Source organism: Abramis brama, assembly GCF_963993115.1.
Source record: "Abramis brama genome assembly, chromosome: 3".
NCBI classification, from domain to species: Eukaryota; Metazoa; Chordata; class Actinopteri; order Cypriniformes; family Leuciscidae; genus Abramis; species Abramis brama.
The window spans coordinates 56,284,562-56,428,740 of record NC_139965.1 but is presented as its reverse complement, the minus strand read 5'-3'; the positions used below and the strand labels follow the sequence as shown (position 1 = coordinate 56,428,740).

Sequence of the window (144,179 nt, the reverse complement as noted above, 5' to 3'; positions counted from 1 at the left end):
CAGAGTGGTCCTAGCCGCTGGAAAAAGAATAAACAGAGCCCAGGTAATAATGACTCACCGTTTTGCATTGCTACAGGCAACAACTCTGGATTGACAACAAGATGGTGAGTGGAGATCTTCACAGACCTTGATCTCGGATGAAACTCGGATAGGCATTGGCTGGGATTTGTCAAGATCCGTTTGTGGTCCAAGATGCTAGACACTGTCCGGGTCGTAGCATAGGAAGAAGTTCTTTACAGTCTTACGAAATCTCCGGAAAAAGGCACGTACTGCTTTCTTCTTCCTTCCTTTTTTAGCTTTTTCTAAAATGAAGAAAAACGATTAGCAAATTATTAGAAACATCTCTGTGAATGACTATTAAAGCTGCACATACTAATCAATACAATTAAAGATGAAAATAGTACAACAAATATCATTTTCAGAATTTTAAGCAGTTACTTAAAGTGATGTCAAATCAGATTTATAACCGAAAGTAATAACAAAAAGAATAGAACAGAGGAAATAACTGGTAATTATCTTATCAGTATTATTGTTCGTTTTTTTTTTTTTTTTTTTACAGAAACACTGACCGACAATGTCTTAAGCAATTCCAGTCCTAATTTCAGTTAAAATGACAAATATGCATTCTTACGTTCTCATTCATACTGTTACCAAGTGTGAGTTGAGTGAGAAGTCACCCAGTAATCGTGTCCCACTTTTATTTCTGCATACGTGTGAGTTTTGATTTGTATTAATGTCCTAAGTTACCTGGGTTGTTCTGCGCAGGTACATCTGTCGGGCTGCTGCGTGATTCTCTCTCATCATACAAAACAGTGCTGGCCGATGAGTAATTGAACACTGGCTCAATCTCAAGCGCATCTGTGGCTGGAGTCGGCTCCTGTCTGGGTGTTTGTGGACTCTCCTGTGATAACACAGCAGCACTGGTCGATGGTTGAGTACTGCTGATCTCCCTCTCCTCAGGCAAGTACAGTAATGTGTCCAAGGACGAATATCTGATTTCCCTCTCCTCAGGCAAGTACTCTAATGCGTCCACGAACACATCGCTGCTCTCCCTCTCCTCAGGCAAATACTCTAATGCGTCCACGAACACATCGCTGCTCTCCCTCTCCTCAGGCAAATACTCGAATGCGTCCACGAACACATTGCTGCTCTCCCTCTCCTCAGGCAAGTACTCTAATGCGTCCACGAACACATCGCTGCTCTCCCTCTCCTCAGGCAAGTACTCTAATGCGTCCACGAACACATCGCTGCTCTCCCTCTCCTCAGGCAAATACTCGAATGCGTCCACGAACACATCGCTGCTCTCCCTCTCCTCAGGCAAATACTCGAATGCGTCCACGAACACATCGCTGCTCTCCCTCTCCTCAGGCAAGTACTCTAATGCGTCCACGAACACATCGCTGCTCTCCCTCTCCTCAGGCAAATACTCTAATGCGTCCACGAACACATCGCTGCTCTCCCTCTCCTCAGGCAAATACTCGAATGCGTCCACGAACACATCGCTGCTCTCCCTCTCCTCAGGCAAGTACTCTAATGCGTCCACGAACACATCGCTGCTCTCCCTCTCCTCAGGCAAGTACTCTAATGCGTCCACAAACACATCGCTGCTCTCCCTCTCCTCAGGCAAATACTCGAATGCGTCCACGAACACATCGCTGCTCTCCCTCTCCTCAGGCAAGTACTCTAATGCGTCCACGAACACATCGCTGCTCTCCCTCTCCTCAGGCAAGTACTCTAATGCGTCCACGAACACATTGCTGCTCTCCCTCTCCTTAGGCAAGTACTCTAATGCGTCCACGAACACATCGCTGCTCTCCCTCTCCTCAGGCAAATACTCGAATGCGTCCACGAACACATCGCTGCTCTCCCTCTCCTCAGACAAATACTCTAATGCGTCCACGAACACATCGCTGCTCTCCCTCTCCTCAGGCAAGTACTCTAATGCGTCCACGAACACATTGCTGCTCTCCCTCTCCTCAGGCAAAAACTCGAATGCGTCCACGAACACATCGCTGCTCTCCCTCTCCTCAGACAAATACTCTAATGCGTCCACGAACACATCGCTGCTCTCCCTTCTCCTCAGGCAAGTACTCGAATGCGTCCATGAACACATCGCTGCTCTCCCTCTCCTCAGGCAAATACTCGAATGCGTCCACGAACACATCGCTGCTCTCCCTCTCCTCAGGCAAAAACTCGAATGCGTCCACGAACACATCGCTGCTCTCCCTCTCCTCAGACAAATACTCTAATGCGTCCACGAACACATCGCTGCTCTCCCTCTCCTCAGGCAAGTACTCGAATGCGTCCACGAACACATCGCTGCTCTCCCTCTCCTCAGGCAAGTACTCTAATGCGTCCACGAACACATCGCTGCTCTCCCTCTCCTCAGGCAAGTACTCTAATGCGTCCACGAACACATCGCTGCTCTCCCTCTCCTCAGGCAAATACTCGAATGCGTCCACGAACACATCGCTGCTCTCCCTCTCCTCAGGCAAGTACTCTAATGCGTCCACGAACACATCGCTGCTCTCCCTCTCCTCAGGCAAGTACTCTAATGCGTCCACGAACACATCGCTGCTCTCCCTCTCCTCAGGCAAATACTCGAATGCGTCCACGAACACATCGCTGCTCTCCCTCTCCTCAGGCAAGTACTCTAATGCGTCCACGAACACATCGCTGCTCTCCCTCTCCTCAGGCAAGTACTCTAATGCGTCCACGAACACATTGCTGCTCTCCCTCTCCTCAGGCAAATACTCGAATGCGTCCACGAACACATCGCTGCTCTCCCTCTCCTCAGGCAAGTACTCTAATGCGTTCACTGTTACGGCCAGCTCGTTTCGACCGTACATAAAGGATACAAGTACACTGAATGACTTGCAAGTTTTTATTACTCCTCAAAATACAGATAAATTAATATAACAAAGTCTAGGGTTCAAAATCAAAGGGGAAAAATCATAATCCAAATGGGGAAGAGAAAAGGTTGGTATGGGTTGTAAACAAATAAAGGTACGGCAAAAAAGTGACTTCTCCAGAGGGTGTCAATCCCCTGGATGAAGTGAAGAAGAGTGGTGGAGGCCAAGGTTTTATCCTCTCCACAATCAAGTAGTGAACCGGTGTCAGGTGTGTACAATCTCCCACACTCTCCTGAATCATAACACCACCAGCAGGCGAGGAAAGAAAGCGCAGGGTCGTAACACCACGAACACATCGCTGCTCTCCCTCTCCTCAGGCAAGTACTCTAATGCGTCCACGAACACATCGCTGCTCTCCCTCTCCTCAGGCAAGTACTCTAATGCGTCCACGAACACATCGCTGCTCTCCCTCTCCTCAGGCAAGTACTCGAATGCGTCCACGAACACATCGCTGCTCTCCCTCTCCTCAGGCAAATGCTCGAATGCGTCCACGAACACATCGCTGCTCTCCCTCTCCTCAGGCAAATACTCGAATGCGTCCACGAACACATCGCTGCTCTCCCTCTCCTCAGGCAAGTACTCGAATGCGTCCACGAACACATCGCTGCTCTCCCTCTCCTCAGGCAAATACTCGAATGCGTCCACGAACACATCGCTGCTCTCCCTCTCCTCAGGCAAGTACTCTAATGCGTCCACGAACACATCGCTGCTCTCCCTCTCCTCAGGCAAGTACTCTAATGCGTCCACGAACACATCGCTGCTCTCCCTCTCCTCAGGCAAATACTCGAATGCGTCCACAAACACATCGCTGCTCTCCCTCTCCTCAGGCAAAAACTCGAATGCGTCCACGAACACATCGCTGCTCTCCCTCTCCTCAGACAAATACTCTAATGCGTCCACGAACACATCGCTGCTCTCCCTCTCCTCAGGCAAGTACTCGAATGCGTCCACGAACACATCGCTGCTCTCCCTCTCCTCAGGCAAGTACTCGAATGCGTCCACGAACACATCGCTGCTCTCCCTCTCCTCAGGCAAATACTCTAATGCGTCCACGAACACATCGCTGCTCTCCCTCTCCTCAGGCAAATACTCGAATGCGTCCACGAACACATCGCTGCTCTCCCTCTCCTCAGGCAAGTACTCGAATGCGTCCACGAACACATCGCTGCTCTCCCTCTCCTCAGGCAAATACTCTAATGCGTCCACGAACACATCGCTGCTCTCCCTCTCCTCAGGCAAATACTCGAATGCGTCCACGAACACATCGCTGCTCTCCCTCTCCTCAGGCAAGTACTCGAATGCGTCCACGAACACATCGCTGCTCTCCCTCTCCTCAGGCAAGTACTCGAATGCGTCCACGAACACATCGCTGCTCTCCCTCTCCTCAGGCAAGTACTCTAATGCGTCCACGAACACATCGCTGCTCTCCCTCTCCTCAGACAAATACTCTAATGCGTCCACGAACACATCGCTGCTCTCCCTCTCCTCAGGCAAGTACTCGAATGCGTCCACGAACACATCGCTGCTCTCCCTCTCCTCAGGCAAGTACTCTAATGCGTCCACGAACACATCGCTGCTCTCCCTCTCCTCAGGCAAGTACTCTAATGCGTCCACGAACACATCGCTGCTCTCCCTCTCCTCAGGCAAATACTCGAATGCGTCCACGAACACATCGCTGCTCTCCCTCTCCTCAGGCAAATACTCTAATGCGTCCACAAACACATCACTGCTCTCCCTCTCCTCAGGCAAGTACTCGAATGCGTCCACGAACACATCGCTGCTCTCCCTCTCCTCAGGCAAATACTCGAATGCGTCCACGAACACATCGCTGCTCTCCCTCTCCTCAGGCAAAAACTCGAATGCGTCCACGAACACATCGCTGCTCTCCCTCTCCTCAGACAAATACTCTAATGCGTCCACGAACACATTGCTGCTCTCCCTCTCCTCAGGCAAGTACTCGAATGCGTCCACGAACACATCGCTGCTCTCCCTCTCCTCAGGCAAGTACTCGAATGCGTCCACGAACACATCGCTGCTCTCCCTCTCCTCAGGCAAGTACTCTAATGCGTCCACGAACACATCGCTGCTCTCCCTCTCCTCAGGCAAATACTCGAATGCGTCCACGAACACATCGCTGCTCTCCCTCTCCTCAGGCAAATACTCGAATGCGTCCACGAACACATCGCTGCTCTCCCTCTCCTCAGGCAAATACTCGAATGCGTCCACGAACACATCGCTGCTCTCCCTCTCCTCAGGCAAGTACTCGAATGCGTCCACGAACACATCGCTGCTCTCCCTCTCCTCAGGCAAATACTCGAATGCGTCCACGAACACATCGCTGCTCTCCCTCTCCTCAGGCAAGTACTCGAATGCGTCCACGAACACATCGCTGCTCTCCCTCTCCTCAGGCAAGTACTCTAATGCGTCCACGAACACATCGCTGCTCTCCCTCTCCTCAGGCAAATACTCGAATGCGTCCACGAACACATCGCTGCTCTCCCTCTCCTCAGGCAAGTACTCTAATGCGTCCACGAACACATCGCTGCTCTCCCTCTCCTCAGGCAAATACTCGAATGCGTCCACGAACACATCGCTGCTCTCCCTCTCCTCAGGCAAGTACTCTAATGCGTCCACGAACACATCGCTGCTCTCCCTCTCCTCAGGCAAATACTCAAATGCGTCCACGAACACATCGCTGCTCTCCCTCTCCTCAGGCAAAAACTCGAATGCGTCCACAAACACATCGCTGCTCTCCCTCTCCTCAGACAAATACTCGAATGCGTCCACGAACACATCGCTGCTCTCCCTCTCCTCAGGCAAGTACTCGAATGCGTCCACGAACACATCGCTGCTCTCCCTCTCCTCAGGCAAATACTCTAATGCGTCCACGAACACATCGCTGCTCTCCCTCTCCTCAGGCAAATACTCTAATGCGTCCACGAACACATCGCTGCTCTCCCTCTCCTCAGGCAAGTACTCGAATGCGTCCACGAACACATCGCTGCTCTCCCTCTCCTCAGGCAAGTACTCGAATGCGTCCACGAACACATCGCTGCTCTCCCTCTCCTCAGGCAAATACTCGAATGCGTCCACGAACACATCGCTGCTCTCCCTCTCCTCAGGCAAATACTCTAATGCGTCCACGAACACATCGCTGCTCTCCCTCTCCTCAGGCAAGTACTCTAATGCGTCCACGAACACATCGCTGCTCTCCCTCTCCTCAGGCAAGTACTCTAATGCGTCCACGAACACATCGCTGCTCTCCCTCTCCTCAGGCAAACACTCGAATGCGTCCACGAACACATCGCTGCTCTCCCTCTCCTCAGGCAAACACTCGAATGCGTCCACGAACACATCGCTGCTCTCCCTCTCCTCAGGCAAGTACTCGAATGCGTCCACGAACACATCGCTGCTCTCCCTCTCCTCAGGCAAGTACTCTAATGCGTCCACGAACACATCGCTGCTCTCCCTCTCCTCAGGCAAATACTCGAATGCGTCCACGAACACATCGCTGCTCTCCCTCTCCTCAGGCAAGTACTCTAATGCGTCCACGAACACATCGCTGCTCTCCCTCTCCTCAGGCAAATACTCGAATGCGTCCACGAACACATCGCTGCTCTCCCTCTCCTCAGGCAAGTACTCTAATGCGTCCACGAACACATCGCTGCTCTCCCTCTCCTCAGGCAAATACTCAAATGCGTCCACGAACACATCGCTGCTCTCCCTCTCCTCAGGCAAAAACTCGAATGCGTCCACAAACACATCGCTGCTCTCCCTCTCCTCAGACAAATACTCGAATGCGTCCACGAACACATCGCTGCTCTCCCTCTCCTCAGGCAAGTACTCGAATGCGTCCACGAACACATCGCTGCTCTCCCTCTCCTCAGGCAAATACTCTAATGCGTCCACGAACACATCGCTGCTCTCCCTCTCCTCAGGCAAATACTCGAATGCGTCCACGAACACATCGCTGCTCTCCCTCTCCTCAGGCAAGTACTCGAATGCGTCCACGAACACATCGCTGCTCTCCCTCTCCTCAGGCAAGTACTCGAATGCGTCCACGAACACATCGCTGCTCTCCCTCTCCTCAGGCAAATACTCGAATGCGTCCACGAACACATCGCTGCTCTCCCTCTCCTCAGGCAAATACTCTAATGCGTCCACGAACACATCGCTGCTCTCCCTCTCCTCAGGCAAGTACTCTAATGCGTCCACGAACACATCGCTGCTCTCCCTCTCCTCAGGCAAGTACTCTAATGCGTCCACGAACACATCGCTGCTCTCCCTCTCCTCAGGCAAACACTCGAATGCGTCCACGAACACATCGCTGCTCTCCCTCTCCTCAGGCAAACACTCGAATGCGTCCACGAACACATCGCTGCTCTCCCTCTCCTCAGGCAAGTACTCAAATGCGTCCACGAACACATCGCTGCTCTCCCTCTCCTCAGGCAAGTACTCGAATGCGTCCACGAACACATCGCTGCTCTCCCTCTCCTCAGGCAAGTACTCGAATGCGTCCACGAACACATCGCTGCTCTCCCTCTCCTCAGGCAAATACTCGAATGCGTCCACGAACACATCGCTGCTCTCCCTCTCCTCAGGCAAATACTCGAATGCGTCCACGAACACATCGCTGCTCTCCCTCTCCTCAGGCAAATACTCGAATGCGTCCACGAACACATCGCTGCTCTCCCTCTCCTCAGGCAAGTACTCGAATGCGTCCACGAACACATCGCTGCTCTCCCTCTCCTCAGGCAAATACTCGAATGCGTCCACGAACACATCGCTGCTCTCCCTCTCCTCAGGCAAGTACTCGAATGCGTCCACGAACACATCGCTGCTCTCCCTCTCCTCAGGCAAGTACTCTAATGCGTCCACGAACACATCGCTGCTCTCCCTCTCCTCAGGCAAATACTCTAATGCGTCCACGAACACATCGCTGCTCTCCCTCTCCTCAGGCAAGTACTCTAATGCGTCCACGAACACATCGCTGCTCTCCCTCTCCTCAGGCAAATACTCTAATGCGTCCACGAACACATCGCTGCTCTCCCTCTCCTCAGGCAAATACTCGAATGCGTCCACGAACACATCGCTGCTCTCCCTCTCCTCAGGCAAGTACTCTAATGCGTCCACGAACACATCGCTGCTCTCCCTCTCCTCAGGCAAGTACTCTAATGCGTCCACGAACACATTGCTGCTCTCCCTCTCCTCAGGCAAATACTCGAATGCGTCCACGAACACATCGCTGCTCTCCCTCTCCTCAGGCAAGTACTCTAATGCGTCCACGAACACATTGCTGCTCTCCCTCTCCTCAGGCAAAAACTCTAATGCGTCCACGAACACATCGCTGCTCTCCCTCTCCTCAGGCAAATACTCGAATGCGTCCATGAACACATCGCTGCTCTCCCTCTCCTCAGGCAATGCATCCTGAAACACTTCGCATATGTTGCTCTCCGTCTTCTTCACAGGTGAGAACTCATATAAACCAATATAATGAAACCTGGACAGAAGATCGCAAAGAAAGAGCATAGGTTATTGTATTGCCCAAAATTCTCTACTTGTTCATATATGTACCTTGTGAATCTATTGTTTTTCCTTTTCATGTTTGGTATCATTGTAAATGTCGCAGTGCGATTGGTAAAATGGTCTTAATTTCATTGCAGTCATCTGTATTATGAGAAAGATAGAAAACTCAGGAGAATCCTGTTCTCCTCTTTGGGTGGTGTCTCTTCACGATATCTGATAATTCTCCCCTCTCCCCCGAAACCAGGTGTTACCCCCGGGGTACATGAATTGACCCAAAACAACTCTAAAAAAAATATTTGTACAAGCCTGGTCTGGGTATATAATGGTAAGTGGCAGAGCAGTCTTTGGGAACCTGTAACTCTAATGTGCGGTTTTAAAGAACCGCTATAAAGCCAAAACAATCTCTGTTACCTTAAATTATACGTTTATCTCTGTAAAGCTGCTTTGAAACAATCTACATTGTTAAAAGCGCTATATAAATGAAGATGACTTGACATCACTTGTAGCCTAACCAGTAAAACCCCCATACAGTGCTGTGTCAGTGTTTTCCCAAATCTTACACTTGGAACACACTCACACACCACTGTGTCTCTGTCAGGAATGCATTGATGTCATGTATTTATTATTTCTGAATTGGCTTTTAATCATTTACTTGTGTAATTGGCATGATACATTTTTACCTGACAAATAAAATGTTATATTTGAATTATTCTGCATTATTCTGAAATCATTATTTCTAGTAGATTAATGTTTAGTCTGGTGTTTCCGCAAATCTCCTCCAGGATAGATCAAACCGAAGGCATGAATGGAGCATTGAGCACATCATTAGGGAGACCTTCCGATTTCTATGGATTCGATTTGAAATGTAATATGCAAAATGACAATGCAATGTGTAATATGACAATGCATTTCTGTATTTAAATTGACATTTTCCATTACATTTGTGCAACGTTTGGTGCAAAATGAAAATTCAATTATATAATTTAAATCTGCATATTAAACATATTACTAGTTTTAATATGTAAATTGAATACATATTTTAACACTTTATAAGTTACAAAATTAGAATGAAATTGTATTACAGAAATGATTAGATAGTTTTAGCTGTTGAAAATCCAGCTTTGCATCACAGAAATACATTATATTTTTAACGTATATTAAAATAGAAAACCATTATTTTAAATTGTAATAATATTTTTCGGTATTTTTGATCAAATAAATGCAGGCTTGATGCGCATAAGAGACTTCTTTTTTTTAACATAAAAATAGTAATGTGTCCAAATTTTTGAACTAGGCTAGTATTGCTGCATAATTATCAAAAACTAGTGCAAAATCAGTTTTTAAGTGTGTTTTTTTTAACATTCTGACATAAACACTCTGTCAGCTAAACTGTTTACTTCTGAATATTATAGTTTGGTTCCAGAACATGATAAATCCATTTTGATTCATTTGAGTAAAAATGTGTTTTCTTTACCAAGAAAGTGGCAAGATGAGAACCACTATTTTCTGTTTCAAACTTTCACATAGCATCTTTAGGTTATAATATCATAAAAAATTCAAATCCAGATTTGGATTTTCAAAGATTTATTATAAAAACGGATTATTTTTCCCCAAAAATGCAATAAATTCATGACACTTTTTTTTCAAAATGCTATCATATTGAAACTGTTGAAATCAGCCATCACTAAGAAATATCTCCTGAACTTTTTTGATGGCGATCAGCTCACAAAAACTGATTTTGCATGGGCACTTTGCACTGCTCCCTGAATCGACGTATAAACACTTTTTTGTACACATTGACATGCTAATTATAATCAAATGCATTTTGTTTTAATAAACACAATATTATCATTGATATTTGTTTGAGGGCACTTTTGATTAATTTTGAGTTTTTTCCTCAAGTTACCTTGGCTCACACCGTTGGTTTCTGTCGTTGGGCCGGGGCAGGGTCCGGGGCTTTACTTTCACGAACACATCGTTTCTACTCTCCATCTTCGAGACTGAGTGTTTTGACTGCATACTGTGTCAAAAGTCTGCGCGTTTGAACTAACAAGATACAGGAATATCAGACTCAAATAATCGCTGGACTGACTGACCTTCTCTAAGCCTGTGACGTCACTAACAGAACTGGCGCGCCTGTGACGTCATATGAGTGCACGCAAGCGCGAAGCTTCTCCAGTGTCTCAGCTGCGCGAGATCAACGCGAACTGTGTAAAACACATTAAAAAGACATCATTTACTCACCCTTGTGTCGTTCCCATCACAAATAAAGATATTTTGAATGAAATATTTGACTGACAGTCAAGGTAACTACCACTTTGTCACTTCAAAAAGTTCGTAAAGAGATTGTTAAACTAATTCGTATGAATCGAGCAGTTTAATCCACGATTTCTGAGGAGCTTTATTTGATGAACGATTTAAGCCTTATTTTCTTTTCTCATTCTCTGAGTCCCCAGGCCAGAAACTGGCAGACAAACACAAATTCAACCTTAAGGGTTTTTATTATAAAATGAACAAATACACTTTAATATAAACATGTATTAACAATGAACAAATACACTATATTAACATTTATTAACAACACAATTTTTAAACCACAAAATAACAAGTAAATTAGCCTATATTTACTGTAGGCTATATGATTAAAAGAAAAACATCATTCTCTTTCACACACAAACTCTCTTTCACTCTATTTAACATTAAATAAATTCCTTTTGCAAATGTCAAGTCACCATTAAATATATAGCGCTATATAAAGATATACAGTCGATAATTAGAGTCACTGACTAATTACATGCAATGCTAATTCAGTGCTACTGTGCCAGCTATTGTGTCTAACGCAATTCTGTATCTTTGCCAAAGCAGAATTATGAGTATTTCACCAGTGACCTGTGCATGGGGGACCAGAACCACAAATTCAGTAGTTATGCACAAAAATATTAGCTGTAATCTTACTGTCACTAACACTAATTACATAAGTACATCATGATTACTGGTGGGTTTTAACTGTAATAAAACTTTTTCATTTATGTTTTACTTTCTTTGTAATGTTTTTTTCCATTAAAATAATATATATATATATATATATATATATATATATATATATATATATATATAAAAAATATATACACACACACACACACACACACATTCTCATCCTTCCATCACAGGAATAAATTACATTTTAAAATACATTACAATAGAAAACAGTTATTTCGAATTGTAATAATATTCCACAACATTGATGTTTCTACTGTATTTTTTATTAAATAAAGCCTTGAGAATAATAGACTTCTTTCAAAGACATTAAAAAAATCATAATTATTTCAAACTTTTGTAGTGTATATACATATCTCAAGCAAAGTAACACTTTGAAAAACTTTTAGAACAATCCATCTGAATTAAATGTCCATTGTCCAGTGTCAATTTTGTAGTTTATTACAAAACATCATGACACACACAGACACTTCAGTCTCTTCAGACAATCACATGATGTCCTGATAAATACACAGGCAGAAATGTCAGTGTTGGTCTGTAGAAGCGCTGCTGTTGTTTTCATCCTCGTTCTCCTCCACATGCTCCTCCTGTGGTTTCTGCAGGTCTGTCTTACAGTGCTCCCAAACCTCCGTCTCAATGTACTCCTTCTGCTGCTCGCCGTCACCCCGCGTCCTGCAGGGTCTGTTCCTGTAGTGCAGAAACAATTCAGAACTCATATGGCAGCCATCTTAGACTGGATGGATGAAGTATCACATCTATGGGATTGTTTATGTTACCAATTTCATTGTAGAAATGTGCAGTACACAGCTTTTATTATCCAGAAAGCAACATAGTTTTGGCCCAGATCCGGCTCACATCCGGTACTCGTGGAATCCACATGTACCAGATGTGTCCCGGATCTAGGCCGACACTGTTGCTGTCTGGGTTGGCTACTGATATGACTGAACATTTAATGTGAGTGGATATGATTAAAACATGTTTATTCTCAGGATTTAAACTTTTCAATGAGTGAAAAAAGTCTATAATTAAAAATTAGCTCTGGAATTCTGGGGATTTGCTCTGAAGTTCAGAACCTAACATTTTGATAAAGTTAATAATTGAAAAACTTACGTTTTGAAATAGTAAAGTGCTATAAATACAGCAAGCATGACTGCAAAGGTGACTGTGATCAGTAAGGCAGCTGGAACAGCTGCAAATCAGAAAAGAGATAACAGTAAATACAAGACAGCTTTGGGTGACTTTATTTTTTAAAGTCACCATGAAACCAAAATGGACAAATTCTTTTTTTAATTTTTTTTTTTTTATGGAATATTACGTGTTTATTATTTAGGATTTATCCGTGCACATCATTTTATATATATAATCTCATGACCTTTCATCAAAATTATTTCCCCTCCTCAACAATCCAATCATCTCCTGATGGACAAGTCCCGCCCTTCATTTCACTCAATTATACATCACAATAAGGACAATAGACTTTTGCAACTTCCATTTCATGCATGAAAGTCTATGTGAACCAGAAGTTGCGACCGACTATATTTTCTGAGTGAAACGGAATATTGAATGAGAAAAATAGAGGGCGTGGCTTGTTTTTTCCTTTGGGAATTGATTGGATTTTGAAAAGCAGGTGTTCCATTCAGCACGCTGTTCATTTATTTATTTTTGTGGATTAATTTGCATGGATAAATTGTTTTCCACAAGACTAGTAATGTGCTCTAGTGAAATAAATAGGATCAATTTTGATTTCATGCCGACATTAACTGAACAATAGCTTCTGTCGTATTGAAAGCAGCAGTTTACCATCCATTGTGGTGCCGCTCATGGGCAGATGTTTCCCTTCATCATCCATGTGGTTAACGGAGGAACCGTGAGAGCGCGAAGAAGGAACCGAGGAAGAAACGGAACTGAGTGGAGACGATGGGGAAGGTTGTTTAGAAAATGGGGTTTTCCTCAGATGAACTCCAGATTGAGCATGTGTTGTGATTGGCTTTCTTGTCGTTCTGGTTGCGGCAGCCTGGTTTTGTATCTCGAAATCTGCAACCAAACAGAACCAAAAGGCTTGTTACATAACAGACATGGCTCAGTGGTTACGTTCACCTCGATCAAGCATTTACCAATTCATCCCACTCACTGCCTTCCGTTTTACCGCATCCCTGGCCCTCATAGGAAACCAATCTGTGATGATGTCACATCCAGAATTTCCTATTTACTTGGCACACTAACAATTTGTGTTGATTTGATGCCAAATGACACACAAACTTGGAAAGGAGTACATACAAAAAAAATGTGCATCAGAAATTTAGGTTGCTATAGTGTTAGGGTTGGAATAGGATTTGGTTGAGGGTTAGTTGCATGTAATTATGCATAATTTACTGTAATTACTACAGTGAGTACATGTAACATATGTAACAAGGACACTGTAAAATGTTACCGAATTTTTTTAAAACACATAGTTAGCAATGGAATAATTAAATGACAATACTACAAAAGTATGAATTAGCATTTTCATATTTCTGTGAAATGACGAACTTGAAAAGGAGTACTTAAAACGTATTGGCTGTTTTATTATTAATTTACAATCAATGGGACTCATTCACTCACCACTTGTATGCACATCTTCGTGCATAAAATCTGCGTATGAACCTTAATGATTCGTCTTTTGCATTAAAATTCAAATAAAATTCTAAATTTGCTCTAAAATATTGCACCAATTGAAACCACATGCATGCAAAAAAAAAAAAAAAAAATCACATACAGTTGCCTTAGAAGCTAGAAATTTTAAAAAGCCTATGTTTTAAAAAATAGAATTAGTGTCTAACTAGTGACTTCACAAAAATATGAATTATTTCTGAGCAATAGTAAATCAAATAAAACAGGCACAGCTCATGAAAGGTCAGAAAAATCCATATAAAACTGCTAATTTAGTTTTAATTGGTTTAATTTGAAAATGGCACACTGCGCTTTACTTGACTATCTTGATGTGAATGCCAAGGATCAGCCCTTGTATGGAGATGATTATGCCGTATTTTATGCAAATTACTATCACACGATGCAAATTTAGAATATGACAAATTCATTAAAGGTACACTATGTAACTTTTTGCCCTCTAGCGGTTAAAAAACAACTCTTCATTTTGCTGCAGAACATTGTTTGGTTGTGCTTCGGCTCTGCGTGACTGCGGATGAATATGGTTCTCCTGCTGCTCATAAAACATTCACTACTAGGCTTAAGAGATATAACCAGTTTAGATGGAAAAGATCTCAAGCTGACTAGCTGAAGATGTTACTGTAGCTTTACCCATTAACAGACACGGTGCTTCCTTGAAAATAAATTCCAGCACAGCGCCGCAACAGCCATAATCAAATTTACCTTCACAATAAATAATGCTTTACAATCAACTTTGTTAGAGAGCTGCATAAGACAATTTATTGTTCAATATAATACCTTACTAACCCATTGAGTAATAAAAACGCCATCTCTGCATCGCTTTTACAACGTTTCAAAACCCTCAGTTCTCGCCATCTCCAAAAAGCCAACCTGATCTCACGGCAATTCGTACGAATTAGTCACATTTTACTCACTCCTACGAATTCGTACGAATTGGTCGTGAGATAGTGTTGGAAAAACCAAGCCAATGTTGATTCTTGTTTTATTACGAGCTATCGCATTCTCCATGTCAAACTTTCTCACTCATTGTGACAACTAACTTTTTCTCTAATTAAGGAAATGACGAGACACGCACGGGCGAGTGACGTATGTACGCAATTTCCTGCGAAACCATCACGTTACGTCGAAAATATAAAGACTTATAATAGGCTTACCATAGTGAATCAGGGTAAGACAAAACACGTTTTGGAGGTAGGATTGATGATGTATTGACTCGTTATTTAAATGTTCATTTTGAACAAAAAAAAGGTTACAAAGTGTACTTTTAAGAAAAAAAATATGTGTGTATACGTTAGGGGTGGAACGGTACACAGAAGTCACGGTTCGGTTCATACCTCGGTTCAGACATCACGGTTCGGTACGAGTTCGGTTCAATGGAGGGAAAAGCAAAACAAAAATGCAGAAGGCTTGTGCATGTCTCAGGCTGTACCACCAAAGGAAAATACATTACTTAAGCCTTGTATTTTTTTCAGTTTATTTGTAGTGCATTGACAATAGTTTTATATAATTAGTTTATTAATTAAATTACTTAAAAGACAAAAAGACCTTGAGATATGTTTGGTAATTGTGCCTGAATGAATTGAAAATTAATTTGCTATATTTCAGATCAATATATTTGTTTTCCTTAAAATTTTAATTAACAGTAACTTAAACACTGCAGTTTGAATGATGTCCTGCATAAACAAAATGACGGAGTATGTTTTTATGTTCACACTGTTCGATTGCGCGCCACACACACACACACACACACACACACACACAAATATAAGTAAGCACTTCGCGACTTTTCGATGACCGCGCCTCTCTCTATCTCTCTCTCATACACACACACAACATAGCCTATTCCAGCATTGCAAATTGCAATCTTTACATCGCAGCCTGCTTCAGAGCTAAGGCGGGGCTACAGATTAGGTGTCCCTAAAGAACCCGCGTATCTAACAGTAGTTCCGCATTACATTCATTAATTTGCACACGAGTTTTATTTATTTTTATACCGTGTATTCTCCGTGTAAATTTATGCACCGAACCGTGATGCCCGTACCGTTTCGGTTCAATACGAATACATGTACCGTTCCACCCCTAGTATACGTGATTGCCAATCATGGATACGTAACCACAGTATCTAACAATTATTCACAGTCAAGCCAAATATTTTACCTGTTGAACTGAAGCAAAACACATCAAATTCTTTATTGGGATCTGCACGCCACACGACAATCCCAGTCTTGCCACTGCCACAGTTCGCTTTAACCTGAACTCGGGGAACAACAGCTATTTGCTCGTCTATCCATCCGAACCTGAGATTTAAAAAGAAAAAATGTTATTTAAATTGACAATTTAATGTGTTTATATAATGGTCCATTGTACATTGTTTTTACCTGCATGACTCCATGTTTCTGTGCCTCTGTCACCTGTGCTTTGCTTGCAATAGTCAAACCAAGATGCTCACAAAGATCTCTGGCTGCCGATGCATTTAAGGCGTATTCCTTTCCAATGGAAATTTCAGTCACACCGGAGATGGCTTGTTTAGGGTTCACTGCCCATTAGAGGAACAAAAAAGAAATATAATGCAGTTAACGATTTTGTATTACAAACTGTTAAAGGTGAGTCAAAATAGTCAAATTGTTATTATTTATAAGCGGTCTGAGTCATGTATAAAGTCATTCCATATAATCTAGGCATTCAATATAGACATCTCATTAAAAGTAGTAAACATCCAAAGATGATTAAGATAAATAAATGCCCTTATACCTTTTACCAAATGGATGTCAAAAGTTAGACTAGACATGAATAAACTATTGAAAAGTGTCGTCTTAATCATCATCATCCAGACTCTTGCCATGGTGGTGAAGTCTGCTCACTGTGAGTTTCTGAGCGAAGTGTGAGCTCTGATGTGTCCTGAGTGCCAAGCGGAGAGGTTATAGGGAGGCTAAACTCCCCAGGGGAGCGGCCTGTGCGTAGAGGGGCGGTTATTACATAAATGACCCGTACAAAGTGTCATGACCAAGCCAGCGCGGTGGGGAAGAGGAAACAGGAGGTGCGCTGGCATCTATGAGGGACGGGGCTCTTCAGGAGTCTGCTTCAGGCCAAGGCGAGAATGTTTTCACCATGAAAACACCCAGTCATGATTGAAGACCTGCTGACGCACTGCACCACACAGTCAAACGTTTACATCCTTTGTGTCATAGCAAGAACGGTAGAAATCCGTAACCAATGGCAGGAAATCCATAAGCCAGAGGAAAATTGTCCAGTCATTTCAATATCAACTTTTACAGTGTCTTTGTTACATGTAGTAGTAACAGTAAATGATGCACAATTACATGAAACTAACCCTGAACCACAACCTATTCATAATCCTAACCCATATAAGTGCATGTTGCTAATTAATATTACCCAGCATTAAAATGTGTAATTATACTGTAACACTCACACCTTAAAATAAAGTGTAACCCAACTTTGTCTCGGATGTTTTTCCTAAATTCCCTGAGACAACTGATCACTATGGAAGCCAATTTTCAATAATGACAAACAGTTGAAACTATTAAATCAAAATGATGACATAAAAGGTCAAAATTATGAGATACTAAGTCATAATAATGACATAAAAGTAAACAATTATGAGATAAAAAGTCATAATTATTACAAAAAGTTGAAATTAAGATATACTAAGTAAAAGTCAGAATTATGACAAAAAGTCATAAGAAATCATGCTTTGATAAATCATAATGATTCTGCAAAAGTCAAAATTATGCTTTCTCATAATTTCTCATAATCTCCACACAAGAAAAAAATCATGCTTTGGTAAATTATTATGAGATTAATGAGAAAAACTATGAGATTAAAAAGTCATAATTATGAGATACTAAGTCATAATTGTGACAAAAAATAAAAAATAATAATTATTACAAAGGGTTTAAATTAAGAGATACTAAGTAAAAGTCATAATTATGACAAAAAGTCAAAATTATGAGATACTAATAAGTAAAAGTCATAATTATGATATGAAAAACCATAAGAAAAAAAAACATGCATTGGTAAATCATAATTGCTATAAAAGTCATAATTATGATCACCAATGAAGCCTATCTCTACAAGAAAAACATTATGCTTTGGTAAATCATTATGACAAACAAACAAAACTATGAGATCAAAAAGCCATAATTATGAGATAAACAAATTTAAATTATGAGATAAAAATACGTAATTATGACACAAGATGTCAAAATTGTAAAATTCTGACATAAAAAGTTAAAAATTATGAGTGACAAAGCCTGAATCATGACAAAAAAGTAAAAAAAACCTTTCAGACTTTTATCTCATAATATGACTTATCTCATAATGTTTACTTTTTATTTTAGAATTATGATTTATCAAAGTTTTTTTTTATGTGGCAGAAATAGGCATTTTGAAATCTCAGATTTTTTGGCATATCATGGCAAAGTGTGAGACATTTCTTCTAAAACACTAGCGATCTATGTGAAATTACTTGGGTCTTTTTCTTGATAGAATCATTTAAGGAGACAAGCAAAAGTCTCCAATTAGCAACTGTGACCGGTCTCTGTTGGAACTCTGCGTTGTGTGTGTTGATATAGAAGGAGACCGGACAACAGAAATTTCACAGGCCGGATTTTATTCTGTATGAATAAAAATAAAAGATCACTGCAAGCTTGAGTCTGTGGCCTTCTCTCAATCAGCCTCTCTTCAGTCGCATTTACCGCGAACTGAACGACATTTTACTCATTTCACATATTTGAGTGTCGAAAATAACTCAATATTGTTTAACATTTCATAAAAAAAATAAAGCATTTTACATAAATTAAAAACAATATAAACAGAAACATGAAAGTGAACATAACGTTACCTGTATGAATAAAAATAAAAGATCACTGCAAGCTTGAGTCTGTGGCCTTCTCTCAATCAGCCTGTTAGTGAAAGGCATTATTTTAGCCAACAGAGCTTGCACACTCATGCTTATATTAATGAATTCTCTCCAACAATACATGCTTTAACTCATAACATAATTCACACAAACTTCATACATGTTTGAATACGATTAAAGTGCATTTCAGAACAAATTACATGTTATACTACATTAAACAAAACTCATTTCAAACTTTTCAGACAGAGCATCAGTAAAACGTACTCGGATACCTAATGTAACCTCGGTTCTCTCTAGAAGAGGGAACGAGTATTGCGTAAGTAGCTTATGCTTCGGGAAAGTTCTCTTTCTTCGAGATCTGAAGCCAAAAAATTATCCTTAATTTTGCATTTATTGTCAACGCAGTGCAGCGGCAGGCAGACCAAAGCAAGCTGTATAAGCGTGCTCATTGGCTGCCAGGCGGCAACTGCTTAAGCCTACCAGTGAGCCCGGCGTGACGTCGCGCCCTCCACACCCTTCTAACCGTCAAGAAGGGTGTGGCCAGTGTGTATATATTGAGGGCTCACAGGCTGAACTCTGGTTTTCATAGTCTGAAGCGCAAAAGCTCGTGGCGCATCACGGCAGGTTACGCAATACTCGTTCCCTCTTCTAGAGAGAACCGAGGTTACATTAGGTAACCGAGTACGTTCTCTTACGAGAGGTTCTCTCGTATTGCGTAAGTAGCTTACGCTTCGGGAACCCATTGTCAACGCCGTGCGCGCCGAGCATCCAACACATGAATCCCAGGGAGACCGGGGAAAAACATAACGTTGAAACAGGTGGCCGGTCGGGCCCACACCTGTACTAAGCACTTCACTTCACTTCACATAAATGATAGAGCGGCATAGCCGGTCTGTATACATCAGTGGAAATGGTGTGGCCGGCAGCGCGGGCCCACACAGTGCATAAACACGTATAGGGAAAGGGAATAGAGCAGAAACACTGGTCTATTTGTGGAAAAGAATCCTTCCCCTGGTGCCAACGGATGGGGATGCCAGATTGACCCACCGGCTTGAGAGAGGAGATCCTTTCTCACCGGGATCGGCCATGGGGGTGAGTGCGACAGCCTCACCAGCTCTGGGTACTAAATCTGGTTCTCCCAGCGCGGGGCTATAAGGAGCACTGGGTGCTGTGTTACCCTGATCCTTGTTAAAACCTGTGGTAACAGGGAGATCGGGGGAAAAGCGTACAGCGGGAGGCTGGGCCAGGTCTGGGACAGCACGTCCTCGCTTTTCGAGAAAAATTTCGGGCAATGAGCGTTGTCTCTCGACACAAAGAGGTCGACCTCCGCTCTGCCGAATATGCGCCAGAGAAACTGGACTATCTGGGGTAGCAGGGACCATTCTCCCGGGGGAATGATGTCTCTGGACAGTCTGTCTGGACCGACATTCAGGTGGCCCGGCACGTGCGCGGCTCTCAGCGAGCGCAACGAGCGGTGAGCCCACACGAGAAGGCGTTCTGTCAGCTTGCACAGGTTCCTGGATCTGACACTGCCCTGTCGGATCACATAGGATACCACAGACATGTTGTCCGAGCGGACTAGCACATGGTGATCCTGTATGAATGGGAGGAAGCACTTGAGCGCGTTCTCGACCGCTATCATCTCCAAACAGTTTATGTGGAGGCATTTCTCCTGGTCTGACCACAGGCCAAAGACCGGTTTGCCCTCGAAAGAGCGCCCCAACCTGAGGTGGAAGCGTCCGTCGAGATAACTTTGCGGTGTGAGATGGCTCCCATTGTCACTCCCCGCTGGTACCAGTCGGCCGCTAACCAGGGCTTCAGTGCTGAAAACGCAACTCTGAGTCACTCTGATTCGAATGCCGCCGGAAGCCCAGGCTCTGTGAGGCACTCGGGCATTCAGCCAGCGTTGTAGCGGGCGCATACGTAACAGACCCAGCTGAAGCACTGCTGCAGCTGAAGCCATACAACCCAGCATCCTCTGAAATGTCTTGAGAGGTGCGGTGCTGCCCGGCTGGAAGGACGCGGCCAGGTGTCGAATGCAGCGCGCGCGCTGTGTCGACAGGCGGGCCGTCATTGCCACAGTGTCCAGATCCAAACCCAGAAAAGAGGTTGATTGACTGGGCACTAATGAGCTCTTGGTCCAGTTGACCGTGAGCCCCAGGCTGTCCAGGTGGCTTAGAAGCACTGTTCTGTGGGAGATGAGTTCGGCCTCTGAGTGTGCTAGAATAGCCAATCGTCCAAGTAGTTCAGAATTCGCATTCCCCGACCCCTCAGGGGAGCGATAGCCGTGTCCATGCACTTCGTAAATGTACGGGGTGCCAACGACAGGCCGAAAGGCAGGACGGTGTACTGATATACCTGACCGTCGAAGGCGAATCTCAAGAATGGCCAGTGACGGGGTATTATCTGGATCTGAAAGTACACGTCTTTTAGATCGAGAGATATAAACCAGTCCCTCGGGCGAATTTGCGCGAGAATTTGCCCGGTTGTGAGCATTTTGAACGGTCTTCTCATAAGAGCCTTGTTCAAACATCTTAGATCCAAAATTGGTCTGAGAGCTCCGTCCTTCTTGGGAACGAGGAAATAACGGCTGTAAAAGCCCGACTCGCTCATAGAAGGGGAAACCGGTTCTATAGCCCCTTTGCACAGAAGTGTAGCTATTTCTGCTCGAAGTAGATGTACTACTTCTCCATTCACTCTCGTCTCGGTACGCGCCTGAAAGCGCAGGGGGCGGCGAGCGAACTGCAGAGTATAGCCCTTTTTTACTGTGCTTGGCACCCATTCTGATGCGCCTGGAATAGCTTCCCACGCTTTGAGTGTGAAGCCAGGGGCAGAATGGCCTCCGGGCTCTGATTGCCGCGCGTCGCGGGCTCGAGAGCTCGAAACGGAGGGGTGGGCGCAGCGCGCGCGCTCTTGGTGCTTAGATACGGCGGATCGCACGCAGCGATAGCTGGCCGTTTTACACACGGTGTCCCGATGGCTTGGACGGGGAACATATAGTGTGAGGCGCGAGGGCTGCGTCGGGGCGAAATGTTCGTTAGTATGTGTGAGCGCTCGAAGGCGGGCACAGGACTTACATTTAAAACATGACCGGTCGTGAGAGGCCGTGTGACAGAGCGGGCAGTGAGTAGGTGTGGGCACGGTGAGGTGGACACGTGACCTACTTTTAACACTCGAGCGGCTTCTGCCTGCTTTGTGAGAGTGGGCTCTGTGAGAAACACGGGATTTATAGTGCTTGTGTGCAGGGGTGAACACGGAAACGTGGGCACATTCACTGCATTTGAAACACATCCGGCGTGAGCCGTGCAACCAGACATTATGCTAATTTGAGATTTCTCTGGGTCGCCGTGAGAACGGTGGTTGCGCGCAGGCGAGCGGGTAGATATACCGGCTCGATGACTGCGAAGTAAACATCTGCAGTAGCCGTGGCAACGGGGACTGACAGAGCGTGAAGCTTTGACAGTGGTCCAGCCGCAGCGGGACTTAACCGTCTTTTCTTCCCTCGTGTTTAGACGCTCATAAATACTCGAGCACCATGAGTAGGAGTGGTACGAGAGGCGGGTTCATTTTCTGTATGTAAGAAAAACTGGCCGCGAGCTCGGAGAAGCGAACAGCATAAATTTTTATCTGCCGCGAGAGCCGGGATCGAACTCGGGTCTCCCGCACGAAAGCCTATGATTCTGCCACTGAACCACAGGGGAGAACACATTACCTTTCAGTTAGCGCGAAGATATAAGAGAGCGACCTCATGTTCGTTTGCAGGCGTGCGTGTATAAAAACAGGCTCGTTTATTGCAATAGTAATATTTCCAGCCGCCTGAACTTAAGAGGGGACTGAGAAATGTGTGAGAATTGGCGGTTTGTCCGGCCACAGCGGGACTAAAACACTCTCTCTCCTCTTTTCGCCGGTGAGTGAGGCGCGCGCGCTGAACGTTGCTCGTGACCGTCCGCTCTGTTATCCCTTGTGAACGGCGCAATCTGCGCGGCCCAACAAGGGGGAGAGCAGGTTCGCTGTCTGTATGTAAGAAAAGCTGGCCGCGAGCTCGGAGAAGCGAACAGCATAAATTATTAACTGCCGCGAGAGCCGGGATCGAACACGGGTCTCTGGCCGCGAAAGCCTAAGGTTCCGCCACTGAGCCACAGGGGAGAATACAATAGCTTTCGGTGAGAGCGAGCATATAAGAGAGCGTCATGTCTTGTGACGGCGTTTGCTTGCAGGCGTGCGTGTATTTATAACAGGCTCGTACACTGCGATATGAACAATTCCAGTTGCCTGAACTTAAGAGGGGACTGAGAAATGGAGGTAGGTCCGGCCACAGCGAGACGAAAACACTCTGTTCTCCTTTTCGCCGGTGAGTGACGCGCAAGGACGGAGTAGCTTTCTTGTAAAGTAAAGAGAGCTCCAAGACCGTCCGCTTCTGCCATCCCTTGTGAGCGGCGCAGTTTGCGCGGCTCGAACAGAGGGAGAGGAAGCTCGCTCCGAGACCATCCGCTTCTGCCATCCCTTGTGAGCGGCGCAGTAGCGCGGCTCGAACAGAGGGAGAGTGTCTATCTCATTCGCCTCATCCTCTGACGCGGCGGCGGCGCGGGCGAGAGCCGGCGGTTGAGCGGCCGGGAGGGGGAGCGGAGAGGGCGAGAGAGAAGCTCGAGGGAGAGGTTCCGGCGAGCTCCTCAGTCACAACAGTCTCCGGTGGTCTCTGCGAGCGGCGCTTCTTCTTGCGCGGCCCGGCAGGGACAGGCGGAGCGACAGCTTGGTCAAAAACTTCAAGTCGAGCCCGCAGGGTCGACATTGAAAGTTCCTCGCACTCGGGGCAGCCGCCCGTAGAGAGTGCGGTGGCGGCGTGCTCGCGGCCCAGGCAGAGAGCGCAGAAGAGGTGGCGGTCTCCGTTGCTGAGCGGGGCGCGGCACGAGCCGCAGGAAAAACGAGGCATTTTGACAAAAACGCCTCGTGCTCTTTTAGAACAGTGAGAGAGAGTGTGTCGCAGGGCGAACACACACAGCAGTAATAAAAGGATATGTCGCCGGATAGCGTAGCAGGCACGGATGGCTGAAGGCGGCCGGCTTCCTCAGGCGCTGTCCTAAGCTTGCTGGTCGCTGGTTTCGACGGCGGCGGCTTCTCAAGATCCAGCGATGCGAAGAGCTTCGCTGAAGACAAGAAAATCAGAGTTCAGCCTGTGAGCCCTCAATATATACACACTGGCCACACCCTTCTTGACGGTTAGAAGGGTGTGGAGGGCGCAAAGCGCCCTCATTGGGTGTGACGTCACGCCGGGCTCACTGGTAGGCTTAAGCAGTTGCCGCCTGGCAGCCAATGAGCACGCTTATACAGCTTGCTTTGGTCTGCCTGCCGCTGCACTGTGTTGACAATAAATGCAAAATTAAGGATAATTTTTTGGCTTCAGATCTCGAAGAAAGAGAACTTTCCCGAAGCGTAAGCTACTTACGCAATACGAGAGAACCTCTCGTAAGAGAACCCACCTCTCTTCAGTCGCATTTACCGCGAACTGAAGGAGAGCAACCGGAACCGGAACATGAAAGAACATTGCAAAGAGTCTTAAAGGAGCCACGCACCGTATTAAATAAAACTGAAAAATGACCGTGTAACCATAGAAATATGACATCTCAATTAATAGAAATCAATATTAGAAGAATAAATAAAATTCCAGAATACAAAATAATGAAAGAAATATAACAAATGATAATAAGAAAGGGAGATTTTGAGTGAAATTAATTAATAAATATGACATCTGTTACATTAACCTCCCCTAATTTCACCAAAATTATGCATGTGCATAAAGAGGATTTACTAAAGAATCACAATGCAAAAATTCCACAGTTACAGCAATGAAAGCTATCTGTCTTGACAGATACAGAGATATTTGAGGGTGATCAGGCCTCAAAACCACTTAGTAAAGTATGTTGCCAAATACACCATACCACACTTAACCTTTGCAACAAATCCTCATTCACATTATTCTCATATCACATGGCAACAAAAAATGTATCCCAAAAAGAAACATAAAATAAACTTCCTACCCAATCACGGATATTAGAATAGGCTTAAAAGGGACTGTGACTTCTTCTGGAACCTGTTTGACAAACTTGGCATTTTAAATGGCTTTTGAACCATGGTCTCAATCAGACGGTTGACTTTTTTTACTACTCTACCAGTCCGTGTTGCAATAGTGCCTTGCGCTTGTTCAGGACCTGGCATTAACACATCATCACGTACAGGTAAGTCGGAGTCAACGATACCTGAATTAGTAAAGTCAAATGTTGCCAATACATTGTCACAATCAGAAGTTCCTGTGCTCAATGTTTTTTCAGGGAGCATCTGGTTTTGGCTGTCTTGACCAGAATTAACACAGTAAGTACCATCACTTTCCTCTGTATCCTGTTCCATTTGTACATCAAAAGTTTCTGAACTCTTTGAAACATCTTCATTCAATACTAATGAATGCGCTTCGTTTTCAGGATCTTCATCCTCCAAGGAATCAGTGGAATTTGTTGATTGGCTCTCACACTCAGAATCGTTCGAGCAATCGGCAACCGTTGATCCACATGTTTCATCCTCAGGACATGTCACTGGTAAGAAACTGATATCTAAGAGCATGTTTCGATGTACCACTTTAATGTGTCCTTTGTCATCCTTCACTTTGTATATGTGTGTCTGGGGTTCATTATCCACAATGGTGTACACAGTAGGTTCCCATCTATCTGCCAACTTCCTTTTTCCTCTTTCTCCTTTATTGGCAATGAGCACTCTATCTCCATTGTTCAAATGTACTCCCTTGATCTTGCGATTATACACCTTGGTCTGTTTCCTCTGTTCTTGTACAGCATGTTTTTGAGCAATTTCAGCTGCTTCGTGAAGATGAGACATTAAAGTGGCGACATAGCTGCTATAATCAACAATCACTGGATTCTTTGATACTTGCTTGAACATTATGTCCACAGGTAATCGTGGGACACGACCAAACATGAGTTGGAAAGGTGCGTAACCTGTCGTCTCATGTATTGTTGAGTTGTAAGCGAAGGTCATAGTCTGAATTTGTTGTGGCCACTTATCCTTAGATCTCAGAGGCAAGGAGCGAAGCATACTTCCTAATGTTTGGTTGAACCGCTCTGTGATGCCATTTCCCATAGGATGATAGGCCGTTGTACGAGATTTGGAGACCACAGAAAGTGCCAAGCAGTTCAGCAATGAGCTCACTCTCAAAATTTGTTCCTTGATCCGTATGGATCCGCTCAGGAAACCCATACACACAGAACACATGGTCCCATATCTTCCGAGCAACTTGCTTAGCCGTCTGATTGATGCAAGGAAAGGCGTGTGCAAGTTTCGTAAAATGATCCGTCAGGACCAACACATCCACTGAACGCTGTTTGTTATCTTCTGCACTCCAAAAGTCAAGACAAACCAACTCCATAGGTGCAGAAGTCTGAATACTCTCCAGTGGAGCTCGAGCAGCTGGCTCAGGTGTTTTTGCCAGAATGTACCGCCTGCAACACTTCACATATTCTCTGATCTCGCGCTCCATCTTGGGCCAGAAGAAGCGCTGTCTCGCCAAGTGAACTGTTCTAGCCTGTCCTTGGTGACCGGCAAGATCGTGAAGACCATGTAGAGCTTTTTCTACCATGCTCTGAGGCAGAACATACTGATGTCTTTTCTGTCTGCTTATAGGTTCCTTAGTCACCCTGTACAGAATCCCATCACACACTTTTAAGTGATCCAATTGCTTGACAAGGGCTAAAGCTCTATAGTCGAGTTTTTCCCTCTCTCTTCTTGAAGGGCGTCTTTTACGAAGCACGAAAGGGAGAACCTTGGAAATGGTAAGGTCGAGCTCTTGACTTCTTTCCAACTCTTCATGAGAGAACATAGGCAGAGGCTGTTCACCATGGCTAGTGTCTGCAATCTGCTGAACTAACTGCACCAGCTGAACTGCTCGTGTCACCGTCGCCATTTCCCAGTCATCTTGGACATGGCAAAGTGTCTTGACAGCAACTGGATCACATGACTGCACATGACAGCTCGATTGACATCCAACCTGATCACTTATCTTGTGGCAATCAACCTTCAGACGAAACACATCCTGTATCCCTTCTTCTCCTACAGCATCAGCTTCGGTAAGCAAGCGGTTGTAACTCTCATTCATGAGCCTATGACTAATTGATCTTGCAAATGGATCTCTGCTTAGGGCATCGGCCACAATGTTCTTGACTCCTGCGATATGTTTTATGTCGAAATAATAAGGGGCTAACTTTGAAACCCACCTTTGTTCACAGGCATCGAGTTTCGGCTTAGTCATAATGTGCGTAAGTGGATTGTTGTCAGTCCAAACTGTGAAGGTGTGCCCCTTGAGCCAGTGACTGAACTTTTCGCACACACTCCACTTCAAAGCCAAAAACTCGAGCCTGTGTGCAGGGTACTTCTTCTGTGACACGGTTAGGGTCTTACTGGCGAAGGCAATTGGCCAAGCTATTTCTTCCCCTGCTGGAACTTGGGATAGCACAGCACCTAAGCCATCCAGAGACGCGTCAATTGAAAGAATCAAAGGCCTGGAGAAATCAGGATGCGCAAGCACAGCACAGTTCAGCAACCTCTCCTTGAGTGTATTGAAAGCAATATCGCATTCCTCTGTCCAATCACTTGGATTCAGCTTTCTAAACGTGCCCACAGGCTTCCTAACTTTCGCTTTACTCCGTCTCTTCTGACCCGCAGTCAGAGCAAAGAGAGGCTTGGCGATCGAAGAACAATTAGGAATAAAGTGTTGATAATAGAAAATCATTCCTAAAAATGACTTGATTCTTCGTGCTGATGGAGTGCAACCATCTTCCTCCATAAGTTGCATTTTGGACATTTTGGATATAACATCCACCTTCGTGAAGTCCACAGAGACACCATGGCCAGGAATAGTATGGCCCAAGAACTTCACTGAATCACGCAAGAAATGACACTTTTTGGGACTCAATTTCAAGTGATGTAACCTAAGCCGCTGAAAAACCATTTCAAGCCTGCTCAAGGCCTCTTGCTCTGTGGGCGCAAACACAAGTAAATCGTCCAAATAGCACAGTAAGCTGGTAAAGTTCATATCTCCAAAAATGCTAAGCATCATCCGCATGAATGAAGCTGGACTGTTGCACAAGCCTTGTGGCATGCGGTTATACTCATGTAGTCCCATAGGAGTAATGAAAGCGGTGTATTTTTTGTCTTGTTCATGCATGGGCAAATTATAGAATCCAGAGGTTAAGTCCAAAGTGCTGAAGAAATTGTTACCTCCTAAAGCAGCAAGGCAGTCTGACTGATGAGGGAGTGGGTGAGCATCTTTGAGTGTTCTCGCATTAAGCCACCTGAAGTCTGTACAAATGCGGAGGCTTCCATCCTTTTTCCACACCAGTACTAATGGCGATGCATATTCGCTTACAGATTTTCTAATTATCTCTTGCTCCTCCATTTCGGTTAACACCTCGTGCAACTTCTGGTAGTGAGCAGGAGGGATCCTCCGATATGGCAACCGGAATGGCCTCTCATCTGTAAGTCGGATGCGGTGTTCAAATTCCTTAGCCTCACAAACAGTCTAAGGGATGTTTAGAGAACACATCATTGTAATTCACCAACAACTGCACAAGTTTCTCTTTGGATGCTTCAGTAACTTTGCAGTGACTGATGTCAACTTCGCTTAACCCAACATCTTGCAATCTCAAATCTGAAGCACAACTTGGGGTAACTTCCACCTCTGAACTACCTTCCTTTATCTTTCCAGTGCCCTGGAAAACTGGGAAATCTTCTACAGCCAGACAAGGTGAAACATCTGCCAATTTCCGATTCTTTCTTAACGTGACAGGTTGGTCAGACAAATTGGTTATCTTCATAGGTACCCACCTATCACCCCACATAGATGTTATCACACGAGCTACCATGATGTTTCTTGGCATAGTCTTGGAGGCAGTTGGTTCAACGAGAATGGTGCTCCCAAGGGACAATGGAGTGTTGCTGGGCAGTCTTCCCCACACTAAATGCTCTTGGTTAGCAGCAAGAGTGACAGCATGATGGAGCTTAACTGTTCCGACTTTGCTAGGGATCTCATCATGTCGCCAGCGTGTAAGATTTGACATAACATCCAAAAAGTGTTCACCGTCCGGTGATAACTGTGTAGCACGTTGCGATATGAAGTCCCAATACTCATCTGTGTTCTTCATTCTGTTCACAACATGTTTAATCAAGTTGGAGCCAAGAATTAAATCATCATGTTGTCCTGGAACAACGAGAACTGGAACTCGACAGCTGATGCCATACACTTTCATACTAACTTCGTACAAACATTTTGGCTGTGCGGTCCTACCCCCAACACCGACAAGAATGATATTCTCAGGTAGTGATTTTTTGTCCAAGACAACATTTTCAGCCAACAACTTTTGTTCAGCTGTCTCACTGAGGGTACAAGACATGGAGCCAGTGTCAAGCATTCCTCTCATGTGGAACTGGCCATTTAAAATCACAGAAGTATAGAAAAGCTCATCAAAAGTCTTTATTGTCTGCATATTTTGTGCGTATATCACGCAAGTACCATCAAATGCTGTATGGCATGCATTCTCATACTGTAGCTCCAGATCACTTATGAGGGTTTGATCATCACCCACACATCCCCTCTCCAAATGTGGGTCTAATGGTTTAAAGGTCCAGCTCCTCGTGGCGAGTAGTTTGCCTCCAGACTGTCATGACTACTCCACTTCGGGCACTCTCTTTTCCTGTGTCCATGTTCGAAACAAAACAAGCATAAACCGTCTCTTCTACAATGTGCAACTGTAGAGTGGTCCATGCCTCTGCACACTTTGCAAAACTTCCTGCTCACATTCCCATGCCTAAATGTATCTACAGGTACAGAGGGGGTTTGCATGCTTTGTTTCAGCACACGATCAAGCAAACTGATAAGAGACTGAGTGCAGCTGTCACCTGTCTGACCTGATGGTGTAACTGGCAACTCACTTCGACCTGTTGACACTTTCAGTTCGTTTCCAGATGTTCCATCATCCAAATTCGACATTTGGGCATTGGCAGCTACAGTCTTCGCAAAGGCAGAACGATTAGACTGCGCCTTCATTTGTGCTCTTTTCTCAGCTTGATATTCATCAAGACGTTCTTGTATTTCAGCTGCCGTCCACCTATCAGCAGACTTGAACCTCAAGATAGCAGACAGAGATTGGTCAGGGCAATGTTTAACAAACATTTGTGTCACCTCACGTGTAGGATCTTCAATACTTCTGCCCTGCCTTCTCAAACCCTCGTCAGCAACATCAACAGCTTTGTTAAGCATTGCATTCTCTCCTGCTACAGGTAAAGTGCCATAAAAGTCAGCAAGCGGCATAGATGAATATGTCAATTCACTGAAGTGTTGTTTGAGTATGTCTGTGACAATTCTTGGGTTTGTTTTAGGCTTCAGCGACAGATTGCTGCGTAGTGCTATCTTGATTACATCTTTGGCTCTTCCCATTAAGTTCGACATGATCTCATCCGCTTGTTCGGCTAAAGGAACACCTTTCTTTCTCATATAAACATCCATGAGTTCTTCCCATTCGTGTACTGATAATTTGTCAGATCCATCCCCTCTGAAACAGGGAGGTGCCTTAACATCAGGCTTCATCACTAACTTCATGCCGGTCAAATTAAGAGAAGGTGACTCCATGAGAACCTGGCTGGTCCCTATGCTCTGCGTTTGAATATCAGGACACTCTTTTTTATCACTGCTTTTTTTCAGCTGATCGGATATTGACTGCCCTATTTGTTGAGCAAGCTGTGTGATTAAACTACTCAAGTCAGCGTTACTGTGGTCTCGGCTGTCTGAAGCAGCACCTTCACACTTTTCTGATTCAGTAGTATGTACTCTACCGGGATTACGGGTAGAACAGAAATCAGGAGAGCCAATATTAACTGTCCTTCTGAGTGGTGTCTGTTCAAGTTCACCAAATATACGCCCCCTAGCAAAACCCAATTCAAACCCATCATTAGGGGAGTAACTTGTCTTCTCACTATTTTGTGACATCTTGAGTTTTACAGATCAACAAAAATAAATTAAAACAGATAATGACCACAGAAAAAAAACTGTTCACATGTGTACACACCTAAAAGTAATACACAATCAAATTATCAAACAAAAATTGTTCTTTTTCAAATTCAACCTTTTCTTTGTCTCTTTTTTTTCTGTAAATATGAAGTTTCAACCTTTTTTGAATTATATACAGTCTAATGTCCAACCTGTCTTTCCTTTGGCACAAATACAGGCAGAATTTGGACGTTCCAGAAAGCAGCAAACCCCGGCGACCAAGCTGACGTTGATCGATGAGGATCCACGATGACTTGCATCAAACAAAAGTCACGGCACCAATGTGACCGGTCTCTGTTGGAACTCTGCGTTGTGTGTGTTGATATAGAAGGAGACCGGACAACAGAAATTTCACAGGCCGGATTTTATTCTGTATGAATAAAAATAAAAGATCACTGCAAGCTTGAGTCTGTGGCCTTCTCTCAATCAGCCTCTCTTCAGTCGCATTTACCGCGAACTGAACGACATTTTACTCATTTCACATATTTGAGTTTCGAAAATAACTCAATATTGTTTAACATTTCATAAAAAAAATAAAGCATTTTACATAAATTAAAAACAATATAAACAGAAACATGAAAGTGAACATAACCATACCTGTATGAATAAAAATAAAAGATCACTGCAAGCTTGAGTCTGTGGCCTTCTCTCAATCAGCCTGTTAGTGAAAGGCATTATTTTAGCCAACAGAGCTTGCACACTCATGCTTATATTAATGAATTCTCTCCAACAATACATGCTTTAACTCATAACATAATTCACACAAACTTCATACATGTTTGAATACGATTAAAGTGCATTTCAGAACAAATTACATGTTATACTACATTAAACAAAACTCATTTCAAACTTTTCAGACAGAGCGTCAGTAAAACCCACCTCTCTTCAGTCGCATTTACCGCGAACTGAAGGAGAGCAACCGGAACCGGAACATGAAAGAACATTGCAAAGAGTCTTAAAGGAGCCACGCACCGTATTAAATAAAACTGAAAAATGACCGTGTAACCATAGAAATATGACATCTCAATTAATAGAAATCAATATTAGAAGAATAAATAAAATTCCAGAATACAAAATAATGAAAGAAATATAACAAATGATAATAAGAAAGGGAGATTTTGAGTGAAATTAATTAATAAATATGACATCTGTTACACAACCTATGAAGAAAACATGAGATTAAAGATATTTTACTGTTCATTTGACTATTCATCAAGTCAAAAAAACTTTATCTGTATTCTGTTTTTATTTTTATTGGTGTCACCTAATAGAGACGTGTTCAGTGATATTGCAAAATTTCTTTGAAGTAAAATTTTTAGGTTGAGTCATAAAACAATTTTATAGTCTATAGTATTTTCAGTGACTCTTAATATGTGTGACATTTATCAATTTGAAGAAGAGTGTAGCAGCTCTGAATTGATTCTCTGTTGTTTATGAAGACGGCTCAGATAGATGATGTGCTTAGATCTCTGTGACCTCTTGAGTTGTTTGTTCGGCTTTGGTCTCTCAAATGGACAATTTCCTTTTGTTCCCTTGTGCTTGCTTATTAACGGGCTGATCTAACTTCCTGTGATATAACGCAGACACAGCTCTATCCCACTTCCGGCAAAACATCTCTCCAACACACACACACTTACAATCATACAACATCATCATTTCACTGCCAGGAAGTGACTTGGAAAAAATTAGCAAATAATTTCTCTGGAAAGAACCTGACAATAATATTTTGCCCGTATAAACAGAAAATATATATATTTTAAAGAATTTTCAATATTTTTGACAAAGAAAATAACACAATATTGTTGCACTGTAAAATTTTAATTTCATGTCATTTTCATTACTGAGAAAATGTATTATTATTATGATATCATATAGGGATTGTCAAAGTTTTTTTTTTTTTTTTTTTCGTCATCTACTGAATTTTTCGTCAACGATACCATGGACACCGAAACACCGGGGGACATGAAATTTGGTGGGCATGTAGCCCCACTAGACTTTTACGGAAAAATTTCGTTTGGTCCCCGGGGGCCACTCCCCCCCCCGCGCTGGGCCCCCCCCCAAACCCAAAAAATGCAGTTTTTCCTAAATAACTACCTGAACCGTGGCACCGAGGATGAAGAAATTTTTATGGTATGTTGGTCTTAAGGGCCCACATCAACCTAGCCCATAATCACTCATTTGTGATTTGCGCCCCTCCCATAAAAAATGAAAATGCAATATTATTCTGCTTTAATCGCCCCTATCTTCAGTGGAGATGTTCAGAACTGCACCATATTTCATGTGTATGATTAACTTGACATCCTCTGGGGGTATGCTAAGTTTCGTAGAATTTCATCCATGGGGGGGTATAAAATAAATTCATTTATGTGCACATTTAGTGACTGTACACTCATCGGCCTGTAGATGGTGGTGTTGAGCTAAGGGTTGCTGGTTTAGGATGATACTGTCACACACACACATGCAGGAATACAAACAAACGCAAGCATGCACACACACTGACATCCACACGCACAGACACACACCCATACACACACATACAAATCCACATGCACAGACACACACACACAAACACACACGCGCACACACATGTACGCACGCATACATACACGCACAGACACACACACACACACACAGACACACACATACACAAACACACACACATACACACACACACACACAGACAGACATGCACATACTACTACTTTTTTTTAGGTATATACATAAACACGCAATACAGCCAAATTGCTCCACGTCATTTATTTTTGTGGAAAGCCAGTGCAGGCCTGAGCGGCGGTCATATTTTGTACCGCCATGCGGTACATCTAGTTATTATTATTTTTAATAATTATATTATTTAAATATACATACTACATCTCGGTTCCATTTGTTGTACTTAACTCATTATTACAGAAATTAAAATTAAAATTTGCAGGGAAAATGCACTTGAAAGTCATGATAACAACAATATATATATATAATATATATATGCTTAATTATTTAGTTTTTACTCTTTATTTTCTTTGGGGGGTGAAATATGACCTGTTTATTTTTAATTCACCTATTTACTGTACGGTACTGTGAAACCTTTCCCCCTGGTTCCACAGACAAAGCTTAAGCAGACTAAAATGCATGTTTGAGCTGTTTTAACTGAAAGCAACTTGCATTGATATATCATAAAATATGCAGAATTTCACACAATTATTTGCACCCCTAGAATTTTTTACGAGTAAAATATCTCTTAAGTATATTCCCATTAATATTTACCTTTTTTAGCACACCAGAGTGACTAGGAGCATGAAATTGTCCAGCTATGACTTCTTGTTTCACAGGAGTTTAAATATGACGAATACACAAAGGCCAAATTCCCTTAATCATCCATCACGATGAGTAAAACCAAAGAATATAGTTCTGATGTGCAGCAAAAGATTGTTGAGCATCACAAAATAGAAATTGGCTGTAAGAAAATAGCTAAAGAATTGAAAATCCCCCATTTTGACCATCGGGGCAATAATTAAGAAGTTCCAATCAACTAAAGATGTTACGAATCTGCCAGGTAGAGGACGTGTGTCTATATTGCCTTAATGCAGGGTGAGGATGAAAGTTTGAGTGGCCAAAGACTCTCCAAGGATCATAGATGGAGAATTGCAGAGATTACTTGAGTCTTGGGGGTCAGAAAGCCTAAAAAAAATATCAAACAACCCCTACATCCCCACATGTTGTTTGGGAGGGTTTCAAGAAAAATGCTCCTCGCTCCTCCACGAATAAACTCCAGCATATTCTGTTGTCAGACACGACTGGAACTTCAAAAGGGACCGGATTCTGTGGCCAGGTGAAACTAAAAAAGGGCTTTTTGGCAGCAAACCCACAAGATAAAAAGGATAAAAAGCACCCCATGCCTACGGTTAGGTTAAATATACTGCTGGATCTTATATGTTGTGGGCTTATTTTTTATTTTTTTTGCTGGAGGTCCTGGACATCTTGTTCAGATACATGGTGTCATGGGTTCTAGCAAATACCAACAGATAGAAAATCAAAACCTGACAGCCTAGAAATCTTATATTTATAATCTTTTTTTATTTTTTATTTGTTTGTGTTTTGGACCATGTGTGTTCTTAATAAAGCTTTGATTGATTGATTGATTGATTGTAATGGGCCGTGGTTGGATCTTCCATCAGGACAACAATCCAAAACAAACATCAAAATCAACACAAAAATGTGTCACTGAGCACAAAATGAAGCTTCTGCCATGACCGTCCCAGTCCCAGACCTGAACCCTGTAGAAAATGGTGAACTGAAAAGAAGAAGCACCATGAACTTGTGAATCTGAAGGATCTGGAGAGATTCTGTATGGAGGAATGTCTATGATATCTTGTCAGTTGTTCTCCAAACTCATCAGGCATTATAGGAGAAAACTCAGAGCTGTTATCTTGGCAAAAGGTTTGAAAAAAATATTTAATAAAATGTGTTTGTGAGAAAAGTATTTATTTCATAATGTGATTCCCCCCCCAATTTCAATTATTTTACTTCATTTTTACTTCAATTAAAGGTCAGATTTTTGTGAATTTTCTTAATGAAAGATCAAAAGGATAAACAATGCAAATTTATTTTTACAGCCATCTTTGATCATATTTACCAGGGGTGCCAATAATTCTGACCACAACTGTAATTATTTGGTTACACTTCATTTGAACTTTTTTAAGGTGACGTAGTTACATTGTACTTACTCTAATAAGTACTGAATAATATGAATTAACTACATATACTTACAATACAGTTACGGTTAGTTACTTGTAACTGTAACACACACTGTAAACCCGAATAAGTTAGCAAAACTCAAATAATTTGAGGTAATCAGTTACATCAAATTTTTTAAGTTAAGAAATTTAAAACATTCAACATAACAGAAACTGTTCTAAACTAGCATAACAAAACATTAAACACTGTAACACTTTATTTCGATAATCCACTTGAGACATTTGACTAACTATAAGTAACTTTGCAACTACGTGTTAAATAACTCTCATTAGAGTATTAGTAGACTGTCTGCTTAATATCTGCTAACACTTTATTTTGATGGTTCCCAAACAGACATTCTAATGAGAGATAATTGACATGTAGTTGCAAAGTTACTTATAGTTGGTAGAATGTCTAAAGTGGACTATAGAAATAAAGTGGAACCTTAAACACTAAATCTCCTACTTAACATTAATCTGGCACAAAAAAACATTTTATATCACTTAATTTTAGCATTTACTCTCCCTTTTAAGTGTCATGGCAAATCATGCTGGGAAATAGACATCCCAGCCCAGTTTCAGTTAAAGTTAAGTTTGTCTAAATTAAAAGAAACAAGTTCATAGAAATTAAAATGATTCAACAATTCAACATACTTAGTATGTTCTCAGTTTTGTGAACTCAAAAGAAAAAGAAAGTTTTAAATACTCATAAAAGTTCATTTGATGGAACTAATTTGTATAATTTAAGTTTGGCCTACTCAAACCAATTAATTATTTTGAACGTTAGGGTGTGCATTAGTATTCAATTATTATACTATGTTATACTTATATTATGGTTACCACACCTCAAAACAATGTTCAGATGATGTATTTAAAGACATGTCAGGTTTTTTTCCTTAAAATAATCTTGTGTGTAGGACTAATTTCTTACGTATCTCATCAGAGAGAGAGAGAGATTAAGCGTATGTGAATTACCTGTGTACCAAAAGTAATTTTGTCGCAAAAAAACTAATAATTTGTAAGTGTTGTTGTGGGTTTTGGTTCTTTTGCTGTTTTAGGCTGCAAGGACATTTGAAATAACTGAAATCATTTGGCGAAGTGATATGTAATGCGGTCAAGACCTGCCTGGAACTACTTTAGCCGTGCGTTTCCCTGAAAATAATTGCACACCTTAGAATGTTTGTCAACCAATCAGATTCAAGCATTCAGAAGCCCCGTAGTATAAGCATGATTTACCGTTATTACATGTAGTAACATGTAACTGCGTCACCTTAAAGGGCACCTATTATGCCCCTTTTTACAAGATGTAATATTGGTCTTGGGTGTCCCCAGAATGTATTTGTGAAGTTTCAGCACAAAATACCCCACAGTTAATTTATTATAACCATTTGAAAATGTCATTTTTGGGGTCTGTTTTAAAAAGAGCTGTTTTGCTGTGTACCACCTTAAATGTAAATGAGCTGCATATCCCCGCCCTGCTGGACCCAGATGATGAAGAGACTCCGGCAGAAGAAACACGAATGCGAATGGACCAAGACGTCTCGGAATGGTTATTTGATACATTTATGTACTTACAAAGTTTTAATCACGTCCCCTTTGCAATTATGGATGTGCAACACACACACACACACACACAAATTGTGATAACGTTCGCACAATTTTTTTAAACTACACACACACAAATACTGTGATAACGTTTGCTAAGTACAAACTAAATTATATTTATGCGAGGGGTGCCGTTTCGTCATGTTGACATTACTAGATTATCTAGACAGAATATGCTAATCAATGACTAGACGATAACTACACATAAGCCAATTCATCAACTAACCATTCAGAAATGTCCTGTTGCTTCTACATGTTGTCACTTCTTCTTGAGTCTCTCCATCATTGTCTGACTCCGGTTTAAACATAAGTCTAAACGTTTTAGAAATTTTCAGTGCGTGTCTGTGTGAGGTAAAAGGACACAAGCTGTTGTAGCTCCGCCCTCTGTGCCGGGAGCAGCAGCTCATTTGCATTTAAAGGGACAGACACAAAAACTGTGTTTTTGCTCACCCTCAACAACTTTAACATGCTATTTAAAAATATCTGTGGGGTATTTTGAGCTAAAACTTCACATGCACACTCTGGGGACATCAAAGACTTATTTTACATCTTGTGAAAAGGGCATTATACCATCCCTTTAAACAAAAGTGACAGTAAAGATTTTTGTAATGTTACAAAAGATTTTGTCATGATTGCTAGCGGAAAAATGGGTGGATCCAAATGCAGCAACAGTACTCAGGGCAGTCCAAATCATCGTCATCCATGCAAGTGTCCAAGTTATAATAATCAGAGTCGTAGTCGTCCATGCCAGTGTCGAAAACCATTTAATCCGTCAGAATAACAATAAAACAAAACAAGCAAGAACAAAAACGAGAACAGACTAGAAACAGACCTTAGTGTAGACGAGTGACATACAATAATGACTCCGTGACATGAACTAACACAACAGGGTATTTATGCACAGACACTAACAACATAAATGGGAACAGCTGGGTGTAATCACAAGTGATGGGAACAAACAAGGACATCATGGGAAATGTGGTTCCAGGAAGAATGGAGACTGGAAAGAAGGGACCTCTAGTGACACCCAGTGGAACACAACAGACACTGTGACATAACCTCCCCACTACGGAGCGGCTACCAGACGCTCCACGACAGCAAACAAAACTCGACAAAAGTCCAGGAGGGAGGTGGAACTGTGGGGGATCAGGGGGAGGGACGGAGGGTCAGGACCATGGGAGGGAATAGACATAGGGGATGACAGTTCATCGGGCGGCCAGGGCGGAGACTCTCCCTCGGGCGACCAGGGCGGAACAGACAGTCCATCGGGCGGCCACGGCGGAGACGACCCCTCGGGCGGCCACGGCACAGGAACAGGAACCGACACCGGCTCAGGAACTGGAACCGACACCGGCTCAGGAACTGGAACCGGCTCAGGAACTGGCACAGACACCACCGGCTCAGGAACAGGCACAGACACCACCGGCTCAGGAACAGGAACAGACACAGGCTCGGCGGCGGCCATCTTGTCAGGAGACACAGGCTTGGTGGCGACCATCTTGTCCGGAGACACAGGCTCGGCAGGCGTGACGTGAACAGGCTCGGCAGACGTGACGTGAACAGGCTCGGCAGACGTGACGTGAACAGGCTCTGTGGCGGCCATCTTGTCCGAAGACACAGGCTCGGCAGACGTGACGTGAACAGGCTCGGCAGACGTGACGTGAACAGGCTCGGCAGACGTGACGTGAACAGGCTCGGCAGACGTGACGTGAACAGGCTCGGCAGACGTGACGTGAACAGGCTCGGCAGACGTGACGTGAACAGGCTCGGCAGACGTGACGTGAACAGGCTCGGCAGACGTGACGTGAACAGGCTCGGCAGACGTGACCACAGTCTCTGAATCGACAGGCGTGACATGAACAGTCTCAGGATCAGCAGAACTCATCTGCATCCTCCATGCCTGCAGAACTGCCACTACATAAAAAAGGAACACAGCCTTCCTGGCCATGGCAGGACTGATGATGGGGAGTTCTGGGACATCCTCCGGGAAGACAGCAGGCTGTTCGGGGGCGACCTCCAGGGAGACCGTGGGCTGTTCGGGGCCCTCCAGGACAACAGCGGGCTGCACGGGGACCTCCGGGACAACAGCGGGCTGCACGGGTACCTGCGGGACAACAGCGGGCTGCACGGGGACCTCCGGGACCGCAGCGGGCTGCAAGGAGACCTCCTGGACCACAGTGGGCTGCACGGGGACCTCTGGGACCACCGGACTCGGAATCACCGGACTCGGGACCACCAGAACTGGGACCACCGGAACTGGGACCACCGGAACAGACACGGAGGAATTCTTCCTCCTCCTCTGTCGTCCCTTCTGGCGAGGTGCAGGTTCAGGACGGGACAGGACCAGCGGCGAAGGGTGTTCTGGTCTGTGTATCACTGACCCATGGTCGAAAGAAGACCGAAGTAGAGACTGAGTCCGGGACTCACCTCTACTACTTCCTCCTCTGTGAGCTCCACAGGTCCCCGAAAACCGGGCCAGACGCTCTCCTCTAAACGACTCTCCATCGTTGGACGAAAAGTCCTTGGGAAACCTGAGCGTCATGGCCTCCTCCCTTTGACGGGCCACAAACGCAAAAGCCTGTAGAAGGTTCATGCTGCTGGATCCACTTGATGACGGAGTCATTCTGTCATGATTGCTAGCGGAAAAATGGGTGGATCCAAATGCAGCAACACAGTACTCAGGGCAGTCCAAATCATCGTCATCCATGCAAGTGTCTAAGTTATAATAATCAGAATCGTAGTCATCCATGCCAGTGTCGAAAACCATTTAATCCATCAGAATAACAATAAAACAAAACAAGCAAGAACAAAAACGAGAACAGACTAGAAACAGACCTTAGTGTAGACGAGTGACATACAATAATGACTCCGTGACATGAACTAACACAACAGGGTATTTATGCACAGACACTAACAACATAAATGGGAACAGCTGGGTGTAATCACAAGTGATGGGAACAAACAAGGACATCATGGGAAATGTGGTTCCAGGAAGAATGGAGACTGGAAAGAAGGGACCTCTAGTGACACCCAGTCGAACACAACAGACACTGTGACAGATTTCTTCTATTTCAAATCAATGCTGTTGAACATTCTCTTCATCAGAGAATCCTGAAAAAAACTCTATCATGGTTTCTGCAAAAATATGAAGCAGTTTTCAACAGTGATAAAAATCAGAAATGTTTCTTGAGCATCAAATCATCATATTAGAATGATTTCTGAAGGATCATGTGACACTGAAGACTGGAGTAATGATGCTAAAAATTCAGCTTTGATCACATGAATAAATTACATTTTAACATGTATTCAAATAGAAATCAGCTATTCTAAATTGGAATAATATTTCACAATATTACTGTTTTGACTATTTTTGATTAAATAAATGCAGCCTTGGTAATAAACATATGAGACTTCTTTCAAAAATCTTTTTGAATGGTAGTATATATGGCTGGGCATTAGACGAATTTCACAATTCGGTTTCGATTAATTGGAGCCTATCAGGCTAGATAAAAAATATCTAAAGCTGTAAACTACAGGAAACAACAGTTGGTGCATCACTATAATATTAAAGGTTAAAATTAATCTTAAATTCAGGAAGCTTCTATTAATATGCAGGGTTGAAATTTCTTTTGAATGCACACCCGCTTTTTACCTTCTTTTTACAATTTGCGATCACGTGTCCTCTGTACAGGGAGCGGCGGTACGGACCACACATTTTACAAGATAAGATGTTAAAAGACGTCAATGACGCTCAGGAACTGTTGCGCAACAAATCCTCAGACACCGTCCTGTCAGTCATCTCTCCCTACTATATTCACGTGATGTACTGTAATGTAACCGACTACAGCAGCAAGCCTAACTTGTCCCTTTTGGGGCTCCGTAGAATGCGTTACTCATTTTCCATGCCTTTTCGAATTCAGAATTGGCTTCGGGCACATCACTAACAAGCTGCTTTGGGTAGAAACTAGAAAGTAACCTCCAGGTGAATGAATGTTCATACTGTGTCCGCAGGCCAAGGCAGAAGGTGACGATGAGGCGATGTTTATTGATGAGACCTTCTGCACTGCCTTGGAGTACGGGCTTCCACCCACGGCTGGATGGGGCATGGGCATCGACCGGCTCACCATGTTCCTCACAGACTCCAACAACATCAAGGTATGACCCACCATGACACCTTTTCAGTAGAGCTACTAGAACCTGTAAATAAATCAGTCAAAGATGATTCTGTGGATGGTTTGAAATTAAAACTTGGTCTGATCTGAATTGATGTGCTTTCCTTCAGGAGGTGCTTCTCTTCCCTGCTATGAAACCTGAAGATAATAAAGCAGCTTCACCTGCAGAGGGCACATCAGTGTAACTCTGAAGAAAACACACCTGAGGATTTCTTGATTCAACCTGAACTGTCCAATGTATTGTCACTGAAATCCTTCCTTCCATTATGAACAGTGCATAGGTCTTGAATATTCAGGTTATAACCCTAACCAGTGACAATACTGGTTAGGGTTATAACCTGAATATTCAAGACCTATGCACTGTTCATAATGGAAGGAAGGATTTCAGCAGTTCTTTTAACATACGGCTCACAGTTTCATGGGGAATAGGAACCCTGTTTTCTTTTCTCTGTTTCCCGTTGTCGATTTCCTGCAGTTTTGTGACCTGGGGTGATTAAACAAGATGTTTCTTAGACATATTTGGATGTTTTATGATCTTCTGTCCAACTGTATTTTTTAACAATGGCTGTTCAATTGAATCCCATTAAATAATGACTTATACAACCAAAACGGTTTGTGTGTTTTGTTTCTGTATCATCTCATCTTAGTTTTCTCTCCTTTTGTTTGCTTAATTTGCTCAAAATATAATATGCTATTTTAAAGCAGTTTTGTAATGGTGGTAGTTGTCATAATTTGCAAGCTTGATGAACTCTAAGGCCTGGTTTCACAGACAGGGCTTAGATAAACCAGGATTAGGATTAAAATTTATAACAATACTGGTGTGCTGTGCATCTCGAGACAAAACAATAGTACTGATGTATTTTAAGATATGTCAGTGCAGGTTGCTTTGTTAAAACAGCTCAAATGTGCATTTTAGTCTGGGACTAGCTTTAAGCCTCGTTTGTGAAACCGGGGGGAAAAAACTGGCCCCAATAAGTATGAATATCATTGCATTAGACAGCAAAACATCAAGTGTATTTTAACCATTTATTTTATATAAAGATTGTACACTATTTGATATTTTAATTTAATCAGGACATTTTACTGTTTTATAAAACTTAATTATACAATATGCTTAAGTAAAAAGTGACACTTTGGATTGTCAAACGTTAATGGACCATGTTTAATTTGATGAATGACACCTGTGGTTACATACAGGTGTGACTTCCAGTTGTGAGAATCACCAGTTGATTAAAAGTAATTGTGAAAAAAAGGAAAAGGTGTAGCTTTCTAGTTTGCAGACGTCACTTGGTTTGATATATGCATATATGACTTAAATATCCACATATTTTGGGGGCCCCTCTAAAGAAACTAATGTATTATGTACATGAACGTTGGCTTTCAAAACCAAGGGATTTGATTCTACTTACTGTGCTACACACATCCCTTCGCTTTCGTCACGTTTGGACTTTGTATAATGGGTCGTTTAGTCTGTGCCAATGTTCTTGTCCTTATCGATATCGCTGTTCTCAGTCTAACTTATCAGCACCGTGAGGTCCCTGGTTTAGCGTGAGCGCGCTTCTTGCCTCTGTCGCGCGCCTCTCGTTCTGTCAAGTGCATCAGGCTGGAATTTCATATGTGAAGCCCAGAGTCGGTGAAGATGGCGATGTGTGCGGCGCTCAGATGCGTTTCGACAAACTTTTCGGCAGCACTGCCCCTGCTCTCGAGACCTGCACATATCTGGACGTGCCAAAATTCGCTAAGACCAAACATCTTAAGGACGCTTTACACGAGCTTGCGGCTTTCGGGAGGTAAAAACTTTACTGAACTCACGGTTCCCACGTTTTACATCTCACATTTAGCTTTTCCGTAAGGACTGCAGCCATTCCTGTTTGCGTTTTTTTTTGGTCTTTTCAAGAGCTTTAATGTGCTGGAATCTAATGTGTGCTTATCAACTGAATTGGTATTGAGATTAAACGTTGGAACTTTGGTTCGTTTGTTACGTCATGAATGTCTTGTAACAGTTACGTTCTATTCGTAAGTTACTTGGCGAATTCGATTTTCGAACTCTTCCGTTTCACTTCGTCTCTTTATTTTTGGAACTTTTTCGTTATTGCATAATTTTGTTCTCTTCTATTCTGCGTTATTTAAAGCGATTTGTTTACATGTACATGTAAGGTCAATGTAATTTTTGCTGACGCTTGCATCGGATCAAACTCGTCATGCACCAATTTTCTCGCTACAGTATTATCATTTGGCTTTGCGATCTTAAAATGTGGCTATTTAAAGTTAAGACCGTGCTGCATCCCGTGCCTGTGAAGTTTGATTAGAGGCCCCTGACTCCACATTATATCTCACCGAAATCTGTCAGTTACAAATCTGTGTGTGTAATGTGTATATGAAATGACATCCATGCATTACCTCCATTATGTTCCCTCAGTTGCCTCAAGATCAGAAATAACAACAGGAGTGTTTTGCATAAAGAGCCCAGCCATGCTCCAGCATTCAGCCCTGCTCACAATCTGGTTTAAACCTGTATTGTTTCTGCATGGGCTGATACTAGAATCCGACTCATTTGAGGCATTACCCCTCTGGGAATCCTCCTCAGCACTGGTTCATTGGTGTGCCAGACTATTTTCCTAAGAACTATGTTCTTAATATGCAGTTTATATTATTTTTATTTCAAATTATGACTGCTTGCTTTCTTAATCAGGTCGCATGCAAGGGATACTGAGGCATTCCTGACATATTTGTCATACGGAAGTGGGTGTTTAATGTGAATCACTTGTTTTATCATGTGAAACTAATTTGTAGCTTTCTTGTACAGAAACCCATGAATGGGTATGTATAAGAAACCTGTTTGAAAGGCAGTTATTTTGCAATTGCTGGCACAGGAATTAAAATCCTTTAGCATGCCCTAACGTGACCTTTTTACTGTTGCTTTCACCTTCAGTGACTGCGTCATGTTCAGTACAGTGGTATGAGAAGGTAGTTTCAATCATTTAGAAGACACAATGCAGTGAAATGGAGAGACTGATCTGGAAATAATTAATGCATCGTTCGCCTCATGGAGTTCAAATGGTCAACTATTATCAGTCAGGAAGTTAATATTTATATAATAATTGTTCTTGAAAGAAAAGTGTCAGGTTTAAAGTAATAGTTCTTCAAAATATAAGGGCAAATAATGATTCTCATGTCATTCCAACCCAATCTCATATCATTTTCAAAAACTTGCCTTTTGAAACCCGTTTTCAAAGTTTGCCTTTTCAGGCCCCCAAAACGCTGTTGTCGTGTAAATAAACAGCCAAAATGCATAAAAACGTTTTCCGTTTTTAGTTGAAACCGTTGTTGTCTAAACGACCCCTTACTGAAAGGAACCATTGATGTTTGAAATTCTTGAAATGTAATTGCAGGAAAAAGAATGATCAGTACATTCAACATTTCCCCATTTTGTCTTCCACATTAGAAAAAAGTCACAAGTGTTTATAACAATGTTAGAACTAATTTGACATCTATTAAAATTTGTTTTTGGGGATTGAAATAAAGCCAAAATAAAATATTTAATGAAAAACACTTAAAAAAAAAAACAACTTAAATTAAAATTTTGAAACATTGCCTTGGGAACCAACTGAAATTAGATGAAATACTTTAATTATGGAAACTGAAATTAAATAAGTTAAAGCTATATATGAAGAGTTCAGATGCAAAAGCCTCTAAGTGCCATCTGAAATTTTCTTCTAGAATGATCATTTTTATGAAGCTTGTATATTTAAGTTCAGTAATTTCACTTAAATGGCTAAATATACGAGCTTGATAAATAAATATATATATATATACAGTGCAATGCATAAGTGAATACACCCATGCTAAAGTTGACTAAAAAGAGGAATAAAAAATCATATTTTGGAAATTGAACTTAATGCCTTAATTTAAAAAATGAGGAAAAATCCAACCTTTAAGGACACCAATTTTCTTTGTGAATGAATAATGTATCGTAAATAAATAAATGTTCTTCCTTAAAATACATGGTGCATAAGTGTGTACACCCCTATGTTAAATTCCCATAGAGGCAGGCAGATTTTTATTTTTAAGTATTTTAAAAAAAAAATGTTTAGGATACTATGCATCCTGATAAAGTTCCCTTGGCCTTTGGAATTAAAAAAGCCCCACATCATCACATAGCCTTCACCATACCTAGAGATTGGCATGGAGTACTTTCCATAAGATCATCTCTCAATGCAAATCAAACTAGCTTTTAGGCTAACTGAAATAAAACCATGCCAATCTCTAGGTATGGTGAAGGCTATGTGATGATGTGGGGCTATTTTAATTCCAAAGGCCAAGGGAACTTTATCAGGATGCATAGTATCCTAAAAAAAAAAAAAAAAAAAACTTAAAAATAAAAATCTGCCTGCCTCTATGGGAATTTAACATAGGGGTGTACTCACTTATGCACCATGTATTTTAAGGAAGAACATTTTATTTACGATACATTATTCATTCACAAAGAAAATTGGTGTCCTTAAAGGTTGGATTTTTCCTATTTTTTTAAATTAAGGCATTAAGTTCAATTTCCAAAATATGATTTTTTATTCCTCTTTTTAGTCAACTTTAGCATGGGTGTATTCACTTATGCATTGCACTGTATATATATATATATATATAATGACAATAGCAATATTGATAAATCTAGTATAAAAATAATAGTAAAATAACACTTTGTGAGAATGAGTAATTGACATGGACACTTTAACCAAAGCCACTTGAAGGCAAGCCTGTAAGGTTAGCAAAAAAACAAAAGCGTAACACTGCTATAATGTTGCTGTACGCAGGGAAGGAGACCATAGGCTGACTTTTATTTAATGGATGTCAATGGAGGAAAGCTTCAATACGCTGAATAAACCACTTTTGTGGGAGAACGGCTTATTTAATGAATCAACAGTCCTTTGGATAATCTTCAACATGTTTGCTCTTAAACATTCAATTTGGATTGATCTATTTTAAGTTTACACTGAAAAAAGTTGTTTATTAGAAAAGTCACGCACAATTGCATGACATGTATGATTCAGTTTACGCCACTTCTCATTCATGGTATCCACAAACAGTGATTGACTGTCGCACAACTCACAAATTCAGTGATGTCAAGACTGTATCAATGATTGAGATTGGTCAAGGCACACGTGATCCAAGTTAGCCGTTACGCTCTCTCCAATGGTAGAGCCACGGGACCTCGTATCTCCCTCCCAATAATAAGACCATCTCTGCTTTAACTAACTGTTCTGTTTATCTTGATATTTTTATGATTAAAATTCTCTTTATTAATCAAATTGTCTTGTCTTCACAGCTCTGAAGTTTACAGACAAACACGAGTGGGTGCGAGTCGAGGGTGGTGTGGGTACTGTCGGCATCAGCAACTTTGCTCAGGTTTGCTCCCCTCTATAAAGAAATGGGTGTTAAGACATGATGTCGGTTCAGTTTCAAATGTTTTATCCTTGTTTTTACACTTTTTACTGCTGAAACGGCATGAACCCTGTTACCTCTCACTGTCTTACCACTGGGACGTTTGCCATTATATATAATATCTTAGTCTAAACCTACACCAATCTTGACAAACTATATATAAAATTGACAGAGCAACAGTAATTTATTAATTTGCGACAAGAATATTCATCAGTGTCATAAGGCGTGTTCAGACCTTTTTGAAATAGCGATGCACTTAAAAAATCTTTAAAAAAAGAAAAAAAGTTTTAAATATAAAGAAAAACAGATAGATTTTCCATTTGTGATGAGGCGGTGAGGGTTCTTTCTCCGCAAGTCTTTTATGTTGGTTAGGCCATGGCCAGACTGCCAGCAAATTTTATTTTTTGCATATCCAGATTTTATCCATATGGGTTTTTGATAGTCTGGACTAGGGATGGGCAACTTCGGTCCTGGAGGGCCACTGTCCTACAGAGTTTAGCTCCAACCCTGAAAAAATCACCTGCCTGTAATTTTCTAGTAATCCTGAGGACCTTGATTAGCTTGTTCATGTGTGTTTGATTAGGGTTGAAGCTAAACTCTGTAGGACAGTGGCCCTCCAGGACCGAAGTTGCCCATCCCTGGTCTGGACAGCAAAAAACACACATGAAATCATATTTTTTCAAATCTGATTCAAACTAAACCAAAATGCAATTCCAATCAGATTTTTCCAGATGCGTCTCTGTCTGGACAGTGCACTCTGGATGCTCAAATCGGGATTTCAAATTGTCTTTTGCATCACTCCTAACGTGACACAACGATAACATCAAAACTGGTGACGTGACGGAAATACAGGATGTTCATACAGTACATGTATATATCAGTCTCCTCCACACATATTCTTATTTGATCATTAGCAATTAATAGTTGGAGAAAAAAAATCTGATTTGCCTGCAGTCTGAACATAAAGCCTTAGAGGTTGAATTCAACTCAAATACTGCCGTACTGCTTCTGAATAGGATGCTTACTTCGTAAATATTGTGAAAAATATGGTTCAGATCATGTCATCTAGTGGAAATGTTTGGTTTCAACCACACAAAATCTTACTGAAAGCTCGTTGTTTGAGATATCAGCCCAGATTTATGGCTTTGATTTTCTTGCCGTTTTAAAGTTGAACATGTTTTGTAAAATATATATTTTAAATAAAATGTATATATGTTTACATTTTTGTGCACTTAAACTCCTATAGCTTTTTTCAATGTCCACTTCTACATTAATCTGCCAAATGTCTACCAAACCAAAAAGTCTGTGCTCCAAGGTATTCAAGAGTTATAACAAATTTAAGTTAGAAATGTCATTTTCAGGTATATGCTCAAAAAGTGGGACTGACAGTTAAAGGGTTAGTTCACCCAAACATGAAAATTCTGTCAGTAATTACTCACCCTCATGTCGTTCCAACCCCGTAAGACTTTCGTTCGTCTTCGGAACACAAATTAAGGTATTTTTGATTAAATCTGAGAGCTGGATCACTCCTCCATAGGCTTCTTAAGACGTTATAACTTGCTGGCCCAGAAAATGCATTAAAGACATCGTTAATATAGTCCAAGTGACTACAGTGACTCTATCTTAAGTTTATAAAGCGACGAGAATACTTTTTGTGCGCAAAAACCCCCCAAAATAACGACTTTATTCCACTCGAGTTTTTCCACGTAGTGTTTTAGCGCAGCGCGTCTGTGTTGAATGTCACCACGTAGGCTCACTATTGGCCAACGCTGGTCATGTGTGTGATGCGTGTGACGTACAACACAGATGCGCTGCGCTGTTACACTACGTGAAAAAACTCGAGGCCCAGAGAGAAGGAAATGAAAAGTGGAATAAAGTCGTTATTTTTGTGGGGGTTTTTTGCGCACAAAAAGTATTCTCGTTAAGTAAACTTAAGATTGAGCCACTGTAGTCACTTGGACTATATTAACGATGTCTTTAATGCATTTTCTGGGCCAGCAAGTTATAATGTCTTTAGAAGCCTATGGAGGAGTGATCCAGCTCTCAGATTTAATAAAAAATATCTTAATTTGTGTTCCGAAGATGAACGAAGGTCTTGCGGGGTTGGAACAACATGAGGGTGAGTAATTACTGACAGAATTTTCATTTTTGGGTGAACCATCCCTTTAATGTTATTGCAATATTTTCTTTTCATGGGGTTCTCAAGTTTACTTAAAGGGAAAATTCTGTCATTAATTACTCTCCCTCATATTGTTCCAAACTCGTAAGACTTTCGTTCATCTTCGGAACACAAATGAAGATTTGTTTGATGAAATCTGAGAGATTTCTGTCCCTCCATTGACAGCTTCGCAACTACCACTTTGATGCTTCAAAAAGTTCCTAAAGAGATCGTAAAACCAATCCATATGTATTGAGCGGTTTAGACTAAATTATCTGAAGAGACACAGTCGCTTTGAAAGATAAAAAGATCACTCAAAAAAAACTTAATTTGTGTTCTGAAGATGAATGAAAGTCTTTGGAACGAATTAATGATAGTTTTCATTTTTGGGTGAACTAACCCTTTAATGGTCTTCCCCCTTCTGTCACCATAGGAGGCGTTAGGTGACGTGGTGTACTGTGGGCTTCCAGAAGTGGGAACAAAGCTTGAACAAATGGGTGAGAATCATTTGAAATCTCCATCTTTTGCCTTCTGGCCATTACAGCGTAGACATCACGGATTGTGTTTTTCCCCCAGAGGAGTTTGGTGTTTTAGAAAGCGTCAAAGCTGCTAGTGAGCTGTACTCTCCACTGACCGGAGAGGTGACCGAGATCAACACAGATCTGGCAGATAACCCTGGACTAGTAAATAAAGCCTGCCACGAAGACGGTGAGCGCAGCTGAATTCACCAAATACCTTACATGCATGTATAATACACTGCTAAAACATTCCTTTCTCCTTCTTGAAGGATGGTTAATTAAGATGACCATAGAGAAACCTGCAGAACTTGATGAACTCATGGATGAAGCCGCTTATGAAAAATTCATCAAATCCCTTGATTCATAAAGGTTTTCAGACCTTTCAGATCCTTTAAGGATTCCCAATGGCTACTTCATAATGCTGATGGTAGAATGAGTACTAATACAATTCTTTTTGAAATCTATTTATTTTGGTTTTGTAATTTCCTTTTCCACCAAAATAATATTTTGTAATGCGCTAGTTTAACAAACGTTTGCCGTCAAGAGCCAAATATTTCAGAGGGCTTTTGGATGCAGTCTGAGGTGCTTTACATGGACTCAAAGAGAGGGCTGATTGTCTTAAATAGTACGTTTGCCAGTATAACGCGTGTGACGTTAAAGTAACATGACATGCAATAAAATCAAATTTCGTAACATTTTTGAGCCAGTTTGCTTCTGTTCTGATGTGTTCAGCTCTTACCATTTCACATTCAACATTGTAACTTATTGTTCTCATACCTGCAATACACAATCAGTTAACACACACAGGAGAACTGTGATCATTCTTACAGCAAATGCTTTCATCATCTTTTACCAAAATATCTACAATGGCGTTTAAATGTTTGAAGTGGGTCATGATTTTGAAAGAAGTTTCTTATGCTGACCTAGGCTATATTTATTTGATTAAAAATAGAGTAAAACTAATATTGTGAAATATTACAATTTAAAATAACTGTTTTCTGGTTAAATATACAGTACAGGTCAAAAGTTTGGAAACATTACTATTTTTAATGTTTTTGAAAGAAGTTTCTTCTGCTCATCAAGCCTGCATTTATTTGATCAAAAATACAGAAAAAATGTAATATTGTGATATATTATTACAATTTAAAATAATTGGTTTTCAATTTATTATACTTTAAATTATCATTTATTTCTGTGATGCAAAGCTGAATTTTCAGGATCATTACTCCAGTCTATCACATGATCCTTTAGAAATCATTCTAATATTCTGATTTATTATGAGTGTTGGAAACAGTTCTGCTGCTTAATATATTTGATGAATAAAAGGTTAAAAAGAACTGCATTTATTCAAAATAAAAAATATTTTCTAATAATAGAAATCTTCTTTACTATCATGGCACAGATATGTGCATTTATGCCTTAAAGGAATTACTAAGTGACTATAAGAGCAAGAATTTTTATGTTTTTTTTAGATGCCTCTAAGGCGTTTGATCGTGTGAATCATCGAAAATTATTTAATAAACTGTGTCAAGCGGGTGTGCCTAGGTATATAGTTAGATGCTTGTCATACTGGTACGCAAACCAGACTATGCAGGTCAAGTGGGCAAACTGTGTGTCTGCTCCTTTTCAGGTCTGCAATGGGGTCAGACAAGGAAGCATTATCCCCTGTTTTGTTTAATTTTTTTATGAATGACCTGTCGAAGCGGTTAAACCAGTGCAGAACGGGCTGTATGGTTGGAAGTTCAGTAGTAAACCATCTAATGTATGCTGATGACTTGGTAGTGTTTAGTCCCAGTACAGCTGGTTTCCAGCATCTTCTCAAACTGTGTTCTGAGTTTGGAGAACAACATGATGTCAAATATAATCCTTCTAAAAGTGTAATCATGATCTGCCGAACGAAAGAGGACAAATGTATGACATTCCCTGACTTTAAGTTGTCTGGTAATGTCCTTAAGGTCTGTGATGAAGTCAAATATCTTGGTCATGTGATCACTGACCGTCTGTCTGATGATGAGGACATTTATCGTCAGTGTCGTATGTTATATGCACAAGCTAATACTCCTTCGGAAATTTGGTTACTGTTCTGATGAAGTTAAATTAACTTTATTCAAAGCATATTGTACTTCACTGTACACAGCAAATCTCTGGTGGAACTACAAAAAAGCCAGCCTTCAGAAACTACAAGTGGCTTATAATGATGCACTAAGACTTTTGTTAAAAAAGCCGAGATGAACTAGTGCCAGTGTCTGCTCGAGTTAACACATTGAAGGCTGTTTTAAGAAACACAATGTATAATTTCATTTGTCGACTTAATGAGTCTGGAAATAGTGTCATCATGATACTGACTAACACTGAATATAGCGCCATACGCTACACATCTAAACTTTGGAGACACTGGTATGACTGTCTTCTGAAAGGATAGAATCTTTTTTTTTTTTTTTTTTATAATATGTATTTAATGTGATGTGTTTTAATTTTGTGCCGTCTGTTGTTTTTTATGAAGTATGGACCATGAGTCTGCAATAAAAGTCTATCTATCTATCTATCTATCTATCTATCTATCTATCTATCTATCTATCTATCTATCTATCTATCTATTATTTTTTATCAATTTAACTCATACTTGCTGAATAAAAGTATTGATTTATTTCAAAAAAAGAAAAAAAATTACTGACCCCAAATTACTGACCAGTAGTGTATATTGTTGTTACAAAAGATTTCTATTTTTAAAACATTTACTGCTTTTTTTTATTTTTATTTTTTTACTTTTTATTCATCAAAGTATCCTGAAAAAAAAGTATCACAGGTTATGAAAAAATATTAAGCAGCAGAACTGTTTCCAACTTTGATAATGAATCAGAATATTAGAATGATTTCTAAAGGATCATGTGATAGACTGGAGTAATGATCTTGAAAATTCAGCTTTGCATCACAGAAATAAATGATAATTTAAAGTATAATAAGTTGAAAACCAATTATTTTAAATTGTAATAATATATCACAATATTAAATTTTTTTCTGTATTTTTGATCAAATAAATGCAGGCTTGATGAGCAGAAGAAACTTCTTTCAAAAACATTAAAAATAGTAATGTTTCCAAACTTTTGGCCTGTACTGTTTTTCCAAATGTAATTTATTCATGTGATGCAAAGCTGAATTCTTCAGTGTCACATGATCCTTCAGAAATCACTCTTATATGCCGATTTGCTGCTCAAGAAACGGTTCAATGTTGCGATGCTTAATATTTTCGTGGAAACCATGACTCATCTTTTTCAGGATTCCTTGATGAATGGAAAGTTCAAAAAAACAGCATTTATTTTGTAAAACATTATCACAACAAGAAATGCTCCAGTTTGTTTCTGATATTTGTTTTCTTTGTTGGCAAACAGCACTGAAATCCTTTGAGCCAGTGTTTTGTGTCTGTACTGTACATTATGCAGGGTTTGTTTTGAGAGCTTGATGCTGAGAGAAGTGTAGAGAAAGAAGGGAACATGGCCGCCGCCCAGCACTCCTTGACCTTTGCCCTTAGATTAAAAGATTGATGAGTTTCAGTGTTCCAATGATCAATGATTAATGAAGGGGAGATCACAGTATCTCTTTCTGCCTGAAGAAAATCTGAAACCTGTGTTAAAGGATTCGCATTAGATTTCTTTCATAACTATTTGATCAGAAGGACATTTATTTAGAGGTTTATAATATTGCTTATTTTGGTCACTATATACAGATTGTATCTGTAAAACTGATTAATAGTTTTCTATTCTTGGAAGTCCATGTAATGAAATGCAGCCATCTTTGGTAGCAAAACAAATATGGCTAATTGGTTGAGCATGCATATGTAATGAAAATTACATTTTGACATTGATAACATGGGCTAAGTGTTGAAAGCAAATGAATATATTATTATTTAAGCCTTTGTTTTACCATGCCAGCAACTCACGAACGAGCCAGTTTGAATCAACAATAAAACTTCTATTAAGAAAGAACCTGTGTGGCTGTAACAAACAATTACTTTCCTGATAAATCCTGCCATATTTTCTGATTTCTATGTAAGGACTTGCAACGCCCCCTAATGATTGATTTTAATCCTCATTAGACTGCAGACAATTGTTGAATAATTTTTACTTTCCCGAAATCCCACTGAAATATCAGAGAATTTCAAAATGAAAATGTTACAGATCATGCACATGTGTCTATTAGTAATATTATAATATAGTTCAGTTATAAAGTAGGCCTATTTATAATATAAATTTATATAAATTTATATAATCCATTAAAAAAAAAATCATTATCAAGACATCACAAATGACTCCAAAGGTAATGGTAAAATATGGAAATATAAGTGCATATTTATAAGAAATATAAGTTGGTTGTTTTCAGTATGGAAACCCTAGACAAGTTTGTCAAATTGTCTGTTAATGTTTGTGTTCTGCAACAACATTACTGCAATAATGAAGTATATCAAAGTGCATTAAGGTGCTTTCATATTTTAAAATATTATTTTAGTATGATGTAGTATAATAGTTTGATTCCTTCTACTATATTTTTTCATTAGGCCTATTAGTTTTATTTTGAACAGTTGATTTATTTTATGTATAATGAATATATATATATATACACACACACATACATACAGACAGACAGACAGAGAGACAGAGAGAGAGAGTGAGTGAGTACCAGTCAAAAGTTTGGAAACATTACTATTTTTAATGTTTTTGAAAGAAGTCTCTTGTGCTCATCAAGCCTGCATTTATTTAATCAGGTATTAATAAAATACAGAACAAATAAATAAATAAAACTATAATAAAATATTATTACAATTTAAAATAATGGTTTTCTCTTTTAATATACTTTAAAATATTGATATGTAGAATTTTAATCAGCATCATTACTCCAGTCTGTCATGATCCTTCAGATATCATTCTAATATGCTGATTTATTATCAATGTTGAAAACAGTTTTTGCTGCTTAATTGTTTTTAGAACCTGATACTTTTTTCAGGATTCTTTGATGAATTAAAAGTTTAAAAAAGAATAGCATTTACTTAAAATAAATATCTTTTGTAACAATATGCACTACCGGTCAAAATATTGGGGTCAGTAAATTTTTTATTTATTTTTTTATAAGTAATTAATAGTTTTATTCAGCAAGGATGTTCAATTTATAATAAAGGATAATAAAGATTTATATCATTAGAAAATATTTCTATTTTGAATAAATGCTGCTCTTTCTAACTTTTTATTCATCAATGAATCCTGAAAAAAGTATCACAGCTCCAAAAAAACGTTTTATACTAGCAGCACAACTGTTTCCGACATTGATAATAAATCATCATATTAGACTGATTTCTGAAGGATCATGTGACAATGAAGACTGGAGTAGCCTATTGATGCTGAAAATACCATAGACCGTAAAACAGCTTTACATCACAGAAATAAATTATATTTTAAAGTATATTATAGAAAACCATTATTTTAAATTGTAATAATATTTCACAATATCTAAAAAAAAAAAATCTGTATTTTTGATCAAATAAATGCAGGTTTAATGAGCATAAGAGATTTCTTTCAAAAACATTAAAAATAGTAATGTTTATTTTGACCGTTAGCTACTATCTAACGCTACTTATGCATTTTTTTATTTTATTTTATTTACGCATAAAATTAACGACGCTTTCCTTTACATTCATGCGTCAGAGCCTATGGTAGTCCGACAGCAACTATTAGTTGTCGAATTTTCTAAACATTTAATAATTATCAAACTATCAGTTGTCGAACTTTTAATCTACGTTCCATCCACGTGCTAATTTGTCATAACAAGATCCTGCTTCACACTTCCGGTTGACCGGCGCGTTGATCGTTGCTATTGGCTCTTTTCTTCACGTCCCATAAAACCCTGCGTTGTCATTTCCTTTTCCCTTTCAGCCATTTTCCGCTATAGACGGTATGTGCATTTATCCCGGCTAAACATCAAGTTTATCCGCTTTAATCCTCAATATCTCTTCATTGTATTATAATTCAAATAGTCCAAACTTAAAGTGTACTTTGTTTTACGTGCGTACCAGTCTATATTGTTGGTGTTTTCGTTTCTTGAGAGAGAAAAAAGATACTTTAAGTACACGATACCGTGTTGCAGCTCCACACTCACGTTTCAATGTCTATTTTAAATGTTAAACCGCCGCTCATGAACCAGTCAAGTGTTTAAATGCCTAAATAAACGAGTCCACATAAGACCTATGTGTGTTTACTGTCGTTTTCTATTGAGCTGTTTTCTTTGCGCCTTATTCCACATGCACGACACCATGTCAGGCACTAGCTTAGCTCATGTGCACTGTCTCGGCTTTTGACTTTAATTACAATATTTGCAAGGATGTTCTTATAGCTTTCCTGAACGTGCACTTCTTTCTAGAACCATCCGACAGCGCAAAGCTTCAATTAATCCTGGTTGTAGTAAATGTGAACATGGATCAGGGATCATCCCGCTTATTGTTGTGACATTTGTTTTGCATTAGGAGTGAACAACCATGGCTCCCAGCCGGAATGGCATGATTTTGAACCCTCACTTCCACAAAGACTGGCAGAAGAGAGTGCGCACCTGGTTCAACCAGCCCGCCAGAAAGCTCCGCAGGTAACGTTAACAAGTTTGTGCTGACAAATGCGTTAATGCTTAATCATGGAAAGTGCTAGTTTTATAAAAATGCTGCCTTTTTCCTCAGACGTAAGGCCCGTCAGGCAAAGGCTCGGCGTATTGCTCCAAGACCAGTTTCTGGACCTCTGCGACCCATAGTCAGGTGTCCAACCATCCGCTATCACAACAAGATCCGTGCCGGACGTGGTTTCACCCTGGAGGAGTTGAAGGTAACTTTGGTGCCAAGTTGTGCTAGATCTTAAAAGACTTAGTTCACCTAAAAATGAAATTTGTGTTATTTACTCAACATCATGTCTTTCCAAACTCTTAAGCACAAATCGGGAAATCTTTTAATGAAACTTCTGAGGTGCATGTCTCTCCTTTTAAAGTCCAGATAACCAAAACTTAAAAGGTCCTAAAGAGTGGTTTAATCCAATTCTTGTGAAGAGATGCAATAATTTTATGTGATAATCAGATTTAATTTAGGCTTTGGTTTGCGTCTAAATGGTGATCCACACTAAAGGTCGACCGATTTTACAGGGTTGGACATCATCACGGGCTGATAAGCGATTAATCAACCTGTTTTTAAAATCCCTATTAATTAAAAAACATTATTTAACATTAATTAACTTTAATACTAAAGTAAAAAAAAAACATACTTAACCATGCAAATGTACTGTACTTTACAAATATTTTTTTTAATTATACCTTGATCATGTTAGTTCATCATTAGGGGGGGCATTAACTTTAAGAGATGCAAATTTATAAAAAAAAAAATTCTTTCTTTTATGCCAAAAATCATTTGGGTATTAAGTAAAGATCATGTTTCATGAAGATATGTAAATTTCCTACCGTAAATGTATATAAAATGTTTATTTTTGTGAGTGAATGCAACACAATCACGAACATAAATGGACAACTTTAAAGGCGATTTTCTCAATATTTTGACTTTTTTTTTTGCACCCTCAGATTCCAGATTTTCAAATATTCGTATCTCGGCCAAATATTGTCCTATCCTAACAAACCATACATCAATGGAAAGCTTATTCATTCAGACGTTGTATACATCTCAATATCATAAAATTGACCCATGTGACTGGTTTTGTGGTCCAGGGGTCACATATGGTAAATGTGTATGATATTTTTGGGTGAACTATCTCTTTAATTCTTATGCAGTTCTATCTGTCTGATTGTTCATACAGTGCGCTTGCGGTCATTTCAGACAGTCAAATGATGACAATTCTCCGGAATCGCTGTACTTCCTTGATGATCCATGAACCCTTTTTGCTGATGACTGTTCTTGACTCTGTTTGAGTGTCAGGGCTGTTCCAGCATTATCACGTCTCACATGTCTGTCCTTGTGCACTGTAATCTGCCCATACAGGCAGCAGGAATCAACAAAAAGGCGGCGCGCACCATCGGCATCGCCGTTGACCCTCGTCGGCGTAACCGATCCACAGAGTCTCTGCAGTCCAACGTTCAGAGGCTGAAGGTGTACCGCTCCAAACTCATCATCTTCCCGAGGAAGGCTTCTGCACCCAAGAAGGGAGACAGCACTGTAAGTGGCTAACTTCAGTGTATAAAGCTTTCTAATTCATCGAAGCGTATCATAAAAGCCTTTAAAGCACAGTACAGCACAGTATGCTTGCTATAATATGGCAGGTCAGAACATTGTTTTATTGAGAAGCGCTTCAGTGTTTGCAGTCAAGTGATGACACTTTCTCCGGAATCTCTGCACATCCTTGATGACTTTTGAACCCTTTTTTAGCTGATGACTGCACACTATTCCACCATAATTATTTTTTTTGTTTGTTTTTGCTGGTCTTTTGACTGTTTGTGACTCTTTTTGTGTTTTTGTTGTGTAGGAGGAGGAGATTAAGATGGCCACACAGCTCACTGGACCTGTCATGCCCATCAAAAACGTACGTATCGTTTAACCATATAAAGTCAACTGAATTTTTTTTTTTTTTTAAGTCCTGGTGCATATTTTTTGTTGTGAAATCTTAAAGTAACATTTCAAGATGAACACTTGCTCGACAAGCAGTTTTTTTTTTTTTTTTTTTTAGAAAAATATGATCCGTTTAGTTTTGTCACAATACTGGAATTTTTAACTTTGATACAATACCTTGAATTTTTTTTATATTGATACCACAGGGAAAAACGGCCATAGATCTTTTTCTTTTTCATCCATTAAGATTCTAGGGAATATATATATATTTTTTTTAAGCTTCAAAAAGTACATGACACAATAGTGTAATCAATATCAATCGTTTTAAGAGCCACGATCACTTCATATGGCGAACATATTTTAATTTAGGGTTTTATTCATAAACATTGAGCAAACATTTAGGTGAGATAATTTTAATGGTAATTGGTCACCTAATGTATGTTTTCAATTTTGTTGTAATAGATTACACGGCACAAGGACGCTTGATTTCAAACTTTGAATTAAATTCACTAAAGACAAGTTAACAGTAATAAAATAAGGTCAAATAAACAAATTAACTTGTCAGTGGCATTGTTTTGTCTCAAGATGCACACCAATAATGTTTGTTTTCTAAGGCAAGTTAATGAAATGTATTAATTTATTTAAATGCCCTTATTGAACTAAGACCTAATCCTGGGTTAATCTAAGCCATATCTGTGAAACCAGGCCTACAAGTAGTAGCACAAATAAATACAGTAGAATAAAGATACAAATGAAATGAACAGTTTTGCTGAAATTCAGGCCCTGTAACACCAACACTATTCAGCCGGGGCGTAGGAGAAGTGAATGAGAGGTGTGTGTGTGTCGATACTGTGGGAAATAAGTATTGGGAACAGTTTCAGATATTTCAGTATTGAAAAATCTGTATTTGTCAACACTAGATCCATTAGGCTTTTGAGGAACGCTTATTTGTTCATCTCTCAACCATTATCATTGTTTCAAATTGTTTTGCCCTCCACAATAAAGACTACATCTACAACTAAGCATTTAAATATCATCTTCCTAAAACAGGGCTCCAGTCCTGCTCCTGGAAGGCCAACATCCTGCAGATTTGAGCTCCAACACTTGCCTGGACGTGTCTAGTGAGTCTGTAGAGCCTGATTAGATGGATTCAGGTGTTTAATAAGTGTTGGAGCTGAACTCTGCAGGACAGTGACCCTCCAGGAGCAGGATTGGACACACCTGTACCAAGACGACATTGGGAGATGTAGAGTGACAACTGATATATACACTTTATCAAAGTAATCTGCTATACTCCTATAAATATCTGTGTTTTACAAGCTATCAATATTTTATCTTTTTGGCCGTATAAATATCAGCAACTTTACCAAATTGCATTCCTTATTTATTTTTCCTTGTTTGTGCTCCATATTCTCCCATATTATGCTGTGTGAGCCATGAAAGCATCATGTATGATGCTCAACAAAAATCATGCAAAATTGTTTTCTTAATATCTTGACTTGAAGACTTCCATTTCAATTTCAAAACATTAGTTTTTTCTGACTGTTTCATATGTCAGTTTATTGGCTTAAGATACAGTGAGTAATGTGTGGAAATTGGATTTTCTTTCCGGGTTTTTTTTTTGTTTTAAAATGTTATAGTTCTTCATATATAATGTAGTGTTTTGCCGCAACTGAGGAAGTGTCCTTGTTTTCTGCAGTTTTTCCCGAAAGAGAAGGCCCGCGTGATCTCAGAGGAGGAGAAGAACTTCCAGGCCTTCGTCAGCCTGCGTATGGCCCGTGCCAACGCCCGTCTGTTCGGCATCCGTGCCAAGAGGGCAAAGGAGGCCGCCGAGCAGGACGTCGAAAAGAAGAAATAAACGTTGATTTGTAAGGAACTGTCAAAATAAATGTCTAAAAAATCTTTTGTCTTTGGAGTCATTTCTTTATATCATGTAGACGTCTGTCTGGTTTGTGGAGGATGTTCAAATGCCAGTGAGATGTTTGGTGAAATGCATAGATTCTCAAACTCAAAAAGGGACTTTATTTAAACTTCCAGCATTGCTCAAGTAATTTTTTAGTTGCTACTGAACAGACACTGATAAAATGTACAAACTGAATGTCACAAGTATCTTCCAAATACAGTAGTGGCTAAAAGTAATGTCTGGGGGGGGGGGGTATTTTTAACTGTACAAGTTTGATTAAACAATCAATGTGAGAGGTTTTTGGTTTTTTTAGAGAGATGAGGGGAAAAACTAAACTGTTATGGTAAAATTGTCCACACATCACAAATACATGACTCCAAGTACAACTAAGTAATATGATTAAATAATAAATTTGTTGAAGATTTTGTAAAGTGTGAAGATGCCAATTTTCCTATAGGCTGAACAACTTTTTTGGCAAGTACTGTATAAACTGAGATGAGTGAGAATGCTGCTCATTCTCCAGAAGATGGCAGTGTTTACCTTCATGGATGTTTATTTGCTCTGAAGTGTTTGTGGTTTATTAAATGCGTAATTTAGCGATAACTTTATCTGGGGAAATCTGATAGGTGTAGTCTTTTTTGTTTTAAGCTGCTGTAAATGATATGAACGGTGCACATGCATGCCAGAGGTTGCACTCTTCCAGTGGTCATTAGACCAATCAGAGTCAAGACAGTGTATTATGTTCACAGGCCTGTGCAAGTGAGACTATCATCCACCCAAAAATTGAATTTGTCATTTACTCACCCTTGTGACATTCCAAATCTATGCATTTCTTCTGCAGAACACAATTGTTTTGAAGACTGTTGGGAACCAAGCAACATTGGAGATCAATGGTTTTCACTGCATAAAAACAGACATTTCTTACATCGTATATTGTTCCACAGAACAGACCTGAGGTTGAGAAAATGACAGAATTTGCATTTTAGGGTGAACTATGGGTGAACTATGCAGGATTTGCATATTGTGTTTGTAACCTGAGGTGAAGCCTTGATTAACATCTGTCAGCACAGTTTAGGTGTGAGATTTGTCTTCATGTTGGAAATACAAATCAGCAAACTGGTGTTTCAATTCATGTTTAGAAATGCCAGTATACTCTGTCCTGGAGTGATGTCATGATGTCCAGTGGAGGTTTTTGGTGGATGAATGGGCTGTGGGTGTATTATGCAAACATTGCATTCCCACATCATATCTATATGTGGTGTGTGATTTTGAGCAGGATAATTTCTATCTTTATTCGGTTCCTGCCAGGACTGTGTTTTGGCGCTATCTTTATTTGTATTGCGTAACATGTTTTATCAACTTGTTTCTCTGAGGCTTTTGCACTCAGATGCTTTAATGACTGTTTTAGTGAGGAAACATTAAGAATTGGGTAATGGTTCATCATGTCCCAGTAGTGCTGCTGAAGTGGCCTAACTCAATTATAAGGGAAGTAAAGGGACTGTTAACTGGGGCGGTCCACAATCAATGAACCATTGGGATTTTTCCATGAAAACCTACATATCACGGATCAATAAACCAAAAATATCTTGACCCAGGAGAGATGAGTGGGGAGATAATCACGTATGATGTTACATAAGAAATGGAGAGTGTGTCCTGTAGTTACCCTTGATTTCTGAATCAGTGGTGGAGAGACTTGATTTAGACCACTCATTCAAATACTGGAGAATGGTACAATAAATATTAAAGTACATTCTTAGAACAAATGGTTCTAAACAGTACCAGATTATGGGTGTTCGGCTAACTCTCAGGACAAATGATCTAAGAACGTTTTGCTAAACGTTATTTCTAAATGTCCTTTGAACATTCAAAATGTCCAAAAATGTTTTAAACACGTTTTTTTTTTTTTTTTTTTTTTACGTTAATGAAACATTCCATTTTCTTCAAGCATTATGGGAATGTTACTTTGAATGTTCTCTGTAGCCTAATATTAAAAAAATTGTTAGACGAACGTCAAACTAAATCATTGCAGAAAAAGACGATCCATGATGTAGGCTAGCCTATAGGCCTAAATAACGTTTTTTGTTGTTGTTGTTGTTGTTTGTTTTGTTTTTTTCTGGTAATGTTTTGAGAATATTAAATACTATAACTTTGAACAAACATTTAGTTATTGGAAGAACGTTTGTTCATAACTTTGAGAGAACCTTGACTAAGTTAGCTCTGAGAACGTTAACAGGGTAAGTTTAACCCACCAAAGAACAATTGAAAGTGCTTCAGAACCTTAAAGGGATAGTTCACCCTAAAATTAAAATTAAGTCACCATTTACTCACCCTGGCGACACGTGCTGTATATTTTAAATGTTCTGGGGGTATAGGATAGGGTTTGGTGAAAAACAAAACGAAATTGAATGTAATAACAAAAATCCTGACCTTGGCTGTGGTCTTCTCTGCGGCTCCACGACGTGCGCGTTCGTGAGACTATTAGCGCCCCATTTCACTCTGCTTTTAGCTTAGTATATGCTACATTTAATGATAATTGACATTGAACACAAAGAAAAGCCATTAAGTGTATGAAGGCCAAAAGTAGCTATTGTGAATGGACAGACAGTGTGTGAACCTTTCACAATGCTAAGGAAAAGCGATGAAAAGTCAGGATAGCTTTAATGTTTATACATAAACCCAAGTAATAATTTATTTAGATCTCTAACAATATGGATCCTAAATTCAATATCTCTGTCACTTACTTCCTTAATGGAGAAGAGAAGTATTCACGCTTACACACACTTACACAGTGCGCTTTTTAAAAGCACATGATTGGTAGGAAACCAGCTAACATTTATCGACATTTAAGAAGGATACCAACCTGTTGAGAGAGTGTTGACAGACTGTGTTTAGTTTAATGGCTGAGCTCCAGATCAATAATGAAATGGTTACAGATCAAATGAAAAGGCTAAACTTGAACTAAAAGAACCATTTTAGAATAAAAGCCCCCCCCCCCCCCCCCACCAAATAGTTTCAAAAAAATTCCTCCTCAGCATATTTATGGACAATGATATTTACTCATGCATTCCACCATGTACTCCATTACTGACACTTTGCTTCGATCAAAATAAGATCTCAATAAATGCTGTTCTAATTGAACAATTAAATTACATTAGGGTTTTTTAATGCATTGAGGAGAGAAACCGTCCAAATTGTTTAAATATCTAAAATTGATGTTGAATATCTAAAAAGATTTTGTACATTTAAATAGATGTTCCCGCTCTGATTGATGTCAAGTGTTTGTCCTTCTCATCAGGATTCTGGATGGAGTGGCTCTTGATGTTCTCCTAGAATCGCAGACTGAATTAGCTGAGCCGGGTAAGATGATCAGTACAGAGGCCACAAGACCGCAACTCCTTATTTTTCCAGAAACCAAACAGCACTTAACCTCTGATGAAGCCCATTCCATTCTCTCTCCCACTGCACTTCCTGACCAATCTACACTCTTATAAATAAAGGTTCCGAAAGGTTTTTTTTTTTTTTTTTTTTTGCAGCAATGTTTTCTGTTCCCCAAAGAACCTTACATGGAACAGTTCTTAAAGAGACCATATTATGCCTTTTCACAAAGTCTTAATTTTGTTTTTTTGGGGTCTAATAGAATGGTTCCCATGCTTAAATGTTCAAAAAACTATTTTTTTTGTGTGTGTCAGTGGCTATAATTACACTAAGTGCAAACTGCAAATTGCAGTCTTTCTTTGTAGGCTACTAAGTGTAAATAGTAGTTAGATGCTATTTATACTTAGGTGCAAATACTATCTGCCACTATTTGCACTAAGTGCATATTATAAAACAGTGCAATAATAACAACATATTCAGTGTATGGTTGTTCATACAATGTTGTAATGTTGTATTCATTAAAATAAATGGATGCCGCCTTATTGGGACATTACTTGTCCCTAAAGCCCTCCCCAACACCTAACCCTACCAGGTAAACACTTTATTCCTACTATTATATATCCATTAGACTTTATAAATACGTTTTATTGAAAATTAACTCCTTTCCATGCTGACATATGCTGGGAAATGGGAAAAGAGTTGAAGAATGACGTGTCCTCTCCACACCACTGACCCTGTTATCAGCGGGATTTGAAAAATGAAAGGGTCCCAAAAAAGTGGTAGAGTATGGTTCAGTATTTTGGTAACTTCTGACAAGCGAAATGGAAATAATTGCATACCATACTGTACTGTACTGTACTGCACTGTACCGCTCGGTGGAAACGAGCCATTAGACCATTGGTTGGCGGAGTTATTGTAAAGAGCATCTGCCAACAAGTCGGGCTATTTGCACTTGGTGTAAATTGACACTCCATTATTTTTTCACATATTTTACATTGTTGCAGCACCTTTCTTTCTTTCCATTTAGTTCCTGTCTCTATGAAGCCCCTCCATCGAAAAAGCAGACTGTGCTCTGATTGGTCAAACCCTTTGAGCGTGTTTGGAAAATGTCACAACTCTATTTTGCGTATCCCATGGGCGGGAATTATTTAAATGAGGAATATTTGTTTCCAAAAGAAAACTCAGGGAGTTCAGAAACAGTGACACTGATATAGAGAATCACTTCTGCTGCGGAGTAACTTTGTGCTTTGTAACTTTGCAGAACTTTTTAATGCTCATTACACACTAAACATTACACACTAAAGAAAGTTGAAATGTAAAAAAGCATAATAGGTCCTTTTTAAAGTCAACATGAAATCAAAATGTACAATTCTAAGAATGTTGCAGTGTAAATGATTTATCTGTGCACTTTCTTTTTTTCTTACTCACAAATTGCTACATGAAGACTTAAAAAAAAATTCTTAGTGTGAATACCTTTTGAAAATGAATCTAAAAGACTTTTTTTCACTATAAAGAACCTTTTGTGCATTGGAAAGTTTCCATGGATGTTTAATTAAGGTTCTTCATGGAGCCATAGATGCCAATAAAGAACCTTTACTTTTATGAGTGCAACTACTGTATTATCTAAACAAATAATAATAATAATGAAGAGAAAAAAGTTTGTGGGTGGAACAAAAAAGGTTATGGTACAGTGGCATCTGTTGCATGCATTTAGGTTTTACCTCTGTGTAAGCATTCAGACTGCTATAAGATGTCAATTGCTCTACTATTAGACTGCAACGTGATTGATTTGCAAGTTATGTTATATCCTGTCTTGGTGTGTGTGCTTAGCTGACGTCAACATGCATCCGTGCTGCTCAATAAACAAATGACAGGAAACTCCCTCCAATCGAATGAGAATATCATTTCTAATTTATCTCAAAATCTTGTCTAATGGCACTCTTCTGATTTGCGATAAAGACAAATTTGCTTCTTGGACCTTAGTGCTTTTTGAAAATCCCACACAAAAGAATCCTAGTCAGATTGTACGGTATCTAATATAATAATATTATGTAAGAGTTGTCTAACAATGCTATTTTCACCACTTTTGCCATTATGCCGCTATGCCATTATGCTATCAAAAAGAAAAAAGAATGCATCAGCTAACAACATAAAAGCATTTCAATAACTCTTGAGCCTTCAACATCTTGCTCATGTGGCCAGACTGATACGCCACACACTGACATTATACTCTGAGATCCTGATAACAGCTACATGACGTTAAGCCATTCCACAAAAAATGGGAGCCTTTGTGTCTTTCAGTAACACATGTGTAAATCAGGGTTCATCAGTCTCGGTCCTGGAGGGCCGCTGTCCTGCAGAGTTTAGCTCCAACCCCAATTAAACACACCTGAACCAGCTAATCAAGGTCTCACTAGGCATACTAGAAACTTTCAAACAGGTGTGTTGGAGCTGGTTGGAGCTAAACTCTGCAGGGACAGCGGCCCTCCAGGACCGAGATTGGTGAACCCTGGTGTAAATAATGACAATAAAAAGGTATAATTGCATTCCCTTGTTTCATTTAGATGCCTTTCGTATTGTCAATGCATCAATGGCTTTAAATTCAATGACAACATTTCTATCCAAGTGGAATTTATTTTCGAGGATATCAAAACACTCTTTTCAACCAAACAAATAATTATTATTCAACCATTAAAAATATTAAATTAAAACTGTTTGAAGTAAACATTCTGATTATAAAACATTAGTGGCTAATTTTCTTAGTTAATGCGATAAAAAAATTGTTGTATCGCATATTGAAATAAAAAAGTCAGATAATGTAAAATTCTGTCAAAATGACATGATCATTCCTTTGAGGAAGTGCATGAAACTAGAAGGAAAATTTCCTCTGCATTTGAGTAAGGAAGTATCTTAAATGTCAAAATTCCATGATTTTGAATGGAATTGTTAGTATAGTTTTGTTTATAGCAGTGTCAACTCTGCCAACCCTGCATCAGGGGTTTTCATTAGGTATCCCTAAGTTTATAAACAGAAATTTTACTCAAAAGTGGCACATGCAATTTATTAAAATTTCCCACTTTATTAAAAGTGTCTTAACATTTTAATTAATCATTTGATACAATGCACATAAATGCGACATGTTTTTACATTGTAGGCCTAAAAATGACCTACATGTAATTACAGCTGTAGTCTAATAATTACACTGTTGACCCTTCCCCTACACCTTAACCCACCCTTAAACCTACCCATACTATACCAACAATAGCGGCACAAGTGTTTTGCAATACAACATGAGCACAACAGGCTACATTGTAACTAACAATTATTTTTGTATGCAAGTAAACAGTAGTTAATGACACCTAATATAAAGTATGACTGATAATTTTATAGAAATGTGTTTAAAAAACAAAACAAAAAGAAATTCACCAAATGGCATAACCCATATAGACATGAGTTCTGCACATTCATTCAAGCTTGGTAAGTCAAAACTGACGTCATTTCTCCTGCTGAGGGTGTCGGATAAAGAAGCTGTTTAATTCACTTCAATGTGGCTCTTCAGCGTAACATGAACTAGCGCGCGGTGGGCATGTGTCTCACACACACACATACACACACACACTGAGAGAGGCAGCAGCAACAGCAGGTAAGAACACAGCTCTCTTATTTATAGTCATGTGTATTATTATTATTATTATATTGTATTATGTATTGTGTATTATTAGGCTATGTTTTTGCATGCGATGTCAATGATGAGTAGGGACAAACGATTAGGGTGTTTACTATATGAGAATTAACTTGCTAGTGATTGCAAGTCTCTGCGGAAAGATAAGGGAGGCAGTAAAATAAATAGGCAATAAACTGCATTTATTAATCGACACATACATTCACGCGAGTTTGACAAGTAATAGAGGATATAAAGTGGATTGTGGAACGTTGCGTTGCCGACGCGCGCGCGAGAGAAGTTGGACTAAAGTGTAATCTATTAACACTCACTTCATAGTAGGATACTCCATTTTAATCACGCCATTTAATCTGGATTATTCGCGTTAAACGGGAAAAGTTTGGTTTTCTTGTTGCATGCTAAAATAATGTACAGTACAAGAGACAGTCTACAGCCTACATTAAGATCATCTCGTTTCATGTGTCGTTTAACTTGTGGTTCTTCAAATCAAATAATGTTTCAGGCACAAGCAGTGTATTGTCTTGTATAACGCCAGAAAGATTACTAACCGTGCTCGATTGGTTCTTGTAGTGAAGTGATATAGATGTGAGAGGAGCTGTCTATGATCGGTGGTGCTGAACCACGCGCACACTAGGCTACTGGAGCGCTTTGCTGCCTGATATATTTACCTACTAGTCTCTTTTGATTATTTGATCATTTAAAGGTTGAGTAGCTATAATGCATAAAACACACCATTAATGATATTGGTAATGTGATGACGAAATATGACCGCAGGGTACGAATTATGGGGTGCGGGAATTGGCTTGAACACCGTAAAGAAAGTCAAAACAAAAGGTTGGAGGGGGTCTTAAAATTGCATAGTCTTCCTGAGGTTTATTAGTATTACAAAGTTACGTGACAAGTTAGTCGGAACGCCTTAAATGATCATCCACACGTAACGCGTTTTGGCACAAATCGGCAGTGGAATTTCAAAAAACCCCGCAAGGTCTCGAGACGCGTTTTTTTTTTTTTACTTGAGCGTCGCGTTTAGAACGCCACGTCATGCGCAAGATGATGCAAAAGAATCTAGCTCATGTTTACGAAAAAAAACAATAGAAAAGCAGCGCAGAGGAATGCAAAAACGCATTCTGTGTGCACGGTCCTCCCTTCATATGTATGGCAATTGTATTCCCTATACCCCTAAACCAATCCCTATCCATAACTTATCCCTAAAATCAGGGGGAAATGATGTGAATAACACTGAAGTAGAAGCACCTAACCCTGACTGAAAGCCTAAACTTGACATAAAGTGTAAACCTATCCCTCAAATCTAATTTGTTGATTGGAATGTTGTTCCAGGATCAACAAAGATGTTGCATGTTATTCACCCAGTTGCGGTAGTGGTTTTAAAGGGATAGTTCACCCAAAAATGAAAATGACCCCATGATTTACTCACCCTCCAGCCATCCTAGATGTATATGAATTTCTTCTTTCAGACAAACACAATCAGAGATATATTAAAAAAATGTTCTGGCTCTTCCAATGGCAGTGAATGGAGGATGAAATTTTGAAGCCCAAAAAAGTGCACCCATCCATCATAAGCATACTTCACACTGCTCCGGGGGGGAACATTTCTCGTTATAGACTTCTAGTTCGTGAGTTTTGTTTTGCTCTATCCTCTGCGCTTTCATGTTCATCAATACATTATGCGTCGGGTCAGGGGTTACTCTTTCGCTTCGCTTACAGTTCTCACTTTTTTTTAACCTATATTCACTGTAAGTCGATATTGTGGTTTCAGTGCTGTTGTCCATTCACTGGATGTTAAAAGTAAATCATCAGAATGTACATCCTGACATTTCTTTTCCTCACATACTTATGTCTTGCTTAGGCGTCTGTTGTGAAGAGGCTGTTAACTGAAGATCTCATCTGGGATTTTCCTGTTGTAATACTAATGGACATCTCTGAATTACAACACCCCATTTGATCCCTTTATATCTGAACCATTCCCAGCAGCCCATTCTCCTCTAAAGCGAATCAGATATAGAGATGTCTCTCCGTAAAGAGCTTTAAGTCGAACTGACAGATACTTTTTAAAGACATTTCACATCTTTTGCTTTACGAAGAAACAACACAAGGTCACGTTAAAAGGTAGACTCCATGAATGGGAGAGTCCTGCTTCAATCAAACCGAGGCTTTTAAAGATCTCCCGATTCACAGTGCCATCTCCCATCTCCCGCTGACCCTCCGCACTCAACTTTCTGTCAGCATGAGTGACTCTCAGGATGCCACGTCTCCAGTGGCAGGCATAGGAGGTCCTGTTGCTTGTGTTTCCAAGGTGGAGCTGCGTGTTTGCTGCAAGTCCCTGTTGGACCGGGACACGCTCAATAAGTCTGACCCCTGCGTCATGCTCATGGTACAGAACCAAGGTCAATGGACTGAAGTGAGTTTTCCTTTTTTCCTCTTTATTGGGTCTTTGCACTATTGGAATATTTATTTTACAATATTGGTTTTGTTATAATGCAGTTTAGTTATAAATACTGGTCAACCAATTTTTATTTTATTTTTAATGGCCGTGGGCTGATATCTAGAGAGCAGATTCACCCAAAATGAGAATGTTATTGTTTACTCACCCTCATGTAATTCCTAACCTGTATGACTTTCTTTCTTCTGTAAGAGAAAAATACAGCCATGAAAGGGAAAAAAAAAAGATGCAATGAAACTTAATTGTGACAGAGGCTCTCAGTCTCAGTGGTTACTGTGATTTTGCCAAGTAAGTCATGTTATTGAATCAACATATTTAGTTGATCCTGGATCAACATTCCCATCTGAACATTTACTCCTAACCCTATCCCTAATACTCCTAAACCAAACCCTACCCATAACTTATCCCTAAAATCAGGGGTAAATGATAGGTGAATAACACTGATGTCGAAGCATCTATACCTGATTGTAAGCTTAAAGCTGCAGTCTGCAAGTTTGGCAGATTGAGGGGACTTAGCCAAAATTTTGAATGTTTACAACTCTCATGCCCCTCCCCCACTACCACGAGCACCCTCCCATCGAGTTCGTGCTCATCAGTGCTTGTGCACCAGATTTTCTGTGAACGCACCCGTCTCTTCAGCATCGAAGCATCATTTTCTTTTCCTTAGTTGTTTTGGACCTCCTAGCTCTGGTTGTTAACCGAGGAATTGGAAGCTTGTTAGTAGATTTTCTCTCCGCCATCACGCTTCGTACAATCCAACACACCTGCGAACTTCAGGCGTGTGCATGTGATATTGTAACGTGCACGAGGGGGGAGGGGGGATCTGTGGCGTGTGCACAAACTGTGATCGACAGTCTCACACAGCCCTACGCTGATTGGACTAGAAGAACCGGGAGCGGTGGATTTTTGCAAAACAAAGAACAGGCTGCAGGTGGAGGTAGAAGCGCGGGAATTTTCTAAAACTGGCTGATTTCTGTCGGAGGATAGTGTCGGTTTCAGTGAATATGATCAAAAGAATCTTGCTGACGGCAGCTTTAAACTTGACAAAACTGTAAAATTGTTCCTCAAATCTAATTGGTTGATTGGAATGTTGTTCCAGGATCAACAAATGTTGATCCAGGGGCATGTTGTACTTGGTGAAATCACATTCACGCAGTTGCAAACATGTTCCTGGATGAACATCCTTGTTGATCCTGGAGCAACATTCTAATCAACCAATCAGATTTGAGGAATAGGTTTACAGAATTTAGGCTTACAGCAATGGTAACTCAATGAGCAACTCTCATTTCCCTCAGATTTGTATGGGTAGGGTTAGGATTATGGGTAGGGGTATGTTTTTAGACAAGAATGTTGTTCCAGGATTATCAAAAGATGTTGATCCAGGAACATGTCTTACATGGCAAAATCACCCATTTGGTATCATCCTTTTGCCCTCACTTATCAGTTACAGACTAATCAGGCCTTAAATGTATGGACAAAGTGGCAAAAATACAAAGGCAAACAAACGCCAGTGTTCAAAAATGAAATCATTTTAGAAATTGTATGAAAGAAAGTCATGTTTGGAACAAGATGTGGATGAGTAAATAAGGACAGAAATAAAAAATGTTTTGGTTAAACTAACCCTTTAATGATAGGAAATAACATGTACACAAAATTGCTGAGTTAGAATCCAATTTGTTTTAAAGAAAACACTCACACTTCACAAAAATATTGGAAAACGGGCAATGAGCGCTATTTACTGACAAGGTCAATACTTTGCAAGTGACCAATATTGACCGATTAATTGGCCTGGCCAGTAGGGTTTGAAATGAATGGGGCAAAAGGGCCGCCAAAATGAATAAAAAAATGCTCCAAAACTCAAAATGTAGTGACAAAATAAAAATGCCACTGTATAAGTTTTTGTCTCATATTTATATCATATGATAGAGGCTAGTTAAGCAGTATCACATGAGCAAGAGGGCTGTTTTCCCAAATATCAGCATGATAGTCTGAAGTAAATACATTTGTATTGTGTTTTTAAATTGTACACTTGTAGTGTGTAGCCATTGACTCTTTCTACTCTTTAATGATTCAAATTTAAAACAGGCCAAAACACAACAAAAGTGTTGCATTTGAAGGCTTTGGGTTAAGAAGTGTTGGATGGGTATAATTTCGCACAATGCCTTCAGTTGACATTCTGATAGTAGGGCTTGATTGTGAAGGTTGACTGGGCTGTTCAAAGTGCATGCGAGTGGGGGGAGTGGGCAGTTTTTGGAATGAATCTAGGCAGGGAATTGTCGCACACCAGGAAAGGGCGCTTGAAGCGAGGAGAGAGACCACTCTGGTGGTTTTTTTTCCATATCAAAGCAGTCTCTGTGAGGGAAAAAAATTATCTGGAGCCACAGCAGTGGTTCTGAAGACAGCTCGGCAAAGCTGCGAAACTGTCTACAGCAATGTGTCAGGCTGAAGGATGAAATCTTAATCCTGGCCCCATTATTCCAACAACTGTGTCACGTTCAACATCACAGGGAACAAAGTGAGAGATGCCATTCTGCTTTCAGCTTGCATTTCAAAAGATTCCTTTTAAAGCAGCGACACATAAAACAGGAAAATGAAAACGAAAAAGCCATTTAGATGTTGTTGTGGACATTGTATGAATCATCACTGGCTTCGCTTTCCAGGATGTTTTTGACAGTCAACATGAGTTGAATATCTTGAAAATACACAAAGATGAGTCGTGTTGCAAGGAAAAAGAAAAATGCCTTTTCGTCAGTGTGGATAAGACAATCATATCCATAAACGCATTATCTTCACACTGTGTGCCAATGATTAAGTCTGATGGCAGCAGCAAGTTGTGATAGTTTTAGATGTATTATTGTGAACATGATTAGCTTTCGTTGTGAAGTGTTTGTAGTGGTTGTGGATGAACAGCCTCTTAAAGGGATAGTTCACCCAAAAAATGAAAACACTGTCATCTTTTACTCACTGTCATGTTGTTCCAAACCTGAATGACTTCCTTTGTTCTGTCGACCACATTTTAGCTGTTTTTTCCCCATACAGTCAAACTCAGTGGGATCTGGACAGTAGCCACAACTGACTTACTGTATTGTATTGGATTGAACTTTTTAGACATTCTACTAGCTATAAGTAACTTTGCACCTACATGTCAACTAGCAGTCATTAGAGTATTAGTAAACTCTCTCCTTAATATCTGCTAACACATTATTTTGATGCTCCTCCAACAGACTTTCCACTGACTATAAGTAACTTTGCAAGTACATGTCAACTTGTTCTACTAGCTCTAAGTCTACTAATACTCTAATGAGAGTTAGTTGACATGTTAGTTACAAATTAATGAGAGTTATTTGCAAAGTTATTTATAGTCAGTAAAATGTCTAAAGTGGATTATCGAAATAAAACGTGAGAAAGTGAGTAATTAGGAATTTTCATTTTGGGGGAACTATCCCTTTAATGAACAGTGATCAAAGTGTGTTGTGTAAAATGAATGAATATGAAATATGGAGCTTTGGTTTTGGAGAATCCATGTTTTTTTTAATGCATTCTTCTGTGAGCGTAGAAGATCCATATTTGCCAACCTTCCGTGTCTCATGTCTCAATACAAGTCTCTCAAACTAATGACCGCTTTATAGAATGCTATCAGAATATTTACAGACTGCCGTATTAGAGGTGTCACTGCCAGCAATATTCTACGCATAGAGAAAATATAGACTCACTGTGAATATCATTTGCATGGTTTTACACTTCAGTCAAAGAGCGGCAGTATTTATGTAATTAATGATTTTGATATTTTCCCTGACATTAGCTTTTACACATTCCAGATTTCTTTGCAGAAAGGAGCAGAAACACCTAATATTAGACAAAGGCATTTTGCCAAAGTGAGCGCAAAACATATATGCAAGGCTGTTTTCCTGCCATCGTCATTAGTCTACATTTTCTGTCTTGAATGTCTGCCAGCCGATTTCAGGGATCTTGGCATGCATGTCTAGGATGTGTCGATATAGTCTAATTTTGCTTACAGGAGACCCAGCTTCACCTTTTCCACGTTCTCAATCCCATCCTATGCATATTCCCATGTTATTCCCATTACATCCCATGGCTTCTTAAATAAGTGGAACACGTTACATTGATCCATGATCATATTATCAGAATGCCCAGAATATGATAAGTAAAACATTAGGCTTTAATGTTCTCGTGTAAGCAATGAGCGTATGAATTGTCACAACATCACAATTGTTGCTGCTGTACAATTGAATGATCGAAGCAACAGATGTGTTCACCATTGTCCTGTTTTGCTAAACGTATCCATTTAAATCATAGCTCGATGAACACATTAGGCAGTTTTGTTGAGATGTCAAGTGGTTTATAAAAAGCTTACCAAATCTCTGACTGCTATCAGTTTTTGTTCAATAGAGACCCTTCACAAGCAAAAGACTGATGTTGAAACTGGATTTAAAAATACACTGTTTTTAAAACATTGCTTAGGGCACAAAATATGAATTCAGTATGTGTTTATGCACTACACCGCAGAAAATTGAGTCATAACAAAACAGATTTTCAGATATTCTGCCTGAAAATTCCTATGCAAAACTCTGTGTGGTTGCGAAGACATTCTAAGCTGTTGTTAGAGTGTTGCTATGTAACTGCCTGTGTATTCTAGGCAGCTGCTAGCATGGATATGTGTGTGTAGATTCCACATTCGACCAATCCAGACACTACGACGTGTCCGCCATCTTGGAACAGACAACATTTCAGATGCTGTTAGCACTCACTGTTAAAATCAACAGGGCTTTTCACACTTGAAAAAGTTAACCCTGGGTCATTCTTAAACCCTGGGTAAATGGAATCCTGGATTATCTTGCTTCACGTTTCACACTGCTCATAATTAATAGTTAACAATTAATCCTGGGTATTCATAAGATGACGTTTCACACTGGTCGTTTGTAAACCCTAGGTTAACATTCTTATCTGCAGGTCGAGTATAAGATTCTTATAACAGGTCGAGTGCTGCAATCCAGTCAGTGACGCTGAGTCACTGACTGGATTGCAGCACTCGACCTGTTTACATAAAAGCCCTAGCATTGCGCATCCCAGTATTGCCGACTGTACTATCAAGTTTATACTGAATAGACATTTCGGACTATAAAGGAAAGAATGAAACTGTGTCTTTTTCACTCAAATTGTCATGTTTTTTGTCAGCCTTTGACATTTATGCTCTCAAACGCTGAATTATACAATTATATACCAATGCGCAGTGTTTCCGAGACTTTCCAAAGCACGCAAATCCAAGTTTGTGATTGTCTGTTGCTAAACGTCTAGCTGTAACATTCCAACACCGCATCGTTTCACACTGTACATGTTCTGCTCGGAAGCAGGGTTTCATAACCCCGGGTAAAAACCCCGGTGCTAACCCCGCTTGTAAATAAGTGTGAAATGTTCCTTTACCCGGGATTAAAAGCGGAGTTTAGAACAACGTCTATTTAAGTGTTTTAAACCTTGTACGATAAGAAAATTGCTTAACTTATTTTGATGAGTTGAAGCAATGCAAAAACATATGTTATGATAACTTATTGATCATATATTTTTTTTACAGCGTAGAAACAGCCAATAATGAGGCATCTATGTATATATATATTTCTATGGTTGCTAAGGTATTCTGGGTGTTTGCTGCTGAAAAATCCGACATTATCCAGCAGGAATTCCATGTTGGTGAAGTCTGGTTTATTCTGGTTGGACCTGGTAGTGCTGGTGGACCAGCATAGTCATTCTGTTTTCAAGCACACTAAGCTGGTAAACCCAAGCTTACTGGAAAAACATACCTGTGGCAACATTTCTGCTAAATATTATGTTGCCTCTTGCACATTTCTCTACATTTTCAAAGTGAAATGTCCAGTGAGTGTCCCTAAAAGCGGGTTCAGTTTTATCCGAAACAGATGAATGTGAATCTGGCCACGTTTTATCACACTGGTTGTTGTGTGTATCGTGGCAGTTCGGAAACGAAATGTCCAGTGAGTGGCTCTAAAAGGTTCATGGTTTATTGCGTTTGAAAATAATGTACCACCTACACTAAATGCTTCCCTAAGCCTAACCGATAGTGTTAACAAAAGCAAACTTGATATAAAATACATTTGCTTAAGCAACCATGCCATTTTAGCTTGCTTCTACAAGTCTTTGAGCTCTTTTATTGTGACTAGTGTTTCACAGGACTCCACCGAGCGCTCCACATCACAATCTTCAGTAGTTTTGTTGTAGTTCTCTCTCTTCCGTTGCTTCTTCGACTGTGAAACGGCACAGGGCCAGTGTTTCCACCAAGTGTACTCTCTGCACTGCATGCATACGCTAGTGTATGCATAAAAAAAATGCAAACCTATACATACAATTCACTGCAGTTTCCAGCTAGAGACAGTAAAACGCAAACATCTTGTTTTCCTTTTTTACAAAAAAAATTATGATTACAGGGGCAAATTATCTATTAATAATGATTTTCATGCGGTTTACCAGACAACAACATAGTGTCGGCCCAGATCCGGGCCACATCTGGTACATGTGGAATCCACGTGTTACAGCACTTGGATTCCAGATGTGGAGTACTTGGGTACGAGTCCCATGAAGCCCGAGTCATGATTAAAGAGTTCAAAGACTTGTAGAAGCAAGCTAAAACGGCATAGTTGCTTGAACAAAACGCGTTTTCGGTTAGGTTAAGTGTGTGTGGTAGATTATTTTCAAATGAATGAGCATTAACCTTTTTGATTGATTGATTGATTGATTGATTGATTGAAAACTTTTGGCCCCACTCACTGGACATATCACTTTTGAACTGCAATTATAAGTACCCCACACAGCAACATAGTGACGGCCGACACTATGTTGCTGTGTGGGACAACAGTAATAAAAAATGACCAGATTCACCTTAATCAGTTTTGGTTAAAACTCAAACATGCTTTTAGTGACACTCTCTAGACATTTCTCTTCGAAAGTGTCATGAACCGTGCAAGAAGCAACGTAATGTTATCATGCAGAAATAATGCAATTTTTCCAATGAGCCTGGGTTGGCATATTCGTACGCAGCTATATTGTAACTATTCGTAACTGATCCTGACCACGTGGATTTTTTCCTCAATATTGTACTGAGTGCATCTCTGGTGCTCTTGAGCCATTAGGTGTTCCACTATCTGCTCATGCGGCACCTATCAATGGGAAGTGCCATTGTAATGCAAATCAAGAGCTAGAATTGAGTGGGAGCTAAGCCTACTCATATCTCTCTTTGCGCTCTCTTTCACTTACTCTCGCTCATGGTGAACATTGCATAGTATGTGTAAATTTAGCATATTCTGAAGCATATTTTAGAATATTCTGTTGCACTGAGACCCTCAAGAACCTGCTGTGTAATCTCTCTACAACACTCTTAGGATGTCCATCACTTCCTTTCTGTCACTGCTTCTCTTAAACAGCTCAAACATCATAAAGCAGCCACCGTAAGGGGTAAAGAGACAAACACCGGCTCATTTAACAGCCCCTTTACAGCTCTATAACTCACTATGATGTTCTTCATGTTGACAATAAGATCCTCTTGGTTTCTTAACTCGCTGTATTTGAAGATTTGTTCCGCTGAACTAAACAGAAGTTTGGCACCTATTTGTTTATTCAAAGCTTTTGACAATCTTAATATGGCGATAAGTCTAAACTCGCAGTGAGCAAACAGTGGTAAGTGATAAAAGCTCTAATGAGAAATCCACTCAAACACAGCCTGTCGCCTCGCCTCACCTCATAACTTGAGAAAACAAGTTAATTGGAAGGTTAACAATATCATAATTTCATTTCAGACTCCACGTGGCATAGACGCACGATCCAGTTTTGGCTGTGTACGTGAGTTGACTCAGCCAGAGTTTTCAGTATAGGGAATGTGTCTGATTTTGGCATATTGTTGTCGGTGGTCGTTCCATAACTAGGGAGTTCTGTAACAAAATGGTTTTCCAGCAGCAGATGTACTTGGAATTGATAAGAGGTCTGCTTTCCTGTGATTGGAGGAGCCGCAGGAGGCATTGGGTGTTTGGAGCGATAGCAGAGACTCTAGTTTCAGCGGTATGAACTAGCTGGAGCCTATATAGGGATTCAGAAACCATTCGGCCAGCGCAGTATTGCAGTAATCTAGTCGACAGGTTATTGGAAGTAATGCTTTCTCAATGTCATGCTCTACATCCAGGATGCTCCTCAAAAGTGATATTAGACAGCACATTTTTGACCTCCCAGGAGGAAGTCGTCTATTTTAAATATAAACAGTCAAGTGCTATAAATAGTTTATATGCAAATCTCTCTAAAACATGTCCAGGTCTATTGAAAAATTATATTTTCTATAAATAAACTCTATAAAAAATAAAAAAAACCCCATAACATTAATGTAGACCATTCAATTGTTTTTGCATTGTGACATTTTTAAAATTTAAATGAGCATAAATTAAAGGCAGTACGTGAAACTACTTTTCTGTACAAATACTACTTTACAGTATCTCATTATAGTATGAGAATTTGATGGGGAAATGCACTTAATTCTCATGAAAACAATATCACAATGGATAATATATTAACGGTCCTTTTCTTTATGCTGAATACAATGTCTTATTTCCTTCTTTTGATTTTGGATGAATTATGACCTGAACATAATGGTTTTTTAAGATTCGTCCCATACCAGCTCCTTTAGTTTGATTAACTACCACTTGCGCTATAAGTACGTATGGTATGCCTTAGCTCAAGGGCACATGCATAGTAGATTGAAGGGCTGAATATTTTATATGTGAATCTGTATGTAATCGTTGAGAAAGACTGTCAAACATGGGCTGATGGAGGAGGGTCATTCCCTGCTTGATACATGCTATACAGACACATTAGAGGTTTGAGACTGTTAATCTGATTTACTGGGAGTGTGATTGATTACCTCACTTGCTGATTTTAAATGGTTATTTTCCACATTTGTGTGACAGTAGCAAATGACCTTTATAGAAATACACCAGAGAATGACAGTCGGTCTAGCTGCTACTCTGGATGCTACTTTAAAACTGTATAATTTCCCACAGATTCATAAACAGACCTTCCTTTTTTAAAAAGTAGTCAGCTGCACTAAGCTACTAACAAAAATAGAAACTACTTTGACGCTGTCTAAGGAGGCAAAATCCCATAGCTTCCTTTTTTGCAAACAGAGCAATAGTTTTCTGGCTCAAACCCAGTGACTTATTTTGGGATACATTAACACTAAATGGGATTAGTAAAACCATAAAAAATGTGATAAACATCAGCACTTCTATTCAGGGTCTCCAGTGATTTGGTGGATTGTTTATTTGAACTTATTGCAACTAAATGTCAACTAACTCTCAGTAGAGTATTAGTAGACTGTTTGCTTAATATCTGCTGACTTTTTATTTTGATGATTTCCCAACAGTGACTATAAGTATCTTTGCAACTACATGTCAACTTAATCTAACCCTAACCCTACCAGTCTACTAATGCACTACTAACACTATAATGAGAGTTAATAAGCATGTAAGTGCAACGTTACTTATAGTAAACAGAATGTGTTAAAGGGACCATCGAAATAAAGTCAAATCCAAATTTCCATTTGAGTAGAACTTCCATTCTTTGTTGGTTCAGCCTTTGCTTTGGTATATTGGAAAGTAAAGCCCAAATGCTTGTCTCGTTCAATGCCTATACTGATATTTTCAGATTGCATCTCTGCCCTGAGGATGGTCGTCTGACCGAAAGCTTGGCTATTCAATTTGCTGAAAGGATTCAAGTGTGCAGACAGTTTTATTTATTTTTTCAGATTGCATCTCTAAACATAACATTTCCTTAATGTCCTTAATGTCTTGGAGAATGATGCATTAACTCCTACAGCTAATTGCCTCAGTGAGGTTTTAATTCAGAAATGATTGTATTTGCTCTGTTTGTTTTTGACGTGCACCAGAGAACAATAGCAAAGCAGGGGGAGGTGAGGCGAGAGACAGCTGATGAATGAGAAACGAGAACAAATGCATTTTGTATGTGAGCAAGGCCATGATCATCACAGCTACATGTGTGGAAGCTCTCAACAATCAGACTCATGAGGCCTTCATCCCCGCTGCCGTCGCTTCTTTGACTTAATCCAGGCACAGCGCACAAACAGACCAATAAACAACACAGCCTGTGATCTGACTCTTGATAATGTGGAGAAGCCAGATGCTTCCAGACAGTTTTCAGCTACTGGTGACTGATCTGTTGTTCTGTCTTTCAGCTGGACCGTACTGAGGTGATCAAGAGTAACCTGAATCCTGTCTTTGCTAAAGTCTTAATGCTGGACTACTACTTTGAGGAAGTGCAGAAACTGCGCTTTGAAGTTTACGACATCCACGGAACCCACAGTATTGGAACGCGCGATGACGACTTCCTGGGGGGGGTGGAATGCACGCTTGGACAGGTGATGTCACTTTTCCTGTACAACTTATTTAATATTGCTAAAATACACTAAGGGCCAGATTTACCAAACAGGGCAAATTAGCGTGATTAGCCTGGAAATTAATTGGAATTGGAAATTAACCCAAATCCCATAAAAGCGCCATTGGGAGTTGGGAATTTCTGCAGGTGATCTACTGGCAATCTGCAAATTAAAGAACAAGCTGCCAACTAATTTCCACAACGTAATTCACCAAGAGCAGCACAAATTAAAAATAACTTGGCAAACTATATATTCAGATAAAGTCTTCTTCTTCTACCATGCACTCTCTGTTTTCTGTGATGCCACTACAAACTCCTAAAACTGCATATGCAATAAAGTCGTCATGAAATGGTAGTTTCCTTATTGTGATGTAAATCCGAATGAAACGGCATCTCTAACAAGAGAAAAAAGTAGGGCGGGACATGATTTTGCCCATGGGGAATTGATTTGATGGTTGTGGATTGCCATTGGTCAATCTCATGTGAGTGACAGGTTGCCCCGCCCTCGAGTCAGTAAACACGTCATCATAGAAGAGATGTCGCTGCAAGAGGGAGGTGAAGTTATTTTGATTATACATTACGAGGGAACATGAATTAAAAATATATTGATGTGCATGGATGAATCATTTATAATAAATACTGCAATATTCCATTAAAAACAATAATTGTCAATTTTGATTTCATGGTGACTTAAAAACCTTTTAATCTGTTCCATAGATAGTGGCCCAAAAAAAGATGGTGAAACCTCTGTTGCTGAAATATGGAAAATATGCTGGAAAATCCACCATCACAGTGAGTTGAAACAATCTACACACATAATTCATATTTAATTGCTGCTGTTCACATTTACACATTCACTGAAAGAGCTCTCCTGGTAGAAGTTTCATCTGGCTTTACTTAATTTTAGCATCCGCAAAGGCATTTTAATTTTGTTCACAGAATAACAACAACACAATCTGAGTTACTTTACTGGAGACACAAGACAGTCAGATAGCAGACATTGTTTGTCAGACCAACCACTATTTGGCAGAGGTGTCTAAATCAATGTGTTCAAAACACAATCAATCACTTTCTCTCTGTTAGTATTAGTCTGTAAAGGCTTGTTCACATCAATGATAACTATAATGAAAACTGTATTAGCGTCCACACCAACACATGATAATGCACGTGATAATCGCATATCAGCTGAAAGAAATCACTCTGAAAGATATCGCAACTATATATTGTTGTTATCATTGTGGTGTGGACTTTTAATTATCATCCTTGCTGTGAATAGTCCTTAACTATGGGTGGGTTGTTGGCACCTACACTCACCCCTATACAAAAAAACAGTTTTGCATTGAGTTATCACTCAGAAGTGATATTCATCACTGTCTATAGGACCACCCTTTTTTTTTTGTTAAGTGCCAACTAAATGCCAAATCCTGCCCATGTTGCTCATCACTATACTCAGAGGATGACTGCACATTGCAAAATTAGTGATTTCTTTCCTATTACTTCTGGAGTGAAATGTCACTCTAAAATATTTCTTGATACAGTTGAGTGAAACCACTAGTATGTGATGGCTGAGAGATAGATAATGGGGAATCTCTATAACACTGGTGCATTAAAAAGTCATCAGGTTTCAGGAATACGGTCTAACCTGTGTAAGGACTCTGTGTAGTTTGGGTGGTTTGACCTCCAACTTAAATTCTGCTGTTTGCTGGGCTCATATCATATAACACGTTACGTGCACTGGAAGTAGACGGGCCCTAGATATTCTTACAATATCTGCTAACATGGTGTAAAATAATGTAGAATATCAGTTCCAATATGTGAAAATAGTATTTCAATAACAATATCACAGCTAGTTCAACTCAATTCAAACAAGCCACACATGCAAAACAAATCACATTAAAAAAGTGATGCCCCAAGCTTTTTTGCATGTTTCTATTGCAGGCAGACAAGGTTCATTCGTAAGACAAAACGTAATACCACATCCTTATCATAGGTGTTGATTCTCTGCTTTCTCATCAGTTTTAATGCAGTTTCTCTGCAGACTAATGGCGTTTTCATGTTTAAACGCCACAGAAATGACTGTTTTTGCTGGACCTCCTCATTGGATTACACTTGGGTTGTAGATTTTTTTTTAATGCTGACGAAATCACATTTTGATCTGAGGTGAGACAAAATGGGATGGTTTCAGCATTTCACCCTCTCTTTTCTTTTCAAACAAACTAATAGAGGTCAAAGACAACTCAATAAGTGGCTTCCTTAATCAGTACTGTTCACATTAAATTATGTAGTAAAACATTTCCAGAAAAAAGCAAGTTAAGAACATTCACACTCAAGACTTTTGATCAAGTGCCTACAGTTTCTCTTCAGTTTATACGGTACTTATCTTTGTGAGTTTTTAGATGTATAGATGGATGAATGGATCAGCTGGGCTGAGAAGGGCAGTTGGTTGAATTGACAGACGGATTTATTGATGGGATGGGTGGATGGATGTATGGACCGGCTGGGCAGAAGGACAGACAGATCGGCTGGCTGGCTGGCTGGATGGATGGATGGATGGATGGGTGGGTGGATGGATGGATGGGTGGGTGGGTGTATGGTATCTATACATCTAAAAACTCACAAAGATAAGATGGATGGATGGGTGTATGGATGGATGGATGAATGGATGGATGGATGGATGGTATCTATGCATCTAAAAGCTCACAAAGATAAGATGGGTGGATGGGTGTATGGATGGATGGGTGTATGGATGGATGGATGAATGGATGGAAGGATGGATGGCATGGGTGTATAGATGGTATCTATACATCTAAAAACTCACAAAGATAAGATGGATGGATGGATGAATGGATGAGTGGGTGGATGGGTGGATGGATGGATGGATGGATGGATGGATGGATGGATGGATGGATAGATGGTATGGGTGTATGGATGGTATTTATACATCTAAAAACTCACAAAGATAAGATGGGTGGGTGGGTGGGTCGATAGATAGATAGATAGATAGATAGATAGATAGATAGATAGATAGATCTAAAATAAAATGTTTAAAAAGCACATATGGATGTGGAGTCTGGGTGTCCAAATATAGAGTACAAACAATAACAGTATGTTGACTTTGTCAGCTAATCCCTTTCTTATTTCCCCAGATTCACGCAGAAGAGATTTCTGGGAACAATGGTTACTTGGAGCTTTCCTTCTGTGCCAAGAAGTTAGATGACAAGGTAAGGAGGGATGTTTTTCTTTTTCAAAAAAATAATAAAAAAATCAGGTTGTCAAGCATAAACAACTCACCAGAGTTTACACTCATTAAAGTAGACTTAGTGACAGTAAATGATGTTCTTTGTTTGTAAAGCAGTGATTTTTCACCTTTTGAAACCAATAATCGCAGATGCCAAAGAACCTTTCAACTCACTTTTAATGTTTTGGATTGTCCATTTCAGCCCTGTTAAGAGCCATTAGGGCTATTATGGCTACATAAAATCCCACTCTCTCGTTTTGGCTTTGGCATAATGTTTGAAACCCTATTCATTCAGCTGAGGTTTCCTAATGAGAATGTAAGCTCTGTGAATAGCGAGGGCTAACGGAGGGAGCGTAGGGCGGCTGGCTGACTCTCTCCCACACAGCTCGGCCCACGGCGCAGCTCTCTCCGTGCCCTGGAGTCCTGCAGGTGTCTGTACTTACACAAACGCCTCTGCAGCCCTCGTCCTACTCTCAGCACTCATCTCATCTGCTTCTCCTACTCTTTCCTCTTGTTTCTCCCGCCCTCCCTCTTCCTCTTTCATATGCTGCTGTTCTCTTCCTCTTAGCCTGTGGCGACATTTGTGCTCAACGGTTATCTTTAAAACAGCTTTTTTTTATGTTCATTCCTCAACCCTTTTTAAACCTGGCTTTCATGAATTCATACATCTCAAGTAATGAAGGGAAAAAGCAAATCAATATCTTTGATTTGTTCACTCAAGCTTCACATCCCCTCAACCCCACATTAGGTGGTGAAATCAGTATATCGTCTATTCATCTTTTTTACAGTGAGACAGAAATGCTATTTGGCATCTGTTTCATGACAAAAAGCACAGGCTGTGATTCTGATTGGAGATGCTTATACAGTAAGCCAAAGCACCCACGCAAACCATTGGCTGACTGTAATTTTGCCAACTAGGACGTGTTCCTGGATCAAAATCTTTTGCTGGTGCTGGAACACCATTCCTCTTCCCTTTTAATCAGATGGATGGTTGGTTGATCTGAATGGAAAGCCCTAAACTCTAACAATTCCTCTTTCACTATTCCAAAAAATGATGCACCTCTTGATGGAAACAAATGTTGTGATGTTATTTCCATCAAGAGCTGCATCAGTTTTTGGTCAAGATCTTCTATTGACAGTGCAAGAGTCCAGTACTCTGTAAAGTCTCATCCAGCACATCCCAAAGACTTTCAATGAATTTAAGGTCTGGACTCAGAGGGGCCAATTCATGTGTGAAAATGACTCTTCACGCTCCTCACAACCATTCTTTCACAGTTTGAGCCTGATGAATCTTGACACTGTCATCCTGGAATATGGCCATGATGAATGAATGAATGAAAAGCAACACACTCCATCAGTTACAGGGTTAGAAGAACTGTTACCGAACATATAACATGCTAGAAACATAATAATCACTGGAATAATGATCCAATCATAGACTCTTAAGCATTTGGCCATTAAAATCCAAACCGCAACTTTTTTTTAAAAGTTTTTTTGGGGCCTGGCGGTGTATGTTTGTAATAATATAACTTGTGACGGCAAGTTCTGCACCTAAAGCATCTGATATGCACACAAAACAACAATCAATGCACATGATCAATTGTTTCCTGCAACTGTCAATCTGTGTAAATACATTCATGCCATCTCTGTGCCTCTGGTTAAACGCACAGTAGATCCACAGCTTCTATGCAGTGTGAAAACAGCTCTATACAAATGTATCCATAATATCATATCATGTGGGGCCCTCTCATATTCCATGCCTGTAGATAATCCTCCATCTCTTAAACTTAAAAATGCATTTAACTAATCCAGCATGTCATCTCAAGTTTGTTAAAGTAGGGTTTCTCTTGGTAAAATACATTTGCTGACGCAGTAAATCGTGTTTAGAATATGGAACCACATTCTTTGCACATTGCATATGCATGAAAGCAGAGGCTACACGGTCACATCACTAATTTATTTCTGTACTAGCAACGAGCTTGTCCGCCTGCCCAACAGAACATTAACTAGGCTAATTCTGAAAGGCTAATGATGCCAAATTCCATAAGGCAATAAAATTGAATTCTCACTTTCATTTCAAGCTATCTCAGAAATCAGCCCCGACATATTCATCAGCTTACCATTTTAATGCTCTTTTTCAGGGACGGGGATTTTATTGTCCCCCCTCTTGTAATTGCTGTTTAAATTGCAGCGCGCTTTTTCACATTTTTACCCTCAGGTCTGTTAATTATTGCTCACTGGACTTCATGTACTTGTTAGGAATTGCAATTATTAATATGGGAGTTCTGAATGTGTTGCAACGTTAATATTAGCTGTATTACATGAGCTGATCGGCGTTTCTTCTTCACACTAATCCTCAAAATCCAGAGTTGGCTCCATCCTGGCCCGGAAATCATAGCGAGAGGATGGATGGAGTCTAATAAACGGCTAGGCAGAATAATAGCTGTGCTGCTATCTTAGGACAAGATCTGTCTGTTCAAATAACGTTGGCTTTCTCTGAATACAGACTGATATGATTTAAACAAAATGGACACATTGGCATATCAAACTAAACTGGACTTCATGACAGCTTCTGCACGTGACTCATTCTAGAGATGTCTGTGCCTTTATGTGAATGCCATTTCTCTTTATTAAGAAGTCGCTAATGCATCTTGAATCGATAAGTCGCCCTGGGTTATGTGACATTTATCAAAGACTCTTCACATGGCAATTTCTCTGTGATTTTGAATGCTTAATTTGGCGCTGTACCTTCACATTGGGTTCTTTGCAGATATTAGCACATATTTTGTCTTTTTCAGGGGACACTGATAGCTCTATTTTTCCTCAGATCATAAAAGACAAGCACGGAATTAACCTTTAATCTGTGCATTAAGCCATCTGTTAAAGGAAAATGCCGTTAAGGTTCTTGTCTCATTGGAGTCTGGGAGCCTTAAATGTCTCCTGGGAATAATGAGCAGCCGGTTATCATCATCGGTCCATAGTGAACTTTGCAAACGCTATGACATATTTCAGAGGTGCGATGCATGTGATGAATGCGAACAACAGACAAATCACTTGTCTAAATCAGTCTTCACTCAAACCACTGGCAAGATGTTACCTTGACAACCAGATAGTGGGGGCACCTCCTCTTTCAGCGTCCCTGTGGAGATGTCGCACACTAATGCAGCGAGAAATGGGGATATTAAATGGCTCGTTCTTTGCTCTACCCATTTCTCGCTCTCTCTCTTCCTTTATCTCTCTCTGCCTAGTTCTCTCTCTCACATCTGCACACACTTAGGAACAAAGTCCTCAGTGGCTTCTCCGGAGAGCCGCAATTCAGAAACCTTATGTTGAATCATTGTTTCAGACAATATTGTTGATTTGATTTTCCACAGCTATGAGCACAATCGGCAGGAACACACATGGGCATGCACTCTGAAAAATAATATTGAAATATGCATTTTCCCCTGACCAATTATTCCACCCGAGAGTGTTATTGCACATCTGTATGTTCCCTTTACTAATTTGTAGTTAAAGTGAACTCAGAATTTCTTTTTGTTGCCTTTATCCATATCAATATGGAAATATACCCCTAAAACTTAACAAAATATACTCGTAAATAGGGGTGTAACGGTACACGTATTTGTCCCGAACCGTCACGGTACAGACGTCATGGTTCGCTGCATGCATACAGTCAGACAATGAATACAGTCAGTCACAGGCGATCCACACTTCACTTGGCACACAAGAGCTTGCCAGTAGTCTATATGCTGAGTTTCAATTCAATTTTGGAAAGCGCTCCACAAACTTCATGGAAAGGAAACCAGGATGGCAGAAAGTGGCATCCTGATTATTTTCTTTATTTTACAAAAACACAATGTTTTTGTATTGTGAGTGTGCACAAATAAAAATAGGCTCTTTACAGTTTCGAATGATGACCAACATCAACCTGTAGTGAAATCTGTTTGGAGAAATATTTCAACCTCACACGAAATTCCCGATCGTGTGGATTTCTATTGAAATGACTGGATTTTGCCCAAGAAAATGTGCAGAAGCAGAACAATGGTAAAGGTGAAAATACCTTCAGAGTTAAATTTACAATCTTCAGGGGAAAAGGACCCGAATTCACAGGACCTTTCGTCGCCTATAATAGCGCGCATAGGTGTCAAGTTTTAGCTGGTTAGCATGGCTAGAACAGTTAGCATGGCCATAACTGCCAAATGGGCAAAAAGAATATTTTTCCTTTGTCAGTCAATCAAAAGTAGCCATGTGTTCGAAAAATATTTTTATTTAAATATTAAATGTAAAAATATTGACATGACATTATCAGATTTTTTTTTTTTATGCCAGTGATTGTTTTTAGAGGGCTTTGAAAAGAATGACATGGACTTTGTCATCACAGCTAGTTTTGTCATGAAGTCATGTTCCAGATTGATCAGTTACGTGACATTTATGGCTCAGAAAAATAAAAGTGCCCATGAGCTAAGATGACAAATTTCAAATTGCATACATCTGTGATATCGGCGTCATCCGAGCAACTAACATTCAGATGAATGTAAATGCTAATAGATAGCTTTTTGTCTTTGATGACGTCAAAACCCAGAAGATTAATTCGCCCCTGGTTCTCTCAAGATTTTCCTATCGGGTTTTATAATGTTTTTTTTTTAATTCTTCAATTAATGAGTAAAAGCCTGTGGTAAACATAGCTTACTGATATTTTGACTTTTTGTTCTATAACATAAACCCCCATTATAAAACCCCATAGAAAATTCTCTAGGGAACCAGTGGCGAATCAGTCTTCCGGGGTTTGACTTCATCCCTGCACCACTCGATTGGCCTGTTAAAAAGGTTTTAACCTTATTTACAAAGGTTAACCTAGATTACAAAGACAAGTCCTTTTTTTGGTCCTCGCCCAACTTCCTGTTTCAGAAAATACCTTAATTCAGAAAAGATTGCATTCATAAATCCATGGGGTCTTTTAGAAAATGTCCATTACATGATGTACTCCTTTGAATGCGTAGACTGTACTGAAATTATCTTGTGACTGTATAGGATCTCTTCAGCAAGTCAGATCCATTCTTGGAGATTTACCGGATCAATGATGATGGAACAGAACAGCTTGTACACAGAACTGAAGTAAGTAGTTTCATCCCATGGGATGATAATCTTTCTTTTGCAGTTCAATATTCCTATTTAGTTTATACAATGATATTGTTTTTTATCTTCAGGTGATTAAAAACAACTTGAACCCTGTGTGGGAACCCTTTAAGGTGTCTCTCATTTCTCTGTGCAGCTGTGATGACGAAAGGAAGTTAAAGGTGAATGTTAATGGAATAGGTCACTCCAGAATGGGCATTCTATCACCCATGTGGTTCCAAACCTTTGTGACTTACTTTCTTTTGTGCAGCACAAAAAAAAGAGATGTTTTGCAAAATGTCCAAGTTGCTCTTTTACAATAAACGCATATTGTGATCAGTGGCTGTCAAGTTCCAATAAGGACAAAAATAAAAGCACCATCAAAGTTGTCCTTACGACTCCTGCACTAATTTCCAAATATTATGACGACAGTTTTAGGAACAGATCTGAAAATCTTCCCAAGTTTGAACGTGCAAGAGTCAATGGGGTTTGACAGTTATGGCAGAGGACATTGAATTTGTTGATTACATTCATTACAGTCTTGGGAAATGCATGGACTACCTTTGTGGTGAATTTATAGTGCTTTTTCATCATTATGTCTGATTGACTAGTCTACATCTGTTGTAAGACAGAATCTTGGACATTCTGCTAAATAACTATTTTGGTGCGGGTTAGTCCACCAAAAAAAAGAAAATTTCCACTTTGAAGCTTAAAAAAAATCATAAAGAGATCGTAAAACTAATATGAATAGAGCGGTTTAGTCCAAATTTTCTGAAGAGACTCGATCGCTTTATATGATGAACGGATTTAATTTAGGCTTTTATATAAACAGTTATCAGCGGACATAAACAGAAGCTCAACCGAACCTGCTTAACGCGTGACAACAAACATCCTGAGGAGTTTCAAACGTGCTGCGTAACACATGAACCTCATTGGTTCTCGCACGTCAAGTGAATGTTGATGAATTGATGAATGTTTATATGTGATTAAAAGCCTAAATTCAGTCTGTTCATCATGTAAAGCGATCGAGTCTCTTCAGAAAATTTTGACTAAACCTCTCAAATCATATGGATTAGTTTTATGATCTCTTTATGAACTTTTTGAAGCGTCAAAGTGGTAGTTGCGTAGCTGTCAATGGAGGGACAGAAAGATCTCAGATTTCATCATAAAGATCTTCATTTGTGTTCCGAAGATGAACGAAAGTCTTACGGGTTTGGAACGACATGAGGGCGAGTAATTAATGACAGAATTTTCATTTTTGGGTGAACTAACGCTTTAAGTAATTTGGTATGCCAAAATCAAACCTTTTGTGTGACCTACTCCTTTAGGAGAAATAATGACAAGTATAAAAGCAAAATGAAACATGGAAACATAAGAGACACATGAGTTAATGAGTTGTAATTGTCTGTGAACTGCAGTGCTTAGTCTGGGACTATGACTCGAGGGGAAAGCATGACTTCATTGGTGAATTCTACACTAATTTCAAAGAAATGCAGAAGATTTCCTCAGGAAACAAGGTCAGTGTGAGACCTTCAGCCATACATTGGTGTTTGATATCAGTCATAGCTGTTTTCTGCCGTGGACTAGAATGGATTAAAGAAATGTCACAGCCCTTCTGCATGTGTGGTTAAAGTGACTTCGCTGCAGTGCCACCTTCAATTATCATCTCACCTCTTTGATCTTTTCCTGTGTTCCTGAAGGTCACGTGGGAGTGCATCAATCCAAAATACAAACTGAAGAAGAAGAACTACAAGAACTCTGGGTTGGTGATTCTCAGTGATCTCAAGGTAAGAGCCTGACAGTTTGTGTGCATGCAGAGAGAGCTTTATAGATATGCCATCCCTGTTTTAGGAATGCTAGTACTGCACAATGCTGACCAACAAGCTGTCAATGAATAGACATAGTTATTATTGTTGTGGGTGGGTGTGACAATCAAGCTTAGCCTAAAGACATTAGCGTGGTGGGAAAAGGCTAATGCGTTCGTCTTGTTTGTGCACATTTACATAGGGGAGATTTTTATTTATAGAGCTGTTTACGTCAGTTTCTTTTTAATCCTTTTCACATTTATCAATTCAGATTGTTTTTAAATATTTTTTATTAGGGCTATTAATAAATTCATAATTTATTGAAAACATTTTTTTATAGTCAGTGCATTAACAGCTACTGCATTCAGTTTGGAGAAAACCAAACAACCGGCCAAACTATTAGGTTTGGCAATTTGGTGATTTGACAATAATTCAGTAATAAGATACTTTAGACATGCAACATTAGGTTCATAATGTTGTTGCTGCTGGGCTCCAGTTCTCTGCTTGTGTGTGTGTGTATATATATATATATATATATGTAAATCAGGTTTATTGGCAACATTTACAAACTGTTTGCAATGAACAAATCAAACAAAAGAAATTGAAATAGCTCAACACAACAAAAGTTTCAAGTGGTTTCTCCAAATTCAAATGAAAATGCAACTTTCAATGACTTCTGCAGTCTCAAAATAATCAAATTATTCAACCGCTGAATATAGAATCCCTCACAACAGCACTTTTAAAAGTACACAATGCATTACAATATCGTGTTACTCCGTGAAAAAGTAACTAATTGTGTTACTTAGTTACTTTTTATGCAAAGTAATGTGTGATGTTACATTTGTGTTACTTTTTTCTCACCTGGGCTGGGCTTGTTTGTTTTTTTATAACAGAAAAAGTAATATTTTGGCAAATGTAAAGACCCTTTCACACCAAAAGTGAAATGAATAAGCCTCAGGCTAAAGGAAATGCAAATTCACGCCTGTATAGCAGCTCAAACAAGCCTTTCAGTGGATTTTTCAGAAAAATAGGATACAGAAGAAGAAAGTTCAACTACAACTACAATAACCACCATGTTTAGACAGCGCACACAACTCCTCTGCCTTTCTCCCCATTTCTCTCAACATGGGGACTGGAGAGCTGTCAGTCTGTAAATGAGAAAACAACTAACTTGCGTTAGTAACGCAGATATTTTGTTGTAGATTTAAATGTAATGTATTAGTACTTTACTTCTTACTTGAAAAAAGTAATCTGATTACATAACTCGCTCTTCTTGTAATGCATCACCCCCAACACTGTGTATAATCATTCAAAAACTATTGTGTCTGTGGTGGTACCATGGTACAGTAATGGTATAATGCCATTTGGTATAATATTTTTGTGGTATCCCAATGCAAAAAAAAAAATATGATACCATTTTTTGGGACACCATATGTTTTGTACTCTTTTTGTGAGTTGCTTCGTAGCTCATGTTCAGTACATGTGTGTGTTTGATATGTAGTATCAGTGTTAGTATCATAACTTTTGCAGATAGTCTTGCAGATAAATGTGGCAGGGTTTCTGCTCACCCTCCATTCTTCATTTTGCAGCTTCACAGAGTCTATTCCTTCCTGGACTACATCATGGGAGGCTGCCAAATACACTTCACAGTAAGTGGGAACAGCAGTGCGCTCCACATTTAGCACAGCGGTGTGATCCAGACCCTTCACAGATTCACTGCCCAAGTTCTCCACCAAGCATGAAGACACTGATGCCAGACGTGCTGGACTGATAACTGCCTCCTCGCAGCAAATGCAACTCATTTATACATGATGTTGTGAGGCAGACTGCAAAACGTAAAGTTCTTGATTATTTTTGCCAGTAAAAATAGCTAATAATTCTTAAAACCAGATCAGAACATGTTATTTAATCCCCATTCACGTTTGTGATTTTTTTTTTTTTTTTTACTTTTTTTGACCAGCTTCTCTTGAGTTTTAGTTTGAATAAGAATGTGATTGTTTCACGTCGGCTGGAGGCAACAGAACAAATTAATACCTTATCCAAACTGTTTTAAGTCCCCCACCTCATGCTCTCTTTTAGAGCAGCAAAATGGGCCAAGATTATTAATGAATCCAATTGAATATTCATTATTTAAATATCTGAATTCTCCCGTTGCCTGTTAAAATGAAAGATAACCAGATGTCAAGGAGTGACGCCTCAAAGTGAATGGTTGGAGTCAATGTTTTGGAGCAGGATTCAAATAGGATCTTCATTTAAGTGTAGTGCACTGGTTTAATATAATATATAGAGTGTTTACTGGGATATGAGCTGTATCTCTGTATTACAGAGCATATGGTAGCCGTTTGTGCTATTTTGGATTATAACATCTGCTTGATGAATGACTATACAATCAGCATGCCTCTAAGCAAATACAATCTACATATAGTCCATTTTAAGCACTTTAATTATTTATACAGATGGGCATTTGATTGCAGATCTGCTCTATAGGGTTTTGTGTAGCTTCCTAGGAAAGACAGCTCTTGAGTGCTCGACTTTTTGTAGACAGACATTTCCTTTCAATGTTCTACAATGGCGACAACTATTGTTCCAGGCGTAAAACTAAAACGATTAAACGTATTTGACGATCGATCAGATTATGTAACCCATTGCATTTTTGTCCTGCATTTTGCAGTTTCATCAAGAGTGTGTCATACTATTATCTCTCTAGGTTGCCATTGACTTCACGGCGTCCAATGGGGACCCTCGCAATAGCTGTTCCCTGCACTACATCAACCCATATCAGCCAAACGAGTATCTGAAAGCTTTGATAGCCGTGGGCGAGATCTGCCAGGATTACGACAGGTTAGTGCTGATGGAGGTGGACACTATCATGCAGGTTTGCAATTTTTCATATCTGGAATTTAGTGCATGCAGAATGTCTCTGAAAGTTAGTGACTAAAGCTCAAATGAAGAGTCCACAACTTTTTGGACTTTGTCACTTCTGAGTCTTCGTAATATTTCTTCAAAAGGATTTGCTCGGCCTCTGACTATCCTTTTTGGGTGATGGGCCATTGGTAATTTTTACCAATATCCATATAGCTGTTTGTCCATGTAAACAATCTGCAAAGTTACAAAGCACAAAGTCCATGCCAAAGGGAGTTCCTCTCTCCTACATAAAACACCTTCCTGAAAGGCCTCGTTTGTAGTCTTGCCATTATATCTGTGACATTTACATATCAGTAAGTGATTTTGATTTGGCGAGGAGACACTGTTCTGTTTTTGTTTTGTTTGTTTTGTGCTGCGAGGGTAAAAACAAACAAACATTGTATGGACTTCCAATGCTTCCAAAGCCTCGGGAGATGAAACCAGCATGGTACATTTCTGACACACACTCTAAGCGGTTGAACAATAACGAGAATGCACCAGCTGACCAATCAGATCAGACTGGGCTTTTCGGAAGGCAGGCTAAACTAAAACAGTGTTTCAGGCAGAAGGTGAAAAGAGGTGCTGCAGCAATGTAGGCTACAATAAGAGACAAAATTTTTTTTTTTTTTTTTTTTTACTTGTTTTTTGAATTATGAACCAAGATTTATTCTAGTAGATGCCAAAACTATGACCTTGATTATTATGGGCACTATAATATAATGAAGTACAGCAGTAATAGCCAAAGTTGAATGACGAAATGAAGTGTTACAATTTGAACACACCAGGGATGCTCTGGAGGGTGAACTTCTCAGCCTCCTCTTTTTGTTCAAAACGCCCCTTCAAGAGTGGATGCCAGCAGTGTTTCAGGAAGAGAGCACTGCTCCTCAGCCGACTCGCATTCAGACCTGGAATGCCCACTTTTCATGACCCAATGATCCCAGCAAATAAAAACTGGGATGGAAGTCCAAGTATGGATTATGGACCAGTGCCTCAGGGTCTCTGACTATCAGAGGCCTCAAACTGAGAGAATCCTAACAACAACAACAACAACAACAACATGCCACAACAGATGTAAAATTAACATAAAACATCTAGAACAATTCTTGAATGCGTGCCGCTGACTGGTGGCATGGTATGACATTTTTTTTCCTGGCACCTTGACAGCACTTACAGAGTCTTTTGAACAACTTATCGCAGCTGTGATGTTGTATACTCTTGTGGTATGTTATTGTCTCTTGCAATTTGCACATGAATTTATTCTCATAATTTTATTTCTTCGTAATTGCAACTGTGATAACGGGGGCTTCCGATAAGAGTGGTGCCATGAGGCCTCATATGACTGCAATCTGTCCTTCCCTTGTGAAGTGCACTGAAGAAATGTGTTGAATCTGCATTTGTACTTCAAATCTTAAAATTCTTAAAAGACTTTTCCCAAAAAAGTATTCCCCCCCCAAAAAACTGCAGATAATATAATATTAGTGAAATGAGGCAACTTAAGTTCACTTTAATCCTGTTAAATGGATTATGATTTTGGATTGTCCCAATAAAACTGCATTTGGATCTTCAACCTGTCTGTCAGAGCAGTTCCCGACAGTATCTCTTATAAACGTGCCTTAGAAAAAAAAAAACATTACTGGTGTGCATCTTGAGATAAAACAAGATATGATAAGATATGTTAGTGCAAGTTGCTTTCTATTAAACCAGCTCAAACAAGGCTTAAGCCTTGTCTGTGAAACCAGGGCAGTATATTTTAAGAAATACACTTATTTTAATGTGTTGACTAACATACTAAAACATATATAATTTGAACTGTAGTGTTATTCAATGCCATATATTTTTGTTTAATATATTTTAAATGTACTAAATTGCTACTTCGTCTTTACAAATGTGTAATTACAAATATATTTAAATGCATGACAAAAAGGTTTCAATAGAAATTACATTAAAGTATATTTTAGTTTACCATAAATTCTTGTCAGCACATTCATATTTATAACCATATTTAAAAGACAAATGAAATTACATATACCAATGTACTTATGTCCTACTTAAGTGGGTCAAAAAAACACTCCAAGTTCAATTTATTGCATTTAATATAAATTTAAACTATAGTACAATTTCATTTAATTGCAGTTAGCTTGTAATTAAGTTTCTGACAAAAATGACATTCAGTTCACACTTTAATATATTCTTTTCAAGTCTGTTATTTTGGTAATTAGCACTCATTTTTAAAAGAGTTAGTTCCACCCAAACTTTTTCACATTAAATATTCTGTTTATCTAAAAAAAAATGTCACAGTACAGAAGTAAATTGTGAATCTTTATGTAGACACTTGGGCTGAATAGTATATATCCTTTATTTAAAATGCATGAATAGCCCAGTTGGATGTTTGTTACTAAGTTAAATAGCTTAAACAACAAAGACCTTGGAACAATACTAGGGGATTGGTTTAGTAAGCTTGCCTGGAGGCTGTTTGCTGACTTTAATGCATTGTTGGTTAGCTCAGGTCACTATTTAATTTGTTCCTGGTAGTTCACTTAATGCCCAGTGAAGGTATCAGGGGTCTGTCCAATCCAATGACTGAGGCTCAGTTCTTCCTCTGGGCTACATCCTAATAACCCATGTCTCCGCAGATCCTGCCAGCAACTCGCCTATGTCTGCAGTCTGTGGCTTATTAAACAACTGTGCTTGTGAAACCCTAGTGTGAGAAACAATTGGAAGAAATCTGATCTGACTAATCAGCCAAACAGAATTTCCCTTTATTATTTGTTCTTTATTTATTCAAACTGAGAATTAAAGCATTGTGTGTGGGTGGCTAATATAGTTGGTGTATTTTCTCTAATTGTGCAATGTTGCAATTTTCACCTTTCCTTTTCCTGCCTGATTCACTGAATTGTGCATTAGGGTGTTTATTTCCGGAAAGGCGTTCACTGTTTATCTTTTAAACAGCCGTATCCCATGATCATTTATTATGTTCCTGTTTAATCTAATATTAGTTCTGGACTCACAATGACTTAATCAATATTTGCTTAAGTTGTTGTGGGTTTACTACAATTAGCCTTATAGGATCTGGTTAATTACAGTCATACACATTTATAATGAGATCTGTTCCAAAGGGAGGATTCACTCCTCAGATCAAAGCCAAATGAGATATTAACAGATATATCCTCCTAATGGACAAAAGAGAAGAGACATTATGCTTAATGAAAAAGCTTAACATATGAGGGTGTTTTTTCAGCTTTGGCCACGTTTAGCCCTGTGGACTATTTTCTACAAACAATGTCCAACAGTGTATATATATATGCATCACAAGAGAATCAATGCAATTCTCGATTTATTTATTTTTTGTTCGGTAACACTTTATTTTACAGTGTCCTTGTTACGTATGTTACATGTGCTTACCATAGCAATAACAGTAAATTATGCATAATTACATGCAACTAACCTTTAACCAAATCCCAATCCTACCCTAACCCTATAGTAAGTACATGTAGTTAATTATTATTACTCAGTACTTAAATAATTATTAAATATGTCCTTGTTAAACGTTACATGTACTATAGTAATATCTATAATTTGTGCATAGTTACATTATTGCAACTAACCTAAATCAAACCCTAATACTAACCTGAACCCCATAGTAAGTACATGTGGTTAATTAATATTACTCAGTACTTAAATGTATAATTACAGTGTAAGAAGGACACCTTAAAATAAAGTGTGACCGAAATTTCAACCGAGCTTGCTTGACGAATGAGAACAAACCAAACACGTTTGAGCTTCCGTTATCAAATCTGCTGTTCTTTATGTGTGTTGATCAATGTTTATATAAATAATAGCAGCCATATAAATCATTATAAGATAAGATCTGGATTAAACTCTTCGATTCACATGGATTACTTTTTGTACTTTTTATGTGTGAAAGTTTTAGCTGTGTGGACTTTCAGTGGATGGACAAAAAGGATGAGGGAATATTAAACGTATCTTCATTTGTGTTCCCGAAGATGAACAGAAGGTTTAATGGTTTTGGAATGACATGAGTGTTAGTAAATGATGACAGAATTATGTTTATGTGAACTGAAGGATGGTTTAAAGATCTCCTGGGTCGTACACCTACGCTGTGTGGGTTCCCTGATCAGGCTGAAACTTACTCATCATTACACATCAGTTGACCACTTGAAGTTAAAAACAGGATGGATGTGATAATGCTAGTGGGATGGTGCGGGCGTTGTTTGTCCCCCCCTTCTACAAGAAGTAGAATTTGACTCTCATGAACTACCTATTATCTTAAAGTCAGCATGAAATGGAAGCTGCAATAGTCTTTTCATCCCTATTCTGACGTATATCTGAGTGAAACGGCTTCTCGAACATGAAGAAATGTAGGGCGGGACTTGATTTTGTCCATGGGGAATTGATTGGATGGTTGTGGTTTTCTATTGGTCAGTCTCATGTGAGTGACAGGTTGCCCCGTCTTTGTGCCAGTAAACATGAAGAGAAGAGATGTTGTTGCAAGAGGGAGGGGAGGTTATTTTGATTGAAGATTATTAGGGCACATGAATAAAAAATAAACGAATTGTTGATTTTAACTTCATGGTGACTTTAACTGATCTATATAGTTACTGTCAATACAAGCGAGGGTACACAGTAACGGTGAGATACTGTACATTCTTCAATAAGAATTGTCCTTCGCAAACAATTTTACTTGATAAACCAGCCTGGTCTCATTCAAGTTTTTTCTTCTTCTTTGCAATAACATGCATTGGTGAATTGTTCACAAAAAGTAAATAAGGACTGTGCAAAAGCAAATTTTGTGCATTTATTTAGCGCATAAAAACATTTTCATTAATTATTTTGTCTTATTTCATGTGTGGATAAAGACTTTTTGTAGCTCTTATAGAAATGCTTGTGTAAATCTTCTTCTCTTCACATTTCTATAACCGCAGATGCATTAACAGATACACATTGCTTTGGGGGAATATACATCCCACTGCTTTTTTTTTCTGATAATGGTAGTGAAAATAAGAGGATGTTGATTTCATTTTGCCTGCTTAATGCATCATCTTGGTGGGCAGAGAAAATGGCAGAGAGAGCATTTACAAAATGGCTGTTTCCTGAAATACACTGCATTTCACATGTGGTACAGCTGTGTCAGATAATATCTAAAACAAAAGTAACCATTGAGACCTAATCATATAGTAATTAAGACTTTATAATTGAAATACTGATGTGTTTGCATCTGAGATTCTTTGCAATAATTGTCTAAAAAAAACTTTGCCAGCATGACTCACTCAAAGGGTAAAAAAAAAAAAAACAGTTAACACAGCTCAACATGGTAAGCTAATTACTGGTGCATGTATTGTTGCAGTTGTTCACAATGTGACTTTGGCAAGCAGCGTCATGACTAATTTCACTCTGTTGCTGCTGTATAGCTCCCTGCTGGTTGTCCTTTGGGCTTTTATTAAAAGCAGGATTAGTCCTTTTACAGAAGTGTGTGTCCCTGCTTCTGGTTTGAGACTGGACGGTGGTGGCAGTCTGACTGCCCTCATCAGATTCTGCTGGAGATGTGCGGATGTGATCTCTCGGGGGAGCCTTGAAAAAAGTGCTGAGGAAAAAAGAAAAATACCATTTTCTACTCGTGTACTGACTTGAGAGGGAGAGAGAGAGCAAGGAAAGCTCTTGCTTTCGTAATTGTTCAGCTTTTAGAAACATTTGTGCCTCTGTGGACGGCATGATGGATGTTCTCCAACTGACATGCCAGAGAGACACTATAACCAACAACAGTGCTTGATATTATGTTGGTGCATCCACATATAGTCGTGCTCAAAAGTTTACGTACACCTTACAGAATATGCTAAATGTTCATTATTTTAACACACAAAAAAAAGAGGGATCATACAAAATGCATATTATTTTTTATTTAGTACTGTCCTGAATAAGATATTTTACATAAAAGATGTTTAAATAGTCCACAAGACAAAAAAAAGCTTTTTGTCTCCAGAAGGAAGAACGCATTAAGAGCTGGGGGGTGAAAACTTTTTGAATTTGAAGATCAAGGTAAATTGTACTTAACTTGTCTTCCAGGAAACGTGTGTCAAAAATTGATTTTTAAACAAAATAAGAACAATTTGGACATCTTTATATCCCCTCAAGGGACTCAAGAACAACCATTACAAAACAAACATAACAGTTGTGAATCATCCAGGTAATGACACACAGTATTAGGAATCAAGGCTATGTAAACTTTTGAACAGGGTTATTTTTATAAATTCATCTATTCATTTTTGTCTTATGGACTATATGTAAACATATTTTATTTAAAATGTCTTATTCAGGACATTACTAAATAAAAAAAAATAACATGCGTTTTGAATGATCCCTCTTTTCTTTTTTTTTATATAATTAACATTTTGCAGGATCTGCAAGGTATGTAAACTTTTGAGCATGACTTTAAAAAGTTGGAGGGAAGCCATTGTTTTAAATCAGAATGCTGAATGAGAGTAGCCTAAGGATGCAAGTGATTGGAATAAGATATTGGAATATGACTAATATGGATGCACCCCTTGTGACCCAGTTTCACAGAGGCCTATGAGTAAGCTGAATGCTTTTGGGGAGCTGAGAAGGCACTATTTTTTTTAACTCATTTGTAAAGCAGTTGGCAATGAGGGAAGAAGCCACAGTTGTCGGAACAGCTTGCCTCGCGATCACGGATGTGTGAGTGTTTAGCATGTCAGGCATCATTTTATCATACATATAAATCATGCTGATGGATACAGCACAAACATAAATCATTTGGAGTGTTGAAATATGGCACAGAGGGCTTTGGAGGATTTTATATTTTTATATTTATATTATTAAAGTTCCCTTGTAGCCAATTATTTTATCCCTTAAAACTCCTCTTTGATCACCAAAATTACATATTTAAACTTTTTTTCCTTTCGTGCCTTAAACTAGCTTGACAACTCTACACCCTTACCTCATTTAGTATGCACGGTTCTATAATTATGCAAATTATCCCCGCCTCCACTCACTCACATCAGCTCAGAGATCCACTCGTTGACGATCACACGTTGACGTAATTGGTTACAAGGTAGTTTGTGACGTCAGAAACACCAGCGATTTCAAACCGCGTTTTTGAGACTGTCTTTGATTCACTGCAGTTTTTTTTAGGAGAAAACACTCAGCAATGATGCTAACTTATGAATTTGCACATGGTTTGTCTTAAAGCATATTAAAAACACCACACTGACATATAAACAACATTAAAAGCTTGATTTTCACCATAGGGGGACTTTAAAATGTATTAAACGGGTGAGACTGTATAAAAGTATAGGCAAACTTTGCTTTTTACTAAAGCTATAAAAAATTGATTTCTTGAAATAAAATAAACATTAACTGAAATGAATAAATAAATAAATAAAATAAAATACTATAATAACACTGATGCAGATCATCTCTGCGGCTATGTCTCAATTATGGGATGGATAAGTGCTGTGGTTGCTTAGCAACAGGAATGTAAAAATATTAAATGACCCATAGTGACCCATTTCAGCTACGGACTTGAAATATAACACCAACTCTTCTCATGAAGAACAAATTTGCCTCTTTGACCCACAGAAATCATATTCTGGATTTTCTGCTTTTTGGGTATTTGATACACTTTTTTGCATATTTTCAATCTGATTTGCACAAATTTGCATGCATGCTTGCTCATTGGACATAAATTGGAAATTAATGAAATCAAGTGTAACCCAAAGCTATTTTTAAAGTCATACTCTTATGCCATTTTTTTTAAAACATCTCTAGTTATCACAGGCTTTGTCAACTTTATTTGTCTGCTGGGCTTCAGTGGGTTTAGTAAGTCAGGATAGATGTACAGTAACATTCGTCTCTGTGTTGTCTTCTCATGGGTGTATCTCAGTAATCTCTCCTTTATTCACTATGGTAAACAAGCCACAGCTCAATAGCTCACATTAACTTGAGCTATGATGTGATTATGGAGATGCAGATTGCATCATGCTAGAGATTAGTGTACTCCTCTTCATAGATCAGGAACATTTTCAAAAGCCGTCACAGCATGATGTCTTCAGGCAAGCAAACATGTAAATGTGAGGAGAATCAGCTGAGCCACGCACGGGTCCAGAGTTCTGCTCTAGGTTTCTTCAGACAGACTGCATTGATGCTCCACATACTTCAGACTCACGAGATCTGCTGTAAGAACCCATGTGAAAAAGAAGTACACTTTAGCGTACCTTTAAAAAGAGTTCTTATTAAGGAAATATGTGAATGTAATGTTTTCAGACACTTAATTGAAATTAAATGAAAATGTATTATTCTTTAAATTTATATTAAATGCACTTAGTTGAACTTTAAGTGCTGTTTTCAACCCACTTAAGTAGGACTTAAGTACATCTTTATACGTAATTACATTATTGTTTCCATTGTCTTTGAAATATGGCTTAAGTGTGCTGAAGTTACTGACAAGCATTTATAGAAAACTGAAATATACTTTAATGCAATTTTTATTGAAACTTGTCATGCTTTTAAAATATCTGTATTTACTAATTTGTAATGATAAAGTTGCAATTGAGTACATTTAAGATATATTAACCTTAAATGTAATATCAAGTATAAAGTACTTTAAATGTGCTTTAGTATGTTAGTCAACACGTTTAAAATAAGTGTACTTAAGTTTAAGAAACATGAATATGGAAGCTTGTTTCCACCACAGAATAATTTTTTTTTAAATATAATTGCAACTTTTTATCTCACAATTGCGAGTTTACATCTTGCAATTCTGACTTTATTTCTCAGAATTGCTAGATATAATGTCAGAATTGCGAGATATAAGTGCGAGAAATAAGCTTGCAATTCAGACTTTTTTATCAGAATTGCGAGTTTATATCTCACAATACTGACTTTATAACACTCAATTGCTATATATAAAAAATAATGCGATAAATATCAAATATAAAAAACTTTATATCTCGCAATTGTGAGAAAAAAAAGAGTCAGAATTGTGAGATAAAAAGTCCCAATTACCTTTTTTATTTTTTATTCTGTGGTGGAAACAAGCTTCCATACATGAAAGTGGACTCTCTGGCCTTTTATTTCATTAATATTATATTATCTGCAATCAATTATCTAGTTCTTTGAAAACAAAAACCCTAGTGAAAAATAAATATGCCAAAATGTTAATACATTTATTCTATGCCAAGTATACTACAAATAAATGAACATATTTATGTACTTAATATAAATACCCATGACATTTTTATTTTGTATACACAATTGGTATACCTAAAGTCTGCTAAATTGGAACAACTAATTTTGTACTTAAAATACTTTAGTTATCTGGAAATAGAGCTGAAGTTCAACTAAAGATGTACTTAAGTATATTTGATTGTGCTAAAGTGGAACTTTTGCAAGTATACTTCACGTACACTTTAAATATCTTGCATTTAAAGACTGGTATTATACAGAGATTGCAATTCTGCATTCTGTTTGCTATGAATGCCAGCTATGGATAAAAGTTTTGTGCACTCACTTTTTTTTTTTTTTTTTTCATCCAGAGAATGTATGAAATTGTTGCATACTCCACAGACTTGGCTCAACTGGGGTTCATTCAAATCAGGTGTCATTGATTGTCCAGCATGAGTGGTGACAGCTCAGAACGGTGCTCCCTCATCTAGCTTTGATTAGCGAGTGAAAGACTAGCTGTGTGTCTGAGGTGATCTTGTTCCTCATGTCTCAGCTCTGTGGTTGTGACCTCATGACACCCGTCATGTGGAGTGACCAGCTGTGTGAATCTGCTGTCCTGCTGAGTCTGTGTCTTCCCCTCTCTCTCTGGAGTCTTTCATTCCTTCAACACGATGATCTTACACACACCTCTGCCCATAGCAGTATCTCACCATGTTCACCCGAGTGCTGTATTGATATTTGAACCTTGTTAAGCTGGTGAGGTATTTGTTAAAATTAAGCCTTGTGTGTGATTATGTGGGTTTTGATGAATAAAATATTTCAGAAAGGACCTAAGAGTTGCACATATGTAGAAAGTGTTGTTTAACTTGTTTATTATTTGCTGTTTTTTTGTTTTGTTTTTTACTAATGAATGTTTTTATCTGATCACAGTGACAAACGATTCTCTGCTTTGGGCTTTGGGGCAAGAATTCCACCTAATTATGAGGTAAAAATATATTTTTTTTGTATATTGTATATATATATTATGTGGTCCCTTGTGAAAAAGAAGTGCACTTAATTGTATTGATTGTGCACTTATAGTGTACTTCAAATCTGGAAAGTATATTTAAAAAAAAAAAAAAAAAAACCTGTACTTTGCAGACAATAAACATTAGTGAGCTTAAAGACAGTATGCTTGACCATGGTAGGTTTATTTTAAAATGTCCTTATATCTGTTTAATGTACTTACTATAGTAATAACAGTATATTATGCATAATTACAAGAAACTAAATTACAAATACCCCTTGTTAAAAGTAAAAAAAAAAAAAAAAAATTATAGAAGTGATGTACTTTAAAAGATACTTAAATGTGATTTGAATATAATGTATTTTGGAGACTTAACTGCATTTAAATAAAAATGTATTATAGTTGAAATGATATTAAATGCTTAAGAGTGTTTTTTTTGTAAAAAAAAAAACACTTAAGTAGGACTGAAGTACATCTAAAACTGTAATTTCATAATTATTTTTGTATATTTGGTTAAAATGCTGAATACTGAAAGAATTTATGGTAAACTAAAATATACTTTGATGTAATTTCTATTGAAACTTGTATGTCATGTATTTAAATATATTTGTAATTTCACATATTTGTAATGATGATGAAGTTGCAATTTTGGTAACACTTTATTTTAAGATGACGTATTTACACGTTACTAGATGTAGTTGCTATAGTAATAACAGTAAATTATGCATAATTACAAGTAACTAACCCTAACCTTAACTCTATAGTAAGTACATGTAGTTAAAGTCAGTACTTATTTAAGTAAGTACAATGTAACTACGTCACCTTAAAATAAAGTGTAACCGCAATTTTTGTACATTTAAAATATAATTACTTTAATGTAATATAAAAGAACACTCTAGAAATAGACTAAATAATTAAGTCCTTTGCTTATTCTTTAGTTTGTTAGTCAACGCATCAAAATAAGTGCACTTCTTTAAAGCATGACAAAAGGTTATTAAAACATAATGATTTAAAATGTTTTTAATTTGACATGATCAAAAGTGTACTTAATTGTGTTAAGAAACATAGTCCATGGCCTTTTAGTTCATTAATATTATATTATCTGCAAGTGCAGTTTTTGTTATTTCCTTGTACTTTTAAAATTTGAAGTACACTGCAAATGCACATTCAATACAATTAAGTGCACTTCTTTTTCAAAAAGATGGTGTATAATTTGTAAATGTGGAAGTAACTACCATTATCAGTGTAGGCCGCAACCTTTATCTCACAAGTTGTAAGTCATTACCATTTTTATTTTTATTTACAGACTCTCTCTCTCATGAAATACCAACCTTTACAGCAAAAATGGGTTATTCTCACAGAACAATATAAAATCAGAATAATAACAGCTTGTAAAGTCTTCCCCTAAACTATCACAGGATTTCATTTTATGGTCTGTTTGTTCAGGCAGATTGCAGTCCACTACCTATCAGGTCTATTTCCTTTTCAAAGAAATGTAACAATAATAGTTATATTCAGAATGTTGTTGTCAACAAAAGAAATTCAATTTCAATGAAATTTGTGCTAAGTACTAGAGGGGTTTTACAGTGGTTGTTGATTACAATGGAAAATCTGTAGGGATGATGCTATTTTGTTTTAGCATCATCATCATCATCGGGTCATTTCATGCATATACTATAGTGTTGCAGAAAGTATTCTTCTCAGAAACATGCAAATTAGACCAACAAGCACTGCATGATTTATTGCTATCTTTTAACAGCAGAAATACAGTTTTTAACCAGAAACCAGGTGTGTAAAAGCACGCTAAACCTTTCTGTTTGTTTTTCTTCTCCAAACTACAGGTGTCTCATGACTTTGCCATCAATTTCAACCCGGAGGATGATGAATGCGAAGGTAAGAGTGACAGGCAATTTGCATTTTAGTGAGTATCTCATGGGAGCTGAACAGAGACAACCTGATGTGATGTTTCTGAAGCTATTGTCACAGTTATAGGAAAAGTTCAGTCACAAATCCCCTCATTGACGTTTCCGACTTTATATGACTTTCTTTCTTCCGTGAAACACAAAAGGAGAAATGTTGAGGAATGGCCATTCTTTTCAATAAGGCACTTTAAACATTTCATAAAAGTGGTCCCATATGACTTGTGTACGACTTTCTCCTGAATCTATCTGATGCCATCTTTGTGTGAGGAACAAGAAAATCTTTCCCTCTGCTCTCACCATCCTTTCAAATATGACGTGCCTTTAAGGCTGAGTTTGATCTCAATGTTATAGTGACGCCAATGTGACGTGACCACTCGACATTGACATCAGACCTGCGTCATGCACCATACCAATCATGGCATGGTAAATCTGTCAACAGGCATATGTGAATGGAATTGCAGGAAAATCTAGTTTAAAGGTGAAGGATGTAGTTTCTGCAACACTAGTGGTACCTATCGGAATTACAAAAATGTACAACCTTGCAAACACCCCTTTCGCGCCTCTCCCAACTCTAACATCAAAAATACAGCTCCTATGGGTGCTTGTGAAGGCATGTCTCAACAGGTAAAAGTAGGCTACTTTCAGTAAAAGTACATATGTGACCCTGGACCACAAAACCAGTCACATGGGTCATTTTTTTGAAATTGAGATTTATACATCATCTGAAAGCTGAATAAATAAGCTTTCCATTGATGTATGATTTGTATGATGATATTTGGCCGAGATACAACTATTTGAAAATCTGGAATCTGAGGGTGCAAAAAAATCGAAACATTGAGAAAATCTCCTTTAAAGTTGTCCATTTATGTTCGTGAATGTGCTCCATTTACTCACAAAAATAAATGTTTTATATATTTACGGTAGGAAATTTACAAAATATCTTCATGGAACATGATCTTTACTTAATAGCCTAATGATTTTTGGCAGAAAAGAAAAATCGATAATTTTGACCCATACAATGTATTGTTGGCTATTGCCACAAATATACCCGTGCGACTCGAGACTGGTTTTGAGATCCAGGGTCACATATTAGGAATACTTTTAGCTGTGTTGCAATGTGTCATTAACATGTATTACATACTTCAACTTTAAGCTGCTAACTTTGTTTGGAAGCTGGTAGCTGGTTTCTAGTTAGTCTAAGCTAGTCATGGTAGATGATCTTGGGCCAGCAACAATGCAGTTGGTCATACCAGCTCAAGGTGGTTAAGCTGGTTTTTGGACCAACTAATGTCCAGCTGATGACTGGACTGAACCAACCCAATCTCACGGCAATTCGTGGTGGCTAATTCGTACGAATGACCTATCACTGACCCCGCCCCTAAACCTACCTATCACTGGGGTTTAGACAAATTGTACGAATTCATACGAATTAGCCACTTCATACTCGTTCGAATTGGACGTGAGATAGTGTTGACTAAACCAGCTTCCATGTTCTTCTAGCAGGGATTGAACAAAAAGGATGGCTGACCGCACACTGATCCACTCAAGACTGGAAAAGTCTACAAAAACATTTTTTTTTTATTTTATAAATTGCATCGTGCAAAGTGCATGCGAGTTAAAAACAAATAGACACCAGCAAGCAAACGTTTCAGCACATTGCTATCTTCAGTGCTCACTGCAAACAACGTTCACCCTTTTTAAGCAGGTCAGCAATTAAGGACAATCAGCTGAATACAATTATCTCAGATAAACCTCAATTATCACGTCCAAGTTCCATCTTTGCACACATATAGCAGAATATTTCAGATATACAGCTTCAAAGGATGATACAGCATTACAGACACAGCAAATATGAGAAAAAAATAGTAATAATAATAATTATTTTACAAAAAACAAGAAAATTCAAGTTCTTCATTCATACCCTAAAGATTTAAGTTCAAAGATCCAAAAAGCCTCCCTTTGCAATAATTTTCTACCTCTATCTCCACCTCTTCTATGAGGTAGAATCCTCTCGATGCCCAGGAACTTCATGTCAGACAGAGAGTGGTTGGCAGATTTAATGATAGCAGGGATTAGAACATTTTAGACTGTTCCTCACACATATATTTTTATAATGCTCATTAACAACTCAGACCCCTGTTACTTTCATAATATGGAAAAGAGCGTACATAATATTGCTCAGCATTTTTGCTTTTGTGTTTCACGGAAGAAGAAAAGACATGCGGTTTTGGAACGACATGAGGGTGAGTAAATAATAACCGAATTTTAATTTACGAGTGAAAAATTCCTTAAGCACTCAAAGAGAATGTGTGAAGACTGTGGGAAATTTTGGGCTTGCTTCAGTCCGTTCACATTTCTGCAAAAGATGAAGAGTTCCGACTCAGTCTGTCCACTGATTTGATCTCAAAATCTGTTGCTTTTGCTGCCAGTACTTCAGCACTGCTCTCAGAAACCCGCAGAGACCGAGAGAGAAATACAAATAAGCCTCCAGAACAGAAGTGATAGCCGTGTCCCCTTCTCTCTCTGATCAGAGATCCAGGGGGTCGTGGAAGCCTACCAAAACTGCCTGCCCAAGATCCAGCTCTACGGTCCCACTAATGTGGCTCCCATCATCAACAGAATAGCTAAACTGGCAGCTGGGAAAGAACCCATCAAAGACGCTTCTGTGAGTATCTTTAAAGTGGCTGTTTATGGTACAGCACTGAAGGTGAAATGCAATAAAAATGAACACTGGAATCTTTAAAGGAATCATGCAGTCAGGTAATGGTGAAAACACTGCCACGAAAGTGTCGCCATTGGCAATTTACATGGAAGTACTGTAAGATTATTGTAAAAATGATTTTTCAAAATTGTAGATAAAACAAAGATTACTAGAGTACGTTTTACAAGAAAATACCAGTCTCTCTGCTTCAAAATGTCATGTTTCCTTCAATGCATTACTTGCCGAGTCGTAAATACCTGTGAAATTTATTAGCAATTTCTGAGTGAATTTTCTGCACCATTTTGTCCCCAGTGAGGCAGTTTAAAATGGTCAAAGTGTATTTTACTGCATCTGTCTAGATGCATGCATCTTCATTATTTGATGAATTACTAGTGCCATAATCACTCAAATGTACACAAACATCCTTTTAAAAATTCAATTACATTAACCAGCTTTCTATGGGCAGTAATTAAGGGTGTGGATAACACTTTATTTTACAGTTTCCTTGTTACACGTTGCATGTAGTTACTATATTAATATAAATAAAATATTATAAATTGTGCATAATTGCATGCAACTAAACCCTAATACTAACCCTACCATATAGTAAGTACATGTAGTTAAGTATTATTACTCAGTACTTAAATGTGTAATTACACTGTAAAACAGACACCTTCAAATAAACAGGGTGTGTGGTGAAGCTATTTTCTGTATATTTATCTGCCTGTATCCATATTCTGATAAAACCAGATGTGGACAGGGTTTAAACAGTAAACAAAATGAACTCTATTTTATTAAACAAAAAAAACTCTATTTTAGATGCAACTGTTTTCATTGCATATGCATGCAACATGTCAACTAGTTATTAGAGTATTAGGAGACTGTCTGCTTAATATCTGCTAACACTTATTTTGATGCTCCCCCAACAGACATTGCATCCAGGTCGCATTCAGTCACCATTATACGAGAGCAACTGCTCTCATGTTTTGCCTTAGGACAGCAATTGCGAGTAAATTGTTTTGTCATCTTCGCAGAACTGTGATATAAAGAGAGGACAAAATAACATTATCTTTAGCAACAGTGTGAAAGTGAATAGCACATAACTGGCACAATACCAGTATAAACATCTCTCTATGGGCCCTATTTTAACGATCTGAAACGCAAGTATCAAACGCGAAACGCAAGTAACTTTGTGGGCGGATCTTGGGCGCTGTTGCTATTATACCGGCGGGATAAATGACTCTTGCGGCCGACGCAAATCTAAAATGGGTTGGTCTGAAGTAGCTTCATTATTCATAGGTGTGGTTAAAGGACATTCCCTTTAAGAGCAGGCGCGCTTGTTCCATGGCGGATTGCTATTATAACGGCGGATTTGCCAGACGCACGCCAGAAGCGGTTCACAGCCGAGGAGACCGACTTTCTCGTCAGGGCCGTAAAACACAGAGAAGTGAAATTGTATGGGGATGGAGAAACCCACCCAAATTAGCTCCGGTTAAACGGGCGTATAATAATTTGGGTAGATGTGTAAGCTAGATTTATGCCTATTTTTTCACATCTTCATGGACACAACAATGATTTCCCTCGTGTGTTAATATTTTTCCTTGTAATAATGTATGGTTTTCTAAAAATGAGAACTGCTGCGTCTGTGTGTAGATGAGATAAGCAAAGTGCATGCGCGTTGTGCACACGCTACATTGATTATGGCCAAGCATGCGCCCTAAAATAGCATAAGAATCGCATAAGAATAACATGCGCAACGCGCACTGACTTTAGACTAGGTTTTTCTTGGTCAGTGGCGGAATTGTTTTCTAAACCTGCAAAATAGCACCAGGGAACGTTTGCGCTGAACCGCCCCCGGGAGCGCAAGTTATTTTCCTAATTTACCGACGTGCATCTGTGGAGGGAAGAGTCCGCTGTGCGCGGGTGCAAAATAGGAATGATACATGCGTCGGTGTACAAAGTCAATTGCGCTGGGTGCAAGATAGGGCCCTCTGGGTGCAATATGCGTTACATGACTAAACATGCGTCATCGTTTTCGAATACCTCAGTTTTCACAGTCCACAAAGATTTTCAGATGTATCCACTGGGAGAGCGTTTTCAAAAAGCTCAATTTTCGCAGGATGAAAACGCCATGGACGGAAGGCCAAAATGGAGAGAAAATGAGTTTTCAAATGAAAACATATTAGTGTGGACAAGGCCTTAGTCACACCGGCTTTACGCACTTGCCATTGTGCTGAATATTAGATGGTCATTAAAAAAAACAAATTTATCCTTGTGCTTGTTGGGTAATTTCATTAGAGTTCATTATTTGTGCCTTACTAAATGAGGTATTTGGCTTTGAGTCCCTAGCAATAATATTGGAGTGTTAATTTCATCATGCAAATAGCAGTGATGGTTTCTACCCTTTTCAAATTTGCATTGAAAAGACTCCTTTCAATGAAAGGAATTAATTTCAAAGGAGGAAGAAGTTAATTTTTAAAAAAGGTAAATATTCACGCTGAAATATGCAGGTGAAAATCATTTAGTTTCTGGACTATAGGTGAAATGTGAATAAAAAAAACAGGATTTTTCTCTGAAATGCAGGTCTAAAGTGGTTTAATGAATTTGCCTCTGACTATCCTTTTGTTCCCCCTGTCATTGGTTTGTGCACATAACCTTAGAGATTTAGTCATGGTCCAAATAAAACCTTTTAGCTGATTATCTTGAGGGCTGTTTTGGTAATTAACACAGCTACAATCAATTTAGAATTATATTAAGTCACTTAACATGGCATTTAATGGTTTTGGGTCAAATATTTGCCCTCAAGCTTAGCAATTTCCTATGCATTGCTCTATTGCATTGCAGTCTTCTACACACTATGTCCTTGTGATGATCTTCATCTATTATTAAACTTGATAACCCCTTCCCCAAAAGTGATCATTTTACAGTAAATGAGCTCAGTGAGATCAATGTTCAGAAACCAGGCCATTCATTCAAACTGTAGACTTTGCATGTTTAATGTTGGCCAGACCCCTGGGATGTTCAGGCCAGTAAATATTGCCAATTTTAGCCTAGTGACTGCCTATTTTAGAATGTATCTAATATTCTGTTCATTACTATCAAGGCATTTAAAGGAACAGTTCACCTATAAATTAAAATTCAGTTTTTATTTACTCACCCTCATGTTTTTCTAAACCCAAACTCTGTTTTTTTCTTCTTCTTTACAACACAAAAGAAGAATTTGATAGATTTTTTTTTGCACTTTTTGGGGAGCACAAAATCCACAAAAATTGTTTTTTTGTTCCACTGAAAACATAATACAGGTTTAGAACAACATGGGGCTCAGTAAATAATGACAGAATTTTCATTTTTTCATTTTTCATTGAAATTAAGTGCTTAGTGGATGAGCTTCAGACATGTTTATAACAGTGCATAGTACAAATGAAACAAAATACCTGATAACAACCCTTTTCTCTGCCAGCTATATCATATCCTGCTGATCCTCACAGACGGGGTGGTAACAGATATGGCCGATACACGGGAGGCCATTGTTCGGGCCTCCTACCAGCCTATGTCCATCATCATAGTAGGAGTGGGAAACGCCGACTTCACGGACATGCAGATCCTCGATGGAGATGATGGAGTCCTGCGCTCACCCAAAGGGGAACCCGTCTTGAGGGACATCGTCCAGTTTGTGCCCTTCAGAGACTTTAAAACGGTCAGTTTTTGTCAGTCACTGGGAATTTGCAAATACATGTGTTATTGTAGATCCTGTATCTCCTGTAGATCCTGCATCTTAGAAAGAGGGTATCTGAGTATATACAGAATTAAACTTAAAATTTTAAAAATCTTTCTTAATAAAAAAAAACTAAACAAAAAAACTAAACAAAATTGTAATGTAATTTTTAAATGTTTGTAATGAAAAACAAAAACATATCAAGCTAAGTAGCATTTATTTTAATCCTCACCCTTTCAAAGTCTTTGTTAAATAATCAAGACTGTTTTCACCTCAGAGTAAAATATATTAAATAAGAATAATAATAATTAAAATAAGAAATCACACTGAGATATACTGTACACTCACTGGCCACTATATTAGGTTCACCATGCTAGGACCGGGGTTTTTTTTCTTTTGCCTTCAGAACTGCTTTAATTCTTTGTGGCATAGATTCAACAAGCTGCTGGAAACATTCCTCATGGGAGATTTTGGTTCATGGTTATTTGATATCATCACACAGTTTCTGCAGATTTGTCGGCTGCAAATCCATGATGTGAATCTCTCATTCCAACACATCCCAAAGGTGCTCTATTAGATTGAGATCTGGTGAGTTTGGAGGCCATTTTAGTATAATGAACTCACTGTCATGTTCAAGAAACTAGTTTGAGATGATTTGAGCTTCGTGACATGGCACATAATGCTGCTGGAAGTAGCCATCAGAAGATGGGAACACTGGTCATAAAGACTTGGTCTGCAACAATACTGATGTAGGCTGAGGTGTTGAAAAGATGCTCTATTGGTACTAAGAGGCCAAAGTGTGCCAAGAAAATCTCCTCCACACCATTACAGCACCAGCAGCCAAATTCTGACCTGACCATCTGAATGTAGCAGCAAAAAATCAAGAATCATCAGACCAGGCAACGTATTTCTAATCTTCTGTTGTCCAGTTTCCCGTGTGAATTGTATCCTCAGTTTCCTGTTCTTATCTCACAGGAGTGACACCGGTGTGTCTTCTGCTGCTGTAGCTCTTCTGCTTAAAGGTTTGATGTGTTGAGCATTCAGAGATGCTCTTCTGCTTCTAGGTTTGACGTGTTGAGCGTTCAGAGATGCTCTTCTGCTTCAAGGTTTGATGTGTTGAGCGTTCAGAGATGCTCTTCTGCTTCAAGGTTTGATGTGTTGAGCGTTCAGAGATGCTCTTCTGCTTCTAGGTTTGACGTGTTGAGCGTTCAGAGATGCTCTTCTGCTTCAAGGTTTGATGTGTTGAGCGTTCAGAGATGCTCTTCTGCTTCACGTGTTGAACGTTCAGAGATGCTCTTCTGCTTCAAGGTTTGACGTGTTGAACGTTCAGAGATGCTCTTCTGCTTCAAGGTTTGACGTGTTGAGCGTTCAGAGATGCTCTTCTGCTTCTAGGTTTGACGTGTTGAGCGTTCAGAGATGCTCTTCTGCTTCAAGGTTTGACGTGTTGAGCGTTCAGAGATGCTCTTCTGCTTCTAGGTTTGACGTGTTGAGCGTTCAGAGATGCTCTTCTGCTTCTAGGTTTGACGTGTTGAACGTTCAGAGATGCTCTTCTGCTTCAAGGTTTGACGTGTTGAGCGTTCAGAGATGCTCTTCTGCTTCAAGGTTTGACGTGTTGAGCGTTCAGAGATGCTCTTCTGCTTCTAGGTTTGACGTGTTGAGCGTTCAGAGATGCTCTTCTGCTTCAAGGTTTGATGTGTTGAGCGTTCAGAGATGCTCTTCTGCTTCACGTGTTGAACGTTCAGAGATGCTCTTCTGCTTCAAGGTTTGATGTGTTGAGCGTTCAGAGATGCTCTTCTGCTTCACGTGTTGAACGTTCAGAGATGCTCTTCTGCTTCAAGGTTTGACGTGTTGAACGTTCAGAGATGCTCTTCTGCTTCAAGGTTTGACATGTTGAGCGTTCAGAGATGCTCTTCTGCTTCTAGGTTTGACGTGTTGAGCGTTCAGAGATGCTCTTCTGCTTCAAGGTTTGACGTGTTGAGCGTTCAGAGATGCTCTTCTGCTTCTAGGTTTGACGTGTTGAGCGTTCAGAGATGCTCTTCTGCTTCTAGGTTTGACGTGTTGAACGTTCAGAGATGCTTTCTGCTTCAAGGTTTGACGTGTTGAGCGTTCAGAGATGCTCTTCTGCTTCAAGGTTTGACGTGTTGAGCGTTCAGAGATGCTCTTCTGCTTCTAGGTTTGACGTGTTGAGCGTTCAGAGATGCTCTTCTGCTTCAAGGTTTGATGTGTTGAGCGTTCAGAGATGCTCTTCTGCTTCACGTGTTGAACGTTCAGAGATGCTCTTCTGCTTCAAGGTTTGATGTGTTGAGCGTTCAGAGATGCTCTTCTGCTTCAAGGTTTGACGTGTTGAGCGTTCAGAGATGCTCTTCTGCTTCAAGGTTTGACGTGTTGAGCGTTCAGAGATGCTCTTCTGCTTCAAGGTTTGACGTGTTGAGCGTTCAGAGATGCTCTTCTGCTTCTAGGTTTGACGTGTTGAGCATTCAGAGATGCTCTTCTGCTTCTAGGTTTGACGTGTTGAACGTTCAGAGATGCTTTCTGCTTCAAGGTTTGACGTGTTGAGCGTTCAGAGATGCTCTTCTGCTTCAAGGTTTGACGTGTTGAGCGTTCAGAGATGCTCTTCTGCTTCTAGGTTTGACGTGTTGAACGTTCAGAGATGCTTTCTGCTTCAAGGTTTGACGTGTTGAGCGTTCAGAGATGCTCTTCTGCTTCTAGGTTTGACGTGTTGAGTGTTCAGAGATGCTCTTCTGCTTCTAGGTTTGACGTGTTGAACGTTCAGAGATGCTTTCTGCTTCAAGGTTTGACGTGTTGAGCGTTCAGAGATGCTCTTCTGCTTCTAGGTTTGACGTGTTGAGCGTTCAGAGATGCTCTTCTGCTTCAAGGTTTGACGTGTTGAACGTTCAGAGATGCTCTTCTGCTTCAAGGTTTGACGTGTTGAGCGTTCAGAGATGCTCTTCTGCTTCTAGGTTTGACGTGTTGAACGTTCAGAGATGCTCTTCTGCTTCAAGGTTTGACGTGTTGAGCGTTCAGAGATGCTCTTCTGCTTCTAGGTTTGACGTGTTGAACGTTCAGAGATGCTTTCTGCTTCAAGGTTTGACGTGTTGAGCGTTCAGAGATGCTCTTCTGCTTCAAGGTTTGACGTGTTGAGCGTTCAGAGATGCTCTTCTGCTTCAAGGTTTGACGTGTTGAGCGTTCAGAGATGCTCTTCTGCTTCAAGGTTTGACGTGTTGAGCGTTCAGAGATGCTCTTCTGCTTCTAGGTTTGACGTGTTGAGCGTTCAGAGATGCTCTTCTGCTTCAAGGTTTGACGTGTTGAGCGTTCAGAGATGCTCTTCTGCTTCTAGGTTTGACGTGTTGAGCGTTCAGAGATGCTCTTCTGCTTCACGTGTTGAACGTTCAGAGATGCTTTCTGCTTCAAGGTTTGACGTGTTGAGTGTTCAGAGATGCTCTTCTGCTTCAAGGTTTGACGTGTTGAGCGTTCAGAGATGCTCTTCTGCTTCAAGGTTTGACGTGTTGAGCGTTCAGAGATGCTCTTCTGCTTCAAGGTTTGACGTGTTGAGCGTTCAGAGATGCTCTTCTGCTTCAAGGTATGACGTGTTGAACGTTCAGAGATGCTCTTCTGCAGATCTTGGTTGTAACGACTGTTCTATCAGCTGGAACCGGTCTGGTCATTCTCCTCTGACCTCTGGCATCAACAAGGCATTTACACCCTCAGAACTGCCGCTCACTGGATATTGTCTCTTTTTCTGACCATTCTCTGTAAACCCTAAAGATGGTTGCGCGTGAAAATCCCAGTAGATCAGCATTTTCTGTAATACTCAGACCAGCCCGTCTAGCACCAACAACCCTGCTACGTTCAAAGTCACTTAAATCACATTTCTTCTCCATTCTGATGCTCAGTTTGAACTTCAGCAGATCATCTTGATCATGTCTACATGCCTAAATGCATTGAGTTGCTGTCATGTGATTGGCTGATTAGATATTTGCGTTAATGAGCAGTTGAACAGGTGCACCTAAGAAAGTGGCCGGTGAAATTAAATGTGCAAGTATGAGATGTAATGTTGCATATTCTGAGAAATAAAGTCAAGATTAAACCATTAAACCAAACCCTAAGCCTAACCCTATAGTAAGTACAAGTTGTCATAATAATATTACTCAGTAGCTTATTGTACAATTACACTGTAACAAGAACACCTCAAAATAAAGTGTAGTCGTGTTTTGCAATATAACATGAACAGAATTTTTGTATGTAAGTACATAGTAGTTAAAGAAACCTAATACAAAATGTGACCAATAAAATTATAGTTATAAAATTATAGTCTGTCTGAATTTTAAGGCCTTCACAGACAAATTGTAATACATTGTAATATTTTTCATGGCCTTAAGATTTGAAAACTAAAAGGAGCAACGGATGCCTTGCATAAATGATGTGGTGCTTTGGTGAATGATGCAGGCAGTGAGGCGAACCAGCATATGCCAGTGTTGCAGAAATATCTCTTAGAGCTCCACAGTTTTCTCCACAAGAGCGGTTTGTTCCCTCCACGCATATAAACACCCAGAAAAAAACAAAAAAACAAAAAAAACAATAGTTTTAGAGAAGCGAGGATTAAAAATGTGTAAATACTCTCACCAGCCTGCTGCTTGGCTCTCCACCAAACAATTTAAATCGCAATTTGTACTTTCCTTATCCCTTTGTTTGGACACAATTTACCATGAATGTGGTTGATTTGCTCTTTTTAACTATTGTTAACGTTTTTCCCTCTCACTGAGGCCAATAAAAGTGTAACTTTTGCAGGCTTCACCAGCTGCACTGGCAAAGTGTGTCCTAGCGGAGGTGCCTAAACAGGTAGTGGAGTACTTCAGTCACAAGGCCATACCACCCATAAACCCAGTGATGAATTCAAACCCCAACTCCATCGCCAACACACCTGAATAACACTCAAACCTCCGGACAAGCCCTATACTCCCCAGCGGTCCAGCAAAGAGAGTGAGAGCTGGGACAGGGCTGCTCTGCCACAACACACAGTACATTGACTACATTTTGTTCATTCATATGGTGTTTACACACGACTGACGGTATGGATCTTGGTGGCCGATCTTATCCTTGACATCATGACTGCCCCCTCAGCATGCAAACTGGAGTACATTGGATTCCCATCAGCACCACAGGCCTTCTGATCCCCGCTGACTCTTTTCAACTGCACAAGGCCACTTCTGCATTCTGCTGTTTTGTACGTCCTTCAGAGCTTTCCAAGACTTTGCTCTCACTGCCTGTGGGCTCCTTTCATTTCTGGACTCCTGGAGAACTGGAACAGAACTGGCCACAATCGTACTATGTAATATGAAGAATTATTCTATAGATAATTGCATGTACATTGACTGAAAGAGTTCGCTTTGGAAACATATGCATATTTCATAGCTAAAATCATGATCATTTTGATGTAAAGATAATGGGTGTGAGAATGGTCATCAACTGACTGGTCAGTCAGGTCAACGTTTAAATATTTTAGCGGCTGTGCTTTGATTAGCATGCTGACAGAGCGCTGTTTGACTATTTGCACGGTGAAACCCACTTGGAAAACCTGTGTTTTCAAATCCATCGCCTTTAAAGTACCGGTGCAACAGCCATAGACATGCAGACATGCTGTTTTTTAAGCATCTTACGCCATGAGCATTCTTAAGACGCTGCGTCAAGTAAAAAATAGTTGTTTTTCGGGATAATACCTTTTAAAAAATGTATCTTGAGACCCTTGAAAACTGTTTAATTTCATTATGTCTAACTTGAATGCATCTGTTAGCATCCCATAACAAACACGTCTGATTGGTGAAAATGAAACCAGCCTGATTATACAGGACAGATAGCCAAACACATAGTCCCACCGTAAACTCACTTCACCTATGAATGAAGTCTTCCCTTGTGAAAAAAAAAAAAGAGCTTTATTGTTTTGAATCTGCACTTCAAATCTTAAAAGTATATTTAAAAAAATATGATATAATACTAATGAAAAAAGCCCACTTAAGTATGCTTAAAGAGAGTCCACTTTTATGAATGTTTAACACACTTAAGTACACTTTTAAAAAGTACACTTTGTAATATCAAATAAAAAGTTTTACTTTAAAGAACTTTTTAAATTGAATCTATTGTGCTTTTAAAAAGATTTAGTGTTCACTAACATACTTAAGCACATGTAAAGTGCTTGATTCTAATCTGAACTGTTGCACGTTTTGAAAAGTTACCTTTAAAGTTAATATATTTAGAATGTACTAAATTGCAACTTTATTACAAATATATTTAAATATATGACATATATTAAAGTATATTTTAATTGACTATAATTTAATAGTAATTCACTATACTTTTCAACAGAAGTAATTACGAAATTACATATAAAGATGTATTTAAGTCCTACTTAAAAACCTGTCTTAGGTTGAACTAATTGATTTTAATATAAATTAAAACTATAATACATTTTCATTTAATTGTAAATAAGATGTGATTAAGTGTCCTCAAACATTACATTCAAAAAAAGTATGATAAAGTGTACCTATTTTTCTCAAGGGTAGCCATATTATGTGCGATAAAACAAAGCATTTAAACATTGAAACACATTTTAGCTGTTAAGCAAGTTTTCATTAGAAATTTTAAAAAGTGGCAAAAAAATACATGTAAAGTGCTGTTTTCATTCTTATGTTTGGGTGCAGTGGCACTTACACAGATGCAGCCTACTGTTGAATTGGCTGCTTTTCAGTGACACTGACACGTGACATTACAGCAGGTTGACTATATGAACAATAGCCATGTCTAATATGGATGGCTGTACAGTTCTACGGTACATGCATGACCTCAAATACTAACATTGTATACGTACAACCAAACAGCCCAGACAGCAACATAGTGTCGGCCCAGATCCGGGCCACATCTGGTACATGTGGATTCCACGCGTACCAGATGTGGGCCGGATCTAAGCCGACACTATGTTGCTGTCTTGGAGTGATGGCTATATTTACATATTACTCTAGAACTTAACTGGGTGAGCAGCGATAACTTCATTAAAAGATATCATGATATTCAGTATTGCCTATAGCACAAAAATACCTTGCCCTCGCAATCGACTGAATTGCAAGTTTTCATACAACTAGAGCGAAATTGTCTCTGTGTTAGCAGCATTATATCTCAGTTTGTCAGTTGCTTCAACAAAACAGACAGGCATATGATAATGTACTGAATTTTGACTCCAGATAAGAAAAAAAAAAATCATTTTAAAGCGTTTAATGGATGTACATTTCTTTTTTAAGTGCAGATCAGTGGTTGGAGTTATCCATTAACAGGGTATATATAAAGTCATTTAGGATTTTGGGCACAGAATCAGAATTGCTCTCTCTCTCTCTCTCTCTCTCTCTGCTATTCTGAAGCCCTTATTGCACAACTGCAACATTATCACTCCATTGTGATATGGTTATGTAAATGAAGGACGCCAGATCTTAACATGTTGCTGTTTCTGAAATGGCTTTTTGAACTGTACATGTAGCCTATTCCAATTTCCGCAGCGGTCTTGTACATAGCATTTTATTAATACTTATTTCTTTTCTTTCTTTGCGTGTCTTTTTAATCCATTTCCAAATGGACTGCATTTGCATGTTCAGTGTATCCTGGGGTGAAGTTCGCTCCCTCTTTTTCAGGAGGTGCTACTCTTCCACGTAGTAGCAGAAGGAGAGGAAAATGTTAAGCATGAGTTTCCTTCTACTATTCGTTTGGATCATGGGTCACGATCCTGGTGGTATTTTCTTGCAGCCTGAGGTTATTGCAGCTTTAGATATTCATGCAGACCTCTGAGTTATTAGGTAACACATTACGTCTGCTTACAGACAGTCAGCTGCATCCTAAAGCATTATATCATTGAAAAGATAGGCAGATCATGCTGTCCAAAACGTAATTTTCATTAAACTGTATTGTTATTACTGTCAAAGGCGCTGGATCACAGGGAGGAAGAGGAATCATTTGAACATATTTTGTCTCATCTATGCTTTAACAATGCTTTGATTTGAGTCAGTGCCATTACTGGAAGTATCTCTTTCAAAAGCTGTGATTTACTGCATGCACTCCTCTGTGTTGAAATGTACCTGTCGGATTTCTTTCAGTGTTATTTTGTTGGAAGCGAGTCTGCTGTTGCACCAGCCCGCTTCATGTAGTCTAGACTTCTGCATCGAGGCTAATAAATCTTTTAATAATTTGACTGAATGGTGGTATGTCGGTGGTATGTCAATTTGATGCAAGTGGAGACATATTTACATTAATATGTCATAATATGTAATATAACAAATTTAATTATTTGTTAAAAACTTTCCCCACTAGCGTTTTTTTTTTTTTTTTTTTTTAGTTGCCAGCCAGCGAGAGCATTTTTTATCCTTTTTCGCAAAACACTCATGGCCCACAGAATATTTTGTTGTATCAATATTTGAACATTTAATTCATTAAAAGAAAGAACATAAAAAAGCAACGTTTTGAACAAAAAGATGAGACAATCCTTTATTTGGTCAAAGACTACATCCAGATGATGATCAAAACATAGAGGAGATCAACACCCCCAAAGCTTCACAGTCCTGTACCTCTTCATGGGTTCAACATTTCATTTATTAACGTTAGGCAGTTTTGATCTATATGCTGTTGAATGTTTTATGTTCGCGATAACTCACATGCGCGTAAGCAATTTTCTATCACTTATTTCTTCTTCGCTTGTTCTGTACTCTTTCAGAAGATGTGTAATAGCGCCCCCCACCCGTATAACAGTGAAAACATGGATTGGCCGAAAAACTTGCCAATGGCAGGGAAGCATTGTGTCGTCAATGTCTGAAACTATGTTTGAAAGAGTCAAACTCAACTTTATTGTCATTTTTAGCACATTGTGTGGCAAAAGGTTCAAATTAATCACAGTTCCTTCAGGAAACAACAGTGATGCATATAGTGGATATTCACAAGGACTAAGAAAAAAACTAAAGTAAATATAGACAATGATATTACAAGGTAGGTACACATAAAAACAGACAATTTAATAAGACAATATATAAAGTGTAGCGGCAGTGAGATATGAATGAATTATAGTATTGAAGTGTTAACCCAGACAGCAACATAGTGTCGGCCCAGATCCGGCCCACATCTGGTACACTGGGATCCCACACGGCCCAGATGAGGACCGGATCTGGGCCGACACTATTTTGCTGTCTGGGTAGTAAATATATAAATATGTACAGTTATTACTATTATTAAATGAATATAATCCAGTATTGCACATATAGTAAGTATGAAATAGAAAAATGTCTTTGAATGAGGTAGTGACGTTATTGTAGGTCAGTCTTAGTTTGTGTAGTGCACTATTAAAATTAAGTGATAATGGGGGGTTATGGTCACATATTTCCCATGTATACTGGACACTTGCTGGCTGCTTCTCTTTCTCTATTTAGTCCCACTCACCCATTACATTTTAGCATGTTCATTTTTGGGGTGAACTAACCCTTAAGATCATGTTAACATTTCAATTAAGTGTGTCCAAACTTTTAACTAATAGTGTATATGGGTCGTTCCTACAGTTTGGCAGATTTTGGTCTGAGCATGTTTGTTGAAAACATTTTTTTAATTACATTTATTTTTAGTCTTAGCATAAAAACAAGAAAAATAAAGGACACTGGTCAAGCTCAGACTAGTAGCTATAACCTAATAATCTTGACCAAATATTTCAAATTTCACATTCTGTGGCATTTGTCCACCATGTTACAATGCAATATGTAACTGGGTGGACCATAACAGGGTGGGCGTTTTAAGCTAATAAAGATCATTATAGCTAAGAAAGAACAACATGCTAGCAGAAGATTAACATTTAGGAAGATTTGCAATAGATCTATAAAATCTACTTTAAAAAACAAACAAAAAATGTGTCCAATATAAATCGACACAATTGGGTGCACATTATGTTTTACACTATTAGATAAGTCATGTAAAAATGAGGAAAAGAGAGAAAAGTTTATGATTGATTCTTACTTTGTTCTTGGAGTTGTTTTCCCTCTGAAAAATGATGTCACTTCTGGTAAGTCATGTGATTTAGGGCCTTAAGATTTTAAAGGGCAAGTAGCACCAATGTAACAGGGTAGACTGGAGTTTGAGGGACATAAACAAATGGTTTTACATTAAAATATAAAATATGTATCACGATAAATTGTATTTTATGTCAAAGAGAAGAAGGAAATGGATATACTAATACTTAAAATTGCTAATTTAGAAATGTATATGTAACCTTCAAAGTGAAGTCAAGAAAACATGATTGAGGACAAGGGAATTTGCCTGTCAAGCACTTCGGTAGCACTTTATTTTACAGTCCTGTTTCGCATGTACATTATATGTACTTATTATAGCAATTACAATAACTGGGTTATAATTAGGTACTAACCCTGAACCTACACCTAAGCCTAACCTTAACCCATTACCTTACATTACCAGTACTTTCTATTTCTACACTGTAAGTACACTTTATTTTACAGTATGTGTACAGTGCTTCAAAACATTTTCTTTGGTCCTAATCATTATGAATTTGTGTAAATTGGGGTACATCTATGCATGAAAAACCATGTGACATGAAAGTTGATTAACATTTCATGTAAAATATGCAGTAAAGTTTCATGGGGACATAAAATACGCCAAACTGAGTGACCCATATCTTATTGCAAATCTGCAAAACCTGAGATTTATTACCTGAGAATAACTGATTCCAGAAAATTGTTTTATTTATTATATGTGGTGGTACTTTAAATGCATCCAGCAACATAAATGTGTCTCAAGATTTACGGCAGAAGCTATATCTCTCATTACATAAACATCAAGAAAGCATCTAATATGTACATCTAGAAGCCACCCAGGCAATGCACAGCATTTTAAAGCATGCAAGGTCATAATTCCAGGCCATTTCTGCTAAACCCAGTGAAAATGTGCTGCTTTATTGCCATTCATTCTCATGCAGATGCTTGTGTGGAATAGTCTGTACATATTAGCAATATCAGGCCTGTTTAGTCCTCAGAACAGGTGTTTTAAAGAACTATGCTTCAAAATTATATTGCAATTATTGCTAAAATGATAATCAGTGAAAATTACGTCATTGGAAAAATGGGCTTTTCTAATTGTCAATCATGGACTAAAATGTTATGTGTGTCTGGTAATATAATTGAGTATCACTCTTAAAAATAAAGCATGGAATCTTTCCATCACACAAAAGGTTCTTTATTGTGGAAAAAGGTTGTTTCGACATTTAAAATGGTTATTTTAAGAACTGTTAAATTTCTTTTGGGATCCCAGAATGATTCTTTTATGGCAGACGTTTTGTTTTTTTCCCCATTATTAATCAGCATATTAAGAGCATTTCATAATAAACGGAAAATTTATGGAAAATTATTTAGATTCAGTATGACAAGGTTGAAATTACTTATTAATAAATTAATTTGGCTCTCGGGGCCAAAGATTCTCAACTTTCATGACTATTTTGAGTGTTTCGGATGTTCACTTTTACAAAGTACTATGGCTGTCCTGATGAAAATGTATAACTGTTCCAAACACGTATTGTTCGGACCTCCACTAGTACAGAGACCGGACCTAAGAGTGGAAGGTCACTTCTACATATAGAGTACACACAGTATAATTCTTGTAATTCACACCCTGCTATCCAAAATTGAAGAAAAGAAAGATTATTTAGAAAAAGAGATGTTTAAACTTGTCCTGATTGGAAAAATAAGGTGATAACGATCCTGGCATTTTTACTAGATGCAATAAAAGGGTTAATTTTATTTATTTTTTAAGGTCCAAGGTGAAATTCTTGCCCTCGCTTAAAAATCGTTGTTTTATTTTTTGTGTTACATCTCAGCATTTTTTATAAGTCATATAATACCTAAGTCATATTCTTTTCTGCCCATGACCAGTTTTTGCACATATTTTTTATGCTTTTTCATTTCACAGTCAGATGAATTCTGTTATAAACCTATTTCAAACCACATGTAAATGAAATCCACAATGTTTTCAATTTGTCAGCCTTCACACCATGAGTATTAAAGCGAAACGCGCTGCACTAAAGCCATATCTAAGTGAATCTTGTGATTTGCGGCTCCAGCTCCAGTAGGAATCACTGGTGTCCTCACTAAAGATGATGAGGTATTCTCATGCCGCGTACCTCAGTTGTGTCACGTCATTGGGTGACTGTATGAATGATTGTAGTTGCCATGGCGATGGTGCTGGGCGCTTAAAGGCCAGCCATGAAGAAATAGAGTGAGATGAGCTGGAGCAGATAATTGTTAAAAAAAGAGCCGAACAACCTTGAGTAAAGTTCAGGGCTTTCAAAGAATAGCACAGATTTGCTTTGGTCTCAGATGTTGACACTGTGTTGAATTCTAAACGGCTTTTAAGACCATCAAAAAATGCGCTTTTGTATGAGCATAAATACTTATGTTCCTCATTGAAGATCTGGGTGTATTTTTTTTAGATATTTTTTTTTTTGAAGAAGAAAAACATTCAGTTATCCAATCCTATTCAGGGTCAGATGCAAGTTTATGTATGTTTTTTACCATTCACTATTTACACATACTGTAAATAACATCTTGTGAAGCTGAAAGCTGAATTTAGCCAGCTTAGAAAGCTTTTCATCATAAAGATATATAGCTAAAACAGATCATACAAAACCTAGTTTCAGTTTCAGACGGCAAGACCATGGGCATTTATGGTCCGTCTTATGGACAATGGTGAGAGCAGGCTAAAAATCTGACAAAGTTTTCTGGCATTCTTTAGATATTTAAACTATTTTCAAGATTATGCCTAATAAATATGGCTTGAAATAATTAAGATTTACCTAGTTATATAAATGTGTATTTCTTCAACTATTGGGACTTTTGGTTGTGTCTACTACCACAGTGGACATACATACACTATATGGACAAAAGTGTTAGGACACAACTCTTAATTATTTAATTCAGGTTTTTCAACCAGACCCACTGCCACAAGTCTATAGGATCAAGCATGTGTAGTCTGTGCACATGTCTAGCCATTTAGTCTGCATTTACAAACATTGAGTGCTGAGGCGCATGGTGTGTAAAAGTCACCAGTGCTCTGCTGATTCCATAGCTATAGATTTCCAAACTTCCACTGGCATTAATATCAGCACAAAAACTGTGCAGCAGAAGCTTCATGGGACGGGTTTCCATGACTGAGCAGCTGCATGCAAGCCTCGGATCACCAAGTGCAATGCCAAGCGTCAGATTGAGTGATGTAAAGCACCGGTCACCAGACTCTGGAGCAGTGGAAACCTGTTCTGTGGAGTGACGAATCACGAGTCTCTGTTTGGCAGTCTGGGTTTGGCGGATGCCAGGAGAACATTACCTGCCTGACTGCACTGTGCCAACAGTAAGGTTTTGTGGAGGATAATGGTGTTTCAGGAGTTGCGCTTGGCCCATTACTTCCAGGGATGGGAAATCTTAATGCTTTCGCATACCAAGACATTTTGGACAATGCTATGCTTCCAGCTTTATGGGAACAGTTGGGGAAACCCTGTTTCTGTTCCAGCACGACTGTGGCTCAGTGCACATGTGCCCATAAAGACATGCTTGGATGAGATTAGTGGAAGAACTTGACTGGCCAACACAGACCCCCATCGAACACCTTTGGGATTGAATGGATATTGTGAGCCAGGCCTTCGCGTCCAACATCAGTGCCTGACCTCACAAATGCTCTACTGGATGAATGGGCGAAAATTTCCACAGAAACACTCCAAAATCTTGTGGAAAGCCTTCACAGAAGAGTGGAAGTTCTTATAGTTGTTACAGTAGAAGTTGTTATCTAACCCTACCCTAACAGTCTACTAATACTCTAATGAGAGTTAGTTGACATGTAGTTACAAAGGTACTTAGTAGAATGTCTAAAGTGGACTATTGAAATAAAGTGTTACCAGATTTTTTAAAAATGTGTTTTATATAAAATTTTTATATTTTGTCAAACTTGGTATAAACAGGCACACTAACTTTTGAAAAGAAACTGGGCAGAACTGTTAGTTGAGATAGAAATTACATCATTTAAAACTTTTTTTTTTTTATTATTATTAAATTATTAACATTTCTTTGAAAAGTAGTCTTAGTTTAATGTTCAATTTGAACCGAAGCTTAAGAAACACCCACATGCAAAAGTTTCAATTCTACATTTTTTTTTATTTTTTTTTTGGCAACATGCCTGATATCAGCAGTAGAAAATGTGTTTATCATTTTAGCTTTTATAAGAGAAATGAACTGGCGTTGTGCTACTAATCATATTCACTGGCAGTATTTTAGCAGGGTGACAGGCAGTCTTGATAACGCACACAAACAAATAACTAAATAGAAACTTCAATTGAGCTGCGTGTATTTGATGTCTGCCCTCTTTACTTTGCATTTCTGATGTAAATGAATGTTCAAAGCGCAGGCTGCACATCAGAACAGTGGCATTTCACCCCACTGACTCCACAGTGCCCAAAAAGAGACGTTTCTATCACCAACTGCAGCGTCTGGAAAAGCAAATAGACTCTGTTGTTAATCTGGATATTAGCAGGTTATTTAGATTAGCTTCTCAGAAAGGTTAGTTTCATTATACTTCTTCAAAGATACACATTGCTAATTATCAGTGGAACAGTGAAACACACGGACACCCCATATTACAACAAACATGATTTTAAGACTGATTATTCCCATCAGTTGCAAAGTGATCTAAATATCACATTGGTCATTTATTTATCTAACTGCATTTTAGAGATACTTTTGGAAATTATAGCCTTTTGGAAAACAAACAACAGTTGCATATGGTGGAAATATAGTGAGTAGCAGTGCATTATAAGTTTGTGTTTTTAATAGAGGTTGTTTCTGTATGAGATTTTGGGCACACTCATTAATGAATCAATCTCAAACTCATTAATGTGGTTAATTTCAACAAGGCTTGTTCTGATCGCACACAAAGATGATCCCTTGGGCTAAATTGTTCATAGATCTGTATTCCACTGCAGCTGTTTAATATTTTATTTTCCTCTGCAATAAATGCTAATGTGCAATTATAATGATCTTCTTCAGTCCTTTTGAAAAACACCAAGCTAACAAACCACTACATGATTTTGTAAGAGTTTCATCTTGTGTGCAACCGGTCCCACAACAAACAAAGCTAAATCTTCTGTTATAATAAAGAGCAGTAATAAGCAAGATCTGTAATATGAGAAACACCAAACCCCACAGGTTAATATCTCTTTCTCACACTCTTTGAACGTGGAAATTGCAGATATTACGGAAAAATGTGTAACACTTCATTTTGATAGTCCCCTTTAGACATTCTATTAACTTTGCAACTACATGTCAACTAACTCTCATTAGAATATTAGTACAATGTCTGCTTAATAGCTGCAAACACTTTATTTTGATGCTCCTCCAACAGAAATTCTACTAATTTTAAGTTTGTCAACTAATGCTAGTCACCCTAAGCCAAACCCTAACCCTAATGATATACTCGATTGAGAGTTGGTTGACATGTAGTTGCAAAGTTACTCAGTTAGTAGAATATCTAAAGTGGAATATAAAAATAAAGTGTAACCGAAAAATGGGGAGCACAGACTGCACACTAAGAAATGTGGTACTGTATTTTACAGTCCTGTTCCCCATGTTCGTACTACAGGTATGTATTGTTATGTAATTGTAAAAGTTAAAGGAATTTCCCATACCGATTTTTTAAAATCTTTTTATCTGTTTTATCTGCTTTTTGAATTACGCTGTGCTGTAGGGTTAAAAGAAATGTCCATAAACTTAACGGATAATGTCCTGACAGAAAATTACAAGTGCCGTTTCATTTTTTTTATTTTTTTTTATTTATTATTATAATTTTTTACTTACAGCATGACAAGCATTCACTCAGCAACAAGGAACAAACTGTATACTTATTGTCAGTGCTTACAGTAGGTCATGCTTTATTGACTGACTGCACTAAAGTAACTTCCACAGAGCCTCTAATGCTGTGCCAAACTACTGGAAAAACTTGCTGAAAGTAATATGAAGTCTGATGATAGAAGCTGTTGATTGGTGTCCCATGTGCAATTATTGAGCATTAACCAACAACCACAATTCTTAGTAACTAACATTTGTGAATGGTTTTACTATGCAGGGAATTTATGGCCATAAAGTCTGCAGACTTTTCCCCACATTTGCTACAAAATCTATTACAAAATGGTCAATTGTTTTCAATGCAGATGAGAGCACTACTGTTATTATAAATGAACAAAACAGACAATAGATGAGCCTAAACAGTTAATAAACTAATATGGAAGAGGTGCAGGATGTGTATAATTTTTTGAATGATGGGATTCTGTGGCAACCCGTGGGCTCGGATTTGTGGTCATGGGGTCTGGCTCACAGGTATTCTATTAAAGAACAATGGACTCTGCTCTTAATGCATATGCCAAGTTTCAGTCAGTCATTGCTCATTTAGTTTCACATTAATGTAAATTCCTTTCAGCCAGTTGCTCAGTCAGTAATAAAGGTAGTTTACTAAGGTTGGTGTTTAAGCTAGAGGAAAAGGATCTGGTGAAAGTATTGTTATATTAGCAGATAAAAACATTTTTGTTTGCTATAACATTACATTAGCATTATAAAAATATTTTGTGCAAAGAGGTAGACAAGCATTTTAAAGGTATAGACATGTCTAAGTTGCAAAGTTTGTCCCTTCATTCTTGGATAATTGTGCAGTCACACTTTATATCAGGTGTCTTTAACTATTACATTACATAAAAAATATTAATTACAATGTACTTATTGTGTTCATATTGTATTGCAAAACACTTGTGCTGCTATTGAGGTGGGATACGGGTAAGGTTAGGGACAGGTTTGGTATAGTATGGGTAGTTTTAATGTTAGTGTAAATGACGGGTCAACAGAGTAATTATAGATGCAATTACAGTAATTATTACAGCTGTAATTACATGCAGGTATATTTTTTAAAATGTGAGTATAATGTAAAAACATGTATGTACACAATAAGTGCACTGTATCAAATGATTAATTTAAATGTTAGTACATAGTAGTTAAAGGTGATCTAAGTAACTTTTTTATCTTAACCGAACAGAGTCATTGGAATGGTTATATGACTGTTTTCGGGTTGAATAGTGGTCTTCTCGCACCCCTCGAGCGCCTGTGAGACGAAAAACCACCCTTGCAACTTTGGGCTGGCGGGCCGCCGGCCGCAGCATCAGGAAGTATCGCGTGATATCAGGTCTCGCGATGTAACAAACTGCTTTACGGCACTGCACACATATATTATCTAAACATTTATATGCTAGCCTTCTGTGTATTATACATACCTCAGTGGACATGGCTCCGTGCGTTCGCCGGGTTCTTTGAAAACAAATGCACATGACCAGCGGGAGAAGATGGGACGAGCCAACGAGTTTTAACGACAGTGTTGTCAAATATCTATTCCGAAGCTGTAGGGGGAGCTCTATAGAGAAACCCGCGAGCAAAAAGCGAGAAAACAGCGAAGAAGTCAGCAAAGCTGCATAATGCAGCTTTAAAGACACTTAGGGACCAATTTTGCTTAAAGTTGGTCACGTAAAACATCTTCAAAACCAAGCACAAACCTTGCCAACTGGTTGCATCAGCATACAAATGCCCACTGGTGCCCATATGGTAAATTGGAGCAACAGCTGTATTAGGATTATAATGTATATGTACATAGTAGAATTGAATTGAATTGAATTTTTTATTAAAGTGTCTTGCACTTACATGCCCAGCCTAAATAGGCTTAAAAGACACTATTGACATAAAACAAACATAATATAGATAGATGACCATCATACAAAGTACATAGGAAGATGACCATCATACAGAGTACATTAGTAGTTAAAAACAAACACCTTATATAAAGTGTGACTGATAATCCTAATAAAGCTGTAGCGCCAATTTACCATCTTTACAGAATGTATGTGACTACTGAGAATGTTAAATCACCTATTTAATATTCATGAGCCTTGTTCATAAGGCTTATATGGTTTATAATATGCCTGCCTTTTGTATCGTCCATTATCCCCAGCTCTGATAAATGCAGTCATGACGAACGGCCGCGCCACCTTGTTCACAAGATTTAATATTCTGTAATTGCTCAGTGTCCATTCAAAGGCGACATTAATCAATACTTTCTCCGCTGTGGTCCTAAATTCAGTGCTCCGCTCATAAACCTGTCACGGAAAGCTGTAATTACATTAAATTTGTACTATACTGAAGATTACTGGCTCGTAATAATCTGGTTAATGAGGTAACAGTTCACCTCTGATTGTTGTAATAGATAAACCCAGCGCAGTCTCCAAGAACTTCTTCAGTGTTTTTGAAAACTTTTGACAGGAAGCTCGAAGAGATTCTCACATCCATCATTGTGGATTAGTAGCATCCTAACGTTTGTTCGGAAATATTGTGAGTGTTCTGGGTGGGAGCAGATATGGTTAGTGTCACAAAGAAGCTAAACGGCTGCCAGGATAAGAGAATAACATGCAGCATTTAAACAAGCACAGCTTTTGCCTGGCTTCAGTCTTCCTCTGAGAGAACCTGAAAAGATGTAGATGAAGGCACTTTGCAAAAATGCTAATATCTGCTGACAGCACCTGATAACAAAGAGTTGAACTAAAGGAAAAACTACAGCAGAGGCTTACAAAGAAGGGAACATTGCTTTTAGTTTAACATAAAATTGATGGTATTGTTTGTTGTACACACACACATTTGGGTTTTCATGGGGACTTTCCATAGACATAATGATTTTTATACAGGATAAACTGTATATTCCTTCCCCTACCCCTAAACCTACCCATCACAGAAAATGTTCTGAAGTTTTAGATTTAAAAAAACAACAAAATCACCTTCATTTAGTATGATTTATAATCTGTTTTCCGAATGAGGACCAAAAAATGTTCCCACAAGGACAAGGATTTTGGATAGTGCCACCTTTGTGGGGACATTGTTCCCATAACGTAGGGAGGGACACACAGATGGATGAATAGTTTGAGCAACTTTTCAAAGTGTAAAATTCATGAAAAGTTAAAGTCAGCTATCCTCTAGTTCAACCTGAATACTTTTCACGTTCTCTGACCTCCAGACTGACCCAACAACATTCACCTGTCATGGAGTAACACCTACACTGCTCAGTGTGGCACAACAGCCAACATGATTCACAGAGTAGGACCTGTTCTTGGATCAGTATCTTTGTTGTCCCTGGAACAACATTAGCGCTAACCTTAACTTCATGCCCACCCACCCCTTCAGCAGTCTGACATGTAGGTTTGTATTCAGGCAGGTAAATCTCCACGCTGCCTCTCAGTGGATGGGATGTGTGGTGTCTAGACTAATGTGCAACCCTATCCGTAATACAACTCTGCATGCAGCCTCAGACTCAGACTGTAAAGTGCTAACCACTAGATCAATGCCATTGATCAGTTTGTTGAGTGGAGACTGATGTGCTGGTTTAACCCATCAGACATGTCACCTTTTTGGACCTTTAACCTAAGGGTAAGATTTAATTAAAGGAAAAATGTGCTCCTTGTGAAAAAGAAGTACAGTTTAATCAATAATTATATAAAAAAAGTTGAACTTTTGCATTTGGATGGCTATAATGGGGTCATTTATAAAATGGGCGTGGCAAAATACACTCAAAAGCCTATAAATCCTAAATGAAAACTCAGAACTTCACTAAAATTGGTGAGCATATGTGAGATAACATTCTGAACAAGCATCTAAAGTTTTATGGATATCGGACCATAGGTGGCGCTATAACTGTTAAAATGCTTTAAAACCATATATTTCCTATGGTAAATTGCCTGTATTGGCTGTAAATGGTCTTTTCCATCTATTGTATCAGTGGTTACATGCTTGCTAAATAAAACTTAATAACTTTTGATGCTTTTGTTAAGGCCTTAACTGCTTGAACCCCGATAAATGCTGCTTGCAGCTTTAATTTCATAATTGCTTCTGTTGTGTTTGAAATATGGCACTGTAGAATATTGAAGTTGCAATTTAGTCATTTTAAAATATGTTAACTAAATGCAGTATCGAATAACAGTGCAGTTTAAATTATGATCAAGTACTTTAACTTTACGAATGCTTTTTTATTCAGCACATCAAAATAAGTGCACTTCATTAAAGCACAACAAAAGATGATTAAAACATAATGATTTAAAATGTGCTTTAAAGTAAAACTTTTAACTTGACATTGTCACAGAGTGTACTTATGTTTAAGAAACATGAAAGTGAACACTGTTTTTCACCCAAAAATGAAAATGATCCCATAATTTACTCACCTTCAAGCCATCCTAGGTGTATTTCTTCTTTCTTATTTCTTATTTGTATTTCTGACTTTCTTCTTTCAGCCAAACACAATCGGAGTTATATTAAAAGGATGGCTTTTTCAACTTTTATAATGGGAGTGAATAGTAACTGAGATTTTGAAGGCCAAAAAAGCACATCCATCCATCATAAAATGGATCCATACGGCTCCATGAGGTTAATAAAGGTCTTCTAAAGCCAAGCGATTTGTAAGAAAAAATGTGCATATTTATAACTTTATAATCACTGGCTTCCGGTAACGCCGCCTGCGAGTCTAGAGTGACCTCTGACCTGACGCATGACTTGCAGAGGATAGAGCAAAACAATCAAAACACCGGTCACAAAGTAGAAGTCTAAAACTAGAACTTTTAAAAAGAAATGTTGGAAGAGCTTGAGTTGCTCAGCCCTATTTGTGTTGAACCGCGAGAGGCGTCAACTCTCACCTAAACTTATGCTTCTCCCATATACTACATCATGCGTCGGGTCAGAGGTCACTCTTCCACTGGAACTCGACTCGCATACACTCGCACTTCTTTTTCACAGAGATGCATTTAAAGCTGAAGAGTGTAATTTTTTCTAGTGGTGAAGAAACAACAAGAAACAAACTGGTTTGTCAATGAAATAGTAATAGTCTGTTTTTATTACTTTTGGACGGATGGACTTTCTTATCAGATTCTGTTATTTTGCTGGTGTTTTCTGTACAACAATTCACGTAAATTACTGCAACATCATTTAAATGTTTTTTTTTTTCTTTCACAATGGTCTATTATTGCGGTATAATCGTTTTCATGTAAAATGCACCTCATTAAACAAAAGAACGCTTTGCATGTCACTCAGACACTCTCTTCCTGTCTAAGTGGGATATTTTTGGCCAGAATAAGCTGCAGTGTGAAACCGACCTTTTGCCATCATGTCAAAGTGGCTACGTGCAACTAATAATGAACTAAAAAATGCTTGCCTCATTAAATATTCATGTGCTATAGCCTCAGAAACTTTGTCCGCTGTGTTTAGTTTCAGTTTTTTTTTTTCCGGCAAACAGTTAACAGGTTAGTGACAACAGATTGTGCTGCACTTCTCCAGTCAATGTCTTTTAACTTCATAATAATGATAAGAACTTTAGCTGAAGATAAATCAAGGGTTTAATTTGACCCTTGAAAAGGACATTTAAATGTTGAATTGTTACTAAGAATGAATGTGAGTGACCTCCTTGGTCATTTCGACCCTTTATTATCTTTTACTGCACTATCATTACACTTTTATGTTAGAGTAGCTGATCTCAGTAATGGAAATGTTTGATAAGCTTCACAGTAGTCAAGATTGTTCTCTGTTAGGCAATCAGTACACCAACAGAGCACATAATGTCCCATAAGCACCACAGTATGTCTGTCAATCGACTCATAAATATGGAATACAAATTAACTAGTACCTGTTATTTTTTCCCAGGTTATGATCTTCCATCTCCAGCAGAACTGATTGAGTTGCTTCCCCAAGTCAAACGGCACAGTCCACAAGAGCTCCAGCTGTCTTTCACACTGCTATTCCTCATTCCAATTCATTTCATTTTCTTTTAAATACGTGCAAGCACTAACAACACATAGTCCCAAGTCTGCACCGAGAGATATCGCCTTATATCACCTCTAGGGGAGCAAGACATTTGTTTTAATAAATCATAAAGAAAGAGACATTAGCTGGTTTTAATAAAGCCTTTGGAGGCATTTCTCCCAATCTCTAACACTCCAAACCCACAGTTTCATCAGCACCATATTAAGACGGCCCCATCTTGTGTTTGTCAACTCTTAATTGTTAATTACATTAGTCAGTGGGATGGATTAAGAAATCAGCTTCGGCAGCCCCGCAGCAGAGTCATCCGAGGTGAAGAGAGCAGGTTTATTTGCTTGCATTGTGTGTTTGACTTTGTACTAAAAGCTATTTTGATTTTTCCATCATACTTGATCTCAATTCAATTCACACTGCACCGTCAGACGGCAACAGACTTCATTGTGTTTTGTCGATCAGTGTGTTAACCCTGTTGGTGTTGGCGTCTGTCAGACCTTGTTTCTGCCAAATGAACATGCTGAATGGGAATTTGAATGTCTGAGGAGTGACATGCTGTAATCTGGTGACTGTCTGTCGGCGCAGTGTGAATTGGCCTATAGGACGCATTCTCTATCCGATCTTTTACTTTCACCGGAGCAGACCCTGCTTAAAACGCCAACATAAGTCAGAATCAATTGTTGTTGGGTGCTATAACTAGGGGTTACACAGACTAGTCGACTTTAATGCTCTGCCATGATGCTTTAAGCTTGACGTCAACTGGTCGCTGGTCATGGCCTAGAGGGCACAACAGGATAAGAAATCTTTGAAGTCCACTTTTACGCTCCGTTTCCAAGGAGTTAACATGACAAATAAATGCATACTCCGAGAGTGCTCCACAAGATATGTTTGATTATACCATCTGGATGCTCAATATTGATCAGATGAATGCACGTTTTAAACAGCTGAATATAAACTAATGCGTTGCTGCGCACACACAATGGGCCCTATTTTAACGGTCTGAAACGCAAGTATCAAACGCGAAACGCAAGTAACTTTGTGGGCGGATCTCGGGCGCTGTTGCTATTATACCGGCGGGATAAATGACTCTTGCGCCCGACGCAAATCTAAAATGGGTTGGTCTGAAGTAGCTTCATTATTCATAGGTGTGGTTAAAGGACATTCCCTTTAAGAGCAGGCACGTTTGTTCCATGGCGGATTGCTATTATAACGGCGGATTTGCCAGGTGCACACCAGGAGCGGTTCATAGCCGAGGAGACCGACTTTCTCGTCAGGGCCGTAAAACACAGAGTGACATTGTATGGGGATGGAGAAACCCACCCTAATTAGCTTCGGTTAAACAGGTGTATAATAATTTGGGTAAATGTGTAAGCTAGATTTATGCCTATTTTTTCATATCTTCATGGACACCACAATGATTTCCCTCGTGTGGAATATTTTTCCTTGTAATTATATATGGTTTGCAAAAATGTCAACTGCTGCATCTGTGTAGAGTATAGAAGCAAAGTGTATGCGCATTGTGCACATGCTACATTATGGCCAAGCATGCGCCCTTAAAATAGCATCTGAACGCGTTGAAGTTGTCATCTGAAGTTCATTCCCTAATTTACCGACGTGCGTCTGTCGAGGGAAAAATCCGCTGTGCGTCAGGTGCAAAATTAATGAGACATGCGGTGTACAAAGTCAATTGCGCTGGGTGCAAGATAGTGCCCATAGGCTGAATCTGAAATCGTCCCCTAAACCCTCATTCAATATTCCCTACGTTAGTCCACTAATACTGTTCACTTGAAGGAGTGACTGAAAAGGAGTGAGCAAATTCGGACAGCCGTTGAGCGTATCGATTGTCCACTCATTATTGCAGTGCAATGCGGGATTGAATAAGTGCACTCAATAACGTCCACTATGGTTTCGGACACCGCTACAAATGGCTGTCCCCTCAAATAACTCCCTATTTGAGGGTGTAGGGGGCGATTGCGGATTCAGCCATAGTCTACACAGTAGCGCAAGCATCATGAGCAGATCGCACACACACAGAGACATTCAGTATCGCAGAAATGTATTATTAACACTATTCTGTGATTTATCAATAAAATAGCTTAGAAACGGATAAGTTCTAACATATATTTCTTAGGAACTAAAACCCACAGCTTCACTATTAGTAGAGAGACGGTATCGGGTAGAAATTAATTCACATGCAGTTGCTCTCTCACTAATGCATTCATATAAATGTAACTTTAAGGTGCTCTGTATCTGAATTTTTAACAAGCAGGAATCTGTGAGAAATGTAATAACCCAAAGACAAAAGAACTGATTAAAATGATTATGTACTATGTGCTATACTACACTTATGTATTATGCGCTCCGCTGTGTCATATGCCATATCTGTGCACAAGGCGACCCACGTTCGAGTCTCAGCTCGAGGTTCAGGCTTATTTGTTCAATAATGACGTCAACTCTGATATCAGTGACTGATTGAACTGAACTGTGATTTGCTTTCAAGGTGTTTTCTTTGAGAGAAGAGGGTTATCTTTTTACACAGTGAATCTGGTGTTACTAGGGTTAATTCACTGTGACGGTAACAGGTGACTGTAAACCAGTGATAACGGAGTATATTTGAAGAGGTTTTTTTACATTGGAAAAAATGTGATTTATTTGTTGTGTTTATTGTCCTATTGTTGATTTAATAGTTTTTCTTTTCAAAGGGCCTCATTTTTTTTTGGGGGGGGGGGGGGGGGGGGTTTATTCAAAGTAAAGTACTTACCGTATTATTGGCTCCTGTGTTCTTCAGTGAATATCCACTACCTCCAGTAGCCGTTCCTGTGATTTTCTGGTGCGCAATTGGTCCGTTTATATATATATATATATATAGCCCAAAGTATAAATAATTTAAATCCTGTTTTGTTATTAGAGTCTGCCAACTAATACAGACACTTAATTTTGAATCATATAATTTATGTCACCAGCTACACTTCTCTTGTCGTTTTGTATGTTTGTTTCAGCCTACAAGAACAACATTTCTTGCCATTATTTCACAGTAAAAATTGCATTTTATTGCATCACATTTAATAGAGACTGTGAACTCATGTTCACAATTCAAATACACTATCTATATTTTAACCCATTCCTATGCTGGTCTAGCTGGTGCACTGTTCAGCATGCAAGATCATGTGAGGTCATACATTTTTTGGTCAGCAGAATATTAGGAATGATCCTAATGGGTCTCACTATGAAACACAAGAATAGACTTAAAAAATCCTTTCATGTCCAGCATTAGTGTGTAATGCTATGAAAGCCCATTGATATTTCGCCCTCACAGTGGAAAAGCACTTCTCAGCACCTCGGTTTAGTTGTCTTATACACTCAGGTTGCTTTTCTCATATCTTGCCAGGATATATGAGTCAGTTCTAATCAAATTTTTCTCTGAATACATTCTGAACACACTGACCTCAAGCACTGGTTTAATGTGAGAGCTAAAACTGAAACGTGTTATTTAATGGTAACTGGAGTTTGCAGCATACGGCCAATGAAATGTCCAATGACACGAAAAGATGCAGTTAGCTACAGCTGTTTGAATGTCTCATATTTACCAGAGCCCCTAACATGCATGACTAACTTCTATGAAAGCTCACTGTAGGTGAATGAGTTGAAGCAGGGTTGTGCTCAAATAACACTTCAAAAGTATTTTCTTCCACATCCCTTCTTCAGAGTAATAGGTTCAGAAAAAGATACATAAAACAAGTTCAAGGACTGAATGGTTCATGGATCTGCAGCCATAAAAAACATTACTGCGTTTGCTGGTGTGTGTTCGGGTGTATAGTGTAGTGTCTGGATATCATCCCCACTGAAAAGCTTCTACGACTGCTCAGGCATGAACCATGACAGTGACTAATAACCGAAGACCATAGAAACATTTGACTCATTCCCACTGCCGGCTTTTCGCTCGCAGTCTTTCCTAATAAGCTTTTTCTTTTGTGCTTACTTTTAACTCCTAAGACCAACACTCTGACGCCACATTTAAAACAATTGGGACTCAACATGTATTTAAAACATGGAAATAAAAGTAACACTTTACAAAGATTGAATGTGTTTACAAAAAAACAAAACATTTTTACAGCACTTTTTAAATCTAAATTCATAAATATAACCTGCTACTGTTCATTGTTAATTCATATTTGTTCATAATACATGAACTTGTTATTTTTTAACTTAGTTTTTAATTTATAGACTACAACTTGAAATAGCAAAATATTAGAAATACTATATATTATATTATATGTATACTAAATAATAATAGTAATATTATAGTAATATATTGCAATATATAATAGTAATATTAGTACTGTATATGTAGAAATGAATATTAACAATAATAAATGCTGTAAAAGTATTATCAGTTCATGATATATTAACCAAGAGTAAACAAATTGAAACTAATTGTAAAGGTTACCAAATTTAAAACAATGGTAACACTTTACAATAAGGTTTCATTAGTTAACATTAGTTAATGTATTAACCATGTTTAGTTGTCATGTTAGTTCACAGTGCATTAATTAATGTTAACAAATACAACTTTTGATTTTAATAATGTATTAGTAAATGTTGAAATTAACATTAACAAAGAAATGCTGTAGAAGTGCAGTGCATTAATAGTTCATGTTAACTAATGTAGTTAACTTATGTTAACTAATGAAACCTTATTGTAAAGTGTTACCAAAACAATGATTCATTATGTGAAGTGAAAATAAATATTCTGCATTTCTAGATAACTAATTGAATAGGTAAATTTGAGACATTGATCATGTGACTCTTGCTTCTATTGAAGTACAATATTCTAAATGGATTAGTTTTCAGAGCATTGAGAACATAATCATCAGCATTTACACAGAAATACTGCTCATGCATGTTGAGTGCTACTGTAATAACAGGAAACAATCATACCAGAGGTGTGATCATAGCAAAAAAAGGTCCATTGTCTATTATTATAGCGATATATAAAGCACAGCTCACACAGAAGTCACTTTCAAACCAAACAGCTTTCTGTTGGTCAATGCGGCTAATTCATGTCAACTTGAACTCCATGTGGGAAAATCTTTCACCTTTACGTGAAATTCCAATCGCGTGGAAATCACTGGAATTCTAACATGAAAATATGCCAAACAAATCAGTTCAATAATTGTTAATTGTTTTGATCATAGAATTTGTACTGAATTTTTTTTTATTAAATTGGTGATTTGGTAAATTGGTTATTAAATGTTTATATTAAAATGCAAAGTAAAACCATTTTCACTGATTGCTTTAGATTTTTAACCTCACTTATACTTTTACACATTTTCCATAATATTCCGCAGCAACATAGACAGGGGCGACTTTGTAAAAGAAGCCTAATTCACGATATCTCTTGAACCCACACAGGATTACTGGGGCTTGTTGGCTCTGCTCTGTGTTGCTCCGGCTGACATCTACGCTGCCGTTGCTTTAGCTCAGGATTACAGATAATAGATGAAGCAGACTATGTGGATGCAATTACAGATGCGTAATTCACCATCACCTAATCTCTTTTCACGATATGAGAGAATGGAGCCCCATCCATGTGACCTCGCACATGACCTCGTCGCAGGAGACATAAGCAGACACATGCGCTGGTGTGTTAGATGAGGACAGTACAGCAGACTCATCCTAATGCACTGAGCATTAATATCCCTCTGAAACATGCCCTGTTTGAACAAGAACATTGCTGCTCTTTCATAACCCAAGCAAACCTCATAAGACTGATAAAACGTCAACATTTTAATCTAAAGAACTGAACTTCAACACTGTACAGTAGTTATGTGTAAGAGAAATAAGATCAGTGGACTACTAGCAATTTCAACTTGTGCAGTGTGGTAAAAACAATGAAAGTCTGTCCATCGATCCATACATCATCCATTCATCATTCATTTATCCATCCATCCATCCATCATTCATCATTCCATCCATCTTCCTGATACTGTTCGTTGCTCGGACTCGCTCTCCCAGTTTAAAACTAGATTAAAGACGCATCTTTTCGGCCAGGCATTCATATAATATTGTTAATCTTACAGTTCAAACTACAATCCGGCCTCTAGTTCATAAATGCCAGAGGAGAACTGGCCCCGACTGAGCCTGGGTTCTCCCAAGGTTTTTTTTCTCCATTAGGTCACCTGATGGAGTTTTAGGACATTGATGGAGTTTTTTCGGTTCCTTGCCACTGTTGCCTTTGGCTTGCTCAGTTGGGGATATTTTGGGGATATTTAATTTTTATTCTATCAATCAATAAATTCCACTAGAAACAAACCTTGTTGTATTATTTTATTTTAATTTAATACTGTGAAGCTGCTTTGATACAATCTGTATTGTGAAAAGCGCTATACAAATATTGATTTGATCCATCCATCCATCCATCCATCCATCCATCCATCCATCCATCCATCCATCCATCCATCCATCCATCTATCCATCCATTTTATTCTATTTATCATTTATGTCACGGTTCTTTGGACTTTTTGTGTTTCACCACCTTCTGCCTGAGTTAGTCGTTTGTTGTCTTGGTCGCTCATTATCTTCAGCTGTGCACTCATTATCTACCTCGTTATCATGTGTACTTAAATTCAGTTCTGTTTGTGTTCATCGTCTGGTATTGTCTACGTTACGTGTGTGAGTAGCTCTCTGTTTTGGATTTATGACTGTGGATTTAATTAAAGAGACTTTCCTCTTCATCATCTTGTTCGTGTCGATCATCTACACAGCATATGTGACAATATATGTAGCATTTATGAACATGCTAATATTAAATTATTTGTTTTGCTGCCAGACTAGACATGACGCACAAAATATAAAATGTCACTTTTAATGAAAATAGAATGCTAAATCTTAATATTGATTTTATTTCTTGCGACAAAAACTATTAGTGTCGACTCCATTTCTCAGTTTCAAACACTGAATGTGTTATAATGTCTCAATCAATATCCCATTATAGAAAGTGCCGTCAATCCACAAACTGTTTACCTTTATTCTCATGCTAATAAAAGACCAGCACTAAAGGGACGCTTACTGAATACACAACAAAGCCGTGCTTGAAATAGCATTTTCCATCATTAGTGGCTGTGGCATTTCAGATAATTGACAGGTTTTAGTGACTCTGCGACACAAACAAAACGCCTTATATATTTTGCATTCAAGCAAGTCAAACAGAAACCATCATGAATTTGTGCACTCGTTCTTGCACATGTCTTTGCAGAAATTGAAAATTTATAACATTTTCTAATTTTACTGAATAACAAATCCTACATTTAAATATGTTCCTTGTGATATTTTTCTTCTGACTATAAGTAACTTTGCAATTACATATCAACTAATTCAAACCCGAACCCTAACCTAACTACTAACAGTCTATTACAAGGTTAGCATTTAGTTACTTATAGTTAGTAGAATGTCTAAAGTGGACCATCAAAATAAAGTGTAGCAAAATGTAATTTGTGATGCAATTTTTGATTAGCATGGTATGTCCTAGGTAAGCAAGTTATTATTTAACCCATCTAAAAACAACTCCCTGTATAACATGGAAGGTCTTTAAAACCCTCAAATTATTAAGTTCTGTTCAACTGTTGACATTTCTGGGTCTTAAGATTAAACATCTATAAAAAGTGGATGTTTGTGCTGATGCCTAACAGAATGTGTTCTGCTCGTTCCAGTACAAGGCACTGTCAGTGAGTAGAGCTGCTAACAAGTTATATATTGGATAAAACATTCTTTTTAAAAACAAGGGAGGACAGCAGGAAGTGTACTCGTTTGTCGGAATAAACTCAAACAAACGGATGACACTATTGTTGAAGTTCTTCTTCCCTTTTGTTCTGGGAGAGGCTGTAATCAACATAAACTTTGAAAACATGCACCCTATCAGCCTTTTATATTCAGACACAAAGACAGTATATTCAGTAAAGCTGAAGAGGAGACTGGAGGCTCATTACCCTATTTAGAGAGAACAGAATGCATTTCACCCCAGACAGCGATTTCATAATACTGGAAAAGTGCAGAATGTTCTTTATCATGAAAAGGGAAAATCAGACACTGCTTCTCTATCAGTGATGCTGAAGAAGGCCTTCATGGGGTTTAATGGCTGTATCTTAAATCTCACTTATCAAAGTAAGACTTGGTAAAAATGCAAGTGGGTCAAGCTACTTTATGTAAACTGCATTATATCATTTATTATGACTAGAGTCAGCGTTCCCTGTTCTCCCCTTCCCCTGTCCTCTTTATAATTGCTAGTGAAGCTTTTGTAAAAGCAGTAATGGGTATTACAGGTAGTAGAAGTTGCAATCTGCAGCATAAAATTTGCCTTGCATGCCAACAATGTCAAACATCTGTCTAAAACCTTAATAAACCTCTTAAGTTAATTCTGAACTATCTCAACGACTGGCTCATTATAGCTTACCCTTGAGATCTTTTGTGCGAACACAAGGACCTGGTGCTCAGGCAATCTCTACCATCTGGGGGTTGGGGTCAACTGGGAGAAGAGCAAGCTCTCTCCTGTGCAGAGCATCTCTTTTCTTGGAATGGAATCGGACTCGGTCAATAGGACGGCGCGTCTCAATACGTTCAGAGGGAAGACAACGGTCCCACTGAAAAAAATTTCAGAAGCTCCTGGGGCGTATGGCATCTGCAGTAACGCTGATTGGATAGATGCATATGAGCTGAGTCCCAAGATAGGGATGGCGCCACGGCCATCACACCAATCTGTCACCGAACTTTCAACCCTTGGTCAGATCTTGCCTTTCTACAGGCCCTTAGAACAAGTGTCCAGGCACGTTGTTGTTCCAACAGATGCCTCCACAATGGGCTGGGGCGCTGTATGCAATGGGCAAGCAGCCTTGGGATCCTGGAAGAGAACCTTGCCGTTTGCGGCCGTTGCTTCAGGGCAAGCATGTGTTTGTCCACATGGACAACACAGCGATGGTTGCGTACATCAACCGCAAAGGCAGTGTACGCTCACTTCGCATGTCACAACTCCTGGAGTCATCACGCCATTCAAATTTACCGTGAGCTAAATCATGCAGCCGATGCGCTCTCATGACAGATCACGCTTCTGGGAGAATGGAGACTCTATCCCCAAGCGGTCCAGCTGGCGAGTAAATTCGGGGACACACAGGTTTGCCTACCAAGAGTCTCTCTGTGGTCCTCTCTGGACTGAAGAGAGCACCTTTTGAGCGAATATAAGATAGGGCTGTAGTACTCGAGTCCGGTCTTGGACTCGAGACCGCTTTTCTATGGTCTCGGACTTGTCTCGGACTCGCTGGTATTCGGACTCTGACTTGTCTCGGTCTCGGCCACTGGTCTTGCCAAATATGGCTTTTGGTCTCGACCGAGTCCAGGTTTCTTTATTATGTTCCCAGTAATCACACATGCGTCGCCGCGATATTAAAACAATATATTATTGGAGGGAAAGTGAAACACTGGCCACCTAATAACTATGGGCATTTCGGCTCTTTTTCGTGAGCCGGCTCGTTTCACTCAGCTCACTGAAAGAGCCGGCTCTTTTGACTCACAAACGGCTCTTTAAAAAATAAATGTTTAAATAAACTCGCTGAAAGTCCACCGCTAGTGCAACGTGAATATTCATATTTTTAATTGTCCATAACACCCCGAAAACTAGCCTGCTTGCCTTGCACATCTAATTAATGGGCAAAGTTTTCCGACTTTTTTTCTTACCTTTCTTTCTTTGCCTCCACGAGTGGTAGGCGCAATGACTGGCTGTTTTAAAATATAGCTAATATCGAAACAAAATAACCCAGCTCATAACTTGCAGGTTTGCTTATTGGCTAACTTTTTTCATTTGATTGCTTCAGCCGCCACCCGCCCGAATTTAATTAAAATATTATTTTTCGTCACGTCATCCGCCCGATCCGCGGTTTATCCGCATCTCTTGTGTGTGTGTGTGTGTGTGTCTGTGAGTTGTCTCGGTCCTCCCTCATGCAGTTTAATTGGTTGACATCGCGTGTATGATTGACAGGAACAGAATGTAAGGCTGATCAGACAGTCGAAACGAATGTGTAGTGCTCCTTTAGGCCTGTATAATTATATATTTTTTTTTTTTCTTTGAATTAGTCAATTATTTTAAATAAAATTAAAATTATTCATTATTACATAATGATTTAATTTCTAAAGGCTAGCCTATATTTTTTAGCAGACTTTTTTTCCCTGTCCTGGACTCGGTCTTGACTCGGACTCGAACCTTTTTGGACTCGGTCTTGACTCGGACTCGAACCTCTTTGGACTCGGTCTTGACTTGGACTCGACTAGTCCTGGTCTTGGACTTGTCTTGGACTCGACAAAGGTGGTCTTGACTACAGCCCTAATATAAGATCCTGTCTCGAAAGACAGTGCTGCTGACTGTGTTCACTTCCACAAGAGGGTGGAGGATCTGCAGGCATTTTTGGTCAGCGAATTGTACCTTGAGTTCGGGCCAGTCTTTTCT

The 144,179-nt window shown here is 39.0% G+C and overlaps 5 protein-coding genes and 1 long non-coding RNA gene across 6 annotated transcripts; 4 read left to right on the top strand and 2 right to left on the bottom strand.

Moving 5' to 3' along the window:
* Positions 1 to 11,679: 11,679 nt before the first annotated feature.
* Positions 11,680 to 17,012, bottom strand: LOC311078692 (uncharacterized protein). Its single transcript, XM_084107670.1, has 6 exons — positions 16,854 to 17,012; positions 16,481 to 16,638; positions 16,260 to 16,399; positions 13,236 to 13,469; positions 12,546 to 12,624; positions 11,680 to 12,122 (listed from the first exon to the last, which is right to left on the bottom strand). The coding sequence occupies exons 2-6, from the start codon at positions 16,492 to 16,494 to the stop codon at positions 11,960 to 11,962; spliced, it is 630 nt and encodes a 209-aa protein (XP_083963796.1). The 5' UTR covers positions 16,495 to 16,638; positions 16,854 to 17,012; the 3' UTR covers positions 11,680 to 11,959.
* A 24,397-nt stretch (positions 17,013 to 41,409) lies between these two features.
* On the top strand, positions 41,410 to 41,840 carry LOC311079130 (lysine--tRNA ligase-like; the record flags this gene model as incomplete). Its single annotated transcript, XM_084108334.1, has 2 exons — positions 41,410 to 41,574; positions 41,702 to 41,840. 2 exons carry the CDS (start codon positions 41,410 to 41,412, stop codon positions 41,774 to 41,776), a joined length of 240 nt encoding a protein of 79 aa, XP_083964460.1. The 3' UTR covers positions 41,777 to 41,840.
* Positions 41,841 to 42,973: 1,133 nt separating this feature from the next.
* gcshb (glycine cleavage system protein H (aminomethyl carrier), b) lies at positions 42,974 to 50,399 on the top strand. The gene is made up of 5 exons (XM_084108333.1): positions 42,974 to 43,381; positions 46,915 to 46,994; positions 49,622 to 49,685; positions 49,765 to 49,896; positions 49,976 to 50,399. The coding sequence occupies exons 1-5, from the start codon at positions 43,231 to 43,233 to the stop codon at positions 50,071 to 50,073; spliced, it is 525 nt and encodes a 174-aa protein (XP_083964459.1). The 5' UTR covers positions 42,974 to 43,230; the 3' UTR covers positions 50,074 to 50,399.
* A 5,149-nt stretch (positions 50,400 to 55,548) lies between these two features.
* On the top strand, positions 55,549 to 60,180 carry rpl13 (ribosomal protein L13). The gene is made up of 6 exons (XM_084108194.1): positions 55,549 to 55,646; positions 56,215 to 56,330; positions 56,419 to 56,560; positions 57,715 to 57,888; positions 58,196 to 58,252; positions 59,978 to 60,180. Exons 2-6 carry the CDS (start codon positions 56,227 to 56,229, stop codon positions 60,134 to 60,136), a joined length of 636 nt encoding a protein of 211 aa, XP_083964320.1. The 5' UTR covers positions 55,549 to 55,646; positions 56,215 to 56,226; the 3' UTR covers positions 60,137 to 60,180.
* Positions 60,181 to 60,331: 151 nt separating this feature from the next.
* Positions 60,332 to 62,968, bottom strand: LOC311079054. The gene is made up of 3 exons (XR_014605330.1): positions 62,923 to 62,968; positions 62,609 to 62,698; positions 60,332 to 61,041 (listed from the first exon to the last, which is right to left on the bottom strand). It is a non-coding gene; the product is annotated as an uncharacterized lncRNA (long non-coding RNA).
* A 4,113-nt stretch (positions 62,969 to 67,081) lies between these two features.
* On the top strand, positions 67,082 to 117,733 carry cpne7 (copine VII). Its single transcript, XM_084108913.1, has 16 exons — positions 67,082 to 67,199; positions 69,106 to 69,657; positions 79,958 to 80,140; positions 80,875 to 80,949; positions 83,304 to 83,378; positions 88,427 to 88,510; positions 88,603 to 88,692; positions 89,929 to 90,027; positions 90,211 to 90,297; positions 91,905 to 91,964; positions 93,023 to 93,156; positions 103,348 to 103,402; positions 105,265 to 105,316; positions 107,877 to 108,010; positions 111,507 to 111,743; positions 116,550 to 117,733. Exons 2-16 carry the CDS (start codon positions 69,379 to 69,381, stop codon positions 116,688 to 116,690), a joined length of 1,785 nt encoding a protein of 594 aa, XP_083965039.1. The 5' UTR covers positions 67,082 to 67,199; positions 69,106 to 69,378; the 3' UTR covers positions 116,691 to 117,733.
* Positions 117,734 to 144,179: the final 26,446 nt, after the last annotated feature.

Bases quoted from the DNA above. Each gene is read 5' to 3' on its own strand.
- gcshb (XM_084108333.1), top strand. From the start codon at position 43,231: ATGGCGATGTGTGCGGCGCTCAGATGCGTTTCGACAAACTTTTCGGCA. The intron at 43,382-46,914 runs GTAAAAACTTTA...TTGTCTTCACAG, and splicing joins GAGCTTGCGGCTTTCGGGAG to CTCTGAAGTTTACAGACAAA. The intron at 49,686-49,764 runs GTGAGAATCATT...TTTTTCCCCCAG, and splicing joins AACAAAGCTTGAACAAATGG to AGGAGTTTGGTGTTTTAGAA.
- rpl13 (XM_084108194.1), top strand. From the start codon at position 56,227: ATGGCTCCCAGCCGGAATGGCATGATTTTGAACCCTCACTTCCACAAA. The intron at 56,561-57,714 runs GTAACTTTGGTG...CTGCCCATACAG, and splicing joins TCACCCTGGAGGAGTTGAAG to GCAGCAGGAATCAACAAAAA. The intron at 58,253-59,977 runs GTACGTATCGTT...TGTTTTCTGCAG, and splicing joins CTGTCATGCCCATCAAAAAC to TTTTTCCCGAAAGAGAAGGC.
- LOC311078692 (XM_084107670.1), bottom strand. The intron at 12,625-13,235 runs GTAAACTGCTGC...TCTGATTTGCAG, and splicing joins GAGCGGCACCACAATGGATG to CTGTTCCAGCTGCCTTACTG. The intron at 12,123-12,545 runs GTAAGTTTTTCA...TCTGCACTACAG, and splicing joins GCACTTTACTATTTCAAAAC to GAACAGACCCTGCAGGACGC.
- cpne7 (XM_084108913.1), top strand. From the start codon at position 69,379: ATGGGAGAGTCCTGCTTCAATCAAACCGAGGCTTTTAAAGATCTCCCG. The intron at 69,658-79,957 runs GTGAGTTTTCCT...TCTGTCTTTCAG, and splicing joins ACCAAGGTCAATGGACTGAA to CTGGACCGTACTGAGGTGAT. The intron at 80,950-83,303 runs GTGAGTTGAAAC...TTATTTCCCCAG, and splicing joins CTGGAAAATCCACCATCACA to ATTCACGCAGAAGAGATTTC.